At 39.7% G+C, this 140,908-nt stretch overlaps 1 protein-coding gene across 8 annotated transcripts; it reads left to right on the forward strand.

Annotated features, from left to right (window-relative positions):
- The first annotated feature begins 2,324 nt into the window (after positions 1 to 2,324).
- Positions 2,325 to 88,523, forward strand: ITGB6 (integrin subunit beta 6). Of its 8 annotated transcripts, XM_033231329.1 has the most exons (17): positions 2,329 to 2,533; positions 2,641 to 2,716; positions 3,479 to 3,558; positions 6,144 to 6,348; positions 6,950 to 7,196; positions 22,979 to 23,144; positions 24,385 to 24,546; positions 27,789 to 27,884; positions 54,927 to 55,016; positions 58,827 to 58,961; positions 59,176 to 59,593; positions 66,743 to 66,965; positions 69,459 to 69,556; positions 74,612 to 74,731; positions 80,161 to 80,327; positions 86,071 to 86,204; positions 88,074 to 88,523. In XM_033231329.1, exons 2-16 carry the CDS (start codon positions 2,656 to 2,658, stop codon positions 86,167 to 86,169), a joined length of 2,367 nt encoding a protein of 788 aa, XP_033087220.1. In that variant the 5' UTR covers positions 2,329 to 2,533; positions 2,641 to 2,655; the 3' UTR covers positions 86,170 to 86,204; positions 88,074 to 88,523. The 8 variants fall into 8 exon arrangements, 7 of the variants coding, with proteins under 7 accessions (XP_033087221.1, XP_033087225.1, XP_033087220.1 ...); XM_033231334.1 differs by having other exon boundaries at positions 2,328 to 2,716; positions 6,144 to 6,175; XM_033231328.1 differs by having other exon boundaries at positions 2,329 to 2,716.
- Positions 88,524 to 140,908: the final 52,385 nt, after the last annotated feature.

The raw sequence follows: 140,908 nt of genomic DNA on the forward strand, positions 1-140,908 counted from the left end.
CTCTGAACACCATCAGCCTCATATCTTTAAATCCATGCTGATAATCCCAATTTACAATTTGCACTTTGACATTGCCCCCATTTCCAGACCTAGATATCAAACTGCCTATGTGGTATCTTAACTTGGTTATCTTCTAGCCATGTCAAACTTACTGTGTTCTTGATCCTCATCCTCCACCTGAAACCTGATTGTTTCTCAATGTAACCCCTCTCAGTAAAATGTATCACTCAGGCAGTAAAGTATATCTGTGCCAGCTAGAAACCTCTTTCTTTCATATTCACATCCAATCTATCAGCACAGACCAGTTTTGAAATAGATCTTGAATCTGATCACCCTTCTCCTCCTGCCCACCAGCATCCTAGTCCCAGCCACAATTGTGTCTGTTCTTGACAGAGACATGTGTTCCTGTCTTGCCCCATTCACTTTCCAATCTTGCCCCATACATTCTAACTTCCTCAATAGCCAGTGTGGTTCTTCTAAAATGTAAATTAAATAATATTATTTCTCTGCTTTCAACCTTCCAGTGATACACAAGGCATAGAATAAAATTCAAGCTAAGGACTACATATGATCTGACCTCTGCCCCCAAATCCGATCACCCTCTCCCTTCTTGTATTCCACTTGCCCTTGAAAACACCTGCCATTGGGCTGTCTCAGGCCTTCGTACTTAGCTGTGTTGCCAAAGTCATCTAGGGCTCTCTCAGATGCCAGTTGGTCAGGGAAACCCTCCCTGACTATTCTAAAGAAAATCGCACACTCCCTCGCCCCTCTTTCCTTTTACCAGGACTTACTCTGATTCATAGCCCTGGGCACTGCCTGATTTTAGGAGTCTATCCCCCGCACTGCCCTCCAGCCGAGAAAATATGCTGCATGGATCCAAAAACTTGGTGGTGTCCACTGATGTAGCTTCTGCTTCAAAAATAATGTTGGACACAAAGTAAATGTCCAAGAAGTACTTGTTGAATGAATGGATGAAGAATGAATAATAGTTAATACTGGATTTTTAAAATGACAATAACAGAGACACAAACAATTTGTGGCTCTATCTTTCTTCTTCAAGATAAATCAACTAATTTTATATACATTTTCTTCCAAAATGCATATCTTCCAATTCTTCAATAATTCTGGATTGTTACTGCAGAATTCTTGCCATGTTTTTCCAGCTTCTTGGATATGATGGAGTTCAAATTGAACATGACATAGGCTTCTGAGAAAAGCCTAGGTAGTCTACAATTAGTTTCTCTCTTTCTTTGGTTTATTTCATTTTAAAACTTATTTTATTTTAGTTGTTATTTTTGTGGGTATATATATTTATGGGGTACGTGAGATGTTTTGGTACAGGCATGCAACGTGTAATAAGCACCTCATGGAAAGTGGAGTATCCATCCCCTCAAGCATTTCTCCTTTGTGTTACAAACAACCCATTTGTAGTCTTTTAGTTATTTTTAAATGTACAATTAAATTATTGTCGACCATAGTCCATTTCCCTCTGTTTACAGGTTTCACATGCTTACCTAGGAATGCTCCTTGAAAAGATTATCTCCTCAGACATAAGCCCGGCCACAGAAAAGTCTCTCTAAGGTCAGCAGTTTCGAGAGTGACGAAGTGAGAATTCGATTCTTATCTGTTCACAGACTCTACGAATCCCAAAACACCCTCCTGAAGAACACACTGGGGGAAAAATACAAACAACCTTGTGGATTTAGCCATAGATCATATATATTTTAAATTGTCACTCTTTCACTCAACAAATAAATATCTCCTATGTGCAAAAACATGAGCAAGAAGTTGGAACAGCACATTGCAAAGAGAACTTGGTCCCTAGCCTGAGGGATTCAGAATCTTGGGCACCATCATTTCTGTTTTCATCATTGTTGTCATCAATGTCTTTTGACACATTCTTATTTTGATCTCCTTTGATTTTTGTATATTATGATTATTTCCAATATCATTTTAAAATAAGAATTTTATACTTATGGAAAAATATATGCCATCTAATTTGAAAAATAAGGAAACAGTGCTTTGCTTTCCCTAGCCTGCCTTCCCATTTACTGTAAAATAATAATTTTTCTTTTTCAGGGTTCATTTCAATTTTTTGCAAAGGAATTTAGCAATGAAATACAAAAATCTCAGTTATTTTCATTAAGCTCATTTTTTACTTTCCTCACATGTAGGCTATATGCTTTATTTAATATCTTTATTCTTTACATTAAGTTAAAATTATTTCAGAAATGACTGTATTTCAATTGCTGTTTTGACATTTCATTGATCAATATTTCACTAAAGATAATAACTTTCTCTAGGATGCAGAGAGACTCATAGAACTTACACCAGAATTTCCACTGAATGAATTTCCCCACCTTCTTGGTGATTGTACACCTGCCTTCCTTATAAGGAGAACAAGGAAGTAAATCATGTTGAAGTTGCTTTTAAACACAGCCTTTCTGCTTTACCTGTCCAGGTAGCCTCTGTTTTCATTTCAGTCTTAATGAAAACTTTCTAACTTACATCTCAAGTTTCTCTTCAAAGCAGTGTAAGTAGTATTTAAAATGTTACACTTCAAGAAAGAAAGACTTTAACGATATTCAGCTTTGGTCTTGTAACGCTGAAGGTAATTCATTTTTTAATCGGTCTGCACAGCAAGAACTGAAACGAATGGGGATTGAACTGCTTTGCCTGTTCTTTCTATTTCTAGGAAGGAATGATCACGTACAAGGTAAGACCTACGTTCTCCGATATATTGCTTTCGTGGTATGCTTGACAAACCTGTCATTTGGTTCAGAAACTAGAGCTGAAGTCATGTTTTATTTGATCTGTTCCATTGCTCTTTTGTCACTGAGTGAACACTAACAAATTACAGACAAACACGGAGCAGTTCCCACAATGAATGCTCTAGGCTTAAGGTAAATAAATACAAAGTTTGCACAGGCATTTTAATGAGGAGAATTAAATAACATTGCTGCCCAATGGAACTTAGTGCCACTGTGATAACCATTTTTGAGACTTTCCACTTAAGAGTGGAATCTTCCACTTAAGAGTATCTTCCACTTAAGAGTAATAAGGATCTTCCACTTAAGAGTAATAATCCTGAAAGAGAGAAAGGATTTATTTCAAAAACAGAAATACCTCGTTTAGGAAAGGAGCATTTTTTAATGGGTGCAAGTAATTTTTGAAAATTAAGGTAGAACAATAAATAGGATAATCCTGTATTTGTGAACTTTCACATTTTAAGAAAAAAGAGGATGATAATTTTGGCGTATAAGACATACATACTTTTTAATACGCATACACATATTTTACATGTGATAGATGTAAAATGCAGACTTTTATGTGAATTGCTAATATTTCAAGGACTGATCTTGGATACTAAACTAAACTTTGATGTTGTTTTGTTCAAGTAATGTAAGAGCCATCAGTCTCATAAATGGAATGACTGAAAGTATACTTAATCCCTGCGTCTTGCTGGGTCTAAACCTAGGTGGCTGTGCCCTGGGAGGTGCAGAAACCTGTGAAGACTGCCTGCTCATTGGACCTCAGTGTGCCTGGTGTGCTCAGGAGGTAAAATAAATGACCTCAACATGTTTATAAAACCCGTCTGCAGTTACACTTATGTTAATTTCCTCAGTGATAGTTCTGATAGTGAATTGCTTTTTTGTGGAATTGTATAAGTAAAACAAACCAGGAAAGGAGAAGGTGAGCGTTGGTAGATCAAAATGGCATTCATGTGATTACTTTCAAAAACAATTTGTAGAAGGAGTGGATGTCAAATTATTTGGAAAAATATGTAACTTGGGATTTTTAATTTTACCTCACTCCTTCTCTTATTGTAAAGCCATTTCTAACTGGTTGCATATAAAATATGGAGGCTGTCTGGATAATCAGAGATCATGGAGATGTATTTTCTAAAGTTAAACATACATTTGATGTTCATAGTATAGTTGTATTCCATCTAGGTACTAGGATCCATTCTGAACTACTGCTAGGTTCTAAGGGATGTGTTTTAAGTTTGGGGCAAATATTACTGGTCAGACATTATCCAGTTCTTTTAAAAATGGCATATCATAAACTCAGTGACTCTGTACCATGCCAGTGACAAAGTTCCAAATAGGTACACCTTATCTGGTCAAACTGAAAACTATGTGAAATCAGTATGAAGATGATCGGGGAATATCTACCAAGCCATCCTAAGACACTAGAGAGTGATGTCTGACTGCTTCATGGTGAGAAAGACAGGCATTAGCTTTCTGAATTTTAAAGCAAGTCTCTACCCACTGGATCTCATAAAGATAATCTAAACATAAATCAAATCATACGAATACCAAGTTCAGCGAGAGCTGAGTAGCATGCTCAAAGAGAAACAAACCTCAACACCAAACTCAGAACTGGGTTCTACCTGTAGAAACCCAAACTCTGAGTTCAGTGTGTATCCATGAAGACAAGAGAGCACAAACGCAGCTCAGTCCCCTACCACGGCCTTGACCGACGCGACCACAAACAAAAGTCCAAGAGAATTATGCCTTTTTTTTTGAGTTCCTATATCAAAGCAGGATTGAGAAGATACAAGGAGGGAAAAATTCACATGTTTTTGGGTATTGACTTCTTGAAGAAGTATTAGTTTCGTGCCAGAGAGATAAAATAACAAATCAGCCTAGAATTTTCATTTAAATGCATTTTTCAGCATTTAGTTAAGAGGGTTTCCTAAGTTGCTGCTGATAACTTTACTTGTGGATAATACTTGGTAGCCAAATTGTTGTCAAATTGTAAAGCCAAATTATTCTAAGAGGCCACTCTAATATTAGAAGTAGTTATGAGGGTGCCAGTTGAGGCAGTTGGAGCAAAAAGTAAATTAGGTTTCTGCTGAGGGCAGATAGAAAATAGGTCATGTGGTTAACACTACCTCTGATCTTTTGGCAAAGGCTATGACTACAGGTGATAGCAATGACACTGTATTGAGAAGGATTCTGAAGCCTTGGCCAGCCACTGTTTCCCTTAGTGACATCATGGAAAGTTACAGCCTGCCATGCCTGGCCTAGAGCTTCAGACATGCACAGGTCTACTGATAGATAACAAATTGTATTCTCAAAATCAATTTCAGAAGAAATCTAACTTTCCTAGCTGATGAAAACAGCAAGAGTGGCTTGGAGTTCTAAGAGGCAAGGAAAATAGTGTGAGCATTGGTTTGGTTTTCTGTAAGCCTGAGAGTCAATGGGCAACAAGTTCCCCTTTGCATAGTGTCATGCCCGCTCTAGAGCAGCCGTGCCTATCAGGTAAGTCAGGTATTTAATCTGTTAGCTCCATCTCCCTGTTTTGGGTGTTCCAGAATTTGAACGACCACATCTCTGCTGGGAAAGACTTCATCTCACTGTACCTCTGCTATCCTTGTGGGAAACTCCTGTGTCCCACACAGAAAAGCAGACTTTTAACCCATCTTTTTCACTTTTCTTCCTCACTTTCAAATCTTGGAGAAAGTTCTAAAGGATCTTGAACTAGAATGCTTCAAGACTCTGGGTTTAAAGTCCACAAGAGGTCAATTTTGGTGAAGTCATGCTGCAATATAAGGGTAACAGACCAATGCATACAACCGGCAGAGAGTGCTAGATGGGGGAGATGTTGCCACCCCTACCCTTTAGGAATCCTCAGAATCTCTCTTTATCACTAGATTTAGGGATTGACACACTGGAGCACTTGGACAGTCAATTCCCAAATCTAGTGATAAAGATTTGATTGTGGAATCAAATCTACAGGTCACCCTGAGCAGATAAATTCATGGAATGATGGCAACTCTATGAACCCAACTGTTTCAAGGATCTGGTCATGGCCTGGGAAGAAGCTTTAAAGAAGTGAGCTTAAGACCTCCCCCACACTCCCCCCTACCCACCACCCCCAAAATTGTTACATGAATCCAAGTGAATATAATTAAAAGGAGACTCCAGTTTTACTCAGAATTTTACTGGCAGAATTCTCTGGTTATTCACCTATAACTTAACTTTAGACCTATAATCAATGTTAGTCATGTAGGGATACAATATGGTAAGATGCTTAACTAGCAAAGTGTGCAGAAAAACTTTCAATTGCTGGTATCTTATAAAGAAATTCAGATTTGTTTTCTTTTTCTGGTTATTGTTTTTCTTTTTCTTTTTTAGAATTTTACCCATCCATCTGGAGTTGGTGAAAGGTGTGATACCCCAGCAAATCTTTTAGCTAAAGGATGCCAATTAAACTTCATCGAAAACCCTGTCTCCCAAGTAGAAATACTTAAAAATAAGCCTCTCAGTGTAGGCAGACAGAAAAATAGTTCTGACATTGTTCAGATTGCACCTCAAAGCTTGATCCTTAAGTTGAGACCAGGTATGTTAGGATTTGGCTCATGTAAATAGATCTAATATTATATATGGTAATTCTGCTACCCCACTAATGTGTCTTGTATCATATTACGTATCATTGATTATTATGACTCGAATTTCCCATTCTTAAGGAAATCGAAACTTGCTAGGCTTACGCATTTCTTTATTCGCATTGGTTCCTGGCACTCCAATTGTGTTACTGAAGAAGCTATCTCTAATAGTAGCCATTTAAATTACTCAAATGTTGTTAACGCTTACCTCACATTTCTTCAAGGATTGTAATGTAGATGTAAACTCTCTTTTATTTGGTTCCCCTTTTCTAAAACGACACACAAAAAATTCAGCTTATCTTCTATCTAAATGGATGCTAGTTCTCCCAAGGAGATATAAAATATCCTAACTTATCCTCCAATAGTTCTAAACTCACTGCTGAAAGAATTTCATGGGTTGGTTCATTTAGGATCTTAACCACACAGTTAATGAAACCCTCTGTATTTCAGTAAGTTCTTATTGAGGTGAAATAGCCAGCTGACCCAGCAAGTGGCTAGTTGCAAATAAATCTCAGTGTGTTTTCCTGGGTTTGCTTTTCCTATTGGGCTTTGCAGGTGGTGCGCAGACTCTGCAGGTGCATGTCCGCCAGACTGAGGACTACCCGGTGGATTTGTATTACCTCATGGACCTCTCCGCCTCCATGGATGATGACCTCAACACAATCAAGGAGTTGGGCTCCCGGCTTTCCAAAGAGATGTCTAAATTAACCAGCAACTTTAGACTGGGCTTCGGATCTTTTGTGGAAAAACCTGTATCCCCTTTTGTGAAAACAACACCAGAAGAAATTGCCAACCCTTGCAGGTAAGTAAATGATTCTCTTGGCATCTTTGTGCGCTGATTTTCTATGGAGATACTCCTGCTCTGAGCTGCACTTGCCAGGAGCTTGATAACTCCCTGGCATTTCTGCCTTGTCTGGTTGGATCTCAGCAGTTCTCTCAGAGGCCTAGGTTGCTTGGAGTGAGGTGAGGTCATCTGAACTACATGGTTCTAGCCGTGGGTCCTTGCGGCCTCTGCATTTGCCTCCCAGTGTAGGGCAGGATGTGGCAAACCCGAATGTGTGTTATATGTGCAAGGGAACCAAGGCTTTCACCACAGGCTCCATTGGATGGTGCCCAGTCCCAGTCTCTCAGACACTTTCTAGCCTCAATGGCCACCACTTTCTAAAGTTATTTGAAAATAACCTTCACTTTCCCAGAGTCTTTCTCCATGACAATGACTTCTGGCAAAATAATAATTTTTGCAACTTTTTCTGACATACTTTGGGAAATATTGGTTTCTCTTATTGCTTGGAGAAGGCTTGCAGCCTTCACTGCTATTAAATTCAGTAGTAAATGACTCCATAGGCAATGACCCCATTCTAATATGCTATAATAAGCTATTAAAAACCACATATTATGCAGGTGATGGTGGAGGACAAATTGCTTTGTGATGGCTTACCTGTGCAGTGAATGACATGTTCAGAATCAAATAGTATCCTATTGAAAAAGAGCTACCATATGCTCTGTGCCAGACCTTGTGCTGAAAGTTTTACATACATGACCTCATTCAGTCTTCATAATAACAGCAGGTTAAATAGCAGGTTAAAGCTAGCTTAATAACATCAGCCCTATACTCAGAGGAAGTAAAAGGCTCCGAGAGATTAGCTATTTGCCCAAGGCCACATGACTAATCCATGATCTGTACAGAGATTTGATTTGTCCCAAAAGCAAGCCCATTATTGCTATATATCTAGTATATATGAAATAATTTCCAAATGTTTATTAACTTACAGTACTTTTATACACCAAAGGCATCAATCTCTAAAAAGATAAACAGCTTTTATTATACCATTTAAAAAACATCTCAATGTAGTTCCCAACTACAATCTAACATAATCAAAAATAATTTAACTGTAAAAGAAATTTATCAGTGATTGTAACACTTAGAAATTGTGTTTGGTTGCCAGTATCTGAGACAGTGGCACAAAAAAGGAGTATTTTTGTTTTTTGTGTTTTGTTTTGTTTTGAAATGGAGTTTCACTCTGTCACCCAGGCTGGAGTGCAGTGGCATGATCTTGGCTCACTGAAACCTCTGCCTCCTGGGTTCAAGCGATTCTCCTGTGTCAGCCTCCCGAGTAACTGAGATTACAAGCACCCGCCACCATGCCTGGCTAATTTTTGTATTTTTAGTAGTGACTGAGTTTTGCTATGTTGGCCAGGCTGGTCTCAAACTCCTGACCTCAAGCGATCTGCCCCGCTCGGCGTCCCAAAGTGCTGGGATTACATGCGTGAGCCACCACGCCTGGCCAATATTTTCTTTTCTCTTTTGCGTGAAATACAGAGAAAGGCCATTCAGCGGTGATACGGCAGATCCGTAAACGTGAGGAATCTAGGACTTTTTCTGCTCTCTGCTTCACCATTATTGACACCTGGATTTTATCTTCATGGTCCAAGAATGCTGCCAGGGCACTGATCATTACTTCTTCATTTCAGTCAGAAGGAAAGGAGGAAAATAGGGGCAATAAGGGCACTGTCTGCCCACTCTCTCACAACTCCTTTTAATGTATAGTTGACATGCCTAAAATGCACAGATCAAAAAGGTTCAGTTTGATGTGTTTTGATAGTTAAATATACCATTGCAGTCAACATCCAAAACATGATGTAGAATATGCCCATCACCTCAGAAATCTCACATTACAGTTAGTTCTACCACTTCAGAGGGAACCACTTTCTATTTCTATAATTTATATTGGTTTTGCCTATTCCTGAATTTTGTATGAATATATAATGTAGTATACGCCCTATGTTTTTGGCTTCTTTGGTTCAACATAATGTTTTCAAGATTTACCTATGATTTTGTATGTATCAGGAGTTTGCTTCTTTTTGTTTTAATTAATAATCCATTGTATATATTTACTACATTTTGTTTACTCATTCTTTCATTGTTGGACATTTGGGTTGTTTCTATTTGGGGGGACTATTATGAAAAGGCTGCTATGAACACTTGCATAGAAGTCTTTGTATAGATGTATGCTTTTATTTCTCTATAACAGACACCTAAACTGGAGTTGCTGAACTGTATGATACTTACAATTTTTAAAGAAACTACCAAATTGTTTTCCAAAGTGAACGTACCATTTTCCATTTCCTTCAGTAGTGTGACAGGGTTCCAGATATTCCACATCCTTACTGACACTTGGTGTTGTCAGTTTTTTAAATTTTAGCCATTCTAATAGGTGTGGGGTAGCATCTCATTGTAGCTTTGATTTGCATCTCCTTAATGATGATGTTGAACATCTTTTCCTGTGTTTATTTGCCATTTTTATTTCTTATTTCGTGAAGTTTCTTTTCAAATTTTTTGCCCATTTGTTTAAGATTAGACTGTCTTTCCAATATTGTGTGGTAAGAGTACTTTTTATATGCTGGATACAAGTTTTTGTCAAATACATTTTGCCAAAAAAATGTATATTTTTGTCAAAAATATTCTCTCCCAGTGTATGGCTTGTATTTTAATTTTTCTGGCAATACCTTTGGTCAAGCAAAAGTTTGTAATTTTGATGAAGTTCAGCTTATTAATTTTTAATTTTATGGTTACTGTATTTTATGTCTTAAGAAATTTTTGCTTACTGTAAAGGTCACAAAGACTTCTGCTGTGTTTTCTCCTAGAAACTTTATGGTTAACGTGCTTACATTTAGGCTTCTGATCTCGAATTAGCTTTTGTATTTGGAATGAGAAAAAAGGTCTAGGTTCATCTTTTGTTTCCATAGAGATATCTAGTTGTTCAAGCATTATTTGTTACACAAGATTTTCTTTTCCACATTGAGTTATCTTAATGTCTTTGTGGACAAGCAATTGACCATATATGTGTGAGGCTAATTCTGGACACTATTCTGTTTCATTGATCCATTGCATATACCCATGTAACCACTAATGCCTCACTATCTCCCTTATTGTAGCTTTATAGAAACTCTTGAAATCAGGAACATAAGTCCTCCAACTTTGTATTTTCATTTTGCTTATCCTAGATCCTTTGCATTTCCATATAAATTTTAGAATCATATTATCAATTTCTTCAGAAAATATGCTGATATTTTTATTGAGACAACATTGAAACCATAGATCTATTTGTGGGGATATTGAACATCTTACACACATCAAATTTTCCAATCATTTTATATGACATATATCTTCATTTATTCAGACCTTGTTTAATTTCTCAGAGCAATGTTTTGTCATTTTCAGGGTAGATATCTTGCACATGTTTTGTTTTATTTATTTCTAGGGACATTTAAAATTATTTATTTTCTAATTCTTTGTGGATAACATGTAGAAATGCAATTGATTTTGCATATTCACTTCATATCCTGCAAACTTCATGAATTTTCTCATTAGTTCTAGTGTGATTTTTATAGATTCCTTAGAATTTTCTGTGTATATGATCATGTCATCTAAGAATAACAACTTCTTTTTCCTCCAATATCTATGCTTCTTCTTTCTTATTTCTTACCTTAATGCACCAACTTGGGTCTCCAGTATCCTTTTAAATAGATGTAGTAGGAGAGGACAATCTAGTCATGTTCATGGTCTTAGGGAGAAAGGATCAGTGTTTTACCATTAGATATGTTATTAGCTAGTGGTTTTTCATTTTCTTTCATCAGATCAAGGAAATTATCTTCTATTCCTTGCTTGGTACGTTTTTTTTTTACAAAAAATTATAAATGGTTGTTAAATTTTATTTCCCCAACTTAAGAAGTTTTCGCCAGAAATTTTACTCAACACCTCAGACTTGCATCTCATTGGCTGGCACTTAGTTACATGACCACAGTTAATTATAAAGGAAGCACATTGCTAGCTGCTCCTCCAAAATCAGCATTCTGCTATTAGGGGAGAAAGAAAGATGGATACAAGGTGGCATCTACGAGCAGTTCCTGCAACACTGAATACATAGATTTCTATAAAGAGTTATAAAGACTTATACCCTCAAAAATGCTGTATAATAAAAAGTAAGGTATGATTATTGTTATTCATTGCTTGATTCACTTGTAAAGGGAAATAAGCTTGGTGCTAACAACCTCTTAACTATCTAACATAAAAGTATTGCTAATGGTTTTGGCCCCATTTTTAAAATCAGAGAATATTATTCCTGAATACAATTTGTATTTAGTTCTTTGGTATACTGTGTGTCTTGCCCCTACAATAAGCTTCCATAGAGAGTTTAGTAGGGCAATTCCATCTAGAATTACAAAGTGCCACCTCTGCCCCAGAGTGTATATTTAAAATCATTCCTCATGTCACAGATCAGGTACGATGTAGCAACGTGCAGTACAATAATAATCATGGGAACCAATGAGTGTGGAATGTTACCAGAGAAAATAACTAAAATTAACAAGGTTAGATGGCTCAGCTAAACTGGCAGCCCAGCATCTTGAACTAACAATGAGACCCTGTCCTTAATCGGGCTTCAAGTAAATGAAAGCAGTTTGGCTCTTTATTTACCTCTGACTGTACTTTATTCATGCATTTATTATTCATTCATTTGTTCAACAAAAATTTACTGAGTTCCAACTATGTACCAAACAATGTACTAGGCATGAGTATTTTTGGAAGAAAAAGACCTGGTCCCGGTTCTCACGTAGCTGAAATCCTTTGGGGAAGCAGGTACATGATATTGCATGGTGATTAAGCACAAGGGCTTTGAAGTCAGCCCTGGATTCAGTCTTGATTCATACATTCACAAATAATGTGACCTTGGGTGAATCATTTCATTTCTCAAGTCTTCAGTGTTTTCGCTGGAAGTCTAGACTAACAATACCAATCACAAAGAGTGGTTTTAAGAATTGAATGAGTTGGCCAGGCATGATGGGAGGCCGAGGTGGGTGAATCACGAGGTCAGGAGTTTGAGACCAGCCTCGACAACATGGTAAAACCCTTTTTCTACTAAAAATACAAAAAAATTAGCCGAGCATGGGAGCACGTGCCTGTAATCCCAGCTACTCAGGAGGCTGAGGCAGGAGAATCGCTTAAACCTGGAAGGCAGAGGTTGCAGTGAGCCGAGACTGCACCACAGTACTCCAGTCTGAGTGACAGGGTAAGACTACATCTCCAAAAAAAAAAAAAAGAGTTGAATGAGTTAACGAATGAAAGCATTTGGCATTAGGCCTGACCATGACACATTCTCAATAAATAGGAAGTGCTATTAACAACAACAGAGTGTGATTAGGTGGGGACCAGAGCACTGTACAGGGGGGCAAAAAGTGGAGACCTGAAGGAGAATTATATATTTGATCCCTTAAAAGGTTCAATATATCCTATTTTCTGAAGATTATTATTATTGGCAAAATTTACCATTAAGGTTATAAATAGCAAGTTCTTTTTTGTGGGAAAATTATAGGTTTTCCATTTCCATTATAATCCTAATTCTCTCAGTTTCTCTGTCTAGATAGTATCCCCTCATACACACATACATACATATACATGTCAAGATAAAAAAAAATCAGTCTTCTGATCAAACTAAACCTTATAAGTTTAGAATAAAATGTTCTTAGTAGGAAGGCAATTAGAGGTAAAAGGAAAGAGCATAGAATTTTTCAGACCTGGGTTACAATCCTAACTTTGGATAAACAATTACTCTCTTTGAGCTCAGTCTCATCACTTATAAATGGGAATAATAATATTGACCTCCTAGAGTAATTATGAGAACCGAATGAACTCAGAACAAAACAGACATTCAAAACAAATGTTAATTTTTTCCTCCTGTCATTACCACTTACTAATTTATCTGTAGTTATTTTAATCTAGTAGTCCTTAGACTTTTAGATCTCAGGACTCCCTTAGACTCTTAAAAATTAAAAGTCCCAAGAGCTTTAGTTTATGTGGGTTATATATACCCATAATCATCATACTAGAAAGTAAAACAGAAACGTCTTAAAATAATTATCTATTGATTTATTTAATAATTATAATAAGAAACCCACTGCATATTACTGTAATATGTTTTTATGAAAACTAACTGTATTTTCTGAAACAAAACAAAAATTTACAGGCCTTCTGCTCTAAAATGGAGCAGCACTGTTTTATATATTTGGAAATCTCTTTAAACATCTGGTTTAATGGAAGACAACTGGATTCTCTATCTGCTTCTGCATTTAATCTTTTGCCTTTTTCAAAAATTGAATTCCATGAAGAAAGTCAAACCTCATATAAACGTGTAGTTGGAAAAGGAAGAAGCATGTAATAGCTTTTTCCAATGCCTGTGGACATTCGTCTTCGATATTACCTTCAAACTAGATAACAGGTGATAGTAGATAACAGGTAAAACTAGATAACAGGTGAAAGTAGTTTCAATGAGGAATCTGAAACATCAGTGAATGTTTCATGTTGTTAACCTGAAAAGCCATTGGTCTCTTTTCATTTTGAATGGCTTTTTTAAACCAGTGTATGATTTTGTAATATGATGCTTTATTCTTTGTGAAATATTGATTCAGTGAGCTATGCAGACCTTACAGATTTCATGATACAACATCAAAAAAATCACATTTGTTAATATCACTACCATTCTCATTAGACAAATCATAAAATATCGGGAAGTATTTTTTTTTCTATTTTATTATTATTATTATACTTTAAGTTCTGAGATACATGTGCAGAATGTACAGGTTTGTTACATAGTTATACACTTGCCGTGGTGGTTTGCTGCACCCATCAACCCATCATCTACGTTAGGTATTTCTCCTAGTGCTATCCCTCCCACTAGCCTCCCACCTCCTGACAGGCCCTGGTGTGTGATGTTCCCCTCCCTGTGCCCATGTGTTCTCATTGTTCAACTCCCACTTATGAGTGAGAACATGCTCTTTGCTTTTCTGTTCTTGTGTTAGTTTGCTGAGTATGATGGTTTGAGCTTCATCCATGTCCCTGCAAAGGACTTGAACTCATCCTTTTTTATGGCTGTACAGTATTCCATGGTGTATATGTGCCACATTTTCTTTATCCAGTCTATCACTGATGGACATTTGGGTTGTTTCCAAGCATTTGCTATTTTGAACAGTGCCACAATAAACATACTTGTGCATGTGTCTTTATAGTAGAATGATTTATAATCCTTTGGGTATATACCCAGTAATGGGATTGCTAAGTCAAATGGTATTTCTGGTTCTAGATCCTTGAGGAATAGCCACACTGTCTTCCACAATGATTGAACTAATTTACACTCCTACCAGCAGTGTAAAAGCATTTCTATTTCTCCACATCCTCTGCAGCATCTGTTGTTTCCTGACTTTTTAATGATTGCCATTCTAACTGGTGTGAGATGGTATCTCTTTGTGGTTTTGCTTTGCATTTCTCTAATGACCAGTGATGATGAGCTTTTTTCCATGTTTCTTGTCCACATAAATGTCTTCTTTTGAGAAGTGTCTGTTCATATCCTTTGCCCACTTTTTGATGGGATTTTGTTGTTGTTGTTGTTTGTGTTTTGTTTTTTGTAAATTTGTTTAAGTTATTTGTAGATTCTGGATATTAGCCCTTTGTCAGATGGATAGATTGCAGAAATTTTCTCCCATTCTGTAGGTTTCCTGTTCATTCTGATGATAGTTTCTTTTGTTGTGCAGAAGCTCTTTAGTTTAATTAGATCCCATTTGTCAATTTTGACTTTTATTGCTTTTAGTGTTTTAGTCATGAAGTCTTTGCCCATGCCTATATCCTGAATGGTATTACCTAGATTTTCTTCTAGGGTTTTTATGGTTTTAGGTCTTATGTCTATGTCTTTAATCCATCTTGAGTTAATTTTTGTATAAGGTGTAAGGAAGGTGTCCAGTTTCAGTTTTCTGCATATGGCTAGCCAGTTTTTCCAACACCACTTATTAAGTAGAGAATCCTTTCCCCATTGCTTGATTTGTCAAAAATCAGATGATTGTAGATGTATGGCATTATTTCTGAGGTCTCTGTTCTGTTCCATTGGTCTATATATCTGTTTTGGTACCAGTACCATGCTGTTTTGGTTACTGTAGCTTTGTAGTATAGTTTGAAGTCAGGTGGCATGATGCCTCCAGCTTTGTTCTTTTGCTTAAGATTGTCTTGGCTATACGGGCTCCTTTTTGATTCCATATGAAATTTAAAGTAGTTTTTTCTAAATCTGTGAAGAAAATCAATGGTAGCTTGATGGGGATAGCATTGAATCTATAAATTACTTTGAGCAGTATGGCTATATTCACGATATTGATTCTTCCTATCCACTAGCATGGAATGTGTTTCCATTTGTTTTTGTCTTCTCTTATTCCTTGAGCAATGGTTTGTAGTTCTTGAAAAGGTCCTTCGCATCCCTTGTAAGTTGGATTCCTAGGTATTTTATTCTCTTTGTGGCAATTACAAATGGGAGTTCACTCATGATTTGGCTCTCTGTCTGTCAGTGTTGTATAGGAATGCTTGTGATTTTTGCACATTGATTTTGTATCCTGAGACTTTGCTGAAGTTGTTTATCAGCTTAAGGAGATTTTGGGCTGAGATGATGGAGTTTTCTAAATATACAATCTTGTCATCTGCAAACAGAGACAATTTGATTTCCTCTCTTTCTATTTGAATACGCTTTATTTCTTTCTCTTGCCTGATTGCCCTGGCCGGAACTTCGAATACCATGTTGAATAGGAGTGGTGAAAGAGGGCATTCTCATCTTGTGCCGGTTTTCAAAGGGAATACTTCCAGCTTTTGCCCATTCAGTATGATATTGGCTTTTGGTTTGTCATGAATAGCTCTTATTATTTTCAGATATGTTCCATCAAAATCTAGTTTATTGAGAGTTTTTAGCATGAAGGGGTGTTGAATTTTGTCAAGGGCCTTTTCTGCATCTATTGAGATAATCATGTGATTTTTGTCTTTGGTTCTGTTTATGTGATGGATTATGTTTATTGATTTGCATATGTTGAACCAGCCTTGCATCACAGGGATGAAGCCAACTTGATCGTGGTGGATAAGCTTTTTGATGTGCTGTTGGATTTGGTTTGCCAGTATTTTCTTGAGGATTTTCACATCAATGTTCATCGGGGGTATTGGCCTGAAATTTTCTTTTTTTGTTGTGTCTCTGCCAGGCTTTTGTATTAAGATGACACTGGCCTCATAAAATGAGTTAGAGGATTCCCTCTTTTTCTATTGTTTGGAATAGCTTCAAAAGGAATGGTAACAGCTCCTATTTGTACCTCTGGTGGAATCTGGCTGTGAATATATCTTGTCCTGGGCATTTTTTTGGTTGGTAGGCTATTAATTACTATCTCAATTTCGGAACTTGTTATTGGTTGATTCAGGTATTCAGCTTCTTCCTGGTTTAGTCTTGGGACGGTGTATGTGTCCAGGAATTTATCCATTTCTTCTAGATTTTCTAGTTTATTTGCATAGAGGTATTTATAGTATTCACTGACGGTACTTTGTATTTCTGTGGGATCAGTGGTGATGTCCCATTTATCATTTTTTATCGTGTCTGTTTGATTCTTCTCTCTTTTCTTCTTTATTAGTTTGGCTAGTGATATATCTATTTTGTTAATCTTTTCAAAAAACCAGCTCCTGGATTCACTGATTTTTTTTAAAAGGATTTTTGTGTCTCTATCTCCTTCAGTTCTTCTCTAATCTTAGTTATTTGGTATCTTCTACTAGCTTTGGAATTTGTTTGCTCCTGCTTCTCTAGTTCTTTTAATTGTGATGTTAGGGTGTCGATGTTAGATCTTTCCCACTTTCTCCTGTGGATATTTAGTTCTATAAATTTCTCTCTAAACACTGCTTTAGCTGTGTCTCAGAGATTCTAGTACATTATGTCTTTGTTCTCATTGGTTTCAAATAACTTCTTTATTTCTGCCTTCATTTCATTATTTACCCAGGAGCATGTTGTTCAGTTTCCATGTAGTTGTGTGATTTTGAGTGAGTTTCTTAATCCTCAGTTCTAGTTTGATTGCACTATGGTATGAGAGACTGTGTGTTATGATTTCAGTTCTTTTGCATTTGCTGAGGAGTGTTTTACTTCCAATTATGTGGTCAATTTTAGAATAACTGCGATTTGGTGCTGAGAAGAGTGTATATTCTGTTGATTTTGGGTGGAGAGTCCTGTAGATGTCTGTTACGTCTGCTTGGTCCAGAGCTGAGTTCAAGTCCTGAATATCCTTGTTAATGTTCAGTCTCATTGATTTGTCTAATATTGACAGTGGGGTGTTAAAATCTCCCACTATTATTGTGTGGGAGTCTAAGTTTCTTTGTAGGTCTCTAAAGACTTGCTTTATGAATCTGGGTGCTGCTGTATTGGGTGCATATATATTTAGGACAATTGGCTCTTCTTGTTGTGTTGATCCCTTTACCATTATGTAATGGCCTTCTTTGTCTTTTTTGATCTTTGTTGGTTTAAAATCTGTTTTAAACCAACTCCTGCTTTTTTTGCTTTCCATTTGTTTGGTAAATCTTCCTCCAACCCTTTATTTTGAGCCCATGTGTGTCTTAGCACGTGACATGCGTCTCCTGAATACACACCAATGGATCCTGACTGTTTATCCAATTTGCCAGTCTGTGTCTTTAATTGGGCATTTAGCCCATTTACATTTAAGGTTAAGGTTGTTATGTGTGAATCTGATCCTGCCATTATGATTTTAGCTGGTTATTTTGCCTGTTAGTTGATGCATTTTCTTTATAGTTTCGACGGTCTTTACAGTTTGGTATGTTTTCACAGTGGCTGATACCGGTTTTTTCTTTCCATATTTAGTACTTCCTTCAGGAGCTCTTGTAAGGCAGTCCTGGTGGTGACAAAATCTCTCAGCATTTGCTTGTCTGTAAAGGATTTTATTTCCCCTTCACTTTTGAAGCTCAGTTTGGTTGGATATGAAATTCTGGGTTGAAAATTCTTTTCTTTAAGAATGTTGAATATTGGTCCCCACTCTCTTCTGGCTTGTAGGGTTTCTGCAGAGAGATCTGCTGTCAGTCTAATGGGTTTCCCTTTGTGGGTAACCCAACCTTTCTCTCCTGGTTGCCCTTAATATTTTTTCCTTCATTTCAACCTTGGTGAATCTGATGATTATGTGTCTTGGGGTTGCTCTTCTGGAGGATTATCTTTGTGGTGTTCTCTGTATTTCCTGAATTTGAATGTTGGTCTGCCTTGCTAAGTTGGGGAAGTTCTCTTGGATAATATCTTAAGAGTGTTTTCCAACTTGGTTCCATTCTCCCTGTCACTTTCAGGTACACCAATCAAACATAGGTTTGGTCTTTTCACATAGTCCCATATTTCTTGGAGGCTTTGTTTGTTCCTTTTCATTCTTTCTTCTCTAATCTTGTCTTCATGCTTTATTTCGTTAAGTTGATCTTCAGTCTCTGATATCCTTTCTTCCACTTGATCAATTCAGCTTTTGATACTTGCATATGGTTCATGAAGTTCTTGTGCTGTGTTTTTCAGCTCCATCAGGTCATTTATGTTCTTCTCTAAACTGGTTATTCTGGTTAGCAATTCCTCTAACCTTTTCTCAAGGTTCTTAGCTTCCTTGCATTGGGTTAGAACATGCTCTTTTAGTTCAGAGGAGTTTGTTATTACCCACCTTCTGAATCCTTCTTCTGTCAATTCATCAAATTCATTCTCTGTCCAGTTTTGTTCTCTTGCTGGCAAGGAGTTGTGATCCTTTGGAGGAGAAGAGGCATTCTGGGTTTTGGAATTTTCAGCCTTTTTGCATTGGTTTTTCCTCATCTTCGTGGATTTATCTACGTTTGGTCTTTGATGTTGGTAACCTTCAGATGGGGTTTTTGTGTGGATGTCCTTTTTGTTGATATTGATGGCATTCCTTTCTGTTTATTAGTTTTTCTTCTAATAACTAGGCCCCTCTGCTGCAGGTCTGCTGAAGTCTGCTGGAGGTCCACTCCAGACCCTGTTTGCCTGGGTATCACCAGCGGAGGCTGCAGAACAGCAAAGAATGCTGCCTGTTCCCTCCTTCCTGTGGAAGCTGTGGCCCAGAGGGGCACCTGCCAGATGCCAGCTGGAGTTCTCCTGTATGAGGTGTCTGTTGACCCCTGCTGAGATGTGTCTCCCAGTCAGGAGGCACGGGGGTCAGGAACCCACTTGAGGCAGTCTGTCCCTTAGCAGAGCTGGAGCACTGTGCTGGGAGATCCACTGCTCTCTTCAGAACTGGCAGGCAGGGACATTTAAGTCTGCTGAAGCTGTGCCCACAGTCACCCCTTTCCCCAAGTGCTCTGTCCCAGGGAGATGGGAGTTTCATGTAAAAGTCCCTGACTGGGGCTACTGCCTTTCTTTCAAAGATGTCCTGCCCAGAGAGGAGGAATCTAGAGAGGCAGTCTGGCTACAGAAGCTTTGCCCAGCTGTGGTGAGCTCTGCCTAATTCGAAACTTCCTGGTGGCTTTGTTTACACTGTGAGGGGAAATTGCCTACTCAACCCTCAGTAATGGCAGATGCCCCTTCCCCTACCAAGCTCCAGTGTCAGACTCCTGTGCTGGCAGCGAGAATTTCAAGCCAGCGGATCTTAGCTTACTGGGCTCCATGCAGGTAGGATCTGCTGAGCTAGACCACTTGACTCCCTGGCTTCAGCCCCCTTTTTGGGGAGTGAACGGTTCTGTCTCACTGGCATTCCAGGCGCCACTGGGGTATGAACAAAACTCCAGCAGATAACTAGATGTCTGCCCAAACGGCCGCCCAGTTTTGTGCTTGAGACCCAGGGCCCTGGTGATATAGGCACCCGAAGGAATCTCCTGGTCTGCAGATTGCGAAGACTGTGGGAAAAGTGAAGTATCTGGGCTGAAATGCACCATTCCTCATGGCACAGTCCCTCACGGCTTCCCTTGGCTAGGGGAGGGAGTTCCCTGACCACTTGAGCATCCATGGTAAGGCGACGCCCCACCCTGCTTCGGCTCACCCTTATAGGCTGCACCCACTGTCTAACCAGTCCCAATGAGATGAGCTGGGTATCTCAATTGGAAATGCAGAAATCACCTGTCTTCTGCATTGATCTCGCTGCAAGCTGCATACCGGAGCTGTTCCTATTTGATCATCTTACCAGCCTTCTCACTACTATTTTCATATCATCAGTCAAATGTCAACACAGTGAAGAAGGCAAATGACATCTCTGAATCACTATGAAAATAGTTTAATCTGAAGGACCTCCTGCAAGGTCTCAGGGACCCTCATGGGTCTGTGCACCACACTTTAAAAACCACACCAAACCCCCATCACACACAATTTACCTATATAACAAATCCACACAGGTACCTCTAACCATGAAATAAACTTAAATACTAATAAAAATAAAAATCACCCTTTTGCCGGGTGCAGTGGCACATGCCTGTAGTCCCAGAGCCAGAGGATTGCTTAAGCCCAGGAGTTTGAGTCCAGCCTGGGCAACATAGGAGTCCAAGGCTCTATAAAAAGAAAGAAAACCCACCTCTTTAATCAGCTCTTTAATGCTTTTTGGAGTAGCTCTTTTATTTTCACTGGATGGAGAGTCACTAAAAATTTTTCTCATCCTGTGAAGAATGCTGAAGTGGTTTACATTTTTTAACAGAATTTCTTTTGCTGTTGTCTAAGATACAGCAACAATAAGTGTTTTCTTCATTTTCATATGCATAAATGAGTTTAATGTGTATTTAAAAGTATTTAATTGCACAAAAGTTAAAATTTCTTCCTCTATTAAACATTTTGAAGGATTTTTTTTTGAGACGGATTTTCGCTCTTGATACCCAGGCTAGAGTGCAATGGCGCAATCTTGGCTCACTGCAACCTCCACCTCCCAGGTTCAAGTGATTCTGCTGCCTCAGCCTCCCAAGTAGCTGGGATTACAGGCGTGTGCCACCATGCCCAGCTAATTTTTTTTTTTTTTTTTTTTAGTGGAGACAGGGTTTCACCATGTTGGTCTGGCTGGTCTCAAACTCCTGACCTCAAGTGATCCACCTGTCTCTGCCTCCCAAAGTGCTGGGATTACAGGCGTGAACCACCATGCCCGGCTGAAGGATTTTTTAAACATCATTTCATGTATACTGTGGTATTTTTTGTTTTGTTTTGAATTTACACCAATAGTGAGTTCATTGTCGTTTTTCAAAAGAAGAAACTGAAGCACAAAATGCTGGAATGGGCTGGGCGTGGTGGCTCACACCTGTAATCCCAGCGCTTGGGAGGCCGAGGCGGGCAGATCACCTGAGGTCAAGAGTTTGAGACCAGCCTGGCCAACACGGCGAAACCCTGTCTCTACTAAAAATACAATGATGATGATGATGATAATAATAATAATAAGCTGGATGTGGTGGTGCATGCCTGTAATCTCAGCTACTTGGGAGGCTAAGGCAGGAGAATCATTTGAACCCAAGAGGCAGAAGTTGCAGTGAGCTGAGATGGCACCACCACATTCCAGCCTGGGCAACAGAATGAGACTCCATCTCCAAAAAAAAAAAAAAAAAAAGAAAGAAAGAAAAATCCTAGAATGGGCCAGGTGCGGTGCTCACGCCTGTAATCCCAGCACTTTGGGAGGCCGAGGTGGGCAGATCACGAGGTGAGGAGATTGAGACCATCCTGGCTAACATGGTGAAACCCCGTCTCTACTAAACATACAAAAAATTAGCCAAGCATGGTTTCGGGCACCTGTAGTCCCAGCTGCTCAGGAGGCTGAGGCGGGAGAATGGCGTGAACCCAGGAGGGGAACTTGGCAGTGAGCTGAGATAGTGCCACTGCACTCCAGCCTGGGCGACAGAGCGAGACTTGGTCTCAAAAAAAAAAAAAAAAGAAACGCTAGAATGAATTTCCTCTATGTTCACACACATAAACATATATGAGTATATGGTATATAGTTTCTTATTGCAAAGGTAATAAGCCCATGTGAAAATACAGACAAAAGTATGAAATGGAAATCATTTCAATTGGAATCCTCTATACGATTATCCTCATTTTAAAATCCAAAGCTCAGAAGTGTTGAGTAACTTGCCCAAAGTTTCATGCACAGCTAGAAACTTGCTTTCAAAATAAGATGTGGCTGAACTCATGATCAGCCCTTCGTGTTCTGCTGTAATGTCTTTGGTGCAGATTTCATCGTAACGTTGTACTTTAAGTAGTGGTTTTATTTCTAGGCTGGTCTATTCAATCCCAGTAGAGTTAGACTCTCAAACCAAGAATGCTGCTACAATTGTTGGGCCCTTGGCAGGCAGACCTGGGAGTACAGGAGGGAGCAGAGAAAAAAGAAGACAGGTTCCTCTCTTGTCGTGCTACAGGGTGATTCATACTTGATGACAGCCTGAGATATCAGAATACAAAGGAATTGTCATTGTATAACCTTAGTGGTGAATTTTGGTTGGGAGCCCATAGAAGGTAGTGATTACACACACACACACACACACACACACACACACAGGAGTCTGATCACCTGATTATCTGTTATCTGAGTTTGAGCCAGTGCAGGACACACAGTAAGCTCTAAGTAAGTGTTAGCTAATATGGTCAACATAGAAAGGGTGGGGGATGATGTCAACAACCTTAACAGTGAGATTCATAGCTGAGTTATAGGGTCAGGCCCTGTAGAAAAACTAATCTTCATTTAAGAGAATGTTGCTAAGCTATCAGATCCATTACACTTCATCAATAATATTTTTGCATCTTACTTTTGCAGTAGTATTCCATACTTCTGTTTACCTACATTTGGATTCAAGCACATTTTGCCATTGACAAATGATGCTGAAAGATTCAACGAAATTGTGAAGAATCAGAAAATTTCTGCTAATATCGACACACCCGAAGGTGGATTTGATGCAATTATGCAAGCTGCTGTGTGTAAGGTATGCTGAAAGGAGTGCTGTTTCACTCTGTTAACATAAAGTTCATCTCTTATTAACAATTCTACTTCAAAAAGATTAGCTAATTTCCTTTCCTTTGATCTCTAAATTTCTACATTTTGTATTTTTCTTAAAATACACAATTTTTGCCAAATGTTTAATTAGATCATGTTGAAATGGGGACTGTTCTTTATGCCTATGATGAATAATCTAAGAACATTGTGTTGGGAAAATTTAGTTGAAACAATAGCTATGCATGATTAATTTTCAAAGATCAAGATCAGATTAGTTTTTGGATTAATCATGGTAAAAAAAACAAGGGTAGAACATTTATTTTAAAAAGTTAAAATGCTCTGAATCAGTATATGTCCATACATATGACTACATAGCTATTGTTTTGAACCAACAAAGTAAGCTTTGGAAGTGTGCTGTCTCTACAACATCACAGGAACACTGCTTCTCCTTGACTATCTGATAAGTATCCACAAGAATGATTCCCCTGTCTTTAGGCAAGAGCCCTTCATGGAAAATATCAGGAAATAAACAAGGCTGAAGCTCCTAGAAAGTGGGAGGGCCAGGGAATTAGAGGAGGAAGGAAAGGAATAAGGTGGGATGGAACAGCTAGGATGCGTTTTTACCCAATTGGTTCCCGAACTAATATTAATTAAAGGGGAGGGCTTTACTAAACACCAACAACAGACAATTTTAATTAGCAGGATCTTGGGGCCATACTTTCATAAGCAATGCTTATCCTTATATTAAGTTTATAATTTTTGGATGACATCATTAGAAAGAGAAATATGTGCCTAAATGCTGGGTGACATTTTAATGAAACAGGCTTACTTTGAGCCCCTTTAACATTGCATTGTCACGAGTTTGGCTTCAATTTGGATTTGGGACCATCTATGACCTCCTCTGCTCAATTTTTTTGGAGAATTGAAGGCTGGATAGTAAAAATAATTTAACTATGTAAAAGTCAAGATCAACTGAATACTGATTATAGTGGAACTATGCTTTTCTGAAGCATAAATCATATGAAAATGTTACCCAGGAAAAAGCAAATGTCACAGAATTTCATGTTTTATTAAAAACATTAATATTATCAATTCACAATAGATAAAAAGGCTAAAATAGACTAACAATATTATTTTTATAACCTAAATGTGTCCCAGCATAATTGATCCACACTCAATAAATGCCTGCCTCACTCCAGTATCACACAAATGTTTCTTTCTCACTGTAGGAAAAAATTGGTTGGCGGAATGACTCCCTCCACCTCCTGGTCTTTGTGAGTGATGCTGATTCTCATTTTGGAATGGACAGCAAACTGGCAGGCATCGTCATTCCTAATGACGGGCTCTGTCACTTGGACAGCAAGAATGAATACTCCATGTCAACTGTCTTGGTGTGTAACCTGCACTCTGTACTGTTTTCAGGGCTATAAGTAGGAGAATGAAGCAACAACTGGTGTAATACATGTGAAATAACTCACACTTGGTGAAAGCCGTGCACATTTTCTAATTTGAGATTAACAAGTTCCCCAGTTCAATTCTCACCATCCTTAGAGGTTCCCACCATAGCATAGGTGGGAGGTGGGACATGTGGGAAGCTGGATGTGCTATGAATCCCATGATCCCAGAACCTTCCCAACCTCTCAAAAAGCCTGGTGCTGGTGAAGCAATACAGGCAGCTCATTCTGTTCTCAGCCACGGCCTCAGAAAGGAGGGACCCAAACCAGAACAGTAACCATGTAGGATTTGTGGTGAATGATGGTCCCTGAATCATGCCATGTTTTCATGTTCTATGGGTAACAACTAGTCAGGTATGGCTTGGTTGGTGCTTATTAACCTTTGGCTTATTTTTTGTAATTTATAAAATGCTAGTGACATTCAAAGAAAACAGCTGACTTTCGTAAAACCAGGAAGAAATTTCAGAGCTCTTTGGACATGCATGATCTTCTCAATAGACCCCTATGTATCCAACCGCTTTTCCTGAATAGACCATGAGGCTGCCATGCTTGTGCACATGTTATTCCCTCTGCCTGGAATATTCTTCCCTCCTAGCCTGCAGAGAAACTCTTCATTATCCTTGAAAAGCCAGCTCAGTCATTACTGTCCCCAGAGAGCCTTCTTTGACCTCTGGTAGGCTCTGAAGCAATGGTCTTTCCCTTCAGTTGCATATGCAGATGTGTTCTTGCGCATCTCTACATAGAAATACGTTTTCTTACATCTCTCTTTCTTGTGCAATCCTCAGGGCCAGGCCTGGTTTATTATCTCTGTTTCCTGACAACACAGTGCCTAGAACACAGTGGGTGCCAACTAATGTGTGAAATAGAGGCCGGGCGCATTGGCTCTCGCCTGTAATCCCAGCACTTTGGGAGGCCAAGGCGGGCAGATCACAAGATCAGGAGATCAAGACCATCCTGGCTAACACTGTGAAACCCCGTCTCTACTAAAAAATACAAAAAATTAGCCAGGCACGGTGGCGGGCACCTGTAATCCCAGCTACTCAGGAGGCTGAGGCAGGAGAATGACGTGAACCCGGGAGGCGGAGCTTGCAGTGAGCCAAGATCGCACCACAGCACTCCAGCCTGGGCGACAGAGCAAGACTCTGTCTCAAAAAGAAAGAAAGAAAACAAAGAAATAGATTTGATTTCTGAAGCAGCAATCTGCGATTGTCATATTTTCCCCATTTAACACTTGGGGAAATATGGTACAGAGAATTTAAGTGACTTCTTAGAATAATGCTGTGGAGGTGTAGGTGGGGGAGAAAGAGAGAGGGAGGGGGTGCAAGAGGAGAGAAAGAGGGAGACAGGAGCCTAGAATTCTAATGTCAATTGGAAAGCTATTCTCTAAAAACTCTTAACAGTTCGTTACTCACTACTATTCCTTGACTTAAATTTCTAAATTTCAACATGAATATTTTCCCCAAACATTTGATCAGTAGTATTCCCCAAATGTGTATATTCTTTAATCACATACTCTGCCTTTTCATATTGAAATATCAGTGAGGATAGCCACATGTTGTCTTTTAGTCAGTGAGGGGCAAGAAACTGGAAAATTGATCCCTTTTTCATTACCCTTTTCTTGCAACTTTTCAAAAGCTCCACAAAAACCTCCATTTTGAACGAGGCAAGATCATAAAAGCTAACACTACCTATTGCCTAATATGACCTTCTCAGCTAATAAATGTTCAAGTCCTCCTTTCTGAATAAGTTGAAACAAATCCACAGAAGCCAGAGACCATATCTATGCCTGTCTGCAACATAGCCCCCAGGTCCTCTGAGCACTTCCTGTGTACTCAAAACTTGGGCCAGATTCCTCAGGCCAAAAAAATAATACAAGGTGGTTCCTGGCTTTGAACTTACAATATGGTTGTGGGAATTAAACCAGCAGATCTGATTCAAATAGAAAACCAGCTTCGCTCACCTACGAAGGGCTATGTGGTGTGATCCTGGCTACACACTAGCACAGCAGCTGAGGGGTGTGGTAACATGTGGAGATAAGGAGAGACTGGCACTGGAGGGATTTAGGCATCAGCATAAAGGATTTTTATGCAGTTAAAAAGCAGAGGAAATGGATACAATTTGGTATCTATATTAATAAAAATCCAAATGTGATGGAAATCACATATGACACAGCAATTTGCAGTTGGGTAATTTATTGCAGTATTTTAGGCAAAACTACAATTTTCTCTCAACTTGAACCCTATGCCTAAAGAAGAGTTTAGATGAAAATACTCCAGTAGTACTGAGAATATGTGAATATTCCATATCAGTGTACAAGAGGGCTTATTTATCAGTGTTCCTCCCTTTGGCTGACTTCTGTCATAATCAACATATTTTTAATTTAATTGTTAGCAGGCTAGTACCTCACTTGAGTTTCCTCTTTGTACTTTATTCACATTTAGATTCATATAATGGGCAAATGCACATCATGTTTTCCAAACTTGAAAAGTAAAGTCCATATTCAAATTTAAAAATTAAGCTTCTTTTATTTTTTGTAAAGTACTCATATCACTGAGAATGAATATGCTAACGGAACAGAAGTACAATGTAGTTTTCAATTGTCCTGTGAAAATATTACAGGATTCCATACAACCAACTTGTGATATTAAAAAGGCAGTAAAACCAAACCCAAGGATTAGTACAGGAATGTATAGTATGTCATACCTCAGCAACCCTCATTCCACCTCATCCAATTCCAATAGGAGTTTCAGAGCTACAAGAGTCACCTCAGTCACGTATATCATAGTCCAACAGCCCCTCCCTCGACTGTAGCATCCCTAGCCTGCTGGTAAGTGTCACTTAGAAGGGAAAGAAATGTTTCTGTACCCTTGAAAATATGACACACTGTTAGTCTTTAAATAAATTTCAAATGGTCTTCTTAGAAGTGGCAGACCATGATACACAACATCAACAGGAACTGACTCTTAGGACTTGATTGGATTTATAAGATTTAGAAAAAGATTATTAAACCAACTACATGAATAATGCTAATTGTGTATTTGTTTACTTAGCGTGATAGAGCTATAATGCCTGTGAGCATTGAAATGCCAAACTCAGAAAGATATCTTTGAAATCAATATTCCTTTCTTTATTTACATTATTTTATTGAGATGATGCAAAGTTATATATGTTAATTTTAGGAATATCCAACAATTGGACAACTCATTGATAAACTGGTACAAAACAACGTGTTATTGATCTTCGCTGTAACCCAAGAACAAGTTCATTTATATGAGGTAAGCAAAAATATCTTGGGAAATTCCTTCAAGGAGATTATGTGACATGAAACTTTAACATTAACTCTGTGAGTTTAACACATGGGAAGACCATTAGATAATCATTAACACATACCAAATGTACTGGGCATTTGGCTAAGTGGACCCATTTAGTGCTTGCAATTTAAATTGTAAACACCGAGGTGCAGTAGGGTGTGGGGAGCAGATAAGGTGGGATGAGAAAGACTGAGTTAAGGAAATGAAACAGATAGACTGGAGGAGAGTATCAACAAATATAGGACCACCTACCTAAAAGAAAATTTATTCTCTGTCCCCTTGAATTATTTCATCTGATGAGGAAGTTAACAGAGAACAGAGAAAATCTGAAGAGTGGGAGGAGAATTGACTTCACCTTCTTTGGCATTTGCAAATTAGATACTTAGAAAAGACACACACAGAGACACAAGCTATTGAGAAGTGGAAAGTTAAAGGAAAAAACTTGTTATATGGGGCCAAAAAATAATTTATCCCTTAAACCAGCTGGATTTGCAGCTCAAGTGTTTGAATGGAAGCACCAACTGGAAAAAGGGAACGGTTTCATTAGATGAAGAGCTGTCCCCAAACCACTGTGCAAAGTGCAAAAAAATACGACAGATGCACATACAAAAGATTTCTGTGGTTTTTTCCCAGCCTAGGAAAAGTAATATGTCAAATGCCCTGAATTGATTTACTCCTAATCTACAGTTTTACAGAGAAGTAAGGAGTCTTTAGCAGGGGCCCTAAAAATAATGCAGAGAAATTAAATAGTCTGTGCCTTCTGTGCAGAAGCGTCAAATGCTCCTAAATACAGAGTTTGATCTCTCATTCCTTTTGAAAGGACCTCTTAACTTGCTTGGTGACTTCACAGGGCTTCTGAAACTCTCAGATTATGTCACAGAAGGTTTTGATTAAATGCCACTCACTACTAAGGACGGTACAGCCCCATGAACTTGCATCAGGTTCTGTAGAAAGGATCCAGCAGGAGATGCTATCTTGCATTTTTAATGAGAGGAGGGTATTGTACTCCTAGGTGAGATTGCCTTCTGCTGCAAACCAAGGAAGTTCCTTGCAATCAAGCTCCATACTTGAAACCTTTGTTCTACACAGAGACCATGTGGGTTCACCTGATCTGGGCATTTTCTTCAGGCTTTTTAGTATGTGATATTTGTTTCCAGTGGTTTTAAGTAGTAGAGTTGCAGTTGAGACTTTTTTTTAAATACCCCCAAATACAATAGTGAGTCTATTCTGCCTTTGATCCTTAAGGCTAGTGTGAGAGGACCCTGGGGGTCACAACACCTTCTCCACAGCAAGGCTCCAGTTTAGGAGTGGGAGAAGGAGTTGCACAGGACTTTTCTTCAAAGGGGAGTCTAGGGAATGCGATTGATGATCATGAACATAGACTTCCATAACTCACTTTGGTAATAGTCTTTAAGACTCACAACTCATTTATACATCTCCCCAAAACCGCTATTAAAAAGACAGAGGAAGATGAAAAATCACTACATGGCAAAACAGAATCTGTCGGGTTTAAGCTAGTTGCATCCATGATTCCCCCGTTGCAAGGGAAATGATCATTTCTGAGGAAAATGCCAGATTAGAGCCTGCCTCTAATGTAACAGCAGGACATCGATTTTGCCTGTCTTCTAATCTCATTATGAGGTGAATTTATGTTCTGTCATGATCTGTGGTCTTTACCATCCAGCCTTCACTAAATTCAAAGGGACATTTTCAGGGGGTCATGTGACAGTCCAGGTCAGCCACCCGCTCTATGACTCTGACCATTTCATTGTTTTATTTTTATTTTGATGGGCTCATCATTCCATCTGTATTAGTGGGGGCAGGCAGCAGCCTGGCCTAAAGATAATAACAGCAACATTGCACGTCCTTGAAGCCTTCACGCAGCATGAAAATGCTGATCTTCCCTTTTATTGATAATGAAAACTGAAAATGGTCCACTAGTGGCTTGTGTTGCCTTTCAATTCACATCTTTTAGGAGTCCTGTGTGTGCAGGAGTCCTGTGCAATTTGATGTTTGGATAACTGTGATATAAGGAACGTAGCTACTGAAGAATCACTGAAAAATAAAAACCAGTGATAGAATAAATAAAGTGATTAGGTGGTTAGATCTCATGAAAATTCCAGAAGGAAAATTATTTGCCCAAGTTACATGTTAAGCATAGTTACTTGCCTGCACAGGCAGCACAGGTTTAGGTTCAACGAAGGCCCTGTCTGCAGCAAATTAAATTTATGTTGCCCACTCATGGAATGCAGGAAAAATGACTGTTTTTTTAGTAATTGTGGTAGGATGCTTTGGACTGCCCAGGTGTGTAGTGTGCCTGTACATTGTTATAACAGAGATGAACGGTGAAAAGCATAAAGTAAGCAGTTTTGCCTTTAGTTCAGTATGACTGTAGTGTGCACCCCAGACTCCAGCCAACAGAATATTTTTGAACAAACTTATTATTATGAATAGTTTCCTGTTTGTCCAATTATAGGATTCAAAAGATAATGATGATAATAGACTGAGCAGTGGGTAGTATATTACATTCTAGAGCTAACTACCATTTTGAATCAGGATTCAATTACCCAAGTTAAAAAAACGTTTTTATATTTCCTCTGTTATTTTAAAATGTTTACTGTTAATTTACGATAGATAGTATCAGGCCACTAAACCTTAACTGTCTTATTTGAATAGTTTCCTAGTGAGCTATTGAGATAAAAAGCAATTAAATCAATATTCTTTATGATGTCGTCGAATCTTATTGTTAATCACTGTGGGCTATTTCCAAGGCTTCAAAATATCCTATATCTATTCAAAATACCTACATCTGGCTTGAAAAGATGACTTTAGTGAAGTTAATAGCAATAATTATTATATGACCTGGTATTTGTGATGTAATGCTGAAACACAGCAATTAGAAAGTAAACAAGAAGTATACTGGTACTTCCAGTTTACTCACTAACTTCTGTGACCACTGATTAATATCTCTTGGCTGTTAGGACAAAGCAATGTTTCTAAAGTCTGAGAGAAGGGGAGTACAAGCAGGTTTTTATGCAGCCAAAGAGACCTTTCCTCTGGAGACAAAAACCCCTCAATCATTAGCTCTTTGAGGAGAATAACAGGTCTCACCCATCTGTTTAGGCCAATTCTCGAAGCACAGTAGATTCTCAGTAGCTTTTGTGAAATGAATTACAAATTGCAATAAAAGTACTTCATCTTTTCTAAAATTGTGTCAAGAGAAAGACTTGGAGTTTTACATGACAAATACTTGTTAAGATTGAGGAAACCCATGTGCACAGAGCAAGGGGGGGCACCTGACCATTGCCAGGACCTTCTGCAGCCCTGGCTGTCCCTTCTTCCATCTCTCCCACATTGGACGCAGATGGCAATGAGGAAAGAACACTCTGCCATCAATCTCAGGACCAAAATGTTGGAGAAGCTCCGCAGCCTTCTAGCAGGCCATAAAAGGAACACCCTGAGCAAGTACCCACCTGATGACCATTAGATCTATAAACAAACATAAAGAGCAGCCACATATGCCATGAACCTGATGTCCTTGTGTGGCTTGTGGAAATTATCCACCATACATAAGTTTCCATTTTTTAGGAATCAATAACCCCGCTATTATTTTACCTCTTCTTTCTTCTACTTGGTTCTTTTGAGCTTTTCACTGCAGCAAGGGAGGAATAGAGGCAGAGAAAGTAGAGAAAGAAAATAAAAATTGGACCCCTTTGCTATTTGTTAGCCTGTTCTATTGTTGTTTTGTTTTATAATGTTCCTGTTGGAAAGATCAAAACAATTTTGCTCCAGTGGAAATCTCTTTATCTCTCTGGCCTCAGTTTTTAGAAAATAAAAAGACTCGGTGGGAAGACTTCCAGCCTCAACAGTCAATGACCTTGATTCTGGAGGAGGGAAATTACCATGAATTCCAATGAGCTCCACACAAATAACAAAGTTTAGTAACCTGTAATGTAGCTAATTTTAGGGCACAGTCTAGATATTCTTTATCCTATCAATCTCATTCTGTAGTGGATGGAGTATTCCAAACTTATGATTTTAGTAAAAATAAAATCATCTAGGAGTAAAACGACAACTTCTGGATTATAAGACATCTCCATGTAGGTAATAAATTGCTCTTTATTTAAGTGTAATGGAAAGTATTTTCATTTCTCCTTAATTGATAGTATCTGGGAACAAACACTGAGGAGGGCCAGCTGCCTACACTTTCCTCATTAATGAAAACATCCCTTAGAGAGGGAGGATTTGGAAATAAACCTTATGTCCTCAGATTATCAGTCAGTTGTTGGGAATATTTTCCAAGCTAATTGATAAATCCTAACCATGAAAAATCATCAGTTACTCCTTAGATCACACATAGTACTTTTCTTCTAAAGAACTCAAAGCCTCATAATTGAGAAAGTAAACACAAGAAAGAAAAAGGTACAGGTTTGAAGCAGGACTTTAATGAGATGCCTGATTAAGCCAATACTTGCAGAAATATAAAATGAGATTTTTTTTTTTCTTGAGACAGAGTCTCACTCTGTTGCCCAGGCTGGAGTGCAGTGGCATGATCTCAGCTCACTGTACCCTCCACCTCCCAGGTTCAAGTGATTCTCGTGCCTCAGCCTCCCAAGTAGCTAGGATTACAGATGTGCGCCACCATGCCCAGCTACTTTTTGTATTTTTAGTAGAGACGGGGTTTCGTCATGTTAGTTCACCAAACTGATCTCAAACTCCTGGCCACATGTGAACCACAAACCTCGGCCCCCCAAAGTGCTGGGATTACAGGTGTGAGCCACTGTGCCGGATCTAAAATGTGATTTAAATAATGCAAGATCTAAATGCTTTGAGATTTACACAACACACAGGATATCAAGTCATTCATCCCTTCATTTCTCAAACATATCATGAGTACCTCCCATGAACTAGGCCAAAGTTTGTGACTATAGAGGAGAATGAGATGTAGTGCCTGACTTAAGAAGTCTCAGAGAGCATCAGCAGACTTGTAAACTAATAGTTTGCCTAAAAAACAGAATGAGGGCATTTTAGAGTTGTGTTCTGGAAAGACTCCAGCTGAGGGGTCAGAGTTTTCATGTCTGTCAATGTTTTTATTCTTTTCTATTCACCATCTTTCTTATAAGGAGCAGCAAATTAATCAGCAATCATAAAACTTCTTTTGATGCTAACAGTATCATGGTATTTGGACCAAGTCTTTCACTTTATAGGGGTGAGGGCTAGAGATGATATGCAACTATGACTATGATAATAATAGTGTAATAGGGAACGTTTGTCGAGAGCTTATTAGGTGGCAGCCTGGGGGTTCAGGATTTTGCACTCATTTTATCATTTAAACTCCCTCTTATGGCTAAGAACCCAAAATAGCAAAGCAAACTGCATGTAACAGCCAAGATCTGAACCCAGATAATCTGAATCTACAGTCACAATCACTGAGATAACTCACCCTTGAACCTGGGGTGCTGTAGTGAAAAAGCAGACCACTAGACCACCAGAGACGCAGACTTTAAAATAAAGTTACCACTTTTTTTTTTTTTTTTTTTTTTGACAGAGTCTCCCTCTGTTGCCCAGGCTGAAGTACAGTGGCACAACCTCAGCTCACAGCAACCTCTGCCTCCTGGGTTCAAGAGATTCTCCAGCCTCAGCCTCCTAAGTAACTGGGATTACAGGCGTGTGCCACCACGCCCAGCTAATTTGTATGTTTTTAGTAGAGACAGGGTTTCACCATGTTGGCCAGGCTGGTCTCGAACTCCTGACCTCAAATGATCCACCCACCTCGACCTCCCAAAATGCTGGAATTACAGGTGTGAGCCACTGCTCCTGGTTAAGTAACCAGCTTTAAAAAGTACAGAACCCAAGGGTGGAGCAGAGCTGCCTGACAGCTAAACCAATAGATTAATTCCCTATTAATTGCAGAGTGCTTTAAGATCAGGAAATACTTCATCTAGGGTTCTTCCCTATTGCTGTTAATTTGGATGAAGAGAGCAATTTAAAGATGCATAGACTTGAAAAAAGAGAGACACTCGGATTCTGCCTCGTGGGTTGTTTAAGCTCTGGGTGGTAAGAACAGGCCACACAGCTAGGGAATATTATGCATTGGGTCAGCATATCTTAAACAGCTACTATCTATGGTAATCACAATCTATGGTTCCAATCAAAGTGAGAAATTGGGGGCACGTGGTCTGACCAAGACTATAGGTTTATTATGATCATACAGTTCAAGCATATGGAAAAATAGAGTAACATAGTAAACACCCAGATGGGCACAGTGGCTCATCCCAGCACTTTGGGGGCTGAGGTGGGTGGATCACCCCAGGTCAGGAGTTCAAGAGCAGCCTGCCCAACATGGCAAGACCCTGTCTCTACTAAAAATACAAAACATTAGCCAGGTGTGGTGGCACATGCCTGTAATCCCAGCTACTCTGGAGGCTGGGGCAGGAGAATCACTTGAACCTGGGAGGCAGAGGTTGCAGTGAGCCAAGATCGCACCATTGTACTCCAGCCTGGGCAACAAATAATAATAATAATAATAAATAAACACTCACATACTTATTGCCAGTTTTCTCGTATTGTAACATTTTGCTACCATACTTGCTTTAGATTTTTTAAGCAAATGAAACATCCCAGATCCAGTTGCATGCTGTGTAACTGCCCAACTCTGGTCTAGTTCCCTTCTCCTTCTACAGAGGTAACCAGTATCCTGAACTTAGTATTTGTCATCTCACATTTGTTTTTTGTGCTATTAAAAATGTGTGTGTGTGTGTGTGTGTGTGTGTGTGTGTATATGTCCATAACTCATAACTATGTAGTTTTGGCTCATAAGCTTAATTTCATGCTGTACATATTATTTTTACCATTTGCTTTTTGACTGAATGTTAAATATTTGGGGTTTTTTATTATATTTTCTTATTATGGTGAGATACATATAACATAAACTTCACATTTTAGCCATTTTTAAGTGTTAGTTCTGTAGCATTAAGCACTTGAAGCACTCTGCCATTTATAGATGATTTATCTATTGGTTCATCTGCCAGGTATTAAAACACTGTTAAGCTCAATGGTCTGTTTTTGAGGCTTGTCCATGGAGATACGTATAGCTATAGTTTACTTCACCCACTGCTATGCACGCTCCATTCACAGTATTATGGGCAATGTGTTCATTCTGCAAGTGAGGGCGTCAGGTCACTTCCGATTGTGCAGCATTACAAATGTTGCAGCCATGCACTTCTTTGCACACATATGCTCTATTGAGGAGTGAAATCCCCAGGTTGCAGGAGAAATGGCATCTGTAATTTTACTGAGTTTGTCCAAGTTGCTTTCCAAAGTAGTTTTATCAGTTACTCTCCCACCAGCAATGTAATGTGGAAGTATGGCCAAAACAAAACAAAACTTTAAATTATTCTTTTTTTGATTATAAAACTAATATATACTATTTGCAAAAAGAAAAGTGAAGAGCAATACAGAAAACCCAAAGATGAAAACAAAGATCACTCGTAAACTCACCACTCAGATATAGCTAACAGTGTTGACATTTTAGAATAAGTTTTTCTGGCGGAGCGTGGTGGTTCATTCACGCCTGTGATCGCAGCACTTTGGAAGGTGGGTGGACCACTTGAGGTCAGGAGTTCAAGAACAGCCTGGCCAACATGGTGAAATCCCATCTCCACTAAAAATACAAAATTAGCCAAGTGTGGTGGCATGTGCCTGTAGTCCCAGCTACTTGAGAGGCTGAGGCAGGAGAATCTCTTGAACCTGGGAGGTGGAGGTTGCAGTGAGCTGAGATCATGCCACTGCACTTCAGCCTGGGTGACAGAGTGAGACTCTGTCTCAAAAAAAAAAAAAAAAGTAAGTTTTTCCTATTTTCTTTGCATATATTTACACACTTAGACTAACTGGTATAATATTGTACAATTAAGTATGTTCAAATTTTTTGAATGTTTATATATGTATAGTCTTACAAAGGCATACAAATTAAATTACATGTAGTTATACATCAAAATTTTTATTAATAAGAATAACTATATGAAATCAAAATCATCCTACAAAATTCTGAGCTTATAGTTGCCATACTTATAGGTGTCTACTTTTAAAATAAAAGCAAACTTGTCCTTTCCCACCAGCAGCCCAAAACCTGTGCAAGTACTGCATTTTTACCTCCTGGGTTGCTTTTTACATATTCACATAATACTTAGTTACTTTTTTACATTAAGAGGACCAACAAATTATTTCTAGTTTCATTTTCTTATCCCTGAAAGTGCCCCTTTGGTGAAGACTTTGACATCTGTGAACAAAACTCCTCTCTTTCAGCTAACTGCTGAAAGCTGTGTAATTCCCCTTCTCCACTTTATCTGGGTCTCACAGCACAAAGGGACTCCTGCCTAATTCAATTATCCGTGTATCCTCTAAAGCCTTTCCTACGGTTGCGGTTGGCCACTCTGTGTGAGGCTGGACCGGACTGTAAGTTTGAAGGGAGCTCACCCAGCTTGTATCACTATGCCGGAGTCTAACAGCAATGAAGCATTTTCCACATGCCATAGCCTTTGAAATAATCACATATAGCATCAAGGCACAAAAGGACAAGTGAAACTGACAGCCCCCTGGACATCAGAAGAGTTTAAGAGTATTATCTATTTTCATTTTATGCCTGATTATCCAAAAGAGCCCCAAATAGCCTACCAAGGGACTAGTATTAATGATAACATAGTTTAATATTTTGTTGTGTTGGCAGTATTGAATCTTCAGAAAGTAAACAGAAAATTTTGGAATCATTTGTTGAGCTTGAACAGTTGAGGTAATTATTTATGAATTCAAGATTTGGCACACTTTTTTCTATAGGGTTTTCAGATTCAGCACATAAAAATCCAGGAGATCCAGTTAAATTCAAATGTCAAATAAGCAACAAATTATTAGTAGTATAAATATGTCCCATGCAATATTTGGACCACAGGTACACTAAAAATTTTTCATTGTTTCTCTGCTTTCCAATTTATCTGAGCATTCTGTATTTTATCTGGCAGCCTATCTACAAATGGTCAAAGAGTAAGTTAGGCATTGTGGCCACACAGTTTTGTCAACTCTCATTGTAGCATAAAAGCAGCCATGGACAATACGTAAATAAATGAGCATAGTTATTTACAAAAACAAGCAACAGGCCAAATATGGCCCGTGGGACATAGCCAATCCCTGCCTTTGTTCGTTCATTCTACAAATATTTATGTGTTTTCCATGTGCCAAGCACTGGACTAGGCCCTAGGAGTATAGAGGAGAATAAAAAAAGACCCTGTTTTGTCCTCGTGGACTAGTCGGGGGAAATAGACAAGAAACAATTAATGAAAAACAACCAATTACAACTTTTAATACTGTTATTGAAGAAATGGAAAAGAATAGTGTGCAGCCATGGACCATAATTAAGGGGAAGAAAGTGAGACTTTCCTTGGATAGAATTTTCATGGAAGGTGCCTTTCCAGAAGTGATAATGAGGAAGCAAGCTGAAGGCTGAGGAGTTTTCAAGAGACAAAGGCATAGGCAAAGGCATGTGCAAAGGCCCTGAGGCAGCAAAGGACTCAGTTCCCAGTGAGCTTGAGAAAAGGAGAAAAGGCCAGTTGGCCTGGAGTGAGTAGGGGTAGAAGGAGATGGAGTGGGAGAGGTAGGCAGAAACCAGATCCTTCAATCTTGAAGGCAGTGGGAAGTAAACCGGATGCTATTCTGTGGGTAGCAGGCATCCAAAAATACTTTTGTTGCTGGATATAGATGTCACAGGTGTATGACAGGCTGAAAACCCTGGATAAACTGTGGGTATATAGATTTAAAAACCTAATACCTTTATTTTCCAAATCACTACAACCCCTCTGAGAGACTATTCTATACCAGCAGTTCTCAAACTTGATGCTCATTAGAATCAGGTAGGGAGCTTTACTAACAAATCCAATGTGTAGGCTACTCCCTGATCCAATTGAGTCAGTATCTCTGGGGCTGAGACCCAGACACCAATGGTTTTTGGTTTTTTCCCCCCTTTTTAACTGGTGTATCCAATCAACCTGGGGGATGGGGGCCTCTTAAAATTCAGACTCTTGTTCAAGAGGTCTGGGCTGGGGCCTGAGAGTCTGCATTTCTTTTCTTTTCTTTTTTTTCTTTTTTTTTTTTTTGAGATGGAATCTCATTCTATTGCCCAGGCTGGAGTGCAGTGGTGCGATCTCAGCTCACTGCAATCTCCACCTCCTGGGTTCAAGCAATTCTCCTGCCTCAGCCTCCTGAGTAGCTGGGGCTATAAGCGCACGCCACCACGCCCAGCTAATTTTTGTATTTTTAATAGAGACGGGGTTTCTCCGTGTTGACCAGGATGGCCTCTATCTATTGACCTCGTGATCCACCCGCCTTGGTCTCCCAAAGTGCTGGCATTACAAACGTGAGCCACTGCGCCTGACCGAGAGTCTGCATTTCTAACAAGCTTCCAGATGATGTTGCTGCTGTCAGTCCACAAGTCACACTTCAAATATCAAGAGCTGAAACCTCTTTTGCAGTCCTTGCACATACACCTACTTGCTATTTTCTCGTCTCCTTCATTCCCTTCCTACTAGTCATCCTTCAAAGTTTTATTACATGCCGTTTGGCCTGCAAAGCACATAGGCTGCTACTACACACCACATCGCTTCCTATTTTAAAAGAGCTTCCTAAAGCTTTGGGACTTGAATTAGTCAGCAAAGGTCTGCAATTCCTCTCCAAAGGCAAGGTAATCTTATTAAGAGAAGATATGAAGTATCCTTAGGAACAAAATACTCATTGCAGCCTCTTTGTTCTCTAAGTCTCCATTCTCCAATGCCTTTCTGTACATTTGTTTGTCTCAGAACAGTCATGCACGGTGGGTCCATTTGTCTTCCCTTATCACTCTGTTACTGCTGCCGAGCACTCGCTCAGCTGTGTGCTCCAGCTTCTTGGCTGACAAGATAATTACATTCTGGGCAGACTGGGAGAAAGACAGGTAGTGCTCAAAAGTTCCGACGCTGACTACCTAGTCATTGCTGGGGCAGACTTCAAGATCAAGCACCTGATCTAATTAGCACACTCCCACCGCTACCTGCCTGCCTATGGAATGCTGACAATTGAAAGCCTGAAGCCAAAGCAGATATCATGCAATCCGGAGACAGACATTCATGCTACCCTTGTGCCAGGAACAATTACATGTTCTTTTTGGAATCTTGGGTGTCCTAGTAACACAGTTGAGCCTGGGGGTAAACTTTTGCATAATACTGGAAGCTCTGCATTTACTGATAATGAACCTGAGAACCAGCAGAATAAAACCCCACAAGAATGAAAGACCTCACGGGAAGAAAGCCTTCTGAAGAAGGACTCATTTCAGCAAACCCAGTCCGCCCCTAGCTCTGGAAGAGGCACACGGCTCCATGAAAGCGAGGCTTTGCCAGCAAAGAGCTGTTTTTCTTTGACCAGATAAGTAGCACAATACATTCCCCTAGGACTTTTTTTTTTTTTTTTTTTTTTGCCTCTGTGCTTTTGCTACTTCCTACATTTCTTTCAAAATCTAGCCTTTGAGTTTGAAAGTCATTACAGCCACAACCCTTTTTCTCCTTTTCTTTTTGCTCTGGGTAGAAAAGTGCTCTATAATCTCTAAATCCTTACAATAAGTGTTCTATAATCTCTAAGTCCATATAGAGACATAGGCATATGAATATATATGTGGCATTATTATCTTAAATTTCTAATAAGATTCCCACCCTCACTTGCTGCTGGCATTTGCACTAGTTTCTCTGGCAGAGGCCTGGTGGAGAAGAGTGAACAGTGGCTATAGAGTCAAGACCTATTTCTACCATGTATTCCATCTGTGACTGGACAAGGTACTTACCTGTCCAGTTAAAACTAAGGCTTTAGGTTAAAGAAATCAAAAGAACCCTAGTCCAGTGTTATGGATTGAATCATGTCAGGCTCCCCCTTTAAAAAATATGTAAAGATCTAATGCCCAGTACCATAGAATGTGACCTTATTTGGAAGCAGGTAGTGGTAGGAGGCAGGTTTGGGCTCAGTTTAGCCTTGTCTAAACTGAGGGTTCCCTGAGCCAACAAGCCCTAGAGTAGGTAAAAAGCAATGGGGTCCACTCCCCATGCATTCCTGCCACTTTAACAAGGTCTCTCCAAGAGCCTTGGGTTTCTGAGGATGCAGGAGGTGCTTGGGGATGTCAAAAGGCTCGTGAGGACCTCTCAATACTGTTGTAAGGCCCCTGAGTTGGCAATTGCAACTCTTGAGGAAGGGGAGAGACATAGAAAGAAGCTGATGAGATTCCTGTGAGAGCCAAGGAGTCTGCCGGTCTACACCTCCCTTGGCTTTGTCCTCAGGTAGAGGAATCCATTAGGAGCTGATGACTCTTTGTGGTCAAATACCCAACAGAACTGAGCCCCTTTCAGAATTACCTGCACTTTCTGCAATTTAAGTGGCATCTTGATTACCCGGAAGCATCCCCTCGATGACAACAACAATGAATCCTTCTCTATGCATTTGTCTTGGAATAGTCATACATTCTATTGGCCCATTTCTATTGGGGGGCTAGACCTAGGAGTAGAATTGCTAGGTCATACAGTGTGCTTATGTTCAGCTTTAGTAGTTACTGTCAACTAGTTTTCCAAAATAGTTGTACCAGTTTACATTTCTACTACAAGTGTATGAGAGCGTTGTCAGTTTTTTTTAAAATTTTAGCCATTCTAGTGAAGTGAGTGCACAGTGGCATCTCATTGTGGTTTTAATGTATTTTCCTCTAGAGATGCCTGATGTTGAACACTTCACATACTGATTTGCCACTTGCATATCCATTTTTATAAAGATGCCTTCTTCTTATTGCTATGTAGAATCATTTAGATATTCTGGCCCCATGTCCTTGGTTAGATGCATGTACCATAGGTATTTTCCTTCCACTCAGTGCCTCCTTCTCATACTCTTAAAGGCATCTTTTGAGAAGAAAATTCTTAATTTTTAAAAACAAATTTTTCGAGCAGTTTTAGGTTCACAGCAAAATTGAGTAGAAGGTATAGAGAGATTTCCCATATACCTCTTGTCTCCATAAATGTATAGCCTTCCCTATTATCATCATCTCCCACCACAGTAGAACATTTGTCATAACTGATGAAACTACATTGATACATCATTATCACCCAAAGTCCAGAGTTTAGGTTAGGGTTCACTCTTGGTGTTGTACACTTTAGGAGTTATGTACAATTATTATGCATCCACCTTTGTAGTATCATACAGAGTAGTTTCACTGCTCTAAAACTTCTCTGTGCTCTGCCTATTCTTCCCTCTCTTACTGACCCCCAACCTCTGGCAACCACTCATTTTTTACTGGCTCCACAGTTTTGCCTTTTCCAGAATGCCATATAGTAGAAATGCTACTGTATTAGTCTGTTCTCACATTGCTATAAAGAACTACCCTCAACTGGGTAGTTTATAAAGACAAGAGGTTTAATTGACTCAGAGTTCTGCAGGCTATACAGGAAGCATGGCTGGGGAGGCCTCAGGAAATTTACAATCATGGAAGAATGTGAGGGAAAAGCAGGCATGGAGAAGGAGGAAGAAAGAAGGGGGAGTTGCTACATGCTTTTAAACAACCAGATCTCATGAGAGTTCACTCACTATTACAAGAACAGCAAGGGGAAACTTTGCCCCCATGATCCAATCACCTCCAACCAGGCCCCTTCTTCAACACTGGGGATTACAATTCAACATAAGATTTGGGCAAAGACACAAATCCAAATCATACCAACTACCATATGTAGCCTTTTCAGATTGGCTTCTTTCACTTAATAATATGCATTTAAACTTCCTCCATCTTCTCATAGCTTGATAACTCATTTCTTTGTAGCTCTGAATCATGTTTCATTTGATGAATACACCATAGCTTTTTTTTCTTTTTAACCTATTCACCTACTAAAGGACATCTTGGTGGCTTCTAGTTTTGGCAATTATGAATAAAGCAGGTATAAACATCTATGTACAGGATTTTGTGTGGACATAAGTGTTCAACTTTTTTTTTTAATACTTTAAGTTCTAGGGTACATATGCACAAACTGCAGGTTTGATACACAGGTATACATGTGTCATGTTGGTTTGCTGCACCCATCAACTCATCAATTACATTGGTATTTCTCCTAATGCTATCCTTCCCCCAGTCACTGACAGACCTCAGTGTGTGATGTTCCCTGCCCTGTGTCCAGGTGATCTCATTGTTCAATTTCCACCTATGAGTGAGAACATTCAGTGTTTGGTTTTCTGTTCTTGTGATAGTTTGCTGAGAATGACGGTTTCCAGCTTCATCCATGTCCCTGCAAAGGACATGAACTTATCCTTTTTATGGCTGCATAGTATTCCATGGTGTATATGTGCCACATTTTCTTAATCCAGTCTATCATTGATGGGCATTTAGGTTGGTTCCAAGTCTTTGCTATTGTGAATAGTGCCACAATAAACATACGTGTGCATGTGTCTTTATAGTAGCATGATTTATAATCCTTTGGGTATATACCCAGTAATGGGATGGCTGGGTCAAATGGTATTTCTAGTTCTAGATCCTTAGGTAATCGCCACACTGTCTTCCACAATGGTTTAATTTACACTCCCACCAACAGTATAAAAGTGTTCCTATTTATCCACATCCTCTCCAACACCTGTTGTTTCCTGACTTTTTAATGATCGCCATTCTAACTGGTGTGAGATGGTATCTCATTGTGCTTTCGATTTGCATTTCTCTGATGACCATTGATGATGAGCATGTTTTCACATGTCTGTTGGCTGCATAGATGTCTTCTTTTGAGAAGTGTCTGTTCATATATTTTGCCCACTTTTTGATGGTGTTGTTTGTTTTTTTCTTGTAAATTTGTTTGAGTTCTTTGTAGATTTTGGATATTAGCCTTTTGTCAGATGGATAGATTGCAAAAATTTTCTCCCACTCTGTAGGTTGCCTGTTCACTCTGATGGTAGTTTCTTTTACCGTGCAGAAGCTCTTTCGTTTAATTAGATCCCATTTGTCTATTTTGGCTTTTGTTGCCATTGCTTTTGATGTTTTAGTCATGAAGTCCATGCCCATGCCTATGTCCTGAATGGTATTGCCTAGGTTTTCTTCTAGAGTTTTTATAGTTTTAGGTTTAACATTTAAGTCTTTAATCCATCTTGAATTAATTTTTGTATAAAGTTTAAGGAAGGGATCCAGTTTCAGCTTTCTATATATGGCTAGCCAATTTTCCCAGCACCATTTATTAAGTAGAGAATCCTTTCCCCGTTTCTTGTTTTGGTCAGGTTTGTCAAAGATCAGATGGTTGTAAATGTGTGGTGTTATTTCTGAGGCCTCTATTCTGTTCAGTTGGTCTATATATCTGTTTTGGTACCAGTACCATGCTGTTTGGTTACTGTAGCCTTGTAGTATAGTTTGAAGTTGGGTAGCATGATGCCTCCAGCTTTGTTCTTTTTGCTTAGGATTGTCTTGGCAATGCAGGCTCTTTTTTGGTTCAATAAGAACTTTAAAGTAGTTTTTTCTCATTCTGTGAAGAGAGTCATTAGTAGCTTAATGGGGATGGCATTGAACCTATAAATTACTTTGGGCAGTATAACCATTTTCATGATATTGATTCTTCCTACCCATGAGCATGGAATGTTCTTCCATTTGTTTGTGTCCTCTTTTTTTTTTTGAGATGGAGTGTCGCTCTGTCACCCAGGCTGGAGTGCAGTGGCACCATCTCTGCTCACTGAAAGCTCCATCCCCCAGGTTCATGCCATTCTCCTGCCTCAGCCTCCCAAGTAGCTGGGACTACAGGTGCCCACCACCATGCCTGGCTAATTTTTTTTGTATTTTTTTTTTAGTAGAGATGGGGTTTCACAGTGTTAGCCAGGATGGTCTCGATCTCTTGACCTCGTGGTCCACCTGCCTCAGCCTCCCAAAGTGCTGGGATTACAGGCATGAGCCACCGCGACCAGCCTGTTTGTGTCCTCTTTTATTTCGCTGAGCAGTGGTTTGTAGTTCTCCTTGAAGAGGTCCTTCACGTCCCTTGTAAGTTGGATTCCTAGGTATTTTATTCTCTTTGTAGCAATTGTGAATGGGAGGTCACTCATGATTTGGATCTCTGTTTGTCTGTTAATGGTGTATAGGAATGCTTGTGATTTTTGCACATTTATTTTGTATCCTGACTTTGCTGAAGTTGCTTATCAGCTTAAGGAGATTTTGGGCTGAGATGATGGGGTTTTCTAAATACACAATCATGTCATCTGCAAACAGGGACAATTTGACTTCCTCATTTCCTAGTTCAATACCCTTTATTTCTTTCTCTTGCTTGACTACCCTGACCAGAATTTCCAACACTATGTTGAATAGGAGTGGTCAGAAAGGTCATTCTTGTCTTGTCCCAGTTTTCAGAGGGAATGCTTCCAGTTTTTGCCCATTCAGTATGATATTGGCTTTTGGTTTGCCATAAATAGCTCTTATTATTTTGAGATACATTCCATCAATACCTAGTTTATTGAGAGTTTTTAGCATGAAGGGTTGTTGAATTTTGTCAAAGGCCTTTTCTGCCTCTGTTGAGATAATCATGTGGTTTTTGTCATTGGTTCTGTTTATTTGATGGATTACATTTATTGATTTGTGTATGTTGAACCAGCCTTGCATCACAGGGATGAAGCCCACTTGATCATGGTGGATAAGCTTTTTGATGTGCTGCTGGATTCGGTTTGCCAGTATTTTATTGAGGATTTTCGCATCGATGTTCATCAGGGATATTGGTCTAAAATTCTCTTTTTTATTGTGTCTCTGCCAGGCTTTGTTATCAGGATGATGTTGGCCTCATAAAATGAGTTAGGGAGGATTCCCTCTTTTTCTGTTGATTGAAGTAGTTTCAAAAGGAATGGTATCAGCTCCTATTTGCACCTCTGGTACAATTTGGCTGTGAATTCATCTGGTCCTGGGCATTTTTGGTTGGTAGGCTATTAATTACTATCTCAATTTCAGAACTTGTTATTAGTTGATTCAGGTATTCAGCTTCTTCCTGGTTTAGTCTTGGGAGGGTGTATGTGTCCAGGAATTTATCCATTTCTTTTATGTTATTCTAGCTTATCTGCACTGAGGTGTTTATAGTATTCTTTGATGGTAGTTTTTATTTCTGTGGGATTGGTAGTGATATCCTGTTTATCATTTTTTCTTGTGTCTGTTTGATTCTTCTCTCTTTTCTTCTTTATTAGTTTGGCTAGTGGTCTATCAATTTAGTTGATCTTTCCAAAAAACCAGCTCCTAGATTCATTGACTTTTTGAAGGGTTTTTTGTGTCTCTCTCTCTTTCAGTTCTGCTCTGATCTTAATTATTTCTTGCCTTCTACTAGTTTTTGAATTTGTTTGCTCTTGCTTCTCTAGTTCTTTTAATTGTATTGATAGGGTGTCGATTTTAGATCTTTCTTGCTTTCTCTTGTGGGCTTTTAGTGCTATAAATTTCCCTCTACACACTGCTTTAAATGTGTCCCAGAGATTCTGGTACATGGTGCCTTTGTTCTCATTGGTTTCAAAGAACATCTTTATTTCTGCCTTCATTTCGTTATTTACCCAGTAGTCATTCAGGAGCAAGTTGTTCAGTTTCCATGTAGTTGTGCATTTTTGAGTGAGTTTCTTAATCCTGAGTTCTCATTTTATTGTACTGTGGTCTGAGAGACTGTTCATTGTGATTTCTGTTCTTTCCATTTGCTGAGGAGTGCTTTACTTCCAATTATGTGGTCAATTTTAGAATAAGTGCAATGTGGTGCTGAGAAGAATGTATATTCTGTTGATTTGGGGTGGAGAGTTCTGAAGATATGTGGTCTACTTGTTGCAGAGCTGAGTTCAGGTCCTGGATATCCTTGTTAAGCTTCTGTCTCATTTATCTGTCTAACATTGACAGTGGGGTGTTAAAGTCTCTCATTATTATTATATGAGTGTCTAAGTCTCTTTGTAGGTCTCTAAGGACTTGTTTTATGAATCTGGGTGCTCCTGTGTTAGGTGCATATATATTTAGGATAGTTAGCTCTTCTTGTTGAATTGATCCCTTTACCATTATGTAATGGCCTTCTTTGTCTTTTTTGATCTTTGTTGGTTTAAAGTCTGTTTTATCAGAGACTAGGATTGTGCTTTTTATGCTTTCCATTTGCTTTGTAGATCTTCCTCCATCCCTTTATTTTGAGCCTATGTGTGTCTTTGCACGTGAGATGGGTCTCCTGAATACAGCACACTGATGGGTCTTGACTCTTTATCCAATTTGCCAGTCTGTGTCTTTTAATTGGAGCATTTAGTCCCTTTACATTTAAGGTTAACATTGTTATGTGTGAATTTGATCCTGTTATTATGATGTTCGCTGGTTATTTTGTCTGTTAATTGATGCAGTTTCTTCATAGCATTGATGTTCTTTACAATTTGGTGTATTTTTGCAGTGGCTCATACCAGTTGTTCCTTTCCATGTTTAGTGCTTCCTTCAGGAACTCCTTGTAAGGCAGGCCTTGTGGTGACAAAATCTCTCAGCATTTGCTTGTCTGTAAAGGATTTTATTTCTCCTTCACTTATGAAGCTTAGTTTAGCTGGATATGAAATTCTGGGTTGAAAATTCTCTTCTTTAAGAATGTTGAATATTGGCTCCCACTCTCTTCTGGCTTGTAGAGTTTCTGCTGAGAGATCCACTGTTAATCTGATGGGCTTCCCTTTGTGGGCAAACCAACCTTTTTCTCTGGCTGCTCTTAATACTTTTTCCTTCATTTCAACTTTGGTAAATCTGACAATTGTGTGTCTTGGAGTTGCTCTTCTCAAGGAGTATCTTTGTAGTGTTCTCTGTATTTCCTGAATTTGAATGTTGGCCTGCCCTGCTATGTTGGAGAAGTTCTCCTGGATAATATCCTAAAGTGTGTTTTACAATTTGGTTCCATTCTCCCCATCACTTTCATGTACACCAATCAAACATAGATTTGGTCTTTTCACATAGTCCCATATTTCTTGGAGGCTTTGTTCCTTTCTTTTTACTCTTTTTTTCTCTAACCTTGTTTTCTCACTTTATTTTATTAATTTGATCTTAAATCACTGATACCCTTTCTTCCACTTGATCAAATTGGCTATTAAAGCTTGTGCATGTGTCACGAAGTTCTCGTGCCATGGTTTTCAGCTTCATCAAGTCATTTAAGGCCTTCTCTACGCTGTTTATTCTGGTTAGCCATTTGTCTAATCTTTTTTCAAGGTTTTTAGCTTCCTTGCGATGGGTTCGAACATCCTCCTTTAGCTCAGAGAAGTTTGTTATTACCAACCTTCTGAAGCCTACTTCTGTCAACTCGTCAAAGTTATTCTCCATCCAGCTTTGTTCCGTTGCTGGTGAGGAGCTGTGATCCTTTGGAGGAGAAGAGGCACTCTGATTTTTAGAATTTTCAGCTTTTCTGCTCTGGATTCTCCCCATCTTTGTGGTTTTATCTACCTTTGGTCTCTGATGTTGGTGACCTACAGATGGGGTTTTGGTGTAGATGACCTTTTTGTTGATGTTGATGCTATTCCTTTTGTTTGTTAGCTTTCCTTCTAACAGTCAGGTCCCTCAGCTGCAGGTCTATTGGAGTTTGCTGGAGTTCCACTCTAGACCCTGTTTGTCTGGATATCACAAGCAGAGGCTGCAGAACAGCCAATATTGAAGAACAGCAAATATTGCTGCCTGATCCTTCTTCTGGAAGCTTTGTTCCAGAGGGGCAGTCGCCTATGTGAGGTGTCTGTCAGCACCTACTGGGAGATGTCTCCCAGTTAGGCTACACAGGGAACAGGGACCCGCTTGAGAAGGCAGTCTGTCCGTTCTCAGAGCTCAAACACCGTGCTGGGAGAACAAGCGCTCTCTTCAGAGCTATCAGACAGGGACGTTTAAGTCTGCAGAAGTTTGCTGCCTTTTGTTCAGCTATGCTCTGCCCACAGATGTGGAGTCTAGAGGCAGTAGGCCTTGTTGAGCTGCCGTGGTCTCCACCCTGTTTGAGCTTTCTGGCCGCTTTGTTTACCTACTCAAGCCTCAGCAATGGCAGACGCCCCTCCCCCAGCCAGGCTGCCGTCCTGCTGATTGATCTCAGACTGCTGCACTAGCAGTGAGCAAGGTTCTGTGGGTGTGGGAGCCACTTAGCCAGGTATGGGAGAGAATCACCTTGTCTGCCAGTTGCTAAGGCCTTGGGAAAAGCACAGTATTTGTGCGGGAATGTCCCATTTTTCCAGGTAGTCTGTCATGGCTTCCCTTGGCTAGGAAAGGGAAATCCCCCGACCCTTTGCACTTCGTGGGTGAGGTGATGCCCTGCCCTGCTTTGGCTTGCCCTCTGTGGGCTGCACCCACTGTCCAGCCAGTTCCAGTGAGATGAGCTAGGTACCTCAGTTGAAAATGCAGAAATAACCCATCTTCTGTGTTGATCATGCTGGGAACTGCAGATCGGAGCTGTTCCTATTCAGCCATTGTGGAAGTATTCAGCTCTTTTTGGTAAATTCCAAAGAGTCTGATCACTGGATCATATGGTAAGTGTTTGTTTTGTTTTGCAAGAAACTACCACACTGTCTTTTGTAGTGGCTGAATCATTTTGCATTCTCACAAGCAATGAATGAGAATTCCTGCTGCTCCATATCCTAGTCAGCATTTGGTGTTGTCAGTGTTCTGGATTTGGGCCATTCTAATACATGCATAATGGTATTTCATTGTTGTTTAATTTGCATTTCCCTGCTGACATTTAATATGGAGTATCTTTTCATATGCCTATTTGCCATCTCTGTATCTTCTTTGGTAATATGTCTGTTAATGTCTTTGGCTCCTTTTTTAATTGGAATGTTTGTTTTCTTGTTGAATTTTAAGAGTTCTTTGTATATTTTGGTAATACTCCTGTAGTAGATGTGTATTTTGCAAATATTTTCTTCCAGTCCCTGACTTGTTTTCATGTTCTCTTGACATCATCTTTCACAGAGTAGAAGTTTTTTATTTTAAGTCCAGCTTACCAGTTTTTCTTTCATGGATTGTGCCTTTGGTGTTATATCTAAAAAGTCATCAATAAACTCAAGGTCATCTAGATTTTTCTAACGTTATCTTTTTGGAGTTTTATTGTTTTGCATTTTACATTTAGGTCTGTGATCATTTTGAGCTAATGTTTGTAAAGAGTGTAATAATGTGTCTAGGTTTTTTTTTCATGTGGATGTCCAGTTGTTCAAGCACCGTTTGTTGAAAAGACTATCCTTGTTCCATTGTGTTGCCTTTGCTTCTTTGTCAAGGATCAATTGACCATATTTATGTGTGTCTATTTCTGGGCTCTCTATTCTGTTACATTTGTCTGACAATTCCTTTGTCAATACCACACTCTTTGGATTGCTGCAGCTTTATAGTAAGTCTTGAAGTCAGATAGTGTCAGTCCTCCAACTTTGTTCATCTTCAGTGTTGAGTTGGCTATTCTGGATCTTTTGCCTCTCCATATAAACTTTAGAATCAGTTTGTTAATACCCACAAAATAATTTGATGGCATTTTGATTGGCATTGCATTGAATCTATACTGTGTATCCATAAATGAAATTATTAATTTTAAGTCTTATTTATGAATCTTTTCCTTTACGGGTAGTGCTTTTTCTATCCTACTTAAGATATTCTTGTTAACCATAAGGCCATGAAGATAACTCCCCTGACTTCTACAGTGATAAAAGTCAAAATAGTGGTTGTGCTTTTGTGGGGAAGAGTAATGACTGGAAGGCAATACAAGGGAAGATACCAGGGGGCTGGTTATATTCTATTTCTTTCTTTCTTTCTTTCTTTCTTTCTTTCTTTCTTTCTTTCTCTTTCTTTCTTTCTTTTTCTTCTTTCCTTCCTTCCTTCCTCCCTCCTTTCCTTTCCTTTCTTTCTTTTTTTTTCTGAGGCAAGATCTCACTCTGTCACCCAGGCTGGAATGCAGTGGCTGCAGCCTCAACCTCCCAAACTCAAGCAATCTTCCCACCTCAGCCTTCCAGTAGCTGGGACTGCAGGTGCACACCAACATGCCAGGCTAATTTTTGTATTTTTTGTAGAGATGGGGTCTCACTATGTTACCTGGCTGGTCTCGAACTCCTGGGCTTGAGTGATATACCCACCTCAGCCTCCCAAAGTGTTGGGATTACAGGCATGAGCCACTGAGCCCAGCTTATATTCTATTTATTGATTTTTCTGGGTGATGGTATTTGCTTGTTTACTCTTTAAATATTTCTTGAACTATATACTTATTACTGGCACAATCTGTATGTTATGCTGCCATTAAAGTTTATAAGAAAGAAAAAGAGAGAGAGAAACAGGGGGAGAGAGAGAGACAGAGAGAGAGAGAATGCACCGCAAGGAGCTCCTAACTAAAGAGATAAAAAGTAATGAAAAAAATACTTAGAAAGATTAGAAGAGAAATTTGTGAGCAGACTATGTAACATCATATATTCTCAGTCTATGCAAGCCAATCTTTTGGTAAATGTATTTCAGTAGAATACATATAGTGAGTCTATTTACAGATTAGAAACACTGATGTTGGTTAATAATATAATATTGAAAACAAACAGTGCTGTGAGCATAAAATAAAGTAACATTAGTGACATATTAGTGAGGTTTCATAAAGAGAGTTAAGCAAGCAGAGTCTAAAGGGAAGTACCGGCTGCTCTGAGCACTTGGTTTTACAAATTCTTTATTAAAATGTGATAGATTTGATCATTAAACATCATATATGTGCATCAAAATATCACACTGTACCCCATAAATGTGAACAGTTTATTATGCATCCATTAAAATAATAATAAAAGCAAGAAAAACATTGCTGCTAGCTGATACGTGACCACTGGACTTGTGACTTCTCACCCTCAAATGAGAGGCATGCGTCACATGATCTCTATCAAATGAGGGCTACTGAGCTCTGAGGTGGGAGGGGTCTCTGAGACTATAGTAGAAATGTCATAAGATTAGGCTATAAGGACCCACTAGAGTCACTGTCCAAAGCAGAAACCAAATCAAGGTACCCAGCAAGGATACAGTTAATATGAAACACTGACCCAGCAGACATCCAGGTTCTGAAGAGCTAACCACACAGTAGGTGTAGTTGGAGCAGGAACAGGGGTAACATCAGGAGCTTCCTTTTCTGCAGGACAGAAAGCCAGAATATCACCAAAGCCAGAGAGGCTCTGTAAGGTCCTCAACACGAGTCTTGTTGAAGAGAAGGCCAACCAACAGCCTGTCCACAGTTAACCAGGCAGCAGGTGTGTGACCGCATGTTTCTCTGCCCTGAGCCAAGCAGGAGTGCACACCTGACAGCTGGTTCTGGCAGCCAGACACTGAGAGGCACCAAACTGGGAGTCCCTCTCTGAGAGGAGCCCAGGATGTGCAGGTGGGAATGCAGGTGATTTCCTCTGTATCACACCTGCCTGCTAAATAGCTCTCCGTCGGTTTCTTATCCTTTCTCTTCCACAAAGAGGAGATTTCCAGGGAACAAATGCAGACTGTTAGATACATACATAATCTTTTTGGAGATGGGGCCGAGTGAAGAGATAAATAGGGCTTGAAGAAGGAAGTTAAGAAAACTAAGGTAATCAGAAAGAATGAGTGAGAAAAGCAACCTCAGGAACTTCTGGGTGGTATCGTAGGGAGGACGAGGAAAATCCATAATTAGGATAATCTGCAGATAGATAACAGAGAATTCAGGCCCAAGCGTCAGAGCTTGCATTTCTAATCAGCTCATGCAACATCATGTTTGCAGTGTTCACCATTTCTAATATCCAAGCATCATCTTTTAGAGTCACAAATACTATAATTCATCACATCCAGGCATGCAAAATCATCCTTTTTCTAACATTAAACATGTTTAATTACAACAATTTATAATAGTGCGTTAGACTTTAATGAAAGGAAAGCATTTGACACATGATATTTACAGTAATCATAATACTACAATATTTAAAGTATAAATTTTGACAGTGTTAGAGCAGGAAGCCAAATTGTCCATATTTTTAGTTAATTATTTGAAATGCTTTTGAGGGGACTCAGCATCCAGAAATTAATAGTTTTCCTCTGCGCAACTGCCAGTGTCACCACTGGTTACTGCTACTGGCTGCCAACCGTTTTATATTGTCACTCTCGTGGCAGTCAGCGATTAATGCTAACCCCTTGTCCTAATAGCCAAATGCCAAATGTCATACCACATGCAGGATTATAGTTATGCTTTAGGAAGTGGATGGGTTTGGCTTTGTTAGCCAAGAATTAACCACAAATTTGGAGGCCACTTGAACCAGTGCTTGCAGAATGTATCTGTGACACCTCAGTGTTGGGGTTCTCAGGATGTTTTTCAAGGATAGCAGTTTTGTAGAAAGCTAAGAGCCTTGAAATCCTTTTCCTAAGGGACCTAAACCTTTCTTTGTCAAGCTTGAAAGGTTCCCTCTGCCATCTCTTCTGGGATCAGTCAAATTTACACACATTCCAGCTTCACTTAAGTGGTATTCAAGTTCCTGTGTAGGTATTCACCATTAACCACATGTCACGTGCTTCACAGCCCTTTGTGACATGTGTTTATTTGAAAAGGTAAGTCTGTAAACCAGTGCCCTCCTTGTACTTTACAAGTTTTCCCTGACTCAGGGAAACAAAAGAGGGTCCTCCATCATCAGGCAGCAATGTGGGACACAGAGTAAGGTAAGGAATGTTACCTGGATTACTGCCCACAGCCCCCTCAATAATAAAACAGTGTCAAGGCAGAGCAGCATCTCACACTGTTAAGAGTTCAGATTTTGCCAGGCTCAGTGGCTCACACCTGTAATCCTGACACTTTGGAAGGCGGAGGTGACAGCATTGCTTGAGCCTAGGAGTTCGAGGCTACAGTCAGCTATTATCAGGCCACTCACTGCACTCCAGCCTGGGCAACAGAGTGAGACCCTGTCTCTAAAAATAAAAATTAACAACAGCAAAAAAAGAATTTAGATTTCTACTGACTTCACACTTCAACACAATCATGACCACTGAAATAAGAGGAACATTACAAACCCTCAAATCAAAACCAAAGCCCATTTTTCCACATAAGTGTAGAAAGTGTGGACTCACCCAAGGACCCACTTATAGCAAGTGCCCGGGACACCTTGTATGTTTTCTGTGTTCTAATGTTGCCCTGGCTTCATTTGTTCCTCTGCTTGGTTCCTTTTGTCCTAATTTATTTTCTTGGTATCACTATTATAATTAATGATAATTATCCATTCTAATTTAGGTTTTTTGCATTTTCTAAAACACTTAAATCTTCTTTAAATAAGATAGAATATCATTATGTTTGAACTATATGAGATACCCTAAATCCTTCAGTCAAAGCTTACTTACTTTTTTCTACATACAATTTTAATAAATTCAGTCATCCAATTTCATAGCACACAGCAACTCGGAAGACCACAGCTGACAGAAAGAGTGGTTGTTGACATAGTACAGTATAGCAAACCTACTTAGTAGATGTTGAATGCAACAGTAAATAGATAAATGAGTAAATTAGTAGGTGAGTAAGACCTTAGAGCTCACCAAGGAGAAGGTAGAAATCATTTAAAAACACATATAAGAAGCAACAACGTAACAGTCAGGGTCCACTTGATATGGGTGTGACCTCTCTGGAGGTTTCAAAAGCCTTTGATGATTATAGAACCACAGTTTATTTATTATGATTTTTTTTGAGACAGGGTCTCACTTGGTCACCCAGGTTGGAGTGCAGTGGTACCATATCAACTCACTGCAGCCTCAACCTCCTGGGCTTAAGTGATCCTCCTGCCTCAGCCTCCAAGTAGCTGGGACCACAGGAGTGCCACCACACCCTTCCTGAACTGACCTCACACATGGGAACTGTTCTCTTCCTTCAGCCTTTTATCCGATTCTGAGTTATTTTGAGAGGCAACTGCCAAATTCTGCATTTGTGCCTTTTTGTTGTATTTTTAGTAGAGGTGGGGTTTCACCATGTTGGCCAGGCTGGCCTCGAACTCCTGAGCCCAAGTGATCTGCCTGCCTTGACCTCCCAAAGTGCTGGGATTACAGATGTGAGGCAGCATGCCTGGCAAAACTATAGTTAATATTGAGAAGTAATAACTCCATTCCTTCAAGAAAAAAGCCAAAGTATTTTGAGGAATCTTTGTTTAAGAAGGCAGGTATGTGTATCACACACCTTAGAAAACTTTTCATTTGAAAACAACAAAATTTAAAACATAAAACTCCAGGGTGGGGGAAATTTCCAGCTGTCTGGAAAATTCCCTTCTTTGCCGTGCCTCATTCCATGCCGATGCCCATGCCCAATGCCTGGAGTGATGATGAACTCATATTGCTAGTTCTCAGGTGGGAATGACGCCTCAGGAAAAAACACTGCGGGTAAAGAATGCTTTCTGCACTAGTTTCTGACTCACTCCATGGTGATGTGGTGGGAGCAATTCCAACCAACCCCAGCACGGTGCTAGCACCCTGAAAGAGAGCGCATTACCAGAGGAAGGGAGAGCTCAGTGGAAGCATCCAATAATTCACTCTCTTTCTCCACCAAGCGGTTACTCCTTAAGACCTCTTAACTGAATGACTTACAGAGCAACCTGATTCCCCTCATTGCCTGTGTGCACCAAACCTTGGTTTCTGCAACTTCACAAAAAGAGAAGTTCCTGGTCGTGTGCTGAGAACGTTTTGGACAAAGGATGCTTCACAAATGGAAGACGTTATATAAATGTTACTATTATTTGAGACTTGACTCCTCTGGAGACAAAAATCACAGCCCTAGACCATGGCAATCACAGCCCTTGACCATGGCAACCACAGACCCTAGATTTCCCCAGTGCTAACTCCCTCCAGTCCATTTTCCACTTGAGCACAGGAAGCAGCACAAAGTAAAGGCTACAGTTTCAGGAGAAAAGCAGATTTGTTATCATGAACCTGTTTTCCCCAGCCAATTATATAGAGGCAATCATAGCCAGCAGGCTCAAACCCACACTTTTCTCCATTACTGTGAGGAAACAAAGATTGACTTACTCTTTTTCTGTTTACAGAATTACGCAAAACTTATTCCTGGAGCTACAGTAGGGTTACTTCAGAAGGACTCCGGAAACATTCTCCAGCTGATCATCTCAGCTTATGAAGTAGGATATTTTACAGCTGGCATCTTTTTTGCATTTCTTTGGTATTCAAAAACTAAGATGTGATTTAGGCAGTTAAATGTTAGTTACTTGTTGGTAGAGAGAGTGCTTATCCAAAAAACGTCTCTGCATGAATGCAATCAAAATATAAATTTTGTTCATTTTGCTTGCTGATCTTCCTCCTGGAAGGTGGAACTGAAGATAGAAAAATCATAAAACTGATCATAAAGTTGAGGTTGTTTTTATAATAATAAGCAACAGCAACATTGTTGCCAGCAAAATTTTAAAGCCTCCATGAGTCACACAATTAAGCTCTCCTCTATCTGAAAAAAATGAAGTTTAAATTGCCAGTGAGTGACAGAGTTATGTAGAGAGCTAACTCCACAAGCTTGACGATACTAGGTCATAACTCAAGCAAAAATACAAGTGCTGGCTGTGCACCAAAACACCGGTACACAAGGAATGCCACTTTTTAGTTTCTATACTTTTGGGAACTAGGGACATTTTCCACTGGTTTATGAGTAAGTGTGTAAATTTTTGCTTTGACTTCAGGAATTAGTACCTGAGGAAAGAATTCCTCCCTTAAAATTAGAACATATACCTATGGTGCTGTTACGTTCTCATTCTTTGTCTCCATTTCATAATTCCGTTAGTCAACAATGGATGGCTGGTTGTCAATTATTTTTAATTTTAGTTCCTAAATATCATCTCCCCCTTTTTTTGCCTTTATTGACAAAGAAATGCACATGCAGAGAAAGAAAGAAGAAGCCTTAAATTAGGATGGGAATGAAAAAAAGGAAAAATTTTAGTAAGGAGTAAAGCTCTAGTATTTACTCTAAACAGCAACTATGTAAGAACAAGTGAATAACAATTCTCCTGATTTTTGATGTTTTAAAATTACAAAAAAAAAAATGGCCCATATGTAATATACGCCAACATTTAGCATGTACTGAACCAGCATTCCTTAAATAAAATGACATATCAGAATCAACATGGAAAGTTTTTTAAAATAGACCTATCCAGATTCCTCTCACAGACATCTTTGAAGGACTTTAGGGGAAATGAGAGCTACATATTTCGGAAAGAAAAAAAAAGTTCCCAATAATTTTGACATTGGTCCACCAATTTTGAAACTACCCTGAAGGAAGAAAAGCAAGATATTCCTTCTCAAGTATTTCATTTCTTCAGAAAATAAAATACAGATGTGTCCATTAAAATTATAGGATGATGGTTTGGTTTGGTTTGGTTTGTTTTACTGATAGCCTCAGAAATTTCAGTTTTCTTAGGTCACATCAAATTAATCACCACATTAGCTCATGCTTGAAATTCTTCCAGACAGGAATGCTCGTCCACAAAACGCTATAAAAACCTTCCTCCCTCTCATGCAGTTATTAAAGTTTTAATTTGTAGAATCAAATAAAATCACACAGCAATCCTTCACTGTATCAGAATGCACTCCATTTTTTCGAACCCAATACTCTCAACAGTGTTGGCCACTAACATCTTCAGAGAAACTAAGCAGATTAGAAAACACTGAATTGTCAAAAATATTTCCCCCTCCAGCGAGAGCAGCCCCCATGCCTCTGCTTGCTCTGACAGAGGTTACGGCTCACTTTATGATCTCAAATACTTACGTAACTTACAGGATAGTTGAAATCAAGGCATTAAACATTTGAAGTAAGTCTTCTGTCCTTGTTTTACTATCTCAGAAATACTTAGAAGTGTCTATTATTCTTAAATGAAACCATCTTGCACTGGAGTTATTATTGGAACTTTATGATTCACAAGGCAAAGTCTGTAATGGATCCTGGCACTAGTTCAAATTATTTTTCTACTGTTATTTTTAAATGTATACTAGAAAGAATTTAAAAATATGAGGACCCATAGGCTGAATTTCTTTCTAGTCTATAAAAAGAGAGAGAAGGAAAGAGAATACTTTGAAAGAAAACGTAAAACGCTTCTGACTGACCTCTAGCAGGGCAGAGGTAGACAATTTGTGTTTATAACTTTGTGGCTACAAACTTCAGCTCAGTATTTTACAGTGCCACATTGATATTTTAAAAAAAACTTAAATACCAATGTGTACTTATCTGATCATTATTCACTAATGTCCTTTCTTCCCTAATCGTATAATAAAGGCTACCAAAATATCAGCAATCCCAAGGATAAGTTCCTCTGCTGGTGTTTAAATCCCAGGAGGGATTTGACTTGGTTTCTTTTGTTTTTCCTAGTTCGTAAGAGACGCTCAAAAAAATGAATGAATGAAACGATGAAAAATACAAATAAGCATTTATGTCCTTCCTTTGGGAAATTCAGACTAAAATATTCGTAGTTAAATTTGCAATATGCTGTTAAATTATAGTAATGCTGAAATTTCCTTTTACTTAGATCAGATCATGTCATCCACTAGTCCTTATAATTGCTGTCACAGTCTTCTAGCTCATATCTCTTAATTTTTATTTAGCTCCCGACTTTATCTCCAACATTGCTTCTATTTTAATCTTATTATTTCGGTATAAGCAGATTTTGGAGGAAGGCAGGGTCATTTTACTATACATTTGGCAAAATTACACATAAGGTATCAAAGCATCTCATTTCTCCATAAATATATACACCTATTACATACCCACACAAATTTAAAATAAAACAATTTTTTTAAAATTACACTTAAGGGAAATTTGAAGCTGAATATGCTTTTTAAATGCCAACAAGAAAATGGATATGTGGACTTAAACCTTTTGGATTAACTGAAGTATAAATTTATTTATAGTATTTTAAAATTGGTTTTATTCTGTTTTTTGATTTTTCATAATTTGGTTTGCTTCACCTACAATACAGACTTTTGTTTTATAAGTGAACAAGGAATAAAGAAAGTAAGATAATAAACTTCTTGAGGGCAGAAAGCTTTCTTATAGTATTCCCCAGACCTAACTCTACACTAAATGTGCAATAGGTACTAAATACATTCCAATATTGATTTTAAGGCACACTTTTCCCCCACATTTTAACATCTCTAAAATTGAGCTCCATCTTACAACTGATGGTGAGTTACAATCACCATTGTGGTGCCAGGCAGCAGTCATGATGTAGTTTTCATGGACAATTGTGATTGTACTCACTTCGATTAGTTAAAGGCATTGTTGCTACTTAAGCATTAAGTTTAATTGCTGTTTTAAGATATCTTTAAAAGTGTGTATTATGATTCGATATTGAAATGAAAAGTTTATCATGTATGCAGAAATGTACCAAAACAGAGCATCAGGGTATAAATTTGATATCAATGAAGCAAATATTCATTGGTGGAGGAATGACTTCAATTCTGGATTCTTTGCAAAGCAACAAACAGCTGGTTTACGGGAGCTAAGAAATCATGATACACATAAAGGAAGATGTTGTTAAATTTTGTTACTGAGATATAAGCAAAAGAATTGCCTTTTATATGCCAATCTGCGCAACTCAGGGCAGGAGAATTTGCCAAATCCTTCAGAATGGATAAAATAATTTTCAAAGCAATGGTAGATGGATAGGACTGATTCATATGTTGTGCAGAACCATCTTGAGGTATTTTGTCATAGTTTAATGTCATAAGATAATGGTGTATCTTATAATTGTTGGCACCTTAGATTTGATAATATATAAAATGTATATATGATTGCTCACTTTCTTGCTCTTGATTGGTAATATACTGAATTCCTTTTGACACCCAATTTAGTTTTATTCATTTGTAGTTCAATGAACATGATTCACAGTTTCTTCTTCTGGCTATATTTTTGGGGTTGTGACTTCACTGAACTCTTTATATTGTAACTAAAGGAACTGCGGTCTGAGGTGGAACTGGAAGTATTAGGAGACACTGAAGGACTCAACTTGTCATTTACAGCCATCTGTAACAACGGTACATTCTTCCAACACCAAAAGAAATGCTCTCACATGAAAGTGGGAGACACAGTAAGTAGCTGGCCAATAGATCGTCTGAATAAATACCTGGATGGGTCAGAAGTTAGCTGAGCTCACTGAAGCTGGATTTTTTTTCAAGAATTTTAAAAGCAATTTTCAAAGATTTTCTAGTAAATGCTTTTGGCAAAGCTGATTTCCGTGAAGCCTTGTTTCACCTCATGCATTTTGGCGGATGGAGGGAGATAATTAGTATTTTCTTTTCCAGGCTTCCTTCAACGTGACTGTGAATATCCCAAACTGTGAGAGAAGAAGCAGGCACATTATCATAAAGCCTGTGGGGCTGGGGGACGCCCTGGAATTACTTGTCAGTCCAGAATGCAACTGTGACTGTCAGAAAGAAGTGGAAGTGAACAGCTCCAAATGTCACCAGGGGAACGGCTCCTTTCAGTGTGGAGTGTGTGCCTGCCACCCTGGCCACATGGGGCCTCGCTGTGAGTGTGGCGAGGACATGCTGAGCACAGATTCCTGCAAGGAGGCCCCAGATCATCCCTCCTGCAGTGGAAGGGGTGACTGCTACTGTGGGCAGTGTATCTGCCACTTGTCTCCCTATGGAAACATTTACGGGCCTTATTGCCAGTGTGACAATTTTTCCTGCGTGAGACACAAAGGGCTACTCTGCGGAGGTAGGCTATGTCGAAATTCATCTTACCCTGTGGCTACTCAAGTATCAGCAAGGGGGTTGGCATCCTCTGCACCTTCCACAGTTTCCTGGGCATAGTAGGTGCTCAATAAATATTTGCTGATCAGCCTTAGACCACGGGTAACTGAATCTTCTCTTGTAGGTTTTCTGGGTCTAACATTCACTTGGGGTGAGATTTCTGCCAACTGAGCTTATGTCTATTTTGTTTCCCTAAGCATAGGTGAAAGATTAAAGTGCCTTCTCTCTGGCTGTCACCCGGACTCTACACAAGTGCCTGTAATAGGAACTCCATTGCCTTCCAGGCTTTTTTGGACCAAGCTGCTGTGTCTGATTGACCTTTTAAATGTATATGACTTTGGAAAAGTGAAGCTAGATAAACTGCCAAGTGAGCATGCTACCAAGGATAAAGAGCACAAAAATATATTAAATGGGCTTTCAGGGCCTTCACTCATTCCACAAATATTTATTAAACACCTACTATGTGACACATACTAGGTTAGGCACTGGGCATAAGAAAGATGAGTAAGTGCATATGTGAAAAGGCTGCAGGAAGGACAAGGATGGAAAATTACTTGGAATATCTTGAGAAATTTGAGAAAAATTTAAAACAGAAATATGCATGTTTTAATATCCTATGTAGATGTAAAATCACTATAGTTTAAGGATATATTGCATATGACTGCTGTAAAATCATTCTTTTATATATATATACACATATATATGTGTAATCTATTCAGAAAAGAATTACAAATATGTTAATATACTCTTTTTTTTTTTTTTTTTGAGACGGAATCTGCTCTGTCGCCCAGGCTGGAGTGCAGTGGCTGGATCTCAGCTCATTGCAAGCTCCGCCTCCCGGGTTTACACCATTCTCCTGCCTCAGCCTCCCGAGTAGCTGGGACTACAGGTGCCCGCCACCTCACCCGGCTAGTTTTTTGTACTTTTAGTAGAGACGGGGTTTCACTGTGTTAGCCAGGATGGTCTCGATCTCCTGACCTCGTGATCCGCCCGTCTCGGCCTCCCAAAGTGCTGGGATTCCAGGTTTGAGCCACCGCACCCAGCCTAATATACTCTTAAACAATATAAATTTGTCTTATAGATTGAAATATTAACTGAATGCTGAATTTAAGCTTCAGTGTCTCTGTTCTTCACACTATGTAAGCAGACAGCTATTCAAATCAGAAAGCCATTATCTTTACAGAAAACTAAGCAAGTTATGTTTTTAAAAGACAGTGTTAGGAACATATAAAAAAGACTGATTTGGGGGGGAAAAGACCTGAAAGAAAGAAGCATCAAAGAATTCCAAGCTTTCTGAAAACCATTTGATACCCTTAGAAGTGTACCTACCTTTCATTTCTTTGCTGCTGCTGTTGCAACCAATAAGTTCTTCTGAGAATATATGCCTTTTTCCCTCCAGAGAGTGAAAAATGTATGGTCTGTTCTGATCGAGATACATTTCTCTCCCTTTTCATCCAAAGGTTGATTTCCTGGTTTAATAGGTATGTTTCCAAACCCACATCAGTCCTCTTTTCACATGATGCAGATGGGGCACAATCTGAAGGTGACAAGAAGCCAGCCAAAGGCCGTCACCACATCACAGAGAGGATATATTGGGCAGAATCCCATATTGCATGTCTAATAGAAATCTTGTAATAAAATACATGTTCAAAACACTTGAAATTACCTTGCAAAAAGCTCTAAGTGTAATCTAACAAAATATAATAGAGATACTAACACGACCTATATTTCACCCTTTAAATCTTGGATCAAAGAGATCTAAGGCAGTATAAAATTCTGAACTGTGTTTAGCACAGAGCTTTCCTTGATGGTCTTTCACTTTATTTTGTACCATGCATGAGGAACAGAAATAAACTAAAAAAGAGTTGACTTGATCTGTGGATTGTAGCTAGGAAGGTCTGACAACAGTGCCTCTCTTTGAGTCAGATACAGTGATTGCTACAGACATTCTATTTAGAAAATACGATTTATTTAGCTAGATTCAGAAAACTTCACCAATGCCAATTTCCTTCAGACATTCCTGTTTCTCTATTTTTAGTAACATCACAAAGGATGTTGCTCTATAATTAGTAACTTTTCTTTCAAAAGGTATAATGAAAGTAAATGCAATTATAACAAATGGTTAACAAATGGTTATGGAGTACCTACTATGTGGCTGGCATTGTGCTTAGTGCAGGGACAAAAATTGTGCCTGGCATTGGAATAGACACTCTACTGCTGCTGTAGTTTTATTTGCAACTGAGGATCAAACATGCTACAGCTCACAACTTGTGTGGATCTCCAGTTTATAACTAATATACTCAGCAATGTGCCACTTTTCTGAAGAGCTATTATCGAAATGTTCTTTTTCATACAGCTTCTTTCATCCATCTGTAAGCACTCAAAGATACAGAGCTCCATTGATTTTTTTCCTTGCCCAAATTCCATTAGTCTCCTATATTTTGATTCTTAGAGATGGAAACTAACAGGCAAATGGCATTAGAGAAACACTTGCTGCCATTATGCACTTACAGTTACTGTCAATGGCATTCCAGAAAGATCCATCCCTCTGAAATACCATGGTAATTTTTTCTTGATCTTTGGTTATCATTTTGTTCCTCCATGAAACCAATATGAAAGTTTTGTTGTTGTTGTTGTTGTTGCTGCTGTTGTTTTTGTTGTATGAACCAGTACTCTAGATAATTGGTTGTTTGAGGATATCAATTAGCAACTTTGGAAACCAGGTCAGTGGCTCTGGAAGGCCAGCAGAGAGGAGGGCTTCTAAATTCTGAAAGGAGCTCCATGTTTTTGCCATGATGGTCCTTTTCTACTGCTCCAGGAAGGATTTTCTAAATTTTTGCCAAGTACTTCCTACATGCAATGATGTACTTGAGCATTCTCAAAGCATTTGGAAATGCATCTTTTATTTAATATTTGTAAATCACATTAATTTTCCAGAATCAACTGTAATATGGAATTTCTTCCTGTTATAAAAGTAAGTTTCCCCTTTTGTTGAGGAAGAAACAAAAAGATACTGTAGTTTAGAAGATCATTTACAGGTAAAAATGAAATTAATGCCTTTGGCCCAAATCATTTAATTATTCTTTGCTTTGAATTAATTATGTCAACTACAAATTGCATAGGTTATGAAATGCAGTTGAAATATATCTTAATATCATGAATCCAGGTAAATTTCAACTCATCTTTCATTAGACAACGCACACAAGCACACACTTTAAGATGGTGTGAAAGTGATATAAATTTAGTATGTTGCTCGACTTACAATGATGTTATGTCTGGATAAACCCATTATTTTACATTTTACAATGAGTTTATACAGACATAATCCTATCATAAGTCCAGAAGCATCTATACATACATGTGTGTATGTTTATATAGAGAGAGTATATAGAGAATATATAAAGAGAATATATATGTATATATACATTAGTCATCCACCACGTAATGACGATTTTGTCAACAACACAGCACATATACAATCGTTGTCCCATAATTTTATAATACTGTATTTTTACTGTACCTTTTCTATGTCTAGATACACAAATGCTCACCATGGTATTGCATTTGCCCCCAGTATCCAGTACAGTAACATATTGTATAGGTTTATAGCCTAGGAGCAATAGGCTATACCATATAACCTAGGTGTGCAGTAGGTTTACCATCTAAGTTTGTGTAAGTATACTCTATGATGTTTACACAATGATGAAATCACCTAATGATGCATTTCTCATTACATATTCCCATTGTTAAAAGACACATGACTGTGTGTGTGTGTATGCACACATATACATATATACACACAGGTATATATACATATATGCACACACATACCTAGAGAAATCAGAATCCAACTTCAAAATCTTTGTGGCTGTCATCTTTGTTTGGTGATCTTTGACCAAAGAATTAAGCCCAGGACTCTCCTGCTCCAAGTTCCTTAGAGCCCAGTCATCAAGATAGAAAAGTAAGCCACTTGCTAGACCAAAGTTTACAAGAGAAAGTCCACAATTCTTCCTCCTGCAGTGAACTTGGCAGTGTCTCCTACAAGTAGAATCCTGTTTCACTTGTGATTTTTTTTCTACATCCACTTTGTTTTCAGTAAAAGTATAGGAATTCTAATACTGATAGATAATTTTGTTTACAAATTCTTCCTACTGGATAGTTTTCAGAAATAATGCCAGTAACTAACACTTGTACAGTGCTTATTTATGGCTCAGGTGCCATTCTAAACATTGTTATATACTCTCTTAGGTAATCCTAAATTTTGCTGGAAGAGCAAAACTTATGAGGCAAAATGCCTAATGCACATTTCTTTCTTTCTTTCTTTCTTTTTTTTTTTCAAGAAAAGTATCAGTTACGAGAGTTTGCAAATAAATGTTATTTGTTTGGAACATCCAACACCTGTGTTAGTGTCTTATGCATGGTAGGCACCCAGAATAATATTATGGAAATAACACACAAGTCCATTATTTTAAACACTTTTAAAATCATTTTTGAAGTATTTCATACATCATTAAGTGGCCATATCCAAAAGGGCTCTTTAGGATTAGATGGGTTACTTGTCTACAGCGAAAGTGTCCAGGTACCTCCCTCTTTAACAGTCTCTGCCCCATGCCTCTGCAATATCACTTCTGTTCCCCTCCTACCTCTTGGTCTCTTCTGTAGGGATCTTTTTTTCTGATCACATTTTAAGTCCTGAAGCTCTCCAGAGTTTTCCTCACTCTGCCTACTTGCCCTAGATGACCTGATCCACGAAAACTTCAACTACCACCTTTCCCTAATGGATCCCAAACCCCAAACTTCAGGCCCATATATATATTCAGCCTCCTGCTGGGATGTCCCACAGGCCCCTTGAGCTCCTCAGGGCCAAAAGTGAACTCATCATCTTCTCCACCCAAAGCTGCTTCTCCTCCTCTGCTTCAATAATTAGGTTCTACTCTGTGCCAGGTATTGGTGATACGGCAGTGACCATGAGCTAGATTCCACTCCAGTTCAGTGAAAAGCCACACCGTCCATCTAGCTGCTCAGTCTAGTCACCTGGGGAGAATTCCATCCCTCTGTCTCTTCCCTCAACCCTCCACCTGGCACCAATCGCACCCACACCCTGAGCATTCCATGCCCGAATATATATTCTTTCCTCGCTGCTCCCATGGGCACTGCCTTGGTTCATGGTCTCATATCTTCCTGCCTCTACTCCTGATTTTTCTATCTGTAGCTTGACCTGTCTACTGATGCTAAAGACAAAACTTTCAGGATAGAAGCTCTTCCTTTAGCCAATAAGGCTTTTCATGGTCTGACTTCTGACTTTTTGTTGTCCTTTCCATTTCCCCACCTGCCACACTCCATATGCACCTTTGGCTCTATCCATAGGAAAGTTCTGTGGGTGTTAAGCAGGTCGAATGATCCCACATGCATTCCTGAAATGCATAGAACCTTTTTTTTTGTATTGTCTACCTGTATCTTTCAAATTCACCTCAAGCATCACTTCCTTTGGAACCCTCAAATCTCCAGTCTAATTTGGAAACTATTCCCCTATGTATATTTATTAGTAGTAGTATTCATTAGCCTGCCTCCTACACTATATTATAAGTTCGATGACCTTGTCTTATTTAATTTTACAATCCTCATACCTAATACAATCTTTGGCACATAGTATACGCTCAATTAAAGTGTGTTGAGTAGTGAATTTTTTGAGCACTCAGTGTATGCCTATGGGATTTCTAACTGGTGAATGCAAAATTAGGAGATATATACATTATCTCATCCAGTCACAAGCATTGAAAGTAGACTTTATTCCGTCTGTTTTATAGATGAAGCACTCATGATCACACAACTTGAGTGATATAGAGGGGTGGGCTTTAATCCAGGTCTGTCTTGCATCATTTTCCTATGGCATCTTAACTAAAAGCAAAAAATAAAAATAAATAAATAAATATGCATAGAGACGCATATTCACATCAAATATCTTTTACATGCTTTCTGGATTACCTCATTTGGTCTGATTACAAATTCTATTTCATGTAATATGTGGATGAAAAGAGTCAAACTATAAAATATTTGAAGAGATTTATTCTGAGCCAAATATGAGTGACCATGGCCTGTGACACAGCCACAGGAGATCCTAAGGACCTGTGCCTGAGGTGGTCAGGGCACAGCTTGGTTTTATGCATTTTAGGGAGACATAAGACATCAATCAATACATGTAAGATGTACATTGGTTCTGTTCAGAAAGGTGGGACAACTCAAAGGGGATGGGCAGGGCTTTCAGGTCATAGTGGTTGGTGATTGGCTGAAAGAGTTTATCTAAAGACCTAGAATCAATAGAAGGGAGTACCTGGGTTAAGATAAGGGGTTGTGGAGAACAGGGTTCGTATTATGCAGATGAAGCGTCCAGGTAGCAGGCTTCAGAGAGAACAGATTGCAAACGTTTCCTAGAAGACTTTAAAAAGGTTCCAGATTCTTAGTTAATTCTCTCTTGGATCAGGAAGAAGATCTGGAAAGAAAAGGGGATTCTTTGTAGAATGTAGATGTTCCCCACAAGAGAACTTGGTCAAGCCATTTCAAAATATGTCAAATAAATATATTTTGGAGTAAAATACTTTGATTACTTTCAGGACCTGCTATCTATTATGTTGGTATCTTATTGCTCCAAAAAGTCTACTTTGTCAGTCTTAAGGTTTCTGTTTTTTTGTTAATGCTGGTCAGTTGTGCCTGAATTCCAAAGGGAGGAGGGTGTAATAAGGCATGTCGGACCACCCACTCTCATCACGGCCTGGATTAGTGTTTCAGGTTTATTTTAGAATGCCGTTGGCTGAGAGGAGGGGTCCATTCAATTGGCTGAGGGGCTTATATTTTTATTTATGGTTTACAACCATAAAGTAAGCAAGTGGATCTTCAGTTAGCAAGACCAGATCTAAGTATGCACAATTAGCAAGACACATTTGATAGAATGTGTTTACACTCATACTGCACCCCTCCAACACACACACTTTTTTTCTCATTTTTATCTTGTCTTTCGATGATGGTGCTTAAAGACAAAGAGAAAAGATGCCCCTCACCCCCTCAAATCTGCAAGTGTTTTTGGGCTGTGAGAAGCATAGAGCATTTTGTTTTACAGACAATGGCGACTGTGACTGTGGTGAGTGTGTATGCAGGAGCGGCTGGACTGGCGAGTACTGCAACTGCACCACCAGCACGGACTCCTGCATCTCTGAAGACGGAGTTCTCTGCAGCGGGCGCGGGGACTGCGTTTGTGGCAAGTGTGTTTGCGCAAACCCGGGAGCCTCAGGACCAACCTGTGAACGATGTCCTACCTGTGGTGACCCCTGTAACTCTAAACGGTAATGTCTCTGCTTTCCTCCTTTCCTTTTGTGGATAGGTTTATAGTTATCAAATTTACAATGGCATTTTGTAAACTCAGACCTCAGATTGTATTTGCTGGTTTGGTCTCCAAACATCCATCAAAACACACACAAACCCACAGGGCCTCTGTGATCTTCAGCCTGGAACATCAGTCTCTAGCTTACCTCTTTCTCAGTCCTGATTATTCAGAATCACGATGTCACATTTCTGCTAGAGAGTAGCACGGGGAAACCGAGCTGATGTCCCACACTGATAACATCAGATCACCTCTCCATTACAATAGCAGCCACACAGAAGGAATGCCCTGGAGGTAGACGGATGACACCCACATGCAGTCAGTAGCTTTTCAGGGGAAACAGACAAGCTTCTTTCTTATCTGGAAGTTTATAGCCTGACCTTACTGATTCATTCCTATCTATAGACTGACAGAGGCAAAGAGGAAGAAAGATGATCTTAGCTTTCAATTCTCTCCTGCTTCTTTACCACCCATGCTCTTTGGCACCTTTCTTTGGTTGCCGTTATACACAGCTATTGTGTATTGTGTTTTCTTTTATACCACATGCACAATAACAACAATAAAACCTCACAATTTCTTAATGAAATTGGGGCCACATTTGTAGGTCAAGTGAAGCGAGCCTCCAAAATGGCTATTATGATATTGCAGTGGATAATGTGTTATGCAGCAAATATGCTTCAGCATTTCAGATTTTCATGAACTCTGATGCCCAAAATGTGACATTTGCATTTCTGACATAAACAGAGTGAGAAAAGCAATTTTTCACTCAGTGGTTACTCACCATTCAGGTGTCAAAACTTCTCTGCCACTGTCACTGGCAAACTAAGACAAGACGCATGCCAGGAGAAGCATGAGGACATGATTAGGATGATTTGAATAGGATCTAATGTAAAATGTCCCTTCAAGATGTTTCTTCTATTACTTTTCTGTTTCATCTTCTCTATAAACATGATTCAATCTTAAATCTGAATTACAAGATAGGAAATTAATAATAAAAGCCATTTGAATTTGGGGAATCAGGTAGAGTGACCTCCTTGGGATTTCTGTTAGTTTTGAGGTGAGTCCATTTTTCCATTTATTCATGCATGTATTCATTTATCAAGTAGATATTAAGTGCCTACTATATGCCAAGAATCGTGTTACGTCATGGGCAATGCAATGATGACTGAAACAGCTAGAGCCCCTGCCTTCACAGGTGCTGGGAGTCTAGTGGAAAAGATAGACATCTTTTAAAGTGATTGCAATGCTATCTAGGCTGACAGTTTTAATAGGGGAAATAGAGAGTGCTATGGAATTCTGCAGCAGGGGATAAGGCTACCAGACTAGCTAGTGCAGCCATCAGTGAGATGCACAAAGATGAAGAGATTTTAAGAGCTTCCACAATCACCAGACCCCTTCAAAGCCACTCCAAATAAATATACGATCTAGATAAATCCAATGTGTTTGCAATGCTAAGGCAACTTCACAGTAAAACCTTCCCCACTGCCTAATAGGTTGCCCTTCCTGTGGAAAAATCCTGAGGCTTCCACTGTGAGGGAACTGATTGGTCTAAGGTTTAGTGAAGGTTTGCCTAAGGAAGTGCAGTTTCAGCTGAGATTTGCTGAGTTATGGGTGCGGGTTGGGTGTTTCAAGCACTTAGCAGAGCATACATTTCCATGGCCAGAGGAGAGAGAGACAGCAGGTGTGTCCACAGTAAGAAAACTTTTGCTGTTTTTGAATTACAACAAGCACAATCTATTTGTAAAGTGATTTTCAGCACAAGATTAATTCAGGGTCTAAATTTTACTTTGCTCTATAGATGTCTTTAGAGTAGCTTAATTCTTGGACGATGTTCTTGGAAATGTACTTTTCTATAAATCGTGATCTTTTATTTAAAAGCCTGTATTAATGAGGATCCAGGCTGTAATCCACAGCTTTTGAGATCCAGGCTCTAATCCACACTTTCATTAAGACTTAGACTTGTTCAAAAGAGTTACAGAAAAGTGAATTGTGAAAATTATCATATAAGACATATACCAAGTCCACTAATCATTCTTGGAATTCTGGTTAAGGTACAGACCATTTCTGTTAAGAAATTCAAAACTTCTCCTAGTCTCTAATTGTATTTTAGGAACATAAGCTCTCTGTAGGAAAAAGTAAAATGGAAACAGCTAAATCCATTTATTTTCTTTGATTGTTTGTTTACTTAACCAATCAGGAACAATCATTACAGGTAAATGAAAATGGTAGCTATTATCAAGACTGGTTCAGAGAACATTGATTACTGAGTGGAACTCAGAATAATTCAGTGTTCACTTGGGCATTACCCAACTATCTTTTTGAAAATAACAAAAGATAATGCATCTATGAGATACCCCTATAGCACAAACTGTAACAACAGCAGTAAAGCAATATTCAAGCTGCAAATCTATTTTCCACCAGCATGAACTGATACACTGTTGGATACTGTCCACAGGAGCTGCATTGAGTGCCACCTGTCAGCAGCTGGCCAAGCCCGAGAAGAATGTGTGGACAAGTGCAAACTAGCTGGTGCGACCATCAGTGAAGAAGAAGGTTCTGCTTGTCTTAAATTGTTTTTTGTTTCCTTAGGAGTTCTTGAGAGGCATAGTTCTTGACCCTCTGTGAATTGAGGGCTATTTAGTAGCTTGACCTTATTTGTACCAGAGCATTAGCTCACTGACATTCATTTTTTAAGAGTAAATGCATCCTATAAGACTAGAAACTTGATGGCTCAGGCCATAAGCATTTCAAAGTTGTGGCTGTTCTATTTGACTTCAGCTCTGTTGCCAAGTTCACCTCTGCTTAACAAATGCAACTGTAGAGAATTCCAGAATGCTATATTTTTCAAACTAGAAAGGGAGAAAAATTGAAGACATGGCTAAATGTTAGCCCCCAAACTTGAATTCACCCTTTGCATCCAATTGCTTTATTTCAAGATAAGATAAAGCCAACTGTAAATCCATGTTCCAGATGGTGGTTCCCAAGTACTGGGTGGTTTCTGGTTAGTGGCCATTTTTCCTCCCCTCCATATACTTTTATTCCCAACCTTCCAGAAATGGGCATTACAATGACCATCCTCAATTCTCTGTTGCCTCACCCCCAAAATACAAGAAGGACCTATTCTCTTGCTTTCATCTGTCATTTTAAATGTAATTACTTAGAATCAGAGTCTAGTGGCAAGGTTTCACCTCAAATATTTAAATAGCTTGTTTTTTAACTGGCAATACTTTTTAAACAATAATTTGTGGAGTTTAAAACAAAGATGATGACTGACTCTTCCAACAGAAACAACCTGGGAGAATTTAATTTTGTATTATCCTGAACTCGCTGCATTATCATGCGGCTCAGGGTAGAATTGCTACTCTGCACACGTTAGAGATGTGACCAAGATGTGGCTCAGGTGAAGTGAAATAATCAAGCTAATAATGTACGACCCCAGGATATGTCTCTTGAATAGATGGAATTAGAATATGGAAATTAATCCATTTCCAGCATGGAATGAGTTAATGAACTTTATATTGTTTTGAAGATTACTTACATTGTCTCAAAATTGAGAGTTCTGACTATGCACAATTGGATTACCCTATATGGAGGGTCATGATATGTGCTCAATTGGATTACCCTATATGGAGGGTCATGATATGTGCTCATAAAACCCCTCACCAATGCTTTTCTTGTGACCAAAGATAAACATGCCAGATAGCAGTAAATTGGACAAGATGGTGTGCGCCTTACACTATTACCAAAGGCGAGATACATGAAAACACTGAGCAGGCAGCCTCTGTGGACTTCCCACATTAGTACCTGGTGCAGAGTCCTAGCATCACCTTCTGGGCTCATTTCACAGCAAGCACTGGGGATAGTTACCAAGTGTTTCTGAGAAATGCGTCAAAATTGCAGAAAATGCTCTGCAAATTGCTAAGCCTCAATTCACTAGCAACATGGGAAATCTAATGTGTTGAGGAAAAAAGGAGTAAACCTTACATACATGTAAATCATACTGGCAAGAACAAGGTACTTACTATATTTAAGTACACGGTTTTTTCCAGTAGATTATCATAAATGCTGAGATTAAAGAGGAAGACTAGGGCTCCAGTGGTATTTAAAATCTTTACTTTAGTCTTTTTGTGTATTTGACTAAATTATTTCAAAATAGGGAGATACAACTATTTCTAACTCAACAATTAAAAATAAAAATTGGATTACTAATACCATTTAAAGCACTAATCTGGATGAATTTGAGAGAAAAAATGTTTTTAATTCAGACTTTGTGTTTAAAAGCCACTTTTCTAATGAGCCTTTTTATAAGCTTTATTTCAAGTTACTCACCCAGCTATGTTACTGATCATACTACCTTGAAATGATCGCATCATATTTGTCTTTCAACAACCTACCCTTCCCCCAACGAGGGGAATTTTATTTTAATAACCCCGGCCAGGTCAAGTAAGCCTCTCTCTAGGCTTCAGTGCAGCTACTTGAAAGAAAATAGGAGTAAAATAAAATTCGCATAACTATATATAATCTGTACGAATTGTCCTCAATTGTGCTGTGGGTGGGCACATCAAAAGAGATGTCATTAACCTTATTCATCCCATTTTACTGAGTCTTTTGTTTGTTTGTTTTTTGGGGACAACGCCACACTCTCTCTCCCTGGCTGGAGCGTAGTGGCAAGATCAAGGCTCACTGCATTCTCAACCTTCCAGGCTCAGCCTCATGAGTACCTGGGACTACAGGCGCATGCCACCATACACAGCATAATTGTTTGTAGTTTTTGCAGAAATGGGGTTTTGCCATGTTGGCCAGGCTGGCCTCGAACTCCTGAGCTCGAGTCATCTTGCCCGCCTCAGGCTCCCGAAGTGCTGGGATTACAGACATGCACCACAGTGCCCAGCTTGAGAGTCATATTTTTATTTACCCTACCATACATGTACTCAGAGAATTGTTTCTCAAAGTATATTCCATGTAACCTTAGATATGAAAGCATTACATGGAAAAAGGCACCGCTGGTAATAGAAATCTTAGAAATAGGAAACTGGGTTTCTTGTTTTCTTGCAGGACTTCTGAGAGTTGTTATGCATTTAAATTAAATGTGCATTGTGAATCATCAGGAATGACAAGGGGAGGAATTGCAATAAAGGATTCCCAAACTTACCTGACCATAGACCCCTTATGTTTTCCTTGGGAAACGTTGTTGTTGTTTGTTTGTTTTTGTTTTTGCTTTTTGAAAACTGCTAATTAATCCTAGAGCTGAGGTCTTAAAACATATGGCCATCTTGACTCAGTGGTGCAGATGCTTTATATTTTTCACACCCTCCCCCGACCTTCCCAGGCCCACCTCCTCACCCCTGTTTTCACATTTCTTCCTTCTCTGAGTATGGTTCCATGGACTGCTTGGCATCTTATTTTCATTCTATTATTCTAGAGCAGCACTGTAGACATTCACAAAGGAAGGGAAAAAAGAGAGGTCCATTTTCTATGAACAACAAAAGAAATTATGCAGCAAATTATGCAAATCTGTCGTTGCACATTTGATAATACTATTTCAATATCCACACACTATGGAACAGGCTACATCTAGAGCCGTAACAGTCATGAAAAGGAATGGTGAAGTAATTAAAGCAAGATGGAAGTTGTGACTCAAAGATCATATTCTGCCATTCCATTAACACTTAAATAACCCTGGCCAGGTCAAGTAAGCCTCTCTCTAGGCTTCAGTGCAGCCATTTGAAAGAAAGATTTTAAAAACATGGTTAATATTACTGAAAGGAGTATGATAAGCAGTTCACATATTTCCTACCTCAGAATAAAATGTTTCATTAAATATGTTCAAGGCAAGGAGAGTGACCCTGCACTTTTCCCACAGAGAGGGGGAAAGAAGCAAGAAAACACTCCAATGAGAAAACGCATAGTCCCCAAGATTTCATGAACCCTAGTTAATTGGAGTGGCAAGTTAACAGGAGGTGTGGTAAAGGCCAAATAAAATGGCCAATGTATGAATTAAATATGCAGTACCATTTGCTATCAAACATATGAAATAACACACATCTCACCAAATCTCTTAATCAGAATCTCCTTTTTTTCAAAAAAGGAGATTAAATACTTATTAAACAACTCACTAAGTGTATAAGCTCCTGTACAACCAACCTCTCAAATCAGAGTACCCAAGGGTGGGTACCCAGAATCTATATTTTCAAAACTCCCAGGTGACTTAGATGACCATAATCATTTGGCAGTGTCTAGACTAGGATGATTTGTAATTAGATTGCTTAATATTCCTATGTAATAGATATTACTAATGGGTTCAAAAATAGTTTGTACACTTAAATCTATCATCCAAAATCTTATTTATAATGCTAAATGTCTTGCTGGTTCCTGTTTTCATAGATAATCCAAAGCATACTTCTCACAGACACTGTCGGGTTTTTCATCTCAAACAAAATGTGAAGACAGCAAACAGCAACTTAATATTTCTATCTATGGCTATGGCATTTTTCTACCAAAAACTGACTATTATTTAATTTTTGTTAGAGAACACATTCGATTCTGCTTTATTCATGTTTTTATTGTTAAGCTAATGAGAGAGATTATAAGTCCAGTAGGAGTATGTTCAAGATTATCAAGGACAGCCCCAGTTTTAATGTTCTGATCCATTGTAGCATAACACACTAACTTTGGACCCATGTCCTAAAAGTTTAGAATAAGAGCAAAAGGACTTCTACTTACAGGTTTCTGAAAAACAGTGTTTGTAACCATCATTGAAAAGTCTCCAACTTAAAAGATAGGAGAACAGTTAAACAAATTTGTTTGGTTTTCTTAATCAGGAGAATGCCACATAATTTTGGCATAGGTCCTGGACTACTAAAATTTCTGGTAGATAGTACTGGCATCTCTGGCCATTTTACTTTACTTTTAATTTCTGTCATGACGTTCACTTTCTGCCTCTTGAATGAGCTCAATAAGGAAGAATTCCCACTTGGAAAATATTTGAGGAAAACTGGATTTTTTTTTTTCAAATTAAGAAAGGAGCTCTACTGAATGATAGACAAACTGTCACTGTAGATTCATTTACCTTTATCCTTCTGGTCCCTGAGCTACATAAAGCTTCAGTTTCAGTTTCCTGATATTAATTTATGTTACTGTTACCATAATACATGGCCAGCATCTTGACTATGCCATTGTGAGAAAGGCCCCTTTAAAAGTATCAGTATCAGTTTGAACTGTGCAGAAATGTAATCTGGACATCCTTCATGCTCCCAGCAAAGAAGAACCTATAGCCCCCTCATTACCATAATCAGGGCCATTCTATTCCCAAGGCAGCTGTGGGTACCTGCCTTGAAGTACGTTCAGCCTGTTGCAATCCTGCCCATATCCGTTTGATAGGTGCATTTTGTGGTCAGTCCTGATTGACCACATCTGAAACTGTTCTTCTGGAACGTGAGTAAAAACTAAAACTTCACTTCATGAGAAAAAAAAACCCTATGCCTTTCCTATTCTCATTCTGCAATATTGAAAACTCTAATTTACATATTAAAACTCAATACCACTTTGTTTTAAAAATAATCTCTTTTGGAATCTTTTTAACCTAATGAATGACTCCTTTATTTACAGATTTCTCAAAGGATGGTTCTGTTTCCTGCTCTCTGCAAGGAGAAAATGAATGTCTTATTACATTCCTGATAACTACAGATAATGAGGGGAAAAGCATCATTCACAGCATCAGTGAAAAAGGTGAGTGGTTTCCTTTCCATTGCCCATGGCAAATGACACTACACAGGAGAAGAGAAAACAACCAGAAAATAGCTCTGGGTAGCATGCCAGGAAAGACATTTCCAAATTTTTGATGAAGTTTCTTAAAGTTTCCCAAGGATTGAAAGATGCCAGTTAGAAGATTCAGTATGTTCCAGTGTCTCTTATTAAGACCAGATAAGGGTCGGACACAGTGGCTCACACCTGTAATCCCAGCACTTTGGGAGGCTGCGGTGGGCAGTTCACTTGAGGTCAGGAGTTGGAGACCAACCTGGCCAACATGATGAAACCCTGTCTCTACTAAGATTACAAAAATTAGCTGGACGTGGTGGTCTGCACCTATAATCCCAGCTACTTGGGAGGCTGAGGCAGAAGAACTGCTTGAGCCCGGGAGGTGTAGGTTGCAGTGAGCCAAGATTGCGCCACTGCACAGAGTGAGACTCTGCCTAAAAAAAAAAAAAAAACAGCTAAGATGACTTGGAGTTGCAGCACTCATCATCCTCCTGAAAGCTGACTGATTAATTATAGAAAGGTAAGTGAATTAAATGAAATGTAAGCAAAAGGTCTATCTTTAGGAAATGGTAACAGAGAGGAGTGTGTCCATTTTTTTTAAAAGAGTATGAATCAGGCAAACCTTTGTTCAAATCCTTCTCCATTATTTAATAGCTGAGTGACATTCTGGAAGACACTTGAGTTTCTGAGTCTCTTATTTCCTCATCTGTAAAATGGAACAGGTAATAGTACTTTTTCTAAGTGTTGACTCAAGGATTAAGTGGAATAATGCACATAAAATAGTGGCAACTCATGGTAATGGGTCATCAAATGATAATGCTGAATCAGAAAAGACGTTAAGCAGCAAATGAGGAAGGATGTCATCTAAAAGGATGTCAAGGTGTCCATTGCTCCTGTGGATTTTCATCCACACCAACTCATAGAGTCAGTTTTGGACTTGGGAAAACTTTAAACATTTTGTATTCAGTGAAGGGGAGAGAGAAGTTTATATTTAGTAGAGAAGAAAGTAGGTGAGAAGGTATTCATACTTTGATTGAGAGGGATTCAAATGTTAGTGAATGTTAGTTCTCCCTTGGAGAACTTGTTAAAAATGCCTATATCCTGAGTCAACACCATCTGATGTGTGGCCCAGGGCTCTGCATTTTAACAACTACCCTGGCAAGCCTGATACAAATGGTCCCAAGATCTCCCTGTGAGCGACAGCCCTAACACGGACTGCATTCTCATTTACTCACAGGTAAATACAAGACACTCACAGGTGCCTCATATTTTCTGTCTTTAATCAGTGACGTGTTCCTCCCTAAACCATTCCTGCAGATATGACAGCTACATTAAATCAGACCTCATCAGACCTTGTTTGCAACCTCCTCCTTCCCGCAAAAGCTTGGAGCCTCACTTCTGCCCCAGACAACAGCGACAGGGCCAGGCCATAAGGCAGATAGGTGTGTTTTGTTGTACGTGCTTGCTTATTGATATGCTGAGAAAATATTAGGTCCTGAACTTGAAACCAAAAGTATCAAATTGGCGTTACTTTAGAACATAAAAACCACAGCAATGTTAAGGGAACCAAAAAGCAGGTTCAAGACAATTATATCCCAATCAAGAAAACATGATCAGAAAAATGTCACATTGCAGTTGCTGAGGGCAAGGGAGAGATAGAGGTTGGCACAATCCAAGGAATCTGAAGATGATTGTGAACTTGGCCTTGAAGCTCAGGTATGCTGAGTGCGCCTGGAGACTTGCTCTGGAAAACTCATGTCAATCAACTCCTTTGAAATGCATACATAAAATGAGTCTTATGGCCGTTCATTAGGGAAACATAAGGAGAATCCTGCCGTACAAGCAAGAATTATTTTATAATACCAAAAAAAGCCTGCCTGCTCATTATCTGTCTTATAAAATAAAATTCTCCAGCTACACTCCCAACCCTCTGTGACTGTGGCAGTGGCTTTAGCAAGTTATCTTGAAATCAAAGCCATCCCTTATCGTATTGATTCTATTGAAAAAAACAAGTTTCAAACAACAAAAACAAATTTCCAGAATAAGTCCTGCTTTTAATTCAGAGACTTTTGTATCTAGTTGGTGATTTTTTATTTTATTTTATTTTTTTGGTGAAACATGCCTTGGGCTAAATGCCTCCTCATTACTGAGCTGTTGTCTGTTCTTTTATTCTTCCACACAATACGAGTGGCACTGCAACATGCCACTCCGCAGAGCACGCACAGATGCCCTGATGCTTTTTATTATGGTGTGTTGTTATCCTCATGCTTTTGTAGTAGGGAAAAGTGAAGGGAAAAATTACCTCCCTGAGGCTTAACAAGAGTCAGCTGACAGCTTCCAGGCTCCCTCTTCCTCAACAAATGTTGGCATGGTTGGGTAGGCCTGGCGCTTCCAGGGGCCAACAGAGCAGAACCTGTCCCCGGAAGTCCATAGTCCCTCCTGTCTCCCGTCTCACAGCTTTCAGACTAGAAAATCCCAGGATGGCCTGGTGGAGGCTTCGGTAGAAGAGGCAAACTGAGAAAAGAGAAAGGGGCTGATCCCCAGGGTCCTCTAAGCAAATTGAAAAAAAAAAGAGCTGAGTGAAGGGTCGCCACCAGGGTGCTTGTAGACACAGGTGCTTGTAGACACAGATTTCTTTCATCTTCCTTCTTGCCCCCACCATCTGGAGGGACTTCCAGAGCATAAGAGCCGCAACAGAGTCAAGGAATGATAGGCAGGAAGGCTTCCTGGCTGGAAAGTACCAGCCAGGGTAGATGCTATACCCACAGGTTCCAACTTAGAGGCTCCAGGTCCTTGAGGTGATGAGGATAGAAAAGGGGAAAGAGTGCTGTATTTGCTGTAACAATAGTAATATTAATTATTATAGCAGCTCTCATTTTTTGAGCCCTCACTAATACCATTTGCCAGATGTTCTATATATTTTACATAATTCGCTTAATATTCTTAACAACCATATAAAACAGGTACCACTATTATTTTCATTTTAAAGGTAAGGAAATTGAGGCATAGAGACATTAAATAATTTGCTAAGTCTGACAGTAATTACGTGCCAGGGCTGGTGGAGGAGCTCTGGCAGCCTGGCCTGGAGCCCATGCTCTGAACCACTGTGCTCTACTGCCTCCTACTGGCTATACAATCATCATACATATCTGAATCACAAAAGGATGTTAGATCAGCATCACCCAACAGAACTGGTAGGCAAACCCTATATGTAATTTAAAATTTTCTAATAATTACATTACAAAGTCAAAGAAACAGGTAAAATGAATTTTATTTACCATGTTATCGAAAATATTGTCATTTCAACATGTAATCAATAAAAAAGCTGAGATTTTTTACATTTTTTTCATACCAAGTGTTCAAAATTAGTGTTTATTTCACCCTTACAGCATAAGCTACTTGGGAAAACTCACATTTCAAGCACTCAATAGGCACATTGAGCTACCAGATTGCACAACGCATGTAGCAGAGTTAGATACTCAGGATCTTAGAAGTAGGTGCTGCACCAACCAGGACTCAATAGGCCACATTGCACACAGTGATGGAGGTGACCCTCTTCTTCCATGTAGAAATCCACTTGCAGTCTGAGCATCTCAAGAAACATCTGAGTATGAAAAGTGAAGATCTCTATTGTGTAAGACCTGCTCTGGCACTTGGACCAAAATCTTTAATTGAGAAATGTACAATTTCTGAGACTTTCAGTTCTTAATTATCTCTGTCAGACCGCACCATTTCTTCTTTAGTCCCTTCTGGAGAACTCTCCTAATTCATGTCTAGGTGCAGGATTGTAGCAAGCTTCATCTTGCTTCGAGCAGGAGCATACTATGCGCCCCCCCACCCCCGGCATTTCTTAGCCAAAGATGTAGCCAGTATATATTCTCATGACACAAGCCTGCTGCTTTATTTGCAGGAATGTGCTAACCTATTAGAGGCAGCTATGGTTCATTTGCTATGCGAGAATATAGTCTTTAGATCTTCATACAGTAATAGGTATGTCATTAGCTCCTTTTCTTATTTATGCATAATCTCTTTACATGGTTTCTTGGCCAAAGAACAAAAGTGTGTGAGGCCAGGCATCATGCTGTTAGTGGGTAATTAGTCCTACTCAGATTCACATCGACTCCAGATCCTTACCTTAAAGACAGCATGACTAGTCATATGTGTATAACTCTCCTTATTAAATCTCTAAAAGCAGTAAGACTTAGGATAAGCTAAGCATCATACATTTCCTCCACAGATACCATGGATTTTGCCTCATTTCTTGCAGAGGGATGCAGATATCTAGCGATAATGTTATGTGGGATTTTTTTTCCATGACAGTAAGAGGAGAGCATAATTATAATGTTTCATTAAGAAATGTATCATCTCTTAGGCATATTGCAAGGACTATTAGTCATTCTGCTGTGAATTAGGAAAGGTACTGTATAATGGCAAAATTACATTAATATCATCAATAGAGTCAAAATAATATTTCAGAGAATATTCAAGTTGAAAGGACCCTACAGAACATCTAATTTCCCAAACTTGCTTGAAAATAAGAATCATTTAGAATATTTAGTAATACAAAATCAGTGGCCTTATCCAAGACCCACTGAATCAGAATATTGGGGAAAGGGTCTAGGAAGCCATGTTAGTAAGCAAGAACACTTCAGCTTATTGTTATCAGAAAAGTTAAGGGAACACTGAACTTTGTTTTACAGGTGAAGGGCCTGGGCTCAGAGAGGTCAACGGACTGGATCACATTCACACAGCTACTGTACATCAGATGGGAATTGAATCCACCTCTCCTGAATCTAGTCCAGGAACTTCCCCAAAACCAGACTACTGCATTAGGGTTCAACAAAATAGAACTGAAACCCATCATTGTCTTCTGTCTATAAAGAAAGAAGGAAATAGTAATTTTTTCAAGGGATAGGTTTTATATAAATTTTAATGTAGTCTTCTAGACTCCCCATGATTCAAGAAGGTCCATAAAAAAACTGATCGCATGCAGCACACACACACACACCACACACACACATATACACTCCATTTCTACTTTATCATGGACTCAGAAGAGACCATTTTTAGTGATTAAACTAGTCTTTTTTCTTAATCCTTTAAATATTCCATGTGCATTAATTATCACTTTTTTGGATTCTCTTTTAGAGTCAGCCATCAAGTCTATATACATTTACTTTGAATAACTAAATTCTTCCTTTATCTTTTGTTCTACTTTGAAGGAATGCAGGGCTATCCTTCAACAAGTAACTCATTTTTAAAATTTAAGCAAAGCAAAAATGGTGTCAATATTTATCCTCTGCTGCAGAAAAAGTAGATGGAAAATCCAACAAGAAATGCCTTTCCAATGTCAAAATGTTGATTTTACCACCTTCTTATAATTTTCTTTATTTCTGCAGATTGTCCAAAGCCTCCAAACATTCCCATGATCATGTTGGGGGTTTCCCTGGCTATTCTTCTCATCGGGGTTGTCCTGCTGTGCATCTGGAAGCTGCTGGTGTCATTTCATGATCGTAAAGAAGTTGCCAAATTTGAAGCAGAACGATCAAAAGCCAAGTGGCAAACGGTATGTGGAAACTTAGGGCTACTCCTTGTCTAGGGGAGAAAGAGGCTGGTGGAAGAGACTGAGGGGCTCAGCTTTCTTCTGATCTGAGAGTTCAAGTGTCACATTTTTTCTCTCCCACTCTTGCCATGACCCCAACAGCTTTGATTTCTGTTCTGCTTCGGGGACAAAGGAACCTCTATCCATTATCTGGACCCAGATGACCCTCATTGCATAGATTTGTCTCAGTGCGGTGGGGATTTCCACCACGATGAAGAGTCTCATGAGGCTCCTGAGACAGCTGCTTAGGGACATCAGGGAAGTATATTTTTACCAGTGCTTCCTTACCACTAGGAATTATCCCTCAGGCCCCATTTGATAAAGCATGGGTGCTGTATCTAAACATTTCCATAAATTGGTTATGTTATAATGAATGGAATAATGTTCATAAGTAGTATGATAATTCATGCCAATTTCTATGGAAATACTTGTTACTGATCTAATTGGTTACAAAGCAAAATTGAGATGATTTTTTAAATGCCATGTAGTTATTTTTTCTGAATAACATAAATTTTAAACAGAGACCTGAAGAAAAGCCCAAAAGTATTAACCTTTAAATACATAAACTCAATAGGAATAATTTAAGTGCCTTCTCTTCACAAGAGGCAAGCAGAAGGCAGGACTATAGTTTTCTGTGTTTCTTTTCCACAGGAGAGATAATTACATTTCTAGAGACCCATAGAAACAATTTCATGGTTTTAATTTCATCTCTCTACCTCTAATGGTGTGTCCAGGTATCTAACAGCAATTATCTTACATTACTGATTCTAAACAACAATGATATCACTGGAGAAAATGCAGGCAGACACAATGCTCCTTTGGATTTGTCCACGCAAATAATTTGATGTTAACAATTTTTATAGCAATGCCTTCAATTCCTAAAGCAAATGGAATTTTCCATTTTTGATAAATTTATCTTGATAAGGGATGTTTATGTTGTATGCACTTATTCTAAATTAATCATAATATATGGTACAGGACAATCAACAGTGAAAATTTTTATCTACTTTATCTTCCCATTAAAAATGTGCTAGATACAACAGCCAAATGCAATTTGGATCTTGCTTGGATCATGATTTGAACAGTCCTCCTGTAAAAATACATTTTTAAAACAACTGGAAAAAGGCTAGGCATGGTGACTCACACTTGTAATCTTAGAACTTTGGGAGGCCAAGACAGGAGGATTGGATCCCTTGAGCTCAGGAGTTCGAGTTAGGCAACACGGCAAAACCCCGTCCCTACAAAAAGAAATACAAACATTAGCCAGGCATGGTGGTGCACACCTGTAGTCCCAGCTACTTGGGAGGCTAAGGCAGGAGGATCACTTGAGCCATGAGGTCAAGGCTGCAGTGAGCCACAATCATGCCATTGCATTCCAGCCTGGGCGACAGAGTGATACTCAGTCTCCAAAATAAATAATAAATACATGAAACGACTGAGAAAAGATTAATACATGCTGGGTATTAGAATGATAGCAAGTAAGTATAATTTGATTAGGTATGATAATGGCATGGTGACATTGCTAGAAAATATCCATATTTTTTAGAGATGCATACTGAACGAGTGAAAGGAGATGAAAGCTGGGGTTCGCTTTGAAATAATTCAGCCAAGAGAGTGGGATGGAGGGATAGTTGAAGCAGGTGTGGCAGAATTGTGACAACTGTTGAGTCTGAGTGATAGGTCTTTGGAGGTTTGTTATATAGCTTTCCTCTTTTTGTGAATGTATGTGTTTTCCATAATTAAGCAAAATTCCTCAGGAGAAGATATAATTTACTCATTCCTAACAATGTAAAGGTAAACAGATAGGTTAGCTTGGTGACTTAGAACACAGTACTAATAAGCCCAAAGTTGTAGCCGAGTTCACGTCACCTGACCCCTGGCCACAGGTGTTTATTTTTGACTTTTATCAACTCTCCAACAAATGCCTTGTGATGGTTAGAAGGGCAACCTGGTAAAAGAATGTGATTAAGTTGCCACAAAGGACAATAGCAGCAAGCCCCATGATATAATCCCGGTATTTCCATTTTGAAGAGCTAAACTGAGGCTCAGAGAAGTTAAGGGACTTCCCTAACTTTTGGTGCATAGTTAAGCTGAAGCCTAATTATTCATTGTTCTTCTAAGCACAGCCTTTGGTTGACCCTCCTAGAAGTAATAAGCAGGTGTTCCACAAACACGCACTTGGGCAATTACGTGATGTGTATCTACTAACCAGCACATTTCAATGTTCTCATACAGAGGCATAAATACTGACAAGTGATTAATATCTTTCAAATAACATTTTAATTAACAGTTAATTTCCCCAAAAACATGAATCGTTCTCCCTCAGGATGTAGAACACGACTGAAATTCAAATACTGAATTTTTGCTGTTTCTTCGTCTAACATGCGACCCAAACATGCATTAAACAGAAAAAAAAAGCATAAATGGAAAATATTATTCCCATATTAAATTGAGTTTCTTTGAATAACAAATGTTTGATGTTCCTGACTAGATAATGACTGGATAGTAATTATTCACTTGGATGCAAAAAAGGTTTAACTCAAATAATTCAGTTTAAATTTCAGTAACATCCTACTGAAAAAAATTGTCGCTCACTGTACACTTTTAGAGGTCTTCAATTTAATTGAGTGTTTTCTCTGAAACCTATTTCTTCTTGAAGAAGTGAATTTGACTGGTCTTCGAAACCCAGTGCCCTCCAGGGACGATCGGGACAGTCAGGCCTCCTGGCATAGGACTGCATTGGACTCATAAAGTGACAGGGCTTAAGACAGAAAGATCTCCACTCCTACCTCCTAAAACCTTTCAGAGCAGCTGTAAAGAAAGGTTATCTTTTTATCATGCTTTTAAAAATAACGCCCACCCCCACATATTCTTTATGAAAACACAAATGAAACATATTTAAATTCATCTTTGATTAGACATTTTTTTTCTAGGATGACAAGTCATTAACTTGAGGCAAAAAAAAATGTTCAGCCTGACATTTCTTGCAGTCATGGATTGATTTTGTACTGTGCTAAGCAAATCAGGTCTGCGTTTGGCAGTTGGTCAATCATTAAGGAAGCTATGGGTCATGACAGAGTTTTCCTATTACCACTTTTTCAATCTTGAAAAATGTGCCATTGCATTTGCAAAATCCAAGCCTAAATTAGCACTCCCAGACTCCTGGGGGAATCAGCCTGGTCACCCCAGATGGTTAGGGGAAAACTGACCTTTTCTGAGCAGTGGATTGCACACTCACCTGAAATAGAGCAGGACTCAAGCCTGCATTTCTCCTGGAAAGTCTATGTAGAGAGGTTACAGTCAGAAGAGCACTAGAGGAGGTAGTGTGGACATTTCCACACCTCCTCCTGGAACAAAACCCAACGTGAGTGCATTATCCTGACCTCTGATCTTCAGCTAAGGCCAGAAAATACCCTACCACACACAACAGCAATATGTACTTGCTCTTCATCCACTTTTACGCTTCCACTTTACCCTCTTACTCTGGTGAAGTCTGCTTTACCCATCACTCCCTATGAGCAATGTCTTGGCCCTAAACCAGTTTTGCAAGGGACTCCCAAAATATTGCAGACCTGAATGAATGAAGTTGCTTTAAAATACAGAAGTTGCTTTAAAATACAGAATGAAAATTCTGCCATAAAAATTAAACATTCAACTAAATATCTACTAAATAACATTGTGTTATCTTGTCAGTTGCAACTCAAGTCACACTCAAGTGTGGGATATGGGTGTATTGCAATATGTTTGACATGATATAGGGTGCACCTACAAACAAGTACCTGGTCCTACAGAGCTCTAAGCTGGCCCTGCTCACAACCTGTGTCCTCTTTCAAAGTGTCTTTTCTGTTCACAAAGGTGGGAGCTTCCTGGAGGAACCTCTTACTTTTTTCCATCTTGCTTCTTCAATTGAGTCCCTCATTCTCCTGTAACCAACTAGATTCTAGTCTCTCAAATTTAATAGAATTCCATGCATGATTTTTATTTGCAAATGAGACTCCATCTACATCTAAATTCACATCAGTCTGCTCTTTGCCTTCAAAATCTCAAATTCTTAGGGCAGCAGGACTAGATAAGATCTGGAGGTCCCTCAGAATTAACCAGGCTGCTCTCAGGAATAGAAGCACTATACCAACTTAGCTTTCACCCGTCATCCACCATCAGCCAAGGAACCTCTTTTCTGTTTGGCTTTATTATAGAAATAGCATATCTCTTTAAAGGCACATAGCAAAGGTAACATGCCACTGACCAGAGGTCAGGCCACTAGCTCTGGACAACATAGAAACGGGTGCAGCTGTGATTCCCACTCACAATGAGGTTACTGAGGCCAATGAGTGGGAAAGACCAGGGAGTGTTTCCAATTTTATTCAATTCTTCTAAGAGCTGAAAGAAATGTACTGAGCAAGCAAAGACAATCATGTTATTTTTCAAATCCACCCCTAGAAATTGTTACCAGCTATAATTCATGGAATGAGGTGATCAAAGCATAAGATTTTAACTTAGAAGGTCAGAGGCAGTACCTGGATTCCATACATACTCAGTAATGGGCTTAGAAATGTTAAGTGCACCAAAGCCCTGGGGGAAAATGTCTTAATAATCCTCTGTAAAATCTAAAAGAAAAGGAATTTCCAAATGTGAAGAAAAGCTATACATAGGAACTAATGAGAAGAGGCAGCATTTATGGAGCATTTGCTATGTGCTACACACAGTGCTAAAATACTTTACCTGGATAAGGTAGGCACAGATATGGACACCAAGGCTCAGAGTGGCTTCAGTACGGTCATGTGGTGGAGCTGGCTTTGGACCCATACTGTCTGCTGCCATAGCCTGTGTGGTTAACCTTGGAAAATGGGAGAGAAGAAACCGTACCTTACCCAGATACCTTCCTCCTGCCTGGAACAACTAAAGAGGCTTGATCCTTCTGGTCCTTTTGGCTACAGCACCACTGCTATTGGCACCTGGAGGCACATCTACAGCCCAAGCAGCACAGCTGAGCTACCCAGAAGTCCCACACCCAACCTCCCCACTGTCCCCAAGGCAAAGTCATTTTTCCTGGCCTGCCTTTGGATTGCCACTCTTTCATGACCCCGGGGTCCTCCATAACAGTCTCTTGTGGTTGTCTTACACACTGTTTTACATAGTAAGCAAAAGACAGCTGGTTCTTTGGCTACCCAGAGTTTTGATCTGATCTGATCTCAGCATGTTTATTTGTGCCCTTGTTTGATGCCTCTCATCAGTAACACGTTTGTTAAAGGCAGATACTGTGTCGTTCATTTTTGTATGTTTCTACCAGTTTCGCTTTTCCTGTTTTTTACTTTTTTGGCTTTGATTTCACTTTTGGTTCATCTATCACTGTTCATGCCACTCATTCCATACATACTGAGCACCTGCTCTGGGCCAGGGACACAGTGCTGGGAAAACAGCAGTGAGCACAATAGCTGAGCCTTGTTTTCTATCTGTAAATTTGTGTATTACCAAAAGAGGTAAGATTTTTAGAATATACATATGGGACGTGTTCTGTATATTTAACAAAATGAAAATGTATAAATTGCAAAACACTAAATACATGAAATACCAAATTAATCAAAATCATTCTAATAGTTTCCAAGATTGAGCTTGACTCTGCTCTTCCATTTGCAGTTAATATACTGTATTAATACAGTATAATAACGAAATGTACATACTTTCACTTGAATCTTTTTTTTTTCAGGGAACCAATCCACTCTACAGAGGCTCCACGAGTACTTTTAAAAATGTAACTTACAAGCACAGGGAAAAACAAAAGGTGGACCTTTCCACAGATGGATAGAACTACTTTATGCATGAAAAAAGTCTGTTTCACTGGTATGAAATGTTAATGCACTATTTAATTTTTTTCTCTTTGTTGCTTCAAAATGAGGTTGGTTTAAGATAATAATAGGACATTTGCAGATAAGTTATCCTCTACATGAAGGTGAGAGACTGTTGGCAGGTTCAAAATCATCAAGAAGAGAAATATCCTTAGCAAAGAGGTGACTTTGGGGATCATTTGAGGAATACTAACTCTGTTGCATTAATGCTTCAAAAAATCATCAAAATGATTCATGGGGGCCTGATTTGCATTTGAAAAATGTTTGAAATTAGAAGCTCATTTGTTTCAGGAATGCAGCTACCTGAGTTCTTTGTCTCAGCAAAGTCACAAAGCCCACATGCTCATTGTATATCGATACTTGCCAATTAATTCTAAACCTGTAGGAAATATGCCCTCTCTTAAAGGATAATTTTTTGAAATCTCTGAAAAATGAGATTCTGATTTTACTTCAGCTAAGAGGTTGCAATTCTTCTGAAGATATCCCAAATATAAGGTTGAACATTAAGTGTTAATAATTTTTGTGAATTTATACACACCTAAACGTTAAGTACACAAATATTTTATTTGTTTTACAAATGAGGAATAAGTAATTTATAAATTAAGAAGTCATCTATAAAAATAAAAAGATAACCCTATCATTTAGCTTATTTTTAAATTACCTGAAAAACGATATTCTACACTCAGTTTCCTTTTTGACCCTGGGTTTTCAAACTGTTACTTCCCCCATATTTCTCAATCCATTTCACTCAGTTGCACAGTCTTTTAAACCCTGTAATTGTCACACAAAAGTTTCTTTAAAAAAAAAAATACTTTAAATGGTTAGCTTATTCAAAGAGCACTCCTATAATATAAAAGGAACATGTGTTAAACACAATTTTAAAAAAATTTTTTTTTTTTTTGAGATGGAGTCTCGCTCTGTCCCCCGGCTGGAGTGCAGTGGCGCGATCTCGACTCACTGCAAGCTCCGCCTCCCGGGATCACGCCATTCTCCTGCCTCAGCCTCCTGAGTCGCTGGGACTACAAGCACCCGCCAACGCACCCGGCTAATTTTTTGTATTTTTAGTAGAGACGGGGTTTCACCGTGGTCTCGATCTCCTGACCTTGTGATCCGCCCGCCTCAGCCTCCCAAAGTGCTGGGATTACAGGCGTGAGCCACAAACACAATAAAATTTTAAATGGCTCTAAATCAAGTACATCAAAAGTATACAAGTCTTAAAGGCTTTTTAATACATACTCTTTTCCCATCTATGTAACCCAACTTGCACATTTCAGCTGCATGTGGTGAATATGCATCATACATTTACTTTAAGAGGTAAGATTTTACTTGCAAAATACATGTGCAAATTAGGGATACATCAGTTGATGGAAGAGATGGACTTTAGAATATTATTTCTTATGGTTATTACTCCTTTACAAAGCACTTTCATCTCACTTGATCCTCATAAGGAAACTATGGCTCAGAGTGAGTAGAGCTGGGTTCAGAATCTAGATCTTCTAACTCCAAGCCATCTTCTCTTTCCACTGCAGGAAACTGCCTCTTTTGTCAGTGAAATAATAGAAAGATTGTGTTAGTTAAGCAATAACTGTCATTTGTTTGAAAATGTATTTGAGACTAAGCAAATAGCATTTAAACTACTGGCATACAGATAAGATATTGTACTTTTGCGCAATGTTTATGACCTTTGATTAAATTGTAATGTGAAGCTTTTACTAGGTGAATAGTTCATTATGTAGTGGAGACTTCGTGGTTGTCCATTGAATTGTCACAGCAAAATCTATAAGTTTCTTCAATTCTACAAGATAGATCTGTATACATTTGATCACTTGGAGACTCTTTTATTGCTGGTTTTTAAATAACTCAGGTAAATCAGACCTTTACGGAGTACACGGCTAGATGAAAGAATTACTGAACAATCACCTTGAAAATCCGAAGGGCTAATACACCCTTTATGTTCCTCACTGATGCACAGAACCTGGGGGAAATCTACAGCAACATACAGGTTGCAACGCTGATGACACAACAGCAATCCTCTCCTCTACATGGACTTACTGTTGCATTTTTTTTTATTGTTATTATTGGAATGGGATTTTAGAAAATAGAAGTTACCTTTGTGTGTGTTTTAGGGAAGGTAGAGAAGAATCTGCTCTTTCTCTGAATACTGTTTTGACCCCAGGCGGGACCTTGGAAAGGCCAAAACATTAACAGTAGTACTTCTGTTCACTGAAGAGTTACGTTACCTGAAGATAAAATGGTTTTGTCGTGTTTATTATTGTATTTTGTGTTGATGTAATAAACATAGTAATTTAAACAAGGAACCTCAGAGGGATGATAGTTTCTTTATTTGTTTTTTTTTTTTTTTTTTATTATACTTTAAGTTCTAGGGTACATGTGCATGGCGTTTATATCATGTATAACTCCCAATGCAATCCCTCCCTCCCCCCCTCCCCATGATAGGCCCCAGTGTGTGATGTTCCCTTCCCGAGTCCAAGTGATCTCATTGTTCAGTTCCCACCTATGAGTGAGAACATGCGGTGTTTGTTTTCTCTTTTGTGATGTTAGTTGCTAAGAATGATGGTTTCCAGCTGCATCCATGTCCCTACAAAGGACGCAAACTCATCCTTTTTGATGGCTGCATAGTATTCCATGGTGTATATGTGCCACATTTTCTTAATCCAGTCTGTCACAGATGGACATTTGGGTTGATTCCAAGTCTTTGCTATTGTGAATAGTGCCGCAATAAACATACGTGTGCAAGTATCTTTGTAGTAGAGTAATTTATAATCCTTTGGGTATATACCCAGTAGTGGGATGGCTGGGTCATATGGTACATCTAGTTCTAGATCCTTGAGGAATCGCCATACTGTTTTCCATAATGGTTGAACTAGTTTACAATCCCACCAACAGTGTAAAAGTGTTCCTATTTCTCCACATCCTCTCCAACACCTGTTGTTTCCTGACTTCTTAATGATTGCCATTCTAACTGGTGTGAGATGGTATCTCATTGTGGTTTTGATTTGCATTTCTCTGATGGCCAGTGATGATGAGCATTTTTTCATGTGTCTGTTGGCTGTATGGATGTCTTCTTTGAGAAATGTCTGTTCATATCCTTTCCCCATTTTGATGGGGTGTTTGTTTTTTTCTTGTATATTGTTTGAGTTCTTGGTAGATTCTGGATATTAGCCCTTTGTCAGATGAGTAGGTTGCAAAAATTTTTCCCATTCTGTAGGTTGCCTGTTCACTCTGATGGTAGTTTCTTTAGCTGTGCAAAAGCTCTTTAGTTTAATTAGATCCCATGTGTCAATTTGGCTTTTGCTGCCGTTGCTTTTGGTGTTTTAGACATGAAGTCCTTGCCCATGCCTATGTCCTGAATGGTACTACCTAGATTTTCTTCTAGGGTTTTTATGGTATTAGGTCTAACATTTAAGTCTCTAATCCATCTTGAATTAATCTTCGTATAAGGGGTAAGGAAAGGATCCAGTTTCAGCTTTCTACTTATGGCTAGCCAATTTTCCCAGCACCATTTATTAAATAGGGAATCCTTTCCCCATTTCTTTTTCTCTCAGGTTTGTCAAAGATCAGATGGCTGTAGATGTGTGGTATTATTTCTGAGGACTCTGTTCTGTTCCATTGGTCTATATCTCTGTTGTGGTACCAGTACCATGCTGTTTTGGTTACTGTAGCCTTGTAGTATAGTTTGAAGTCAGGTAGCGTGACGCCTCCAGCTTTGTCCTTTTGACTTAGGATTGTCTTGGCAATGCGGGCTCTTTTTTGGTTCCATATGAACTTTAAAGCCGTTTTTTCCAATTCTGTGAAGAAACTCATTGGTAGCTTGATGGGGATGGCATTGAATCTATAAATCACCTTGGGCAGTATGGCCATTTTCACGATATTGATTCTTCCTATCCATGAGCATGGTATGTTCTTCCATTTGTTTGTGTCCTCTTTGATTTCACTGAGCAGTGGTTTGTAGTTCTCCTTGAAGAGGTCCTTTACATCCCTTGTAAGCTGGATTCCTAGGTATTTGATTCTCTTTGAAGCAATTGTGAATGGAATTTGATTCCTGATTGGCTCTCTGCTTGTCTGTTACTGGTGTATAAGAATGCTTGTGATTTTTGCACATTAATTTTGTATCCTGAGACTTTGCTGAAGTTGCTTATCAGCTTAAGGAGATTTGGGCTGAGACAATGGGGTTTTCTAAATATACAATCATGTCATCTGCAAACAGGGACAATTTGACTTCTTCTTTTCCTAACTGGATACCCTTGATTTCTTTCTCTTGCCTGATTGCCCTAGCCAGAACTTCCAACACTATGTTGAATAGGAGTGGTGAGAGAGGGCATCCCTGTCTTGTGCCAGTTTTCAAAGGGAATTTTTCCAGTTTTTGCCCATTCAGTATGATATTAGCTGTGGGTTGTCATAAATAGCTCTTATTATTTTGAGGTACGTTCCATCAATACCAAATTTATTGAGCGTTTTTAGCATAAAGGGCTGTTGAATTTTGTCAAAAGCCTTTTCTGCATCTATTGAGATAATCATGTGGTTCTTGTCTTTGGTTCTGTTTATATGCTGGATTACGTTTATTGATTTGCGAATGTTGAACCAGCCTTGCATCCCAGGGATGAAGCCCACTTGATCATGGTGGATAAGCTTTTTGATGTGCTGCTGAATCCGGTTTGCCAGTATTTTATTGAGGATTTTTGCATCGATGTTCATCAGGGATATTGGTCTAAAATTCTCTCTTTTTGTTGTGTCTCTGCCAGGCTTTGGTATCAGGATGATGTTGGCCTCATAAAAAGAGTTAGGGAGGATTCCTCTTTTTCTATTGATTGAAATAGTTTCAGAAGGAATGGTACCAGCTCCTCCTTGTACCTCTGGTAGAATTCAGCTGTGAATCCATCTGGTCCTGGACTTTTTTTGGTGGGTAGGCTATTAATTGTTGCCTCAATTTCAGAGCCTGCTATTGGTCTATTCAGGGATTCAACTTCTTCCTGGTTTAGTCTTGGGAGAGTGTAAGTGTCCAGGAAATTATCCATTTCTTCTAGATTTTCTAGTTGATTTGCGTAGAGGCATTTATAGTATTCTCTGATGGTTGTTTGTATTTCTGTGGGGTCGGTGGTGATATCCCCTTTATCATTTTTATTGCGTCTATTTGATTCCTCTCTCTTTTCTTCTTTATTAGTCTAGCTAGCGGTCTGTCAATTTTGTTGATCTTTTCAAAAAACCAACTCCTGGATTCATTGATTTTTGGAGGGTTTTTTGTGTCTCTATCTCCTTCAGTTCTGCTCTGATCTTAGTTATTTCTTGCCTTCTGCTAGCTTTTGAATGTGTTTGCTCTTGCCTCTCTAGTTCTTTTAATTGTGATGTTAGAGTGTCAATTTAGATCTCTCCTGCTTTCTCTTGTGGGCAGTTAGTGCTATAAATTTCCCTCTACACACTGCTTTAAATGTGTCCCAGAGATTCTGGTATGTTGTATCTTTGTTCTCATTGGTTTCAAAGAACATCTTTATTTCTGCTTTCATTTCGTTATGTACCCAGTAGTCATTCAGGAGCAGGTTGTTCAGTTTCCATGTAGTTGAGCGGTTTTGATTGAGTTTCTTAGTCCTGAGTTCTAGTTTGATTGCACTGTGGTCTGAGAGACAGTTTGTTATAATTTCTGTTCTTGTACATTTGCTGAGGAGTGCTTTACTTCCAATTATGTGGTCAATTTTGGAATAAGTGCGATGTGGTGCTGAGAAGAATGTATATTCTGTTGATTTGGGGTGGAGAGTTCTATAGATGTCTATTAGGTCCGCTTGGTGCAGAGATGAGTTCAATTCCTGGATATCCTTGTTAATTTCTGTCTCGTTGATCTGTCTAATGTTGACAGTGGAGTGTTGAAGTCTCCCATTATTATTGTATGGGAGTCTAAGTCTCTTTGTAGGTCTCTAAGGACTTGCTTTATGAATCTGGGTGCTCCTGTATTGGGTGCATATATATTTAGGAGAGTTAGCTCTTCCTGTTGAATTGATCCCTTTACCATTATGTAATGGCCTTCTTTGTCTCTTTTGATCTTTGATGGTTTAAAGTCTGTTTTATCAGAGACTAGGATTGCAACCCCTGCTTTTTGTTTCCATTTGCTTGGTAGATCTTCCTCCATCCCTTTATTTTGAGCCTATGTATGTCTCTGCATGTGAGATGGGTCTCCTGAATACAGCAGACTGATGGGTCTTGACTCTTGATCCAGTTTGCCAGTCTGTGTCTTTTAATTGGAGCATTTAGTCCCATGACATTTAAGGTTAATATTGTTATGTGTGAACTTGATCCTGTCATTATGATATTAACTGGTTATTTTGCTCGTTAGTTGATGCAGTTTCTTCCTAGCCTCGATGGTCTTTACATTTTGGCATGTTTTTGCAATGGCTGGTACCGGTGTTCCTTTCCATGTTTAGGGCTTCCTTCAGGGTCTCTTGTAAGGCAGGCCTGGTGGTGACAAAATCTCTAAGCATTTGCTTATCTGTAAAGGATTTTATTTCTCCTTCACTGATGAAGCTTAGTTTGGCTGGATATGAAATTCTGGGTTGAAAATTCTTTTCTTTAAGAACGTTGAATATTGGCCCCCACTCTCTTCTGGCTTGTAGAGTTTCTGCCGAGAGATCTGCTGTTAGTCTGATGGGCTTCCCTTTGTGGGTAACCGACCTTTCTCTCTGGCTGCCCTTAAGATTTTTTCTTTCATTTCAACTTTGGTGAATCTGGCAATTATGTGTCTTGGAGTTGCTCTTCTGGAGGAGTATCTTTGTGGAGTTCTCTGTATTTCCTGAATTTGAATGTTGGCCTGCCCTACTAGGTTGGGGAGTTCTCCTGGATGATATCCTGAAGAGTGTTTTCCAACTTGGTTCCATTTTCCCCCTCACTTTCAGGCACCCCAATCAGACGTAGATTTGGTCTTTTTACATAATCCCATACTTCTTGCAGGCTTTGTTCATTTCTTTTTCTTCTTTTTTCTTTTGGTTTCTCTTCTCGCTTCATTTCATTCATTTGATCCTCAATCGCTGATACTCTTTCTTCCAGTTGATCGAGTCGGTTACTGAAGCTTGTGCATTTGTCACGTATTTCTCGTGTCATGGTTTTCATCTCTGTCATTTCGTTTATGATCTTCTCTGCATTAATTAGTCTAGCTGTCAATTCTTCCACTTTTTTTTCAAGATTTTAGTTTCTTTGCGCTGGGTACGTAATTCCTCCTTTAGCTCTGAGAGGTTTGATGGACTGAAGCCTTCTTCTCTCATCTCGTCAAAGTCATTCTCTGACCAGCTTGATCCGTTGCTGGCGATGGGCTGCGCTCCTTTGCAGGGGGAGATGCGCTCTTATTTTTGAATTTCCAGCTTTTCTGCCCTGCTTCTTCCCCATCTTTGTGGTTTTATCCGTCTCTGGACTTTGATGATGGTGACGTACGGATGGGGTTTTGGTATAGGTGTCCTTCCTGTTTGATAGTTTTCCGTCTGACAGTCAGAAGGACTGTCTGTTGGTCTGTTGGAGATTGCTTGAGGTCCACTCCAGACCCTGTTTGCCTGGGTATCAGCAGCAGAGGTTGCCGAAGATAGAATATTGCTGAACAGCGAGTGTACCTGTCTGATTCTTTCTTTGGAAGTTTCCTCTCAGGGGTGACGCACCCTGTGAGGTGTGGGGTGTCAGACTGCCCCTAGTGGGGGATGTCTCCCAGCTAGGCTACTCAGGGGTCAGGGACCCACCTGAGCAGGCAGTCTGTCCGTTCTCGGATCTCAACCTCCGCGTTAGGAGATCCACGGCTCTCCCCAAAGCTGTCAGACAGAGTCGTTCGCGTCTGCACCGCCCCCGCTCTTTCCCCTAATGGACTGCAGCTGTGCGCTGTCCGCAGAGGTAGAGTCTACAGAGACAGGCAGGCTTCCTTGAGCTGCTGTGAGCTCCACCCAGTTCGAGCTTCCCAGCGGCTTTGTTTACCTACTTAAGCCTCAGCAATGGCGGGCGCCCCTCCCCCAGCCTCGCTGCTGCCTTGCGGATAGATCGCCGCAGACGGCTGTGTTAGCAGTGAGGGAGGCTCCGTGGGCGTGGGACCCTCCCGGCAGGTGTGGGATATATTCTCCTGGTGTGCCTGTTTCCTTAAAGCGCAGTATTGGGGTGGGAGTTACCCGATTTTCCAGGTGTTGTGTGTCTCAGTTCCCCTGGCTAGGAAAAAGGGATTCCTTTCCCCCTTGCGCTTCCAGGTGAGGCGATGCCTCGCCCTGCTTCAGCTCACGCTGGTCAGGCTGCAGCAGCTGACCAGCACCGATTGTCCGGCACTCCCTAGCGAGATGACCCCAGTACCTCAGTTGAAAACGCAGAAATCACCGGTCTTCTGTGTCGCTCGCGCTGGGAGTTGGAGACTGGAGCTGCTCCTATTCGGCCATCTTGCTCCGCCCCTCAGTTTCTTTTATTTGCTTGGTACAAAACCCTCTTCTTGGATTTCTGGATTCCTCTGTGACCTGTTCTGACTGCCTTGCTGGGTTTGGTCTGGGGCCAAGGAGAAGAGCAAAAGGAGGCAGTCACGGAAGGCAAGAGACAGCAGGGAGTGGGCCTGGACATCACCACTTTGTAAAGTCAAGTTCTTTAGAGTTAGTGCTACGAACTGAAATGTATCATCTTCCACCCCCATAGCCCCTGTCCCCCCAAAATTCATGTATTGAAGTCTTAACCCCCAATATCTGAGACTGTAGTTGTGCTTAGAAATAGAGCCTTTAAAGAGATAATTAAAGGCTGGGCATGGTGGCTCATGCCTGTAATCCCAGCACTTGGGGAGGCTGAGGCAGACAGATCACAAGGTCAGGAGTTCGAGACCAGCATGGCCAACATAGTGAAACCCCATCTCTACTAAAAATACAAAAATTAGCCAGGTGTGGTGGCAGGCACCTGTAGTCCCAGCTACTCGGGAGGCTAAGGCAGGAGAATCGCTTGAACCCAGGAAGTAGAGGTTGCAGTGGGCTGAGACCAGGCCATTGCACTCCAACCTGGGTGACAGAATGAGACTCCATCTCAAAAAAGAAAAAGAGAGATAATTAAATTAAAATAAGGTGATGGAATTGGGCCCTGGTCCGGTATGACTGGTGTCCTTATAAGAAGCGGAAGTTAGGACTCAGACATAAGGAAAACCATGTGAAGATATAGGGAGAGGGTGGCCAACTACAAGCCAAGGAGAGAGGCCTCATAAGAAACCAACCCAATTGCCACCTGGACCCTGGACTCCTGGCCCCCAGAACTGAGGGAAAATAAATTCCTGTTGTGGAAGCCCCCTAGTCTGTGGGGCCTGCTGCAGCAGCCTGAGCACACTCACGCAGTCAGGGAGTGTATTCTTCTTCTTGTTAGGTATCATGGTGCCATGCTTATCTTCTGAATCGGGAAAATTAAGCACAGAGAGACCAAATGCTGGCAAAAGGAGTCCATTTAATCCCTTTTTAAAGGCCCATTTCTGACAAAACGACAGGCAAAGTCAAATCAAGAGTACTTATATTCTGAAGCACACTGTCTTTTGTAAACTAAAGGCCAAATGTCTGAAAATAGAGAAACTGCTCCCATTTTGAACAGCACCAAGAAAGTCCCTTCTCTTCTTAATTTTTCTATCTAGGAGGTGGAATTCTTGTGTCTTCTAGCAGCTATCACAATTCCTGACACAGTAGCAACTCAATAAATTCATTCAACAAATATTTATTGAATGCCTTGCATATGCCAGACACTGTTCTTATGATTATGGATATAGTGAACAATGAGCAAAACAAGTAATCTCTATGCTTCCGAATGAGACAGAAAATAATAAACCAGTAAATATACATTATTAGGGTCCTGGACCCAGTTTGTGCAGACCGCAGATCCACTTGGCCCCACCTGCTTTCCAGGCCTATGCCGGAAGTTACCCCTGCACAGTCCCCTTGGTAGTAAAACCCCACCTTCTTCCTAATTCCTCACAGGTTGAGGAGCTGCTGCAATTCCTGTGCCCAAGTCCAGAATGGCTTCCCTAGCTGCTGCCCCGAGGGACCACATAACACAACAGGAAGGTTCAAGGAGTCAACACTCTGAAGAAGGAATGTAGATCCATAAGAGACAGAGATGGGAAGGACCCAGTAGATGAACGGGAGCTGAGCCACCAGCAATGTCTTCTGGGGAAGCAGTGGCCAGCTTCCCAATGCCTCATCTTGTATCTCCGTTCCCTCATTAGCTGCCTCCCTGCCCTTTTTCGCTGGGATAGCACCCCCCAATAAAACATTAGCACATAACCTTGCTTGGGTTCTTATTATATAAGGAGCCTGGACTAAGACCGTCTAACAGTCCTAAGAACTAACAGAAAATAAAGCAGGACAAAAAACGACACAATGCCCTGTGAGGGTGCACCCTTACAGTAGTAATTTCTTTTATTTTTATTTATTTATTTTTTGAGACAGAGTCTCACTCTGTCACCCAAAATGGAGTGCAGTGGCATGATCTCAGCTCATGCCCTAGACTGGGCAAAGGGTAGAAAACTTGATCTTCTATCTTTCTCATTTGGTTTCACAACCAGCAAGGGAGCAGCATGGCACCCCAGAAGTTTTGCATCCCATGAGCTCTCCTGGAGCTAGGCCCTGGGAGATGCCTGGCAGTCAAAGGCACAGATTTGACCGCCACTCTTTGGTGTCATTGACATGGCAAGACTTCACAAATCCCACAGAGGATCTAGTTCAGTTTGAAATTTTAATCTGACCTTTGCAATTTCCAGGTATGTATTTTATAAAAGAACTTACTGCTCAAATAGTATTTACTTTTCTGGCCTAAAATACATTTACATTTATGGTCTTTCATATCAATCAATCCTGTTCCAAGTCAATATCCGAAGCTCTCGTATCGAGGAACTCTGTTGTTTGTCAATAACTGGCCCAATGAAAAGTTTATTTTTTTAATCCAGTTGACTTTGCTATACATGATATAGATGAGTGTGTATGTGTATACGTAAATACATACATATATGTTTCTTGTTTCAATAGCTATATCTTACTAGCATTAAAGAGCTTGCATTGCTAATAAAAATTAGGGTTAACTGCAAGTTGTGCACATGTACCCTAGAACTTAAAATATAATAATAATAATAAAGAAAAAAATAAATCAAAAGCTCAAAAAAATTAGGGTTTAAAGAAAAACATTAGATGAATTAATTTTAACAGAGTTTAACTGAGCAATTCACAAATCGGGCAGTTCCTCAACCAGAGTAGGTTCAGAGTGACTCTGGCAGTTCTGTGTGGTCAGAGAGGATCTATGGACAGAAAAGGGAAAGCGAGATACAGAAAACAGAAGTGAGAGGCAGAAACAGCCAGATTGGTTACAGCTCTGCATTTGCCCTATTTGAACACGATTTGAACAGGTGGCTGCCTACAAGTGGTTGAAGTATGGCTTCTGTGATGGGCTGAGACTTGGCTACTCATTACAAGAGTAAGTTACAGTCTGTTTCCACACCCAGTTAGGTTACATCGGTATATACAGAGAAACCTTTAGGCCAAATTTACCAAGAGCCAGATTTAAGCTAAACCTAATTTAACTTAAGGTAACAGCTACTGTTCTAAGTACATTATACATGTTAACTCATTCAGAGCTCACAACAACCCTATGGGGGGGGGGTATTATTTTTATCTCCTATTTTACAAGTGAGGAAACTGAGGCACAGAGATGTTAAGTAAAGTCCCCAAGTCACACAGCCTAACAGACTTTGAAGTGTCAAAGATAAACAAAGCCAGACACTACTTAAGGTGGAAACAACAGACTTTTTTTTTCTTTTTTTTTTTTTTTTTTTTTTTTGAGACGGAGTCTTGCTCTGCCGCCCAGGCTGGAGTGCAGTGGCCGGCTCTCAGCTCACTGCAAGCTCCGCCTCCCGGGTTCACGCCATTCTCCTGTCTCAGCCTCCCGAGTAGCTGGGACTACAGGCGCCCGCCTCGTCGCCCGGCTAGTTTTTTGTATTTTTTAGTAGAGACAGGGTTTCACCGTATTAGCCAGGATGGTCTCGATCTCCTGACCTCGTGATCCGCCCGTCTCGGCCTCCCAAAGTGCTGGGATTACAGGCTTGAGCCACCGCGCCCGGCCAAGGTGGAAACAACAGACTTTAATCAGTAATACGCTATTGCAATAGGGAAGAGCCCAGCATTAAGTGAACTCAACTTCCATTTATATGAAGCTTACTGAGCATTTTATTTTATTTTACTTTATTTTTATAGTTTTAAGTTTTTGTGGGTACATAATAGAGGTATATATTTAGGGTGTACAGGAGATGTTTTGATACAGGCATACAGTGAGTAATAATCATATCAGGGTAAATGGGGTACCCATCACCTCAAGCATTTAGTCTTTCTTTGTGTTACAAACAATCCAATTATACTCTTTTAGTTATTTTGAAATGTACAATAAATTATGGTTCACCGTAGTCACCCTGTGGTGCTATCAAATACTACATCTTATTCATTCTATCTAACTATATTCTTTGTACTCATTAACCGTCACTCCTCTCTCCCTGCCTCCTCTACTGCCCTTCCCAGCCTCTGGTAACCATCCTTTTACTTTCTGTCTCCATGAGTTCAATTGTTTTACTTTTTAGCTCCCATAAATAAATGAGAACATACGAAGTTTGTGTTTCTGTGCCTGGCTTACTTAACATAATGACCTCCAGTTCCATCCATGTTGTTGCAAATGACAGGATCTCATTCTTTTTATGGCTGAATATAGTACTCCATTAAGTGTATGTACCATGTCTTCCTTAGCCATTCATCTGTTGATGGACACAGGTTGCTTCCAAATCTTGGCTATTGTGAACAGTGCTACAATAAACATGGGAGTGCAAATATCTCTTTGATATACTCATTTCCTTTCTTTTGGGCATATACCTAAGAGTAGGATTGCTGGATCATATGTAGCTCTATTTTTAGTTGTTTGAGGAACCTTCAAACTGTTCTCCATAGTGGTTGTACTAATTTACATTCCCACCAACAGCATATGAGTGTTCCCTTTTCTCCACATCCTTGCCAGCACTTGTGGCCTGTCTTTAGATAAAAGCCATTTTAACTGGGGTGAGATGATATTTCATTGTAGTTTTGATCTGCATTTCTCTGATGATCAGTGATGCTGAGCACATCTTCATATACCTGTTTGCCATTTGCATGTCTTCTTTTTTTTTTTTTTTTTTTGAGACGGAGTCTCGCTCTGCCGCCCAGGCTGGAGTGCAGTGGCCGGGTCTCAGCTCACTGCAAGCTCCGCCTCCTGGGTTTACGCCATTCTCCTGCCTCAGCCTCCCAAGCAGCTGGGACTACAGGCGCCCGCCATGTCGCCCGGCTAGTTTTTTGTATTTTTTAGTAGAGACGGGGTTTCACCATGTTAGCCAGGATGGTCTCGATCTCCTGACCTCGTGATCCGCCCGTCTCGGCCTCCCAAAGTGCTGGCATGTCTTCTTTTGAGAAATGTGTGTTCAGATCTTTTGTCCATTTTAAAATCAAATTTTTTTCCCCATAGAGTTGTTTGAGCTCCTTATATAATCGGGTTATGAATCCCTTGTCAGATGGATAGTTTGCAAAAATTTTCTTCCATATTGTAGCTTGTCTCTTCACTTTGTTGACTGTTTCCTTTGTTGTGCAGAAGTTTTTCTTTTATTTTTTTGCTTTTATTTTTATTTTTTTGACACAGGGTCTTGCTCTGTTGCCCAGGCTGGAGTGCAGTGGCACAAACTTGGCTCACTGCAACCTCCGCCTCCCAGGTTCACCCAATTCTCCTGCCTCAGCCTCCCAAGTAGCTGGGATTACAGGCTCATGCTACCATGCCCTGCTAATTTTTGTATTTTAGTAGAGACAGGGTTTCACCCTGTTGGCCAGGCTGGTCTTGAACTCCTGACCTCAGGTGATCTCTGTCAGCCTCGGCTTCCCAAAGTGCTGGGATTACAGGCGTGAGCCACCATGCCTTTTAACTTGATGTGTTCCCCATTTGTCCATTTTTGCTTTAGATGCCTGTGTTTGTGGAGTATTACTCAAGAAATCTTTCCCCATTCCAATGTCTTGGAGAGTTTTCCCGTTTTCTTGTGGTATTTTCATAGTCTGAGATCTTAGATTTAAGTCTTTAATGCATTTTGATTTGATTTTTGATGTCCAATTTTCCCAGCACCATTTATTTTGAAGAGACAGTTCTTTTGTCGACAATGTTCTTGGCAGCTTTGTCGAAAATGATTTCACTCTAGATGTATGGATTTGTTTCTGGTTCATGTATTAGTTCATTCTCACATTTCTGTAGAGAAATACCTGAGATTTTGGTACATGGCAAGAGATAGGGGTCTAGTTTCATTCTTCTGCATTTAGATGTCGAATTTTCCCAGCACCATTTATTTTTAAGAATCTGTTCTTTTGTCGACAATGTTCTTGGCAGCTTTGTCGAAAATGATTTCACTCTAGATGTATGGATTTGTTTCTGGGTTCATGTATTAGTTCATTCTCACATTTCTGTGAAGAAATGCTGAGATTGGGTAATTTATAGAGAAAAGAAGTTAAATTGCCTCACAGTTATGCAGCCTGTACAGGAATCATGGGCACCTCTGCTTCTGGGGAGGCCTGAGGGAGCTCTTATTCATGGCAGAAAGCAAAGCAGACATCTTACATGGCAGGAGCAGGGAGTGGGGAGGTGCCACTTTTAAGACAACCAGCTCTCATGATTACTCACTCATTCACTATCAGATTTTATTTGTAGCTATTTATTTCTTTTTCAGATTGCTTGCTGTTGGCATATAGATTTTTGTATGTTGGCATACTGATTTTTGTATGTTGACTTTGTATCCTGACACTTTACTGAATGTATCAGTTCTACTAGTTCTTTGATGGAGTCTTTAAGTTTTTTCAAATATAAGATCATATAATCTGCAGACAGGATAATTTGACTTCTCCCTTTCCAATTTGATGGTCCTTTATTTCTTTCTCTTGTCTGATTTCTCTAGCTAGGACTTCCAGTAATATGTTAAATTACAGTGGTGAAAGTGGGCATCCTTGTCATGTTCCATATCTTAGAGGAAAGGTTTTCAGTTATTCTCCATTAAGTGTGATACTAGCTGTGGGTCTGTCATATATGATATTTATTGTGTTGAGGTATGTTCCTTCTATACAAAACTTTTTGAGAGTTTTTATCATGAAGGGATGTTGAATTTTATTAAATGCTTTTTCAGCATCAATTGAAATGGTCATATGGTTTTTGTCCTTCATTCTGTTGATACAGTGTATTGCATCGATCAATGTACATATGTTAAACCATCCTTGCATCCATGGGATAAATTCCACTTGGTCATGATGAATGATCTTTCTAATGTGTTGTTGAATTCTATTTGCTATTATTTTGTTGAGGATTTTCACATCAATGTTAATCAAAGATATTGGCTTGTAGTTTTCTTTTTTTGATGTGCTTTGATTTGGGGATCAAATTAATACTGACCTGATAGAATGAGGTTGGAAGGATTCCCTCTTCCTCTATTTTTTGACATAGTTTGAGTAAGATTGGTATTAGGTTTTTGGGTTTTTTTAATGTTTGGTAAAATTCAGCAGTGAAGCCATTGGATCATAGGCTTTTCTTTGCTGAGATACTTTTTATTATGGCTTCAATCTTGTTACTTGTAATTGGTCTGTTCAGGTTTTGAATTCCTTCGTGGGTCAATCTTGGTAGGTTGTATGTGTCTAGGAATGTATCCGTTTCTTCTAGGGTTTCCAATTTATTGGCACATAGTTACTCATAGTAGCCTCTAATGATCCTTTGAATTTCTGCAGTATTGGCTGTAATGTCTCCTTTTTCATCTCTGATTTTATTTATTTTGGGTCTTTTCTCTTTTTTTCTTAGTCTGGCTAGAGGTTTGCCAGTTTTATTTATCTTTGCCAAAAAAATCTTTTCATTTTGTTGATCTTTTGTATTGTTTTCTTCGTTTCAATTTCATTTGTTTCTGCTCTGATCTTTATTATTCCTTTTCTTCTAATTTTGAGTTTGGTTTGCTCTTGCTTTTCCAGTACTTTGAGATGCATCATTGGGTTGGTTGTTTATTGAAGCTTTTCCACTTTTTTGATGTAGGCACTTGTAACCATAAGCTTTCCTCTTAGTAGTGCTTTTGTTGTCCCCGTGAGCCAATCACCTCCCATTGGGCTCCACTTCCAACATTGAGGATTACAATTCAACATGAGATGTGGGTGGAGACACAGATACAAACCGTATCAGGTTTTGATATGTTGTGTTTCTGCTATCAATTCTTTCAAGAAAAGTTTCAATTTCCTTCTTAATTTCTTCATGAACTCACTGGTCATTCAGGAGCATATTATTTAATTCCCGTGTGTTTATATAGTTCCTAAAATTCCTCTTGTTACTGATTTTTAGTGTTATTCCACTGTGGTCAGAGAAGATATTTGATGTAATTTTTTTTTAATGTTGTGAGACTTGTTTTGTGGCCTAACATGTAGTCTGTCCTTGAGGATAATCCATGTGTTGAAGAAAAGAATGTGTATTCTGCAGCCATTGGATGAAATGTTCTGTATATCTATTAGGTCCACTCGGTCTATAGTGAAAATTAAGTCTAATGTTTCTTTGTTGACTTTCTGTCTGGAAGATCCATCCGATGTTGAAAGTGTGGTGTTGAAGTCTCCAGGTATTATTGTATTGGGATCTATCTTTCTCTTTAGTTCTAATAGTATTTGCTTTATATATCTGGGTGCTCCAGTGTTGGGTGTATGTATATTTATAATTGTTATATCTTTTGCTAAATTGATCCCTTTATCATTTTATAATGATCTTCATTGTCCCTTTTTATAGTTTTTGTCTTTTTGATTCTCATTTGCATAGGATAACATTTTTCATCCCTTTATTTTTAGTCTATGTATGTTTTATAGGTGAAGTGTGTTTCTTGTAGGTAACAAATCACTGGGTCTTATTTTTTATCCATTCAGCCATGCTATGTCTTTTGATAAGTGAGGTTAGTCCATTTAACATTCAATGTTATTATTAAGTAAGGACTTGCTGCTATTATTTTGTTACTTTTTTTTTTTTTTTTTTTGAGACAGAGTCTCACTTTGTCTCCCAGGCTGGAGTGCAGTGGCGTGATCTCGGCTCACTGCAAGCTCCGCCTCCTCGGTTCACGCCATTCTCCTGCCTCAGCCTCCCGAGCAGCTGGGACTACAGGCGCCCGCCACCACGCCTGGCTATTTTTTTTTTTTTTTCTTTAGTAGAGACGGGGTTTCACCGTGTTAGCTAGGATGGTCTTGATCTCCTGACCTCGTGATCCGCCCACCTCGGCCTCCCAAAGTGCTGGGATTACAGGCGTGAGCCACCGCGCCCGGCCTGTTACTTGTTTTGTAGTCTTCTCTTCCTTCCTGTCTTCCCTTTGGTGAAGATGGTTTTCTCTGGTGGTATAAACTTCTTGCTTTTGATTTTTTGTGTACCTGTTGTATTTTTTTTTTTTGAGGTTATCATGAGACTTGCAAATAATATCTTATAACCCATTATTTTAAACTGACAAGAATTTAACATTGATTGCATAAACAAACGAATTAACAAAAAGAAAACTAATTTAAAAATCTCTATATTTTGACTTTGTTCCCCCTTTTTTCTAGTTTTGTGTTGTTTCTATTTATATCTTATTGTACTATCTGTCTTGAAAAGTTGTAGTTATTATTTTTGATTATTCATCTTTTAGTCTTTCTACTCAAGATATGACTAGTTTACACACCACAATTACAGTATTACAATTTTCTGTTTTTCTATGTATTTACTCTTATCAGCAAGTTTTGTATGTGTAAACAATTTTTTGTTGCTTATCAACATCCTTTACTTTGAGATTGAAGAACTCTCTTTAGCATTTTTTTTTATTATTATTGTACTTTAAGTTCTACGGTACATGTGCACAATGTGCAGGTTTGTTACATATGTACACATGTGCCATGTTGGTGTGTGGCACCCATTAACTCATCATTTACATTAGGTATATCTCCTAATGCTATCCCTCCCCCTCACCACCACACAACAGGCCCCAGTGTGTGATATTCCCCTTCCTGTGTCCAAGTGTTCTCATTGTTCAATTCCCACCTATGAGTGAGAAAATGTGGTGTTTGGTTTTCTGTCCTTGCGATAGTTTGCTGAGAATGATGGTTTCCAGCTTCATCCACAGCTTCATCCATGTCCCTACAAAGGACATGAACTCATCCTTTTTTATGGCTGCATAGTATTCCATGGTGTATATGTGCCACATTTTCTTAATCCAGTCTATCGTTGACGGACATTTGGGTTGGTTCCAAGTTTTTGCTATTGTGAATAGTGCCACAATAAACATATGTGTGCATGTGTCTTTATAGCAGCATGATTTATAGTCCCTTGGGTATATACCCAGTAATGGGATGGCTGAGTCAAATGGTATTTCTAGTTCTAGATCCTTGAGGAATTGCCACACTGTCTTCCACAATGGTTGAACTAGTTTACAGTCCCACCAACAGTGTAAAAGTGTTCCTATTTCTCCACATCCTCTCCAGCACCTGTTGTTTCCTGACTTTTTAATGATCACCATTCTAACTGGTGTGAGATGGTATCTCACTGTGGTTTTGATTTGCATTTCTCTGATGGCCAGTGATGATGAGCATTTTTTTATGTGTCTCTTAGCTGCATAGATGTCTTCTTTTGAGAAGTGTCTGTTCATATCCTTTGCCCACTTTTTGATGGGGTTGTTTGTTTTCTTCTTGTAAATTTGTTTGAGTTCTTAGTAGGTTCTGGATATTAGCCCTTTGTCAGATGAGTAGATTGCAAAAATTTTCTCCCATTCTATAGGTTGCCTGTTCACTCTGATGGTAGTTTCTTTTGCTGTGCAGAAGCCCTTTAGTTTAATTAGATCCCGTTTGTCAATTTTGGCTTTTGTTGCCATTGCTTTTGGTGTTTTAGACATGAAGTCCTTGTCCATGCCTATGTCCTGAATGGTATTGCCTAGGTTTTCTTCTAGGGTTTTTATAGTTTTAGGTCTAACATTTAAGTCTCTAATCCATCTTGAATTAATTTTTGCATAGGGTATAAGGAAGGGATCCAGTTTTAGCTTTCTACTTATGGCTAGCCAGTTTTCCCAGCACCATTTATTAAATAGGGAATCCTTTCCCCATTTCTTGTTTTTGTCAGGTTTGTCAAAGATCAGATGTTTGTAGATGTGTGGTATTATTTCTGAGGGCTCTGTCCTGTTCCATTGGTCTATATCTCTGTTTTGGTACCAGGACCATGCTGTTTTGGTTACTGTAGCCTTGCAGTATAGTTTGAAGTCAGGTAGCATGATGCCTCCAGCTTTGTTCTTTTGGCTTAGGACTGACTTGGCTATGCGGGCTTTTTTTTGGTTCCATATGAATGTTAAAGTAGTTTTTTCCAATTCTGTGAAGAAAGTCATTGGTAGCTTGATGGGGATGGCATTGAATCTATAAATTACCTTGGGCAGTATGATCATTTTCACAATATTGATTCTTCCTATCCATGAGCATGGAATGTTCTTCCATTTATTTGTGTCCTCTTTTATTTTACTGAGCAATGGTTTGTAGTTCTCCTTGAAGAGGTCCTTCACATCCCTTGTAAGTTGGATTACTAGGTATTTTGTTCTATGTGAAGCAATTGTGAATGGGAGTTCACTCATGATTTGGCTGTCTGTCTGTTATTTGTGTATAAGGATGCTTGTGATTTTTGCACGTTAATTTTGTATCCTGACTTTGCTGAAGTTGCTTATCAGCTTAAGATTTTGGGCTGAGATGATGGGGTTTTCTAGATATACAATCATGTCATCTGCAAACAGGGACAATTTGACTTCCTCTTTTCCTAATCGAATACCATTTATTTCTTTCTCCTGCCTGATTGCCCTGGCCAGAACTTCCAGCACTATGTTGAATAGGAGTGGTGAGAGAGGGCATCCCTGTCTTGTGCCAGTTTCCAAAGGGAATGCTTCCAGTTTTTGCTCATTCAATAATGATATTGGCTGTGGGTTTGTCATAAATAGCTCTTATTATTGTGATATACGTCCCATCAATACCTAATTTATTGAGAGTTTTTAAGATGAAGACCTGTTGAAATTTTTTCGAAGGCCTTTTCTGCATCTATTGAGATAATCATGTGGTTTTTGTCTTTGGTTCTGTTTATATGCTGGATTACATTTATTGGTTTGCACATGTTGAACCAGTCTTGCATCCCAGGGATGAAGCCCACTTGATCATGGTGGATTGACTTTTTGATGTGCTGCTGGATTAAGTTTGCCAGTATTTTATTGAGGATTTTTGCATCGATGTTCATCAGGGATATTGGTCTAAAATTCTCTTTTTTTGTTGTGTCTCTGCCAGGCTTTGGTATCAGGATGATGCCGGCCTCATAAAATGAGTTAGGGAGGATTCCCTCTTTTTCTTGGATTAGTTTCAGATTGGAATAGTTTCAGAAGGAATGGTACCAGCTCCTCCTTGTATCTCTAGTAGAATTCGGCTGTGAATCCATCTGGCCCTGGACATTTTTTGGTTGGTAAGCTATTAATTATTGCCTCAATTTCAGAGCCTGTTACTGATCTATTCACAGATTCAACTTCTTCTTGGTTTAGTCTTGGGAGGGTATATGTGTCCAGGAATTTATCCAGTTCTTCTATGTTTTCTAGTTTATTTGTGTACAGGTGTTTATAGTAGTCTCTGATGGTAGTTTTTATTTCTGGGAGATCAGTGGTCATATTCCTTTTATCATTTTTTATTGGATCTATTTGATTCTTCTCTCTTTTCTTCTTTATTCGTCTTGCTAGTGGGCTATCAGTTTTGTTGATCTTTCCAAAACACCAGCTCCTGGATTCATTGATTATTTGAAGGGTTTTTTTGTGTCTCTATCTCCTTCAGTTCTGCTCTGATCTTAGTTATTTCTTGTCTTCTGCTAGCTTTTGAATGTGTTTGCACTTGCTTCTCTAGTTCTTTTAATTGTGTTGTTAGGGTGTCAATTTTAGATCTTTCCTGCTCTCTCTCGTGGGCATTTAGTGTTACAAATCTCCCTCTACACACTGCTTTAAAGGTGTCCTTGACATTCTTGTATGTTGTGTCTTTGTTCTCATTGGTTTCAAAGAACATCTTTATTTCTGCCTTCATTTCGTTATGTACCCAGTAGTCATTCAGGAGCAGGTTGTTCAGTTCCATGTAGTTGAGTGGTTTTGAGTGAGTTTCTAATCCTGAGTTCTAGTTTGATTGCACTGTGATCTGAGAGACAGTTTGTTATAATTTCTGTTCTTTACATTTGCTGAGGAGTGCTTTACTTCCAACCATGTGGTCAGTTTTGGAATAAGTGCAATGTGGTGCTGAGAAGAATGTATATTCTCTTGATTTGGGGTGGAGAGTTCTGTAGATGTCTATTAGGTCCGCTTGGTGCAGAGATGAGTTCAATTTCTGCATATCCTTGTTAACTTTCTGTCTCGTTGATTTGTCTAATGTTGATAGTGGGGTGTTAAAATCTCCCATTATATTGTGTGGGAGTCTAAGTCTCTTTATAGGTCTCTAAGGACTTGCTTTATGAATCTGGGTGCTCCTGTATTGGGTGCATATATTTTAGCATAGTTAGCTCTTCTTGTTGAATTGATCCCTTTACCATTATGTAATGGCCTTCTTTGTCTTTTTTGATCTTTGTTGGTTTAAAGTCTGTTTTATCAGAGACTAGGATTGCAACCCTGGCTTTTTTTTTTGTTTTCCATTTGCTTGGTAGATCTTCCTCCATCCCTTTATTCTGAGTCTATGCGTGACTCTGCACGTGAGATGGGTCTCCTGAATACAGTACACTGATGGGTCTTGACTCTTTATCCAATTTGCCAGTCTGTGTTTTTTAATTGGAGCATTTAGCCCATTTACATTTAAGGTTAATACTGTTATGTGTGAATTTGATCCTGTCATTATGGCTGGGAATGTGTTGAATCACACTTGAAGCTAACACAGCTTTGAGCCTTACCCAGTGTCCATGGCAAGTGCTGCCTGGCTACCACTGTTGATAATTCAAGGCCCAAAATCCCTTTAGTCAGCAGTTGATGAATCCTTCAAGGACTCAAGGTCAGGAGCTAAGGCCTGGAATGGGGGCCTCACAACTCTGTCTAGTACGCTATCCTATCATAGCTGTGCTGATATATATGTTGCGAGACAAAGTTATCTTTATCCTTCCTTCTCATCTCCTCAAGCAGAAGTAAGGAGTCTCTCCTGGAGCTGTGAGCTGCACTGCCTGAGTTTGGGGGAGGGGTGGCACAAGCACTCCCTTGGCTATTCCAGCTGATATATCATTGAATTGTATGTCCCCCAAGTCCCCTGGCCCTGAGCCCAGCCCAGCTCCAGGACTTGCCCAGAAACTGCAGTCCTTGTTGTGTAGACTGCCTTTCAAGTTTATTTAGGGTCCCAGAGCACTTTAGCCTAAGCTGGTAGAGCTTGCTGGAACTGAGTGCTGGCATGGGCAATTCCCCTCTGTCTAGAGCTGATGTAAATGCTCCTTCTATAGACGGCAGCTGAATTCTGCACTGCATTAATTTCCACTGTGACAGGAAGCACTGAGTTCCAATGCAAAGTTCCACGATCACTGCACTCTCCTACCCACAAATGTACAGATTCTCTGTCTGTACCATGAGGCTGCTGCCAGGGGATGGGACAGGGATGGTATTAGCAATTCAAGACTGTCTTTTCTACTCTCTTCACTTCTTCTTTCAATGATATGAGCTTAAAACCAGGTACTGTGATCACTCACCTGATTTTTGTTCTTATGTAGATGCATTTTTTGTGTGGATAGTTTTTCAATTTGATGTCCCTTCCGCTATCTTGCTCCACCTCAGTTACTGGGCATTTTAAAGGGAGAAGAGGAAATCCAGTGGGGAGTGAGTGGAGGCTCGGGAGAGTCGGAGAAGTGAAAAATTACAAAAAGTGAGAAGGAGGTTTGGTCCATGTGAAATCTGTCTGAGTTTATTAACTGGTATTTATGGTAGTTAGGCTTCTACTCTCCCACAGAGGCTGGAGGACAAGTCCTATCTTCAGGCATCGGCTGGAACAAACAGTAAATTCTTTTGGTAGCCTTGAGTTTTGTCAGACAGGCACTTGAAGAGGGTTAAGGTCAGGGTCATCTTAGGGATGCAGACTTGAGTTACTAAAAATGGTGTTAGTGTTTTGTTCAAGTCTTTTTTGTTTTTAACAGGGATTCTCTCTGTTGCCCAGGCTGGAGTGCAGTGGTGCTATCTCAGCTCACTGCAACCTCCGCCTCCTGGGCTCAAATGATCATTCCATCTCAGCCTCCCAAGTAGCTGAGACAACAGGCATGCACCACCAAACCTCACGAATTTTTGTATTTTTTGCAGAGATAGGGTTTTACCCATGTTGCCCAGGCTGGTTTCATACTCCAGGAGGGAAGCAATCCACCCACTTCAGCCTCCCAAAGTGCTGGGATTACAGGTGTGAGCCATTGTGCCCTGCCCTTTTAAGTCTTTATAGGCCAAAGGTGAAGCCTAGTTGAAACGAGAGGTCAGAGGAGACTGGCTAGTTTGGTCAAGGTGAAAATATTTGAATCCAAGCAACCTAGATTTGGAATGCATGCTCCTAACCACTATGCTATACCATCTTATAAATGCCCAGTTAAAGACATAATAATGACACAAGGCACCATTTATTGTTTATCTGCTATAACCAGCATTATGCAAAGCATATTTCAGTCCCTGACTAAACATGATCAGATATATAATATGCTTTGCATAATGCTGGTTATAGCAGATAAATAATAAACAAACAATACATGCATTTTATCATATATCATATTTAAATGTTTCCCCTATTCTTTAGAAACTGAGCCTCAAAAAGCTTAAGAGATTTGCCCAGAGTTACTGAGTCTGTAAATTACAAAGGTGGGATTTGAACCTGAGCACCTCTCACTCCAAAATCCTCAGTCTTAAACCCTGTTTTATAGTGATAGTCTCTTCTAGAGCTCACCTTGGCTTTGTCCCTTCTTTTGTATAAAACGAGAGGTGCTACTTTCTGCCCCTTGGTACTAAACATCTTAAGTTGCTTTTCCAGATATAGTCATGGATTTGCACAGATCCATGTGGACCTAACTGCCTGAGAGTTAAATTAATACACCTGAGAACTGGGGTGGGGAAATGTTCTGCTCAGTTCTCATTCAATAGCCCTGTCTGCCATTCTTTAAACCAGATGGGGACTGCTACTATACACATATGTGTGAAGTTTTATCTCAATATCAGGAATCCTAGGGGTGGGGAAATTGAGGTTGTTTTGAGGTAGGGGTCTCAGCACGTCAAGGAATCTGTTCTTGGCAGCAAAAACTTCCATATCCATACTGACGTTTTCTAGAAATGCTGCTCTTTTATGCTCACATGGGTAGAAGTGTTGTCTGAAAGTCCTCTTCCCAAAATATCCTTGCAGAGTTCACACACTGCTGTCCTGATGGTTCCCTTTCTTCCCTTTGGGGGCTGGTACTAGTGGAAGCAAATACTCAGCAGAAGGGGCCCTGCCTGCTTGACATGAGAGAATTGGAGGAAAAAGTGGACAACGTGCCAAAGCCAGGATGCCCTGCTTTGCTAGATGGTTAATTAGAAGATGGAGACAAGGGTAAGAATGAGGGTGTGGGTGATGGCAAATGTAGCCAGAAAATATTAATGACCATGCAAGGAAGGTTCTCCAATATGGGTAATTCTGAAGCCCTTGTCTTTACTTTTTTTTTTTTCTCCCCCCAGAACAAGCTACTGGAGATACAAATTGGGATAAGTCTTTTTAAAATTGAAAATGGTTACCATTTAGTAGTTTTTTAAGAGATCTTCTTAGGCTACATTACATAAAGTACTCTGAATTCAAGGTGTAATTACCTTTATGAAATGTCTTAACAAAACGCACATATACACACACATTTTAATGCTATCAGTAAACAACAGTTTTTTCATAATTTTCTCTTTCATTAATAACTATTTTTGCTCCATGTTTTTCTTTTAAAATAAAAAATTATGCCTCTTTTAGTTGTTCATCTCCTATAAGAAATAACTATATTCTACTATATTCTCTTTAAAATACTATTAGTGGGATAATGAAAATTTAAATTAAATAAACTGTTAAATGTATTTTGCTTAGTTTTAGTATATTGAATATCCATTTAATCGATTTCTAGAAGTATATCATATTTTGGAACCTTTGTTTATCAAAGTGATGGAATTGGAGATAAAAGATATAAATAAAAGAAAATTGAAAACAGAGAATAATAAAAGATACAAACTTGTCATAGAGGCAAAAAATAAAATATATGATGTTTCTCTCTGAGGCTTTCTTGGTCTTAGCCACACATGTTCAGTCAGTGTTTGATTTAATCAAGTTTAATATCCATTTGTAGAGACAACCAACACATGCTTTAATAAAACTTTATAATTCATTCAACAACCTGAAAATAGTTCCAGTTCCAGAGAAACCCAGGGAAGCACCCAGTATAATTTCATCCTATAGTTGCAGAGCAACTTTCTCAGCACAAAGTTATCTTTCTAATTCCTTGGCTTAGAATTAGTCTAAGATTTAGATAATTAGCTTTAGAATTAGATAATTTAGTAACAGGTTATAAATATGCATGTCTTAACTTCACGTACTAAGTTCACAGGGGAGAGATAGCAATCTGATGGACACTCCTGTTCTCAGCTTGGTTCTGTGTTCTATAACTACTGCATATATCCTCACTGATTCCCTAGAGTCATTGTGAGGATTAAATGAAATAACATTTTCAAGTATTTGACCTAATATGCTCAATAAATGGTAGCTTCATTCATTAACTGAGTGCCTCTCATAATCATCCTCTTAGAAAAAAAGCAGAGTACCCAAGGTTGGGGGTCTAGGTATGATTGAAGAACTGGTGAAAGGGGAAGGTACAACAGAGAACAAGTTTCAAAGAACCGTTAGGTGCATGAAAAACAATAACATTAATACCATGAGTTAGATCAGGGGTTCTCAATCCCCAGGCTGCACAGAAGAAGGTGAGTGGCAGGCAAGCTAAAAAAGCTTCATCTGTATTTACAGCCACTCCCCATTGCTTGCATTACTGCCTGAGCTCGACCTCCTGTCAGATCAGTAGCAGCATTAGATTCTCATAGGAGTAGGAACCCTATTGTGAACTGCATATGCGAGGGATCTAGGTTGTACACTCCTTATGAGAATCTAATGCCTGATGATCTGTCACTGTCTCCCATCACTGCCAGATGGGACCACCTAGTTGCAGGAAAACAAGCTCAGGTATCCCACTGATTCTACAGTATGGTGAACTGTATAATTACATATTACAATGTAATAATAGTAGAAATAAAGTGCACAATTAATGTGATGCACTTGAATCATCCTGAAACCATCCCCTTGGCCAGTCTGTGGAAAAACTGTCTTCCATGAAACTGGTCCCTGGTGCCAAAAATGTTGGGGACCTCAGAGTTAGATAACTCAGAACAAGGGTCATATTGTAAGAGGAGAATGCTGGTTCTGGGTAAATATGGTGGCAGTTCCTTAAACTACACCTCAAAAGAACTATATATAAACTAAAATCTGACCTACTGAACTCTTGGGACCCAAGCAATACTAATGTGGGTCCCTTTTGAGACAAGTAGAGTACAGAAGAGGAGACCTGCTTCCAAATGGCTAAAAATAAGATGAGTCTATCAGCTCAGAAGGCAGAGCATCTAGCTGTGGACTGGAGTTGAGTGGCTTCAGTGGAGCAGGGACCTGCCAATGCTGCAGGTTGAGCAGAAGCCTAGAGACAGGCAGGCACAGGGAACACAGTGGGCCACTGGAACCTTGGGAGGGGCCTAAAGGCAGGCGCTCAGCACATGCCATGAAAGGTGGGGCAGCGTTCTGAGCCTGGGCATGGAGCTATGGAGGCTGCCAAGGAAGTAGCTGCCTAAAGGAGCACTGACAAGCTGCCATGAGGGCATGTGAGGTGCCCCCTGAGTACCCCCAGATACTAGAGGTGAGTGTGAGCACTGGAAGGGGCCCCTCAAATCTTCCAAGGACTGCAGTAAGTAACACAGGCCACAAAATTCAGGTCTGAATGTTAAAAAGACTGTTAATTCCCACTGGGCACTGACACTTGGAAAGGTTTGGGACTCAAAGGACAGAAATATTTGATATGAAGGTAGACAAAGGAAAACCAATTTAAAGTAACATTTCTCAAATTAACATCTGTAGACCCTTAAAGGTCATTGCTGAATTCTAAGAGTAATTTTACAATCATGTAGCTTATTCAGTCCTTTCCCTAGCCAGTCCTCCCAGAGGGACAGTACACCAAACAAATCTCAAGTTTTTCTGGGAAGTAGGATGGCAGTGGGAAAATAAGGAGGAAGGAGTGGAGGAATGACGTAGGTCATGAGGACCTACAGGCAAAAATAAGAGTACTGATGGAAATAACAAAGCCACAACTATTCTGATAAATAACAAGCATAAGTGACAGATTCCAGATCTCATTTTTTAAGAAACTCAAACAAGCCAGGACCAGTTCAGATTTGGGTTTAGCCTTTCTGAAAATAACCACTCTTACTAACAAACAGGAATTTACCTGACTAGAATGCACAAGTCAAAACAGAAATTTACTAAAAAGAGATGCATAGATTTTCTGTAGCTCACACAGGTGAGTCACACAACCCTCTCTGGGAATATAATTAAGGACAAAGGAGCAGGGAAAAATTCCAGAAGGCAGAGTATTTCATCACACTAAGGGAGTGGAATGTTTTAGAAAGTACCGCGACGCCACCTGTGATTTAGTTTAAGCATGGCATGCCTTTATCCAGCCTATAAAGTAGAAGTGTACCACCCTGATTTGGAAATTAAAGTACTCTGAAAGCAAAATCACTCAGAGAGTGAAAAGTCAGCTCAAAAGGAGGTCATTAACCATTTTCAGAAACAACCCAAGAGACCATCTTTGAATAAGAGATTTAGGGAGATTTGGAAACCCACAAATATAATTAAGGCAACAAGAATGAGATTGAGATGTGATTTTCCACAAGAAAGCCCCAAGACAATTGACATTTTCTACCGTAGAGTCTGAGGAAAGACAGTGTCAGTAGAAAGCAAAAGTCTTCATGGAGCTTAGAAAAGGAAAGGTAAAAGTAGACCCTGGACCAAGTGGAGTTTATTCCAGAAATGCAGGGTTTGTTTAACATACAAAATCAATAACATAATTCACCATATTAACAAACTGAAAAGAAAATTCATATGATCATCTCATAGATGCAGAAGCAGCATTTGACAAAATCCAACATCCATTCCTGATAAAACTTCTCATCAAACTAGGAATAGAAAGGACCCTACTTAAGTTGATAAAGGACAGCTACAAAACTTTGGGGTTAACATGCTAACTATCCTAGCTACTACTGGAGGTTCTAGCTGGTACAATCAGGCAATAAATAAAATAGATTAGAAAGAAAGACATAAGCTGTCTTTATTCATAGATGACATGGTCATCTATGCAGAGACTCCAACAGAATCTACAAAACTACTGTAACTAATAAATGAGCATAGCAAGATTTCAGGATATAAGATTAATCTACAAAATCAATTGTATTTCTATATATTCACAGCAAACAACTGGAAAATTTAAAAAAGAATGCTTCTTATAAGAGCATCAAAAATATGAAATATTTTGGAATAAAAATGACAAAAAATATAAAAGATCTATAAATTAGAAACTATGAAACATTGCTGAGAAAAGTTGGTGACTAAATAAATGGATAGATATTTCTTGTTCATTGGGTCAAAAGACACAATATTGTTAAGATGTCAATTTTCCCCAAATTGATCCTTAATTCCATGCAATCCCAATCAAAATCCCAGTAACGCTTTTGTAGAAATTGGCAAACTGGTTGTGAAGCTCAAATCAGAATCCAAAGGATCTTCAACAGCCAAAACAATTCTGAAAAAGAACAAAATTAGAAGGCTAACACTACCTGACTTCAAAACTTATGATAACACTACCATAATCAAAACAATGTGGTACTGATGTAAAGATAAATAATTTAGTGGAACAGAAAAGAGAGTCCAGAAATAGACATATATAGATAACTCATTTTTTTTATCAAGGTGCAAAGCAATTCAATGGAAAAACTGACACAGGAGCTAGAAAGAAATTATTTAGGCAGCTAGAAGGGCAAGAGAGTCCTCAGCAGAATTTCCCTTTTAACAAAAAGAGTAACCCAAAATCATTATTTTTCTAACAAAGAGTAGCATGAAAAATTGAGCTACAGACATAGATAAGCAAGCTGGAAGCTTGCACAGGTGAATGCCAGAAGCTGTGCCAATGGAAAAGGGCTACCTGGGGGCCAGTTATGTTCAACATGGAGGCTCCATCTTCCCTTTTCTTTGTCACCATCTGTACAGTAAAGAAGCAGGCAACATGGTGCCAACCAGGCAGATAACTCATCTGCATAAGAAAAGATTAGGAGGGAGACAGCCAGATTTTCATATGCTATGCAAATGGCACACCTGGTCTGACTAATCTTTCATGTTCTATGTAAATCAGACACCACCTCCTCAAGCTCATCTATAAAAACCCCTTGCATTTTGCCTTGGACCAGAAAATACGCTCTGGACCCCTCTCTCTGCAGGAGAGAGCTTTTCTCTTTCTTTCACCGATTAAACTTCCGCTCTCTTTCTCATTCTTTGCGTGTCCGTGTCCTAGTTTTCCATGGCCATAAGACAACGAATCTTGGGTATTTACCCCAGACAATGGCACTGCTTCATTTTGGGGGCCCATCCGGGTAGATTCATCAGAAGGGTGAGTATAGAAGCAGACCCCAACCCTTTCTTCTCATTTTGAGGCCTCCATCTTCCATTTTAAAATCAAAGCAAACACTGGGCCCCCTTCAGTCATTTGAAAAACAGTTAGTGTGGCTGCCAGCCTTACAAAACTGGGGACAGGCTTGCCAAGAGAACTTAGTGAATTCCTCAGTGCCCTCAGGGTGCTGGGAATGTTGGCTTTGTTTTGAAACAGTTGCTTTTCACAGAGACCCTAGCTGTCACATGAGGCTGGAAGAAGTTCAGAGGTAACTGAGGGTTCCTGGCCAGGGTCACACTCTGGTGTTATGTGAAGCCTTCTGGACTAACCCCAGCCTCTGACAGCCTGAAGGGCACTGGAAACAGGATCTCCAAGCTTTTCATATCACAATTTTCCTCCTTTTCTGTCTGCAACCACCATGTCTCCTATGCACTCTCTGTATGCAATGCTGTGGGAATTTTTACAATTCAGGGAAGTAATCCTGTTAGTCAAGATCAGGAAATGCCATAGTAACCAGGAATATAGCTCAAGGGATTGCTATTTTTGCAATTTTCTAGAAATATGGGGTCTTCTTCCCCTCCTCCCCGCACCCCCCCCCCCACCCCCCAGTGAGTGTCTCTCTGTTTACCCTTGGTCTGGAGAGCACATGGTATTTTAAGGCCAACAGTACCACCTAGTTGAATAGGACTCCTCCCCATGAGGCACATTGTCAGCTGTTTGATGAAACACTCTAGTTCCCCAATTCTCCTCCCTTTTGGCACTCCTGTACCAGAGACCAGGCTTTATGTCCCTTCTGTGAATAGGAAAACTCAACAATGGGGAAGAAAAGGTTCTCCAAAACAAAATTCTAGTCTTGATACTGTCCCATCATCAGAAAGACTGCCATTCAGTCCCTGTGTTCTTTTAAGGCACCTCTTCTGCCTCTAATTAGAATGGTACTTAAATAATAAGGGGATTTTATGTCTGGAACTTAACCAGAGCTGCCAAAAAATAAATGTTTTAGTCCAGGACTCCCTCCATTAAAAGGCCTTGCCAAATGCAACTGTTACATAGTCTTACCCAAGATCCATTTATTGGGGAGTGACACAGGTCACACAGGTCTAGGAAGTCAAAGGGAAGTGGAGAACTAGAGTCACATGGGTGGGGTGAGAGTGACTAATCCCAATCACTCAGTTCCTCCATTTCCATGGCTGAGGGTCATGCCTGCATTCATGGGTGGCACCTTTAATGGATGCTGGGGCTCAGGGAATCATGGAGGAAAAACAGTTGAGGGGATGCCTCCCCTATCTTCCCCTCCACCTTGGGCTAATCCAAAGGAAAGGAAAGAGACTAAAGGGACACTTTTTTTCTCACTTTGCTTTCTAGATGGGTAACAGACCATCTTCAGCCTGCACTCTTTTGAAACTCTGCTTTTGCACAAGGATAGCCTTCTTACTAGATTTTTGCAAGCATGGCACAATCTACCCAGCTCTTTTAGCAGTCATAGCAGGCAGGCCCATAGGGAATGGTTCCACAAAATTAGAGAAGCAACTTCCAGGGGAACTATCTGAGGCAGACATTGAGTGTCCAGGCCCTTCTTGTCCCCCTTATTTGGGGCCCTCTCCAACTGTGCCATCAGCTACTCCAGTTCCACCATCTCCAAAACTCTCCACCCTCCCAACTTCACTCTTAACCCTACAGGAAATGCCCAATGGAGGTGATGCCACTAGGATTCATGTTCCCTTCTCATCACAAATAAGTGAAATAGGCAAATAAAGAGAGACTTAGGTTCATTTTATGACAACCCTGATAGGTATATAGAAGCTTTCCAAAATTTAACTCAGGTGTTTGACCTCTCATGAAGGGATGTTATGCTGCTCCTAAGCCAAACCCTAACCACAGCTGAAAACAGGCAGCTCTGCAGGCAGCAGAGAAGTTTGGAGAGAAGCAATATGTCTCCTACAGCAGGTCAAAAAGGAAAAGAACATAGTCAAGGTGAAGAAATAGGGAAACCATTATTCCCAGTAGGAAGAGAAGCAGTACCTCTTGACAAACCTGAATGGAACCCCAATGACTCCACAGATGAATGGAAAAGGAAACACTTTTTTATTATAAAATTATATTAATTGTATATATAATTTATTAATTAATAATAAAAATATTATTTTATTATTATAAGTTCTAGGGTACATGTGCATAACGTGCAGGTTTGATACATTGGTATACATGTGTCATGTTGGTTTGCTGCACCCATCAACTCATCATTTATATTAGGAATTTCTCCTAATGCTATCCCTCCCCCAGCCCCCCAGCCCCCAACAGGCCCCAGTGTGTGATGTTCCCCGCCCTGTGTCCAAGTGATTTCTATCCAATTCCCACCTATGAGTGACGATATGCGATATTTGGTTTTCTGTCCTTGTGATAGTTTGCTAAGAATGATGGTTTCCAGCTTCGTCCATGTCCCTGCAAAGGACATGAACTCATCTGGAAAAGGAAACACTTTTTAATGTGCATATTGGAGACCTATGAAAAACTAGGGCCAAACCTCTTAATTACACTAAACTATCTATGATAGACCAAAAGCCAGATGTGAATTCCACACCCTTTATGGAAAGGCTGAGAGAGGCACTAATAAAAATACCTCCTTATCCTCTGATTCAGTCAAGAAACAGCTAATTGTAAAGGAAATGTTTATTACACAGGCAGCTCCCAATATTAGGAAGAAACTGCAGAAGCAGGTATAGGGCCAGATAGCACCTTGGAAAACCTCCTAAGGGTAGCCACCTCCGCCTTTCATAAGAGAGATCAGAAGGAGGCCCAAGAGAAAGAGTGAAAACACAAGAGAAGGACTGAGGCTCTAGTAACTGCTTTGTAGGCTTGCAAAGTCCAGGATCCCTGAGGTGCATCCACTGGTTGCTACCAGTGTGGCAAGTCAGGGCACTTTAAGAAGGAGTGCCCAGGCAGCAAGAAGAAGCCACCTCAACTCTGTTCAGCCTGTAGTGGGACCACTGGAGATCAGACTGCCCCCAGAAATGAAGGTCATTGGGTTCAGAACCAGTCTCACAGATGGTCCAACAGGACTGATGCTCCCAGGGCTCGAACTCTTAGCTCCAGCAACTCAAACTGCCATCACTGCACAGGAGCCCTGGGTAATTCTGGAAATAGAAGGAAGGAGGGTGGACTTCCTTCTGGACACTGGAGCCAGTCTCTCTCTTCTCCTCTCTGATCCAGACCTCCCCTCTTCCTGTAGCACAACCATATGGGCATCTCAGGAAAGGTTCTAACCTGAAATTTTTCTCAATCCCTTAGTTGTAGTTGATGGGAACCCATTATTTACATGTGCCTTCTTAATCATGCTAAAAAATCTCACTCCTTTATTAGGTAGAGACATTTTAGCTCACATGGGGGCCAGCATCCTGAGAGCCCCAGGACACTCTTTGTCTCCCCCTGGTGGAAGCTAATACTAATCCAGAAGTATGGGCAACTCAAGGAAGAATAGGAGGAGCTATAACCGCTAGGCCAGTCAATATCCGTCTTCAGGATCCCACTTCTTTTCCTAACCAGAGTCAATATCCCCCAAAGCCAGAGGCTAAGAAAGGGCTAGAAGCCATTATTAATAACCTGAAGATGCAGGGCCTCCTCAAACCCTGTAACAGCTTCTGCAACACCTCAATATTAGGAGTGTAGAAACCCAATGGGGAATGAAGACTTGTTCAGGACCTCTGCCTCATTAATGAGGCCATAGTCTCAATTCATCTGCTGGTCTCTAATCCCTATACCTTGCTAACTCAAATACTTGAGGGAACTAAATTATTCACAGTCCTAGAGCTAAAGGATGCCTTTTTCTGTATACTGTTACATACTGACTCTCAATACTTGTTTTCCTTCAAAGATCCCTCCAGCCAAACCACCCAGTTAACATGGATGGTGCTGCCTTGGGGATTTTGAGATAGTTGTTACTTATTAAGACAGGCAGGGTCAAAGGACCTTTCCAAGTTTTCCCATCCTCGGGTCAGGTCTTGCAATATATAGATGACATATTGGTCTGTGCCCCAGTTGAGGAAGCTTCTCAAGAAGGCACTGAAGCTCTTCTTAATTTCTTAGCTGACACAGAATGTAAGGTTTCAAAATCTAAGGTCCAGTTTGGCCAAACCTCAGTGAAGTACCTGGGTTTGGTATTGACTGAAGGGACCAGAGAATTAGGGGAAGAAAGGATTATTTCCTCCTTTCCCCTCCCTAAAACCCTCAAGCAACTAAGAGGATTTGGGGACACTATGGAATTTTGCAGACTATGGATACCTGGGTACGGTGAGATAGCACTTCCCTCATGTCACTTCATAACAGAAACTCAAGCAGCTGAAACTTATTTCCTAACCTAGGAACCTGAAGCTCAAAAGGCCTTTAACCAGTGAAAACAAGCCTTAGTTAAGGCACCAGCCCTCAGCCTTCCCAAAGGGAGGGCCTTCAATCTTTATGTATCAGAAAGGAAGGGAATGGCCTTGGGAGTTTTAACACAGGCCCAAGGACCAGCTCAACAGCCACTGAACTACCTGAGTAAGGAACTTAATTTGGTGGCTAAAGGATAGCCAGCATACATCCGAGCAGTTGCCACGGTGGCCTGACTGGTACCAGAGGCCACGAAATTAACCCTGGGAAATGGTTTAAAGTTATGTGGGGCCTGGGAAATGGCCCCACATAATGTAGCAAGATGGCTGTCTTCCAGGAGAAGCCTTTGACTAACAGTCCACCAGCTCCTTCAATATCAGGATTTGCTGTTAGAAGGATCTACAATCCAAATGAAAACTTGTTCTTGCCTAAATCCGGCCACTTTCCTCCCTGAGAAAACGGAACGTAACTGTGAACAAGTGATGGTACAGACCTATGAAGCCAGGGAGGATATCGGGGAAACTCCCTAGAAAATCCAGACTGGACTGTCTTCACGGATGGAAGTTCCTTTGTAGAGCAAGGAGTTCATAAGGCAGGATATGCAGTAGTCACTCTGAATGATGGTATTGAAAGTGTGCCTCTCTCTCTAGGCACAAGCGCTCAACTAGCTCAACTGATAGTTCTTACAAGGGCACTTGAATTAAGCAAAGAAAAGTTAGCTGACTCCAAGTATGCTTTCCTAGTTCTCCATGCTCATGCTGCCATTTGGAAGGAAAGACACTTTCTTACTGCTCATGGATCCCCTACACAATATCACCCGGAAATGAACAGGTTATTACCCTCAGTTTTTCTTCCACGAGAGATAGCAATGATGCATGGTAAGGGACATCAGAAGGGAATAGATGTAATAGCCAAATGAAACAAGCTAGCTGATCAGGCAGCCAAGTCAGCAGCAACGAAGCCTCAGGGCATCCACACACTTGAAGCCCCTCTAATCTGGGAAGGCTCCATAAGAGAAATTCAGCTTCAGCACTCCGTGGCAGAGGGAGAATGGGCCATCTCTCGAGGGTACACTTTCCAGCCCTTAGGATGGCTACAGTCAGAGGAGGATAAACTCCACTTGCCACCCTCCAGCCTGTGAAAAGTCCTTAAAATCCTTCACCAAGCTTTTCACTTGATAAAGGATAAAATTTATCAGTGTGCCCAGAGATTGTTTTCAGGAGAGAACCTATTATAAACAGTCAAATAGGTTGTTAATGCTTGTGTGAGTCTGCCTTAAAAATAATCCCCCCAATAGTTGGCTCCTTCCTCCTCAAACCCAAAGTATGAGAAGCTATCCCAGGGAGGACTGGCAGATAGGCTTGACCCATATGCCAAAGATGAAGGGCATCCAATACCTCCAGGTATGGGTAGATACTTTCACTAACTGGGTAGAGGCATTTCTATGCTGTACAGAAAAGACCTCTGAGGTAATACAAGTGTTAGTGAATGAGATAACTCCCCCACTTTGGCCTACCTAAATACCTCAAAAGTGACAAAACCCCTCATTTAAGGCAGCCATCACACAGGCGGTCTTAAAGGCACTAGATATACAATATCTCTCCATTGTGCTTGGAGACCCCAGTCCTCAGGAAAGGTAGAGAAAACAAATGATGTCATCAAAAGACAGCTCAGAAAACTGTCTCAAGAAACTCACCTTCCTTGGGTCACTCTTCTTCCCATGGCTTTACTGTGGGTGAGAAATATCCTTTTAAAGTTAGATCTAAGCCCTTTCAAAATGCTGTATGGACAGCTTTTCCTGGTCTATTAGACCAGGAAGCCTCTCAAACGGTTAAGCATGTAACCTCTCTGGCTCACTTCCAATAGGAATTAATACAACTAGCAGAAACCCAACCCCAAGAAATAGGACCACCTTTATGAACCCAGGAGATTTGGTATTGGTGAAAGCTCTCCCTTCTTGCTCTCCTTCTCTAAGCCCAAGCTGGGAAGGACTCTACACTGCTCTTCTTTCAACACCCTCAACAGTAAAAGTTGAGACAGTAAAAGTTACAGGTATGGACTCCTGGATAAATTACACTTGAGTCAAATCCTGGAAAGCTGGACAGCTGGAAAGCCCCAGACAGCCCAGAGGAACGTCCTGGATGTCAATGTGAAGAAATAGGAGATCTTAAGCTGAAAATCGTAAAAGATAAGTAAATGAGTGAGGGCTACTCAACCTACTCAGTCCCACACCTACCTTCTCTATTTTTAGTCATTTCTACTGTTCCTCTCAAGATTTGCTGTCAGATATTAGAATTCCTTTTTGACCCTTAAAGGGAAATTCTATATCTTGGTGTGTAAAATTTTACATGGAAATTATTTATTTCACCACACTTGTAGGATTGCTATACTCACTCTACTATTTGCATTAGGAATACACACTGTGGAACCTGCAAAGTGGAATTCTGGATGGAAAATTCTAATTGCTGTGGTATTCTGCCTAGTTATCATCTTTATAACAGGAATGATAATTACAGGAAAGATTTAGCCAAAGTTAACACTAAAATTACTCTGGTCACCCAATCCAATGTCACTTTTCCTAAAAGGAAAAATGTTGCTTCTATATTAGTGCTTCTAGTGAAGTACAGTGAAATCTGGTAGAGTCAAACCAGCATTACAACCCGTCAAAATGACTAAGAGGTATCAAACAAACTCTGCTGTCATGGTTATGGCCTATAGTACCTGCACTAATCGTGGAATTTTTTTTTTTTTTTTTTTTTTTTTGAGACAAAGTCTCATTCTGTCGTGCAGTGGCATGATCTCAACTCACTGCAACCTCCACCTCAGGGGTTCAAGTGATTCTGCTGCCTCAGCCTCCTGAGTAGCTGGGATTACAGGCACCTGCCACCATGCCTGGCTAATTTTTGTATTGTTAGTAGAGATAGGGTTTCGCCATGTTAGCAGGCTGATCTTGAATTCCTGACCTCAGGTGATCTGCCCACCTCGGTCTCCAAAAGTGCTGGGATTACAGGTGTGAGCCACTGAGACTGGCCAAATAGTGGTAATCGTAATACTCATATTAAAACCCTATATTGAACATATATTTACAACAAACCATCTTGTAAAATTTATCTCTTCTCACCTAGAAGCTATTAAACTTCATACAGTGCTGTGATGAAACCATGCATGGACACACCATTCTTCTGAGGGTCCTTAGATTGACCCCAGGAGGAGCCTTAACTGCTGTTCCCCACACGATGCCGCTTTTCAGCAGGAAGTAGCCAGAAAGAGTCATTGTCCAACACCCCCTAATAGCAGTTAGAGTTACCACTCCTGAGGGGGGATTATGATACAGGATCTAGAAAGAAATTATTTAGGCAGATAGTAAGGGCAACAGAGTCCTCAGCAGAATTTCCCTTTTAATAGAAAAAGCAGCCTCAAAACCATTCCTTTTCTAATAAAGAGCAGCCTGAAAAATCGAGCTGCAGACATAGATAATCTAGCTGCTTATAATCTAAGACAAGCTGATAAGCTAAGACGTAGATTATCAAGCTGGAAGCTTGCACAGGTGAATGTCAGCAGCTGTGCCAATAGAAAAGGTCTACCTGGGGGCCAGGTATGTTCAACACGGCGGCTCCATCTTCCCTTTTCTTTGCCACCATGTGTACAGTAAAGAGGCAGGCAACATGGTGCCAGCCAGGCAGAGAATCCACCTGCATAATAAAAGATTAGGGTGGGCGTGGCCAGATTATTGCACTTAATGCAAATGGCACACCTAGCCCTAACCAGATTTTCACACCTTATGCAAATGGCACACCTGGTTCAACCAATATTTTTTGCCCTATGTAAATCAGATACCACCTCCTCAAGCTCATCTATAAAACCCTTTCCATTTCGCTGTGGACCAGAAAACCCACTGGGGACACCTCTCCAGGAGAGAGCTCTTCTCTTTCTTTCACCTATTAAAATTCTCCTCTGAACTTCACATTTTATGTATCTCTGTCCTAGTTTTCTGTGGCCATGAGACAACAAATCTTAGGTATTTACCCCAGACAGTGATGCTGCTTTGAAAGGATGGTCTATCCAATAAATATGTTGGACCAATTGAATATTCATATTTTTTAAAAAAAACTTCACAGCATGCATAAACATCAACACCAAATGAACCACAGACCTAAAAGTGAAATCTAAATGCATAATGGCATTTAGAAGAAAACAGAATATATTTGTGACCTTGAGTTAGTCAAAGGTTCCTTAGATTCAAGGATCCATAAAAGAACTTATTGACGGCCGGGCGCGGTGGCTCAAGCCTGTAATCCCAGCACTTTGGGAGGCCGAGACGGGTGGATCACGAGGTCAGGAGATCGAGACCATTCTGGCTAACACGGTGAAACCCCGTCTCTACTAAAAAATACAAAAAACTAGCTGGGCGTGGTAGCGGGCGCCTGTAGTCCCAGCTACTCGGGAGGCTGAGGCAGGAGAATGGCGTAAACCCAGGAGGCAGAGCTTGCAGTGAGCTGAGATCCGGCCACTGCACTCCAGCCTGGGTGACAGAGCGAGACTCCGTCTCAAAAAAAAAAAAAAAAAAAAAAAAAAACTTATTGATAAGGTGAACCACCAAAATCTAAAACTTACATTCTTCAAAAAACCAATATTGATGGGCACAGTGGCTCACACCTGTAATCCCAACACTTTGGCACCAAAGTGGGCAGATCACCTTAGGTCAGGAGTTTGAGACCAGCCTGACCAACATGACAAAAACCCTGTCTCTACTAAAAATACAAAAACTAGCCAGATGTGGTGGTGTACACCTGAAGTTCCAGCTACTGAGGAGGCTGAGGCAGGAGAATCACTTGAATCCGGGAGGTGGAGGTTACAGCAAGCCAAGATTGTGTCACTGTACTCCAGCCTGAGTGAAAAAGTGAGACTATGTCTAAAAAAAAAAACCCACAATATTAAGACAACACAAATATAAGCCACAGGCTGGGAGAAAATATTAATAAATTATATATCTGATAAGGAACTTGTATTTAGAATATATAAAAATTTCTCAAAACTCAATAAGAAGAAAACAACCCAATGGAGAAGAAAAAAGAGACAAAGAATTTGAACATGTATTCCACCATTATTTAACATGCGGATATCAAATAAGCACATGAAATGATTTTCAAAATCATTAGTTATTAGATAAACAGAAATTTAAACCACAGTGAAATCCACTGTCCTCCTATTGGAAGGGTTAAAATTTAAAAGATCAACCATACTAAATGTTGTTAAGTGTATTCATATCTTAGGACTCCCCTAACAAATTTCCACAAACTAGGTGGCTTGAACAGTATAAATGTATTGTCTCACAGTACTGGAGGCCACACATTTGAGATCAAGACGTTGACAGGGTGGGTTCCTTCAGGGAGCCATGAGAGAGAATCTGTTCCATGCCTGTCTCCTAGCTTCTGGTGGTTTGCTGGCAGTCTTTGGCTCTCCTAGGCTTGTAGATGCATCACCCCAACCTCTGACTTCATATTCACATGGTGTTCTCTTCAGGTGTATGTCTGACCCTATGTCCAAATTTCCCCTCTTTGTAGGGACACCAGGCATATCAGATTATGGCTCACCCTAATGACCTCACCTTAACCTGATCATCTGCAAAGACCTTAGTCCTAAATAAGGTCACATTTACAGGTACTGGGGGTTAGGACTTCAGCATCTTTTGAGGGGACACAGTTCAACTCAGAACAGCAAGGATGTGGAGGAACTAGAACTCACACACTGCTGGTGAGAATGTAAAAAGTTAAAGTATAACTTCTCTGTGATCCTCTCATTCCACTCGTAGGTATTTACACAAGAAAAATAAAATGGCATGTCCATACAAGGATTTATACATGAGTGTTCGTATCGGCTGTATGTGTAATAGGCCCAAATTGGAAACAACCCAAATATCCATCAACAGATGATGGGTAAACAAATTGTGGTACATTCATGCCATGAACTACAACTCAGCAATAAAAAAGATTGAACTATTGATGAGTGTAACATGGGTGTATCTCAAAATATGTTGAGTGAAAGAAGTCAGACCAAAAAAAAAGGAGTATGCATTGTATGATTTCACGTACATAAAATTCTGGAAATTGCAAACAAATTTATAGTGACAGAAAGCAGCTCAATAATTGACTGGGAGCTGGGGTGGGAAGGGGTACAACAGAGGACTTACCAAAGAACGCAAGAAGCTTGCAGGAATGGTAGGTATGGCCACTACCTCAATTATGGTAATGCTTTCATGGGTGTAAAAGTATGTCAAAAACTTTCAGACTATATACTTTAAATGTGTACAGTCCATTATATGTCATTTATGCCCCATTAAAGCTATAACAAGGGGCTTATATAATTTTATAATTCATTGGATTCACTAGGAGTATTAAAATTGTATTTAATCTATCAATTCTAGTATCAAAAGCTGAGGTTTCTGGCCCTATATTAATAACTTGCTTTTTTCTAGCATCAAATGTAAATGAAGCCACTATGCAGGAACAAAACTATATATTAATTGATAAACATAACGCACACACAAAAATTAAGTTACAGTCATGGATTCCTGATCACTTGTCCATCCACATCTTCACCTTTTATAATATTTGCACATGGCAACATTGTAATTCCTGTTTTAACCCAGAAAACATGTTAAGCTAAGGAAAAACCATACAGCATGCCTCAAATGATTCTTAAGAGAGCTAAGCAATATAAAACAGGCTTGCCAATTTCTTAGTGCTCAATTCACTTAGCTTTATAAATCTTCTTCTCAGAAAGTCACAGTGAACTTTAATATTTAACCAGTTTTACCTGGAAAGTTTGGTGAAGACCTTTGTCCACAAGTTTCTTTTCACAGTCCCATGATTACCTCATGCCAAATCCCCATTATCTCCACTACCCTGAGCTTTAGCATTTTAAATTGCCTAGAAATAAAGTTTGACAAAGTATCCAACGCTCCAAGCAAGCAAGATAAGTATGGATCATGCAGGCTTGCTGTTCCTGATCCTTTAGGACCAGCTCCTTCCCTCAGAGTGACTGTGGCTGTACTTCTGGGGGACCTACTTGTGCCAGGTGTTTGGCTCACTTCATTTCTCACCTTACAATAACCTTGCAAGACAGGTTTTTATTGTCCCGTATATAGAGGAAGAAACAGCAAGATTATGTAATTTGACCCAGGTAACACAGCTAAGCAATAATGGAAGAAGGCATTTTCATCCACGTAGTCCAACCTGCTCTCTGTCTGCCTCCTTTTTCTCCCCTTACCTCTTCCTTCCAGATGTGAATACATTCACAGACTCCGCTTCCATTTATTGGTGGATAGTTGGGATGAAACCAAAAGATGACAGACCTTAATTTTGTTATTTTTATTTATAAGGGACATTGGTAATTATAAAAACTTTTATACGCTTTCCTGAATCTTAACTGATATAGAATATTTAAATCCCTAGAAAATGATTAATAGATGTTAAGTAAATATTAGTTTAACTCTCCAGCCTTTCCCCTTGAGTTCTAGGAAGATTATAGAGTTCAAAGGATGTTAACTAGAGATGCAATGCCTGGGAAGACACTTCAGTAGCTTTGGTTCCCAAACTGGGATTCCTAGAGTCAGGCAGCAACACACTCCATGACAGCCATACATCTGCTGTGGCTTCCTGTGCCTTGCTCCCCATTCCCTCTGTAATTACAACACAGCCGATTGGAAATTGTATTCTAAAACCAGCCTTCTCTCCCCGAACTGAGCAACTTATTGTTGATTTCCCTTTCTTTCCATGTCCCAAGCATTACCTCCTGCCCTTTTCTATTCAGAACCCAGAATGGGTTCTCTGCACAGACCCAGCCCTTCTCCACTCTAGCTGCATATTAGAATCCATCACTTTGGGAGCTTTTCAAAAACATACTGTTGCCTAGTCCTACCCAAAATCAACTGAATCAGAATCTCTGAGGCGCTGAGAGCCTGAATAATGGCTGATTTTGAAAGCTCCCAGGTGACTCTGGCTACAGTGAGGGCTGAGCACTACTGGGCCTTCGTAGGTTTCAGAAACATATGCTGCAGGTGCACATTCTCTCCAGGGTGATTGCCTCTTTCTTTTAACAATGTGTGCCCCTTTGCCTGCTTCCTCTGCATCGCCTCAACAAAGTTACATATAGGAAGCAGAAGTGAAGGCGTGAGCATGCAGAAATTAGGCTTAGCTCACTGACAGGGGAAGAAAGAGACCCTGTGCAAGCCCAATCAAGACAGAAGCTCAAATGGAACTTCTGAGTAAGTGAAACTTTCTTTCTGGCTAAGAACCACACACGGGGAAAGCCATTAATTGAATTAAATTGATATAAATTGCTGCTTAGACTAAGGTGAGCAGCTAGTTCATTAATTCACTACTGAAATTGGCCTGTAGCCCAGTAAATTTTCACTTCTTTTCACCTCTCAGTACTCAAGCCGCTGTGGATGTTATTAGTTAAAATACGGTTCTGCAAAATCGCAACATAAAACAATATTTTGAACACATCCAGAAGTGTTTAATAAGTAGCTGGGAGATAGCTGCTAAATATACATATTAAATAGGTTAGAAAACTCCTGTCTTATATAAACCAATGTTCTCTTTTATCTGTAGTACAGTTGCCTCTTAATGAAATAGCTTATTACATGTAGTTAATGAATAACTCAGGATAGAGATTTAACAATCCGTCACTTAACCTCTTGCAGTGTCCTTATCAGTATCTAGTGATTTTTAAAATACAAACTTCATGGTGTTACTGTTATCAGTATTACCTAGCAACCCTAGCTACATTTCGTGAGCACTCATTATTTGCCAGGTTATGAGTGCTATCCATGTATTATGTTATGGAGTGAATATTCTACTACCCTAATTTACACAAAAGAAACTGAGGCTGAGCAAAGTGCTGTGACTTAGCATAGGTCCCAGAGAAGATTCCAAACTAGGCAATATGACCTTTTAACCACCGCACTGTGAGCACAATGCATAAAGCCTGGCACATACCAACCTCTCAATAAATGGCAGCTACTAGGAAGAAACGAGGACAATGTCATACGGCTTTTCTCTCCACCCATCAAGAAGACAAATCAATACTCATTCTTTATTTGCCTGCAGGATATTTTTATTTGTTTTAAGTAATAACAATTAATAATAAAAGCTACTTTTGTTGAGTATTTACTATGTGTCACTGTTCTAAGCACTTCCCATGTATTAACTCATTTATTCTCCAAAACAAGCTAATGAGATAGGCACTATTGTTGTTGTTGTTGTTGTTATTATTATTATTTTGAGACTGAGTTTCACTCTTGTTGCCCAGGCTGGAGGGCAATGTTGCAATCTCGGCTCACTGCAACCTCTGCCTCCCGGGTTCAAGTGATTCTCCTGCCTCAGTCTCCCAAGTAGCTGGGATTACAGGCACCCACCACCATGCCCAGCTAATTATTGTATTTTGAGTAGAGATGAGATTTCACCATGTTGGCCAGGCTGGTCTCAAACTCCTGACCTCAGGTAATCCACCCTCCTCGGCCTCCCAAAGTCCTGAGATTATAGGCGTGAGCCACCACGACCAGCCGGCACTATTATTATTATTCAGTTTTGCAGATGAGGCAACTATGGTACATGAAGGTCAAGCAGCTTGCCCAAGTCACACAACTGATGAGTGACAAAACCATGATCTGAACCTGGCAGTCTGGCCCCAGAGCCCTCTCTGCCTGCCACCACCTATCCATCTGTGGTCATGGAGCTGAGTCCAGTGAGATTCCCACCAGGAACTACAACCTTTCCCTTGCCCATATCCTCAACTCTTTTGCATGTAACATCCTGATTAGGCAACATCAGCATGGAAGAAGCCCAGTGCCCACCTTCTTCCAGCCGACACCTGCACTGCTGAACATTATTAAGAAAACACGTGAGTCTTCGTAAATTCATTGGTCCTGGACTGCATTTGGGCCCCTGGTGATTTTCAGATTTCCAGTCTCCCCAGCAGCTCTCTCTGCTGTTTTATGTTGAAGCCGGCCTCACCCACTCTCTCCAACTCCAGCTCTCCCTTCATTCTCAGCTGATGGACTCCTCTGTCACTTCTCAGGGAAACTAGAAGCTAGCAGATGAGAGAACTCTCAACTCTACCCACAGCTTACAGGCTTACCTCGGTCTACACTATTATTTCCTGCATTTCAACTATATGAGAGGTTCCACCTTCCTTTCTAAAGCGAGTCCTCTTAGTTTTGGATCTGGAAACTTCGGTCTTCTCAAGGACCTTACTCTATAAATTCCCTCAGAGTAAGCATTTTTGACTTCTCCCTCCCTAGTACAGTCTTTCCATCAGGGTTCAGACATGTTAAATCTCTCATCTAACAATGTAATAATGACAACAATAACAACAACATTCTATGTTCCCAGCCTGTTTCTGACTTCGGTACCCATATATGCAACTGCCTCCAGACATTCTCCTTCTTCCCCGATCATATACCCACAGACTATACAGCCATTTCTCCTTCTCCTTGCAAATACAAACTGCTTGAAAGAGTTGTCTATCCTTGTCTCTGCTCCTAGTCATTCTCAAACCACCAATATGTCTCCTGCCTCCAATCCTTAAGAGCATTCTTCCCAAGCTCATAGTTTACCTCTCTGTCCCAAAATTCAGCACATGTGTCTATCCTTAGTCTTTTGACCTCACCGGAGCATATGAAGCTGTTTTTGTTATCTCCTTGAAACACTCTACCCAACTTCCAGAGCGCCGCACTTTCTACCTACCCTCTCCTGCCTCTCTAACTCCATCTCAGCGTGCTTCCCTAGCTGTCCTGATATGTTGTTATTTCCTATGATTCTTTCAGGCCTCTCCTCTTTCTTCTCAACTTATACTCCCTAGGCAATTGCACATGCTCCCATGACTTTAATTATTAACCACAGATAACTCCCAAATCTATGCTTCCAGACTGCTTCTGACTTTGATACACATAATATGCAACTGCCCTCTGGATATCTCCACCTGGATGTCCCATCAGCCTTTCAGCATATCCCAAACTGAAATCCTCCACCTTTCCCAAACTGTTTCTCAGTGTATGAAGCAATTAGGTTGGCCATAAAATGGGAAATCATTCTTGACAACTTCCCCTCTTACTCCCCAACACACTCACTCAAAACTACATCTTGATGATCCTTTCTCTTCAATATCTCAAAATGTGTGTTCGGATTTCTTTACCTTCCACTGCCTCCTTCCTAGTCGAGACAACTGCCCTCTCTCTATCTAGGCTCCTGCAGCAGCCTCCTAAGCCTTATGAATTGCTCAACCCCATCCATTCTCTATGCTACAGCAGAAACATTCTTTCTAAAATGTAAAACATAAATCTGGTCACAATGAAACCACTTAATGACTTCTTCCTGGCTTTAGCATAAAGTTCTTAACATGATCTTGGATCTAGTACCAGCTTTTCTATTTAGTCTCAATGCTCCTAGAACATCCCAATGCAATCCAATCTGTCTGCTACAAGAGTCTCTCAAGCACCTTTTATGTGCACTCTCACCTCTATTCAGTCTGTCTGGAGTATTTCTTCGTTCCTTCTTGGCTCAGCTAAGTCTCTGTCCATGCTAGCCCTTCATTCCCATTCCCAGGCAACCACTGATTTGCTTTTCTGTCACTACATATCAGTTTAAATTTTCCAGAATTTTCTATAAATGCAGTCATAAAGCACATACTCTTATTTGTCTAGCTTCTTACAGTCAGCAGAATTATTTGGAGACACAGTCATGTTGTTGCATGCATCAATAGTTCATTCCTTTGACTTACTTGACTTTGGATTCCTGGTCTATAAAACAGAGAATAATTCCCAATGTTTTAAGCCACCCAGTTTGTGGTACTTTGTTATGGCAGCCCTAGCCGGGCGCGGTGGCTCACGCCTGTAATCCCAGCTCTCAGGGAGGCAGAGGCGGGAGGATAGCTTGAGCCCAGGAGTTCGAGACCTGCCTGGGTAATACAGTGAGACCCCGTTCTCCACAAAAAGGAAAAAAAAAAAAAAGACAAAAAAAAAAGAAAACAAATAAGGTAGTTGTATGTTTATTGCTTTTTAAAATTTATTTTTATTGTATGTATTTAAGGTATACAACATAATGTTTTGACATATATATACACATAGTGAAATGATTAAAAGCCAAAAAAATTAACATATCCATCACCTTCCATAGTTGTCTTTATGTGTGTGTACTAATAGCACCTAAAATCTACTCTTTTCACAACTTTTCAGTATACGATACAATATCATTAGCTAGAATCTTCATGCTGTACATTAGCTCTCCAGACTTACTCATCCTACATAACTGCAAATTTGTATCCTTGACTTTCTTCCATTTCCTCTCCCTGGTAACCACTGTTCTACTCTATTTCTATTTATTCAAATTTATTTTGTAAGATTCTGCAAATAAATGAGATCATACAATATTTTTCTTTCTATCATCCTCCACTCTGCTCTGTACTCTGGGAAGCTGGCTTCTGTGGACTTCTTTGCCCACTGAATTCCAGCTGGGTTCTGCCAATGGGAAGATGTCAGAAAGCAGGTGAAGACAGACAGGGTATTTACTGTCTCAGCTTCCTCCCCACCAGGCTTCAGTTGGTAATAGTTGCTGTTCTCTTGTCCTAGCAGATGCCCTCGGTCCCAAGGGTACAGTTTCATTAGGCCCGTGTCACTGCTCCCTGCCCCGTGTTCCTTCAGGTCTACCTGTGGTAAAGACAGCTTCATTCTTGCCAGAAGCTGGGTGCTTCACCACCCTATTTTGGTTCCCTTCACTCTGCCCATACATTTGTAAATAGTCCTGTGAAAGGGAAATATCTTGGGCTCCCAAAATCAGTAAGCTAAAGGGAAAAGTCACACTGGGAACTGCTTAGAGTAAACCTGCCTCCCATTCTATTCAAAGTCACCCCTCTGTTCACTGAGATAAATGTATATCTAATTGCCTCCTGTGGAGAGGCTAATCAGAAACTCAAAATAATGCACTCATTTGTCTCTTATCTACCTATGACCTGGAAGCCCCCTCCTCCACTTCGAGTTGTCCTGCCTTTACAGACCAAACAAATGTTCATCATACATACATTGATTGATGCCTCATGTTTCCCTAAAATGTATAAAACCAAACTGTGCTCTGAGCACTTTGGGCACATGTCACTAGGCCCTCCTGAGTCTGTGTTATGGGCATGTATCCTCAACCTTGGCAAAATAAACTTTCTAAATCAACTGAGACTTGTCATAAATTTTCAGGGTTCACATTTTGGTAACCATGAAGGGATTCTGAGTGGAGGTGTCCCTAACCTTTAACAAATCCCCTTTCTGTGCTTGGTACCAGCATGAGCTAACTTTATGGCTCAAACCAATAGGACAATTTGTGGAAGTCTGGGAGCACCCCCTCCAGAGAATCCCTGATTTCCCAAAATTTGGCCAAGATCTAAAGTTTGTTTTGCTGCAACTCCCCTCAACCCTGCCTTTTTTTTTTTTTTTTTTTTTTTTTGGAGTTTTACTTGCTTACAACAAGGAAGGCAAGTTTTTCTGCTTTTATGGCAATAGAAGGCAGGTAACTCCTTCATGAAGTTTGAGCTCATTTCCAACAGGGAATATAAGTTATTATTTTTTTTCTGCTTCTAGGATAGTGGAGATACATTTTCAGCATGAGACCCACCCCTAGGTAAGTAACTGAACAGGGATTTATGTCTTGGAGAAAGTTAACAACCAACTGGTCTTAATTTCTCTTTACCATTAGAGCACTCAGTAATCACATAAGTTGTACAATTGTTTGTTTTGCTTAACTGTGTTTTTTTGGGGGGGGCGTTGTCTGGTTCTGTTTTCATTGTTGGGTCTTTTTCCCATTGGGTTTGATCAACTCTGTCTGACTTGATCAAATCCAAAGAAAGTTCCAAATTATGGGGAACAAGGCTTCTGAGGTGGCTAAATTCCCACAAATATATATAAAAAAAAAGTAGTGTGGTAGGGGGGAGAAAAATGATCAGCAAAAGGAAAAAAAAAGAGGAAAGATTTTCGATTTTGACTACTAAGTGACTTTACTTACATAACAAGACCACTTTTTTGCTAGCCAGGCAAAACCGAAACATCAATAGCTATACTTCTGAAATCGCAGCAATTTGTCCTAGCTGAAATATGGTAATGGGATTTAAAAAGATTTTTTTTAAAGAAGTTCAATGGTTAAAAGTCAGCTTAATTGAAAGCTAACATCCAATGTGTGTGTGTGTGTGTGTGTGTGTGTATGTGTGCATATGTGTGTGTTTGTATTTAAAATGCCTTCATGTTTTTCTTTTTGTTTTTCTCCTAGGACTTTGTCTTTTTTTAAGCAAAAGCTTTTTCTTCTCAGTTTCCTGAATTCTGTTTTCTTCATTTACTTCTGTTGTCTCTCCTTTCTCTTGCATCCACTGCTGTATGGTGGACCTAAAATGCACTCATATATGGGACTCCATAAAGAAAATAGGTAAGGCAGCAGGCTCCCTTTAGGGAAGAAGCCTGTTTTACCTTATGGAACCACAATAATGAGAACAGACAAGTTTGTCTCAGCTTTTAACTGCTTACTTTTGTATTGTGTTACCTTTTTGTTTGTTTGAGTTTTTTTGTTTTGTTTTGTTTTTCGTGTGTGTGTGTTTTCTTTTTTTTTTTTTTTTTTTTTGCGTAAAATAGTTGTTGCCACAGAGGTACTCCTGTTTTTTTAAGGAAGAGTGTGGTTTAGACACTTGGAAATGTCTTTATTTAAAAAAAATTTTTTTAAGTACACTGCAAAAGCATCACAAGGTCTAAACTCATAATAATTCTTCCTTTTTGGAGACCCAGGATTCAGTGGGAGCTTTGCCCAGAGCTCAGAGATCCTGTTTAAAGATAGGTAGTCCCTATGTAGGTAAAATTGGTCTCCTTATACAATCCTATGATAGATTTCTATAATTTTTTGTCTGATTTGACATCCATCTTTAATATCCCTCTAGGACCACCAGATATTTTCTCTCTGTACCTTATGACATACATTTTGCTATTTGGTTTTCACCTGAGTTGTTTCCTTTAATATGCAAATTTAAGGCTATTAAGCTGACAACTGCCTAGGGTTGTGAAATAGTTTATCTAGAATCTGATAGCCTAAGATAGAAATAAAAAAGGTTTTTATGAATCTGTAAGATGTATTTCTATCAGCATGCCTAATACGTCTGTGTATTTATGTGTACACAATGTTTCACTACTGAAAAAATATAAAAAACCTCTAATTCATTGGCTTAAGAAAATAAAAGCACTTGGATCAAATACTTTATCAAGATAAAAGAAAAGACTAGTAAAATGCTTTTTCAAACTTATGTAACTTAAGTAAAATGTTTAATAAATAAGTTCGCTTTAAAATTATTGGTAAAGTATTATTAGAAATGTCTTAAGAATTGCCAGCATACATTTTTATTTACATTTATAAATCAAGCAATTTCATACTTATCCCTGCCAGATACTATAAGTTGTCAAAATATTGGCATAGGGGTTACAAAACTATAAACCCAGCCCAAATCAGAATGACCTTTGCTTGAGTAATCTTTAATAAATAAGATATTGATATTGGTTTAATAAAAAAAATGCTACATCTTGAATTTAGTACAATTACCATATCTTCTAATCTTGTGGCTTTAGGTGGTCTATTCTACAGTCAGTAAGGTTTGTTTTGGGAAAGGACTGTTATAGTCTTTGTTTCAAAGCTAAACTATAAACTAAGTTCCTCCCAAAGTTAGTTAGACCTATGCCCAGGAATGAACAGAACAGTTTGGAGGTTAGAAGCAAGATGGAGTCAGTCAGGTGAAATCTTTTTCACTGCCTCAATTACAATTTTGCAATGATGGTTCTATAACTTTAAATAATGACAGTCACAGTTTTTGTAAATAATCTAGGCAAATGATAAAAAAATTATTAGGTAAATGTAATAGAATAAATACTTGTAGACAAAATAATCATAATTTAGAATCTAAAGTTTTATCAAATTAAATAACAGATATTTTATTATTTGGATATTTTCCAATAAAAATCTATTTGTAGGAAAACATTCAAAACAAATGTGTCCTTTAAAAAAAATGGTGGCCGGGCGCGGTGGCTCAAGCCTGTAATCCCAGCACTTTGGGAGGCCGAGGCGGGCGGATCACGAGGTCAGGAGATCGAGACCATCCTGGCTAACACGGTGAAACCCCGTCTCTACTAAAAAATACAAAAAACTAGCCGGGCAAGGTGGCAGGCGCCTGTAGTCCCAGCTACTGGGGAGGCTGAGGCAGGAGAATGGCGTGAACCCAGGAGGCGGAGCTTGCAGTGAGCTGAGATCCGGCCACTGCATTCCAGCCTGGGCGACAGAACGAGACTCCGTCTCAAAAAAAAAAAAAAAAAAAAAAAAAGAATTTCACTTTCTGACAGGCCCAGGAGCTCCAAGTTTATCTTGGAACTTCAAGAGGAAAGGATCACCCAACTCATAGGTATTAGGTGGCACAAATTCATCATTGGGTTCAGCTTTAAAAAAGTCTTATCTGAGATTCCTTCTATGGAACAAAGTCCCATCAAAGACGATTTAAAAGCCTATGTAAAAAATAATTATTCTTGCTGCACTGTATGCAAATAATTAGGACAAGTATAGTAAAGCAAATCAGTTCTACCATGATGTGTCTGGAGAGAGAAAAATTATGTTTCAAAACTGTAGTGCACCTGTTGTTAGATTCTAGTCTTGCCTGATATTTTTCAATTTTATTATTTTCTACAATTTGGACTGAATTCTAATTTTTTTTTGGCTATTAGTTTTCAAAACAGTGTTTTCAATTTTTTTCCCTTTTTTCCCCCATTTCTCCTAATTTGGAGTCCCTGAAAACAAAACTGTGCTTACGTAAAGCTCTGCAAACTGAGGCTAGACAACTTGAACTTCAGAAGTCAATAACAACCACCTGTTTACATACATAAGCCACTTTCATACCTGCCTACTGATATATGGACTTCAGAGTAATGTGGCCTACATTGATTTTCCAAAATGGTTCTTTTGTTTATTGTTGTTGTTCTCCCTTCCTCCCTCTATTTTCACCATAGGACATGAGACTTCACAACCTTCTAAAAATGAGCTTTCCTAATAACTCAGGACCTACCTGTCTAGGAATAAATCATCCTAGCCATGAGATATCAGATAAAAAGACAAAACCTGGAACCAGAGACTAATTTTCTCCAAAAGACTTTTTTTTTTTTTTTTTTTGAGATGGAGAATGGCTCTGTCACACAGGCCGGAGTGCAGTGGCATGATCTCAGCTCACTGCAATCTCTACCTCTCAGGTTCAAGCAATTCTCTTGCCTCGGCCTCCTGAGTAGCTAGGATTACAGGTGTGCACCACCACACCCAGCTAATTTTTGTATTTTAGTAGAGACGAGGTTTCACTATGTTAGCTAGGCTGGTCTTGAACTCCTGACCTCAGGTGATCCACCTGCCTCAGGCTCCCATAGTGCTGTGATTACAGGTGTGAGCCACCATGCTCAGCCTTCAAAAGATATTTTTAGAAGAAAAGGGGAGAGATGTGAAAGAAAAATATCTTGGGTCCCCCAAATCACTAAGCTAAAGGGAAAAGTCAAACTGGCAACTGCTTAGAGCAAACCTGCCTCCCATTCTATTCAAAGTCACCCCTCTGCTCACTGAGATAAACGCATATCTGATTGCCTGCTTTGGAGAGGCTAATCAGTAACTTGAAAAAATGCAACCACTTGTCTCTTATCTACCTATGACCTGGAAGCCCTGCTGTCCACTTCAAGTTGTCCCGCCTTTCCAGACCAAACCGATGTTCATCGTACATACATTGATTGATGTCTCATGTCTCCCTAAAACGTATAAAACCAAACTGTGCTCTGACCACCTTGGACATATGTCGTCAGGACCTCCTGAGGCTGTGCCATGGGTATGTGTCCTCAATCTTGGCAAAATAAACTTTCTAAATTAACTGAGGCCCATCTCAAATTTTGAGGGTTCACAGTCCCTTGGGTAAACGTTCAACAAACCAGGACCTCACCCTTTCTTGCTGATACCCTGATTCATACAGTGCTCAAAAAATTCGTTAATTTTGACAAACCACAATCTATACATTGAGTTTTAAATCCCATTTTCTTCACTATCAATACAATTCAAAGTTTTAATATTTTTCTCAAGTTTCAAATGACCCCACACACTGTACAGGAAGTCTTCACTTAACACCATGAACAGTTCTTGGAAACTGCAATTTTGAGTGAAATGACATACAGCAGGTCCTCAAATAACATTATTTCCTTCAACGTGATTTCATTATGACATCGATGAGAAAAAGAAAATTGGCTTTATTATATGCCATTTTGCTTAAAATCATAGTCTCTAAGAACCTATAGATGACATTAAGTGAAGACTGACTTTATTTCTTTCAACCTCTTTCTTTTCTTCCCTCATTCCTTCGCTCCTTCAGCAGAAACTGAGAGATGACTAAGTGCCAGGAAGTGTGCTGTCCTGGAATTCACATTCAGGTGAGAGATATAAATAATGAATTCCAGTTCCAAAGGAGAAGGGAAGCAATAGGAAGCTGTACAAAGGCCAGCAGGCACTGAGCCCTGCCTACCGTGTTCCTCAGCTGGAGTCCAGAGCCATAATTACCATTAGCACAGCGCTCGGCAGCCTGGCTTCAAAGCTCTCCCTTGCTCTTGCTCTCTGCTCCTCATGCCCTCCCCACACACCCACAGCTCCCAGAGGTGAACTTTACAGTGTGCTAGCACCGTGCTAAGCACTCTGCATACATTAGCTCGTTTAATGCAGCCACACAATGAAGCAAACACTATTATCTCCATTTTACATAGAAGGAAACTGAGGCTAGGTCAAACTAAGTGGTGTGCTGGTAAGTAGCAGAGCTGCCTCTTTTAACCATGACCCTACAGTGCCTCATGAACCTGAAACACATGTGAGACCAGGATATGGGTGGTGGTCATGTTCTTGAAGGTTAAAAAGCTCTTTACCACAGATTTCCATTTCAAAGCTGCAGTGTTTCAGGAACAGATTTAAAAAAAAAAAAAAAAAAGCAAAAGAAAGAAAAGAAAAAGTAGCTCTTTTCTGAGCGTTCTAATGGTTGAATAGAAAATATGGGGTTGGTAGGCCAGGAAGCTGTCATCACCTCTCTTCATTATACTAATTGCTCTGAAGATGAAATAAGGTTTGTTTCTCCCTTCTTATCCTACTCATAGTCCTAGCTCTGCTACTTCAGAATTGTATCTGCTATGGGTCAAGGGAAGCTTTTTTCCCCCTCATTATACAGAGACTAAAACAGGCCCATAGCACGTGGACAACTCACACTGGTGCACAGCCAGTGAGAGGTAGCCCAATGTCCCAGCAACTGTCCTCATTCGTCAGGGTGCCCCAGTGGCTGCCCTTTATTTCAACCAGGCATGCCTCACTCTCTCCCATACAAGCAGTTCTCACTCTAACCTTTGTATAATATATATTTTTTTCACAACTTCTTCCCATCCTAGAACAGCCTCTTCCTCCCAATATCCACCATGCTATCTGAGCACATTTAGGCCTCTATGCCCACTCCAGCCTAGTCTTTCTCCCCTTTACTGTCACTGCCCTGGACTTCACCAGTGATTAGCATCAGTGTCCCATTTTATGACCTAATTATGCCACATGCATTGCACTTGCCTGCTGCAATGCATGCCAACCTGCTCAGGCAGGGCCAAATCTTCTATTATAATACTACGGGAATATTCCCATAGCAATGTAGTTCTGAGACCATAGGAGAGATGGATACATAGTTTGTAGCTGAAGTCTCTGTAATCTACTAGGCTTAAAGTATCTCTTTTCTGCATGTTTTCAAGCAGGGATGCTGAATTCTACATGTAATGATATGTTATAGACTCTACACACATTGGAACCTCTCACATCCTCTCAACTCACCTCTTACTCCAGCCCCCTCTGCAGCCTGTCTCCCCTAGCTGCCCGCCCCCCGCCCCCCCCCCCCGAGAAAAAACCTGACAGCGCCTCACCTTTTGCCATGCTATGCACCCAGGGCTTCTCAGAGACAAGGCATGGGATCATGCCTGAAACTCACCACTGCTGTAGAACAGTGCAGCAGAGTTAATAACCCTAGGATCTCCCTTACCAACAGGGAAGGATAAAGTCCATGGATAAACGTTTGCCCCTTTTGTCCTCGGACAGACAGTTCTGAGGCTCTCTGAGGTTCCTGCAGGACTGAGCACTTTTTGTTAAGGCAGTGGCCAAGACAACCACTTTCCCTTCTTCCACTTTTAGCTCTGACCTTCAATCCTCCTCCCTGCTGGGCATTTCCTTCCAGGCTCTGCTTTCTGCCCTCCCCTCCCCCTCTCTTATGTTTTAATGACTAATGTCAAGGTCCCGCTGAGGAAAGGTCTTATATAAGCCTGTTCTCAGAATATTAAACACTTACAGTGTTCTGCTGGTTATTTGAAGGAGGACAGTTAGAAGGACTACATTCTAGCCAGGACTGTCCTACTTACTACAGAGAAATTTTTGCTGGATTAGGAAGTAACCTAGGGCAAAGCACTTTGACTTT

Source organism: Trachypithecus francoisi, unplaced genomic scaffold, assembly GCF_009764315.1.
Source record: "Trachypithecus francoisi isolate TF-2019V2 unplaced genomic scaffold, Tfra_2.0 Lachesis_group13, whole genome shotgun sequence".
Lineage (NCBI taxonomy): Eukaryota > Metazoa > Chordata > Mammalia > Primates > Cercopithecidae > Trachypithecus > Trachypithecus francoisi.

Excerpts from the sequence above, each read along its gene's own strand:
- ITGB6 (XM_033231328.1), top strand. The coding sequence starts at position 2,656 with ATGGGGATTGAACTGCTTTGCCTGTTCTTTCTATTTCTAGGAAGGAAT. Across the intron at positions 7,197-22,978 it reads GAAATTGCCAACCCTTGCAG|TAGTATTCCATACTTCTGTT; the intron begins GTAAGTAAATGA and ends TTACTTTTGCAG. Across the intron at positions 58,962-59,175 it reads ACATGAAAGTGGGAGACACA|GCTTCCTTCAACGTGACTGT; the intron begins GTAAGTAGCTGG and ends TTTCTTTTCCAG.